The sequence below is a fragment of the Barbatula barbatula genome, assembly GCF_947034865.1.
Source record: "Barbatula barbatula genome assembly, chromosome: 5".
NCBI lineage: Eukaryota > Metazoa > Chordata > Actinopteri > Cypriniformes > Nemacheilidae > Barbatula > Barbatula barbatula.
In genome coordinates this window covers 11254435-11391208 of record NC_136769.1, presented here as the reverse complement: position 1 = coordinate 11391208, position 136774 = coordinate 11254435, and the positions used below count along the sequence as shown (strand labels likewise).

Below are 136774 nucleotides of genomic sequence, written 5' to 3'. Positions count from 1 at the left end.
TTTTATGACAATAATTACACAGAAATAGAAAAGTCAACCAGGAGTGTGTCATGATCCTCTCCTTGTCTTGGTGTTCAAGTTACAGAATCATGTCAGACCCATGTGTTTTATGTGGAGAAAGTGCATGGCATTGTTTGGTTTTGTCATGCCATGCTCTCTCCGGTGTCTCGTCTCCTGGCCCCGCTACCTTCTCCGTGAGCGGCCGTTTAGTGTTTCATTTCCCTCACCTGCCCCATGTAATCCTCCTGTTAGCTTCCCCTTAATGTTTCATCCCAATCACCTCCCCGTTGTCTCTCTGTCCCTTGTTGGTTCATTGTTCCTTGTTCCTCCACTGTATGTTTACATCGCCTTACCTTGCCCTCGTGTTCCGGATACCTTGTTCCTGTTTTCTAAAGACCTTATTTTGATTTGTCCCCCTTGAGGGAGGTTTTTGGTTTTAGTTCTTGTCTTGATTTGTCCTGTTTTTCCCCATCGTGGATTTTTGTTTTACATTAATAGAAGTTTATTATTTCGTCTGCCTGCGCTTGGGTTCTGTCCTAATTGCTGACAGAAGTGTATCGCACAAATAAAGCAGTGGAGGAGGGGTGAGGTGTAACTGTGTAAAAGAGCAAAGATGAGGTTGGAGCCTTCTGTCTTCGGGTGGTGTGAATATGGTGAAAGAACTCCAGGACACTGTCTCACGATTGCAAGGTCACACACAATAGGTTTCTGTGTGTCAGACATGTGAAAGTAATGTGTGAGGTTAGGTGAGAGAGAGAAAGACTCAAAGCCTGCTCGGCTATAATAATGTTAATAAGATGCTCATCAGATCAGTGGATTAGTGACAGGAGCAGACAGGGAGGAGGTGAGAGATGCTCCGAGTCTAATATTCTGAGACTGAATCAGTATCTTAAACTCACACATTAATTCTAATACTGACAGACAACACGGAGAGCGACAGAATGAGAGAGAGAAGAAAGATACAGAAAATATACAAACTGATTATTCAAAAAAAATGCCACATTCAGCACATGATAAAGTAGACCGAGGAGTGTGGTAACACATTTTGTTTGAATGTCTGTTACTCTGCGTGTTTTTACTATTCAACTCAGATCTTGCTATGATAATCTCATATTTATATACTAGAAGTTGCAACGGAGGTAAGTATTGACTTGCATTGCTTTTGTGTCTATAAAATAGAAGTGAATGGGTACCGCCGTTGTTCGTTTACCAACATTTTTCAAAATATCTTTTGTATTCTGCAGAAGAAAGAAAGTCTTGCAGGTTTGAAATGACATTTGTGAGGGTGAATAAATGATGACTGAAATTGTATTTTCGTTGGAATTACCCCCTCACCAACATTCTTTTGTCTCCCCTATATTTACTGCAACCATACCTACTCCGTAAGGTGTGAATGAATCACTGTCCCTCAGTATGACAGTCAAGCACTGATCAATGATGCTACCCGGGAAAGGGTCAAAGTTCTAGCTGCACAGGTAGACAGCTAAATACATCACCACATGCATTTACAGAGGCTCCACATTGTACAGAGGGAAATAAAGGGATGGAAAAGACAGACCAGACAGAGGGAATAAGGAAATGATTCAGAGAGGCCTGTGGGTGTGGAGCTCATCACAAATCTTTGAGACCTGACCTGGGGTCAGTGTATTAACTGTCACTGAGGGCACGGGTCGTCACCCATGACCTTTGATAATTGAGATGCCTGGAAAACTAAGGGAGCCAGCCTCTTGTATCAGATACTCTATTCTCTGTTAACATCCACTAGATTCTCATCATCTCATCGAGTCTATAGACTCTTCATTAATGGAAACACAACCAGGATTGGTGGAGTCTGATTGACGAAATTCTAGTGCTCCATGTTACATAAAAAAAATATCACAGATATTTTACACGCAAAATAAGGTGAATTCACTCTATAGTACCATGTGAAACTCATGGGATCACATGTGAAACACAATGACTGGTTGTCAATATGTGGACATTCAATGTGAAACACATTGTGTTTTCTCTATACAGGATTTTTATAAAAATATATTTTTGAATATTAAAATTTTTTCTAGGTTACTAATCAAATGTAAATAAAATTGTGACATTAACAAGGGTTACACCAAAAGGTCAGACCTCCTCTCTCCTCCACACAAGATGCTCTTTTGAACATTCTGAGATCATGTGGGAATCACATGTATCATCATGTTATGCGCATTTGGAATCCCAAATTCAAGCAAAAGTGGGACATGTAGTCCTATGATAAGTAATGCAAGTTCTAGAAGTAATGCCTAGCCTTGCACTGCCTGCTAACAATCTTCTAAATAATCAAGTATCATCTCAGGATCTCAGCCTTTTTCTTAAGCTCCAGGATGGCGGAGAGAGTCTTGTAAGAGAACGTCTGCCTCTCTCAGAGGGCTTTCACTTAGAGGGCCTTCACTTTCCAGCATCTTTGATACTTCAGGATTTTTCCAGGTTTCTAAGCGTGCTCTGGCTTCACATGATGCTGGTGAGGAGATTAGCTGATGTACAGGAGGATTATGTTCTGTGGAGTAATACCAAGATATGAGGGAACATGGAGGCATCTCTTGACATGGATGATATAGAAAATGGGGTTGTGTGTGCACTGCAAAAATGTTTTTTTCTTATTTCTTAATATTCTTATTGCTACATTTCACAAATAGTATTTGCTTGTTCTATAAAAATCAAACAAAATTAGAATTAATTTAAATGTAAAAATGACCAAAACAATATACAAAGTTTTTCTTCCAAAGGTGTATTTTAAATCATTCTTTATAAAGAATTATGAAACAAGTCTCGAAAAGACCTGGTTAAGAGATTTTCTTGGCAGTGTGTTTTGGCTCTAAGCATCCAGCTGTAATGACACTCATCTGCACTTGGCTGCAGGACTGTCTCGCCTCGATATGCTACACCAATCACATTTTAACATACTGGAAATCCTCCAATCAACACACATCACCTTAGGGGCAGTCACGTGGAAGCCGGAGTAAAGCAGATGATTAGGGCTCGGGGAGAAAACGCAAATCAGAAAACTAATGATGCATGGAAAGTGAAGAGCACAAGAGTCAAGATCTTAAATTAAAAACATAAAAAAGAACAAAGTTCCAGCTGGCAAAAATCTGCTGCACATTGAGTGACTGATGATCTGGCTGCAGGTGTTTTGGTCCACAGAGGGATGAGCTGTTGCTGGTTGGGGCAAAATGCAATGATGCTTTCCCACTGATCAACACTTGTTGATTATCGATTTAACACTGTGACATGACCCAGGAGTTACACACCTGCAGTCCACATAACACTGAGCTGTTAAAAACATTAAACATCTGAAATGTAAACTATTGTTAAAAATGAAATATGAAAAAACAAACAAATGTTATGAAATAAAATAAATATGACATTTCCAATTCCAATGTCGTCTCCCTTGAACTGCCACCTTAACGTGGTGGAGGGGTTTGACTACCCGAATGACCATAGGAGCTATGTTGTCTGTGGCTTTATGCCCCTGGTAGGGTCTCCCAAGGCAAACAGGTCCTAGCCGACGGGTCAGACTAAGAGCGGTTCACACACCCTTTATGATGGACAACATTTCGAGGACCATGACGTCGCCCGGTATGGCGCAGCCGTGGCCCCATCCAGAGCCAGCTTTCCCCATGGGGGTCCGGCAATGTGGAGCCGCCTTCCCGTGGGCTCACCACTCACAGGAGGGACCATAAGGGGTTGGTGCATAGAGGATCGGGCGGCAGTCGAAGGCGGGGGCCTCGACAGCCCGATCCCTGGACACGGAATCTCGCTGGCAGGGAAGGAGCCTGAGATTGTGCGTGAGGTTGAGAGGTTCCAACTAGAGATAGTTGGGATCACCTCTACGCACGGCTTGGGCTCTGGAACCACGCTCATTGAGAGAAGATGGACTTTTCACCACTTTGGAGTTACCCATGGTGATAGGCGACGGGGTGGTTTGGGCTTGCTTATAGACCCCCAGCTCTGCCGCCATGTGTTGGAGTTTAACCCGGTGAACGAGAGGGTCGCTTCCCTGTGCCTACGGGTTGGGGATAGGTCTCTCACTGTTGTTTGTGCCTACGGGCCGAACGGCAGTGTAGAGTACCCGACCTTCTTGGAGTCTCTGGGAGGGGTGCTGGAAAGTGCTCCGACTGACACCTGGAGGGGCGTTATTGGGAGGAACGGCCCCCCTGATCTGAACCCGAGCAGTGTTCAGCTATTGGACTTCTGTGCTAGTCACAGTTTGCCCATAACGAACACCATGTTCAAGCATAAAGGTGTCCATCAGTGCACGGGCACCAGGACACCCTAGGCTGTAGGTCGATGATCGACTTTGTGGTCGTTTCATCTGACCTGCGGCCGTATGTCTTGGACACTCGGGTGAAGAGAGGGGCGGAACTGTCAATTGATCACCACCTGGTGGTGAGTTGGATCCGATAGGGGGGGAGGAAGCTGGACAGACTGGGTACAGTAAGGGTCTGCTGGGAACGTCTGGCCGAGTCTCCTGTCAGAGAGATCATTAACACCCACCTTCGGCAGAGCTTCAACCTGATCCCGAGGGAGGCTGGAGATATTGAGTCCGAGTGGACCATGTTCTCCACCTCCATTGTCGAAGCTGTGGCCGTAAGGTCTCCGGTGCCTGCAGAGGCGGCAAGCCCCGAACCCGGAAGTAAGGGATGCCGTCAAGCTGAAGAAGGAGTCCTATCGGGCCTGGTTGGCTTGTGGGACTCCTGAGGCAGCTGAAGGATACCGGCAGGCCAAGCGGACTGCTGCCCGGGTGGTTGTGGGGGCAAAAACTCGGGCCTGGGAGGAGTTTGGTGAGGCCATGGAGAAGGACTATCGACCTGCCTCGAAGAGGTTCTGACAAACCGTCCGACGCCTCAGGAGAGGGAAAAAGTGCCCTACCAATGCTGTTTACAGTGGAGGTGGGCAGCTGTTTACCTCAACTGGGGATGTCGTCGGACAGTGGAAGGAGTACTTCCAGGATCTCCTCAATCCCGTCGTCACGTCTTCCATTGAGAAAGCAGAAGCTGAGGGCTCAGAGGGTGCACTCGTCCATCACCCAAGCGGAAGTCACTGAGAACTCAAGAAACTCCTCGATGGGGTGGATGAGATCCGCCCTGAGTACCTCAAGTCTCTGGATGTTGTGAGGCTTTCTTGGTTGACATGCCTCTGCAGCCTTGTGTTGCTCAAATCACCTTTCTTTCCCATTCTGACATTCAGTTTGGAGAGTAAGTACATGGTAAGTAACATACACCTGTTTACGTTTAAATTTCGCATTGATGTGGCTTCCATCTGTAAAACTCCTTTTATATCTTTGATGCTTTTGTCATTGAGGCTTATCATTAGGTGTGAATCCAAGATAGAGATACAAGCACGCTGTAGGTAGATTATGTTCATGTTTGCTTCTCCGCTACACACTAGATGCTAATTCAATATATTGTGCTATTACATGACAGAGATGGCATTTGACCGTGAGCAGACATTCTTCTTGCTTGTTTACATAATTTAAACTCTTGTAGAAATCTAGCAGATTTCATTTATATTTATTCAGTTGGCAAAAGCCTTTATCCAAAGTCACCTACAGCAAATTTAAGGAAAAAATATAAAAATTAAACCTATGACCTTGGTGTTATAAATGCTGAGTATCATTGCTTTGACAATTCAGTGTGTGTGGAGTGGATTTGATGTTTGTAAAAACACATTAACTGTAATATTTACACACTAAAGTAAATATTTATTCTATCCATGGAGGTCAAATGTTTAAAAGGATTGAGTTCAAGGCTACCAGTGTCTTGAAGTGTCCACATTGTGGTGCATTAAAGTTTGTATGTGTGTGTCTCTTTACACCTGTGCCAAATGTGATTTTATCTACAGAAAACCACAGACAACACACTTTATTGGATTATTATCCATTTATTTTGTGTTCCAAAGCCACCAGTGCTTCAAAACCCAATCAGAGAGCAATTTTATTCCTGTCAACATTTGTTGAAAATCTCGGTAGCTTTGGACACTAAATATTAACATCAGGTTGTCAATAATACTTACATTTTTGTTATTGAAAGTGCAAAACTACATATGTGTTTGAGGCTTAAGATATTATTTTGCGGCTCAGACTTAAACACAAAATTCAACAGCGTGATGGGTAAGATTGATGTTCAGTAGTGTTGCTTTGGGCAAATAACAAAGTGGAAGATCTGGCTTGCACACAAGCAAACATCTGTGGCAGGAAATGGATTAAAATGGTGCCATTGTATACCAAACACCCTCACTTAGAAAGCAAACTCCAAAAACAAACTGTTGGCTCTGTTTCCTCTGTAGGCACCGAACAGGGTTGTTGTGCATTGACGATGTTATCAGATAAAAGTAGAAAGAGGAAATTAACTAATGTCTGTGTCAATGAGGGCCAATTTAGCGCAATCAGGCTGAATTCACACGCACACACAGTTATTGATGTGCTAGACCAACACTTACACAACTTTTAACGATTTCTGTTGACATATCCCAGGGATAAATAAACAAACTAACAACAGTCTGCACATTTTTTTCATAAAGTCTCAATATCTTAAATTTTATTTCATACAGTACATTTTACAATGAAATCTTTAGCAGGACCGGTGGTACATGTACAAAGGTGAAAGAGGGCAGGACTCCTCAGTCTCAAACCGTTCAAGTCACCTTTTTATTGCCACCAGGCTGAGAATATGTACATTAAATTACAGCTTGTTTTTTTTCCTCCACTGTTCATTATTGCACAACTTTTTGTTTGGTTTTTATATGAACAGAATCAACAAAATAAAGCAATCAATTCATTTGGACAATATAGTACAAAGAAAGCAAAAATAAAGATTTATGTTTACATGTATCAATATATATATATATATATATATATATATATATATATATACTGTATAGTCATAAAGTCTTTCATATAAACAGCCTTTTGAACGTGATAAAATCATCAAAACCCCAGCAGAAAGTCAGAGAAGCTGTGGTGAGAAATGCCACGCCCCCATTGAAGTTGAGTGACAGCTCTTCTGATTGGGCTTGCTCATAAGAAGTACCTCCCCTCTCTATATTTGTTTGGTTGTAAAATGTAAGCACCCATAAATAGCATTACACTCCTGTCCAGACACCGTATGATCATGCACAAATCTATGGCTCTAAATTTTTAAAAACATTTGCCTATAGTAAAAATCGATCCCAGACGCAGGATCGCACAATAACACGCTCAAAATATCAATTCTTGAAGGGCTCACGTCAAACCTGCGCAGTTTATTCTGAGGTATCTGTTTTCTCTGCAACTTAAATCCATCCAATCATGTTTCTCCACTCTTCAGTCCTTTGTGTGTCTCACTTTGAAACAGTCACATTCTATCACAGTCACACAGTCTAAAGATCCACTTGATTTCTCACTCCATTGGCTGCCGTGTAAACACTTCATGAGGGAGTTAATAGTCTGTATGCTAGCAGGTTTAAGAAAGCGAGTATGACATTTGTGGTCTTGCGTTCCTTGGTAACCTGTGATCTCTAATGATTCAATCGCTGCATTGAACTGCTGGAATAAAGGACACATGGATTTTGCATTAACAAATGTTAACAAATGTGAAATAGAAAGGCTGTGCTTCTTACAGTAAAAAAATGATAATGACCTTTTTCTGCTTCAATTCAAATACACAACACACATAATTTCACAACTATGGGGGTTATTAGAGAGTGAGTCCTCGTTTTGCTGCTTTAACCACTTCCAATCTTTCGGAAAGGCTTTCTGTTAAATGTTGGGGCACGGCTGTGGTAAATTCTTCCATTCTGACTTAAAGGCATCAGTCATGTTGGGCAATGGCATGCAGTTTGCCTTCCAATCAATCCTAAAGGTTTTCAATAGGTTTAAGTCATCATAAAGGTATAGAAAAAATATTCAGTACATGTAGTTGATTTTCTATGCCTGCTTGTAAATATACAAACCCTTTAATGAGAAGTGGCTTGTCCATGTACTTTGTCCATGTACAATTTCACAGAAGTAGCGATTGTCTTATTTTCTGTATCATAACCTATATCCGAGGCAAAATGGCTTCTGAAATAAGAGAAAAATGTAGGGTGGTACTTGATTTTGTCCTTCGAGAATTGAATGGATTGTTGGAGCTGGTCATTGGTAACAAAATGGAGGCAGATTTTAATGCAGTGTGCAGTCAGTCAGTCATGGAAGTCCATTCCTTGTGACTGGAAAAGCAGAGAGGACGTCTTTAGTCATGACCTCATCACACTTCTTCATAGTTCCCTTCTATCCATCGTGATTCGCTTTATACATTATGCAACATAAAACTCATTCAAACAGTCAATGCTCCAGAATGTCAGAATGCTCTTTCTTTCTCTGCTTTCATCTCAACCTCTCATCTTTTGCCATCTCTTTCTCCATCCTCTATTACCTCCCTAACCATCTATCCCACCTTTCTGTCCATCTTCCCAAACATCAAAGTAAGCAGACATCAGAGGACCGATGCGATGAGATGCTAATGCAACTATTCATTCATTCATGCATGACAGGAACCGTTGCATAATAACTTTGCGCATTCAGCTGTGAATGCAAAGCCGGGGACTAGGACCCTCCCATCTGCACGCATCCAGCGGGGCCCGAAAAACTTTGAGTGCCTGCTGGAATGTGCATCATTTTAAGTATTCTACCTGATATCTTCTTTATACACTGTAGAGACTATAGATATAAACCCGGTCTGGCAATTTGTTTACAACACCTGCTGGTGGTAGGTCAATTCATAACCGTACTAAACTGAGTGGATGACCACAATCTGATAGTTAGTGTACGTATATGTTTTAATTCTCTCTAATGTCTTATCCTCTGCATGAATGGCAAAACACAGGAGGGTTGAATCGTAGTAACATGCACTACAGTAACATCCTGTGCTGGAGGTTCTGGCTTTACACTCGCTTCCCGTAGCCCGGGGCTATACAACATATGTCACCCAGACAAACAAAAGCTATTTTCAACCTCGGTTTGTAGATGTCTGCGTATGTTTGTGTGCTTGTGTACTGCATGTGTGAACCCTTATCACAGCTTTTCAGACCACATACCCGCCCTTTATCTCTCTCTCTCTCTCTCTCTCTCTTAAGCGCTTGGCAAGCAGCTATTTTCTCTAAAAGCAGAGTTGTACAGTGGAAAGGAGTGGCTGAGCTCTTGTTGGGGATGCGCAGAACACTTGGCTTGTAGCTGTAATGAAGAGTTTGAGTATGTCTCATGCATTCATGGAATATACAGGGGGCACAAAAGCCACACAATAAAGCCATATACAAGCCATTGAGATAAGCCACTCTGAAACACTGCGGCTCATGCGGTACACACAGACTGCATCAATGCCCAGTGCACGGGGCCATTTTAAATTGAAGGCCCTTGGCTCGCAGACTTCCTAATTGTCATGATAAATATGTAATATTAGTCCCGATGGCCACCTCCAATGGTGAACCCACAGTCGCAGCCATCACATAACACGCTCGGCACACGCTGGCTTCCAGCGGCATGTCAAAGACACGTGCAGCTGAACATTTATGAGAGAGAGAGCGTTTGTTGTGACAGATCAGTAGCTGTGCATCGGTTCACCAAAAAATGGCAAATGCTATCTTTGCGTCCCTTTTATTCCCCACACAATAGGCCAGAATCATAATTGCTACAGAGAACATGGCACATCGGGAATAAATTGCTAGTGATTTTCTATCTCAGCCTCTATCTGCAACATTGCATTAATGTCAACCCAGGCAAAACAGTGGTTGAGGAATCTCTTTCCGACATTAACGCTTCACATGCGAATACCAAAACAGATGAGATTTTTATCGAGTTAACCTGCTAGACTGCACAAACGCCAACCAACAGGCACTTATTTGAAGCGGAACAAAGACAAGGAATCAGTCTTCAAGATTTACATTAAAGCCTCACATTTAAGTGAGCATTTACTAACGCCATACCAAACCAACATCAAATATGTTATCATGAATACAGCCTCGCGTGACCATATATACATTTTTATGTCATGAAATTATGGATCCAATTAACAAACTGTAGGGAAAGACTTGCAGGACTGTATATCCACAGTCAATTTGGAGCGGGTGTTTTGCAAGACTCGTAAAGACACAAAATCAACCTTGCACAATTTAAAACCATGCCTCTAGCTTAAGCCTGGTTCAGAATTCATAGCTCAGCACTGTAAGTCTTCAATGAAAGTCCTTTATTGTATATATCATGTATTTAACTGTGAGGTACTAATGCGTATTTCCATACAGTGTAATCATAAATAAACTAATGAGCCAATAAGCTCGTTGTACCAATTTACAAAAAACTGAATAAAACTATTTTTTTAATAAAAACAAGATGATGCTTGTTAACACAAACAGTGACAGTGAATAATGACTTGGGTCTTTGAAATGTATGAATTCCTTTAAATAATCCAGTGCGCTAACAGATGAAAATGAAATGTCTTCGGGGTACAGACAATACCCGCTTAATTGATGTCAATGTAGCATAAAAAAACAAACTTGACATGCTTGAAATAAACATTATTATTTGTTTCACCGAGCCTATGCGGTAACACAACAGACATCTGTGAACTAATGAAAACCTTACAGTATAGCCCAGAAATAAATACGGGTGTGCTGTTTTTCAACAAATATGCTATTGTTTCATATTGTTGGTGTTGGCAGTAAATGCTATTCTCTACAAATAAATAAGTTGACAAAATGTTGCAACAAGCAAATCTATTGCTTGAAAATACTTTAAAAATGGCTTTACCTGGAAAGAAATAGATTTCAAATAATTTCCGGTTTACAAAGCAGCTTTGAGAGAGATTTTTATAAGATTGGTGTTTAGATTATTTTTCTCTTTGGCGAAACAGTAAGATTTAGGCATTAGTTCCCATGTGTTAACGTTCAAACAAAACCAGTCTGAAATTCACAGTGCACCAGGCATATGAAGGATTTTTCATTTCAATTGTTCAATTCATCTGCCGCAACAATAAACGGAACATTTAGTAGTGGTTCTCTAATTTAGATGCCTACTTTCCTGCAACAATTCAATCCCAGGCAAGTTGAGTCTGGGCAAACCTAATAAGTAAAATTTGACACTTCACAAGGCTGTCGCAGTGATCACAATCCCAGATCCCTTGCTTAATCCAAACAAGAAATGATGATGCCGTCATTACAAATAAGAATAATCATCAGTCTCAGGACCAAAAAAAGATCTCCTTTGTTTCCAAGAAGAGTTCTGGGACATTGTGTTCAACCCAAAACACCTGCTGTCTCGATCGAGTATACACATTTCGTTTTACAGATCTTGAGGATTCGAGAACCAAGAAGAGGTTAAAATTGAACAGTGTTTTTGGTTAGTAGAAGGAACGAGGATGCATTTCATTTCCAAAAGTAGTCTATTAAACACACATGAACTTTGATGTAATTCAGAAACAGGTGCAAGTTAAACAGTGAATTCGATTAACTAAAAGTGAACTCTCATTAACAAGCTCTCCGGAACATGAATATTGCTGCATGTTGCAGCACGTTCAACGTTTTAACAGAAAATTATCATTCAAGCCTGGGAAGATTCATGCAACACAATCATAATCATGTTATATCTAAAAATCCTGCATAGCAATGAAAAGAAAGTCTACATGGAAACACAGATTTGTATTCTAGTCATTCGGTTTTGTAGCCAGACATGTCCTTGTGTGCCTGATGTGAATAAAAGAAAACAGGCTCCACATTCAGGCCTCATCTCTTAATAACATCTGACTCGAAGCACTTGTGAAGCCACATGCAAAGAATAAAACCATCAGACTATACTCTCTCAATTAGCTTCCTAATAAACATCTCTCTTTGGAATGAGCATCAAGGCCAGATAGCTGGGTAATATCCAGACACACCTGCAGTCTGATGTTCAATTGAAAATGATGGTACAATGTCCGACATAAGTTAAAAACTAGAGTATTTTTTATGGGATTTTGCATCAAATGGCAATACTGCATGAGACTAGTTTAGTGTACAAATGTTCATCGAAATGTCACTAAATCAAACGTTACAAAATCAAACATTTCTTAGGAATTTTCTATTCAGACTTAAAAGTTTTCTATTCAGCCCTTTTACTTTATATTAAATATTAAGGTATTTCTTTTTTTAGCAGCCAATAATGACATTGACACTGTTGATAACACTATGACCAGGGTTGCCAAGACTATAATTCCCAGCGGAATGCGCAATAGATGTTGAGACGAAAATGTTGTTGAATCTGATATTTGCTATAATGTCAGCTGCATTTTAACATTTGAAGTTAGTTTTATTTGCTACTCTCTGTGATCTTGTCTATAAGGTCAGACGTGCTGCCCACCAGTTAAGGAGCACACCGTAGATCACATTAGCCTAGCTTTATATCAACACTGTGTCTAATGAGGAAGATTGACAGCCATCGAGATTACATTCTGTCCTCTGTTCCTGTTGTTTATGGAGTATGATTTCTGTTTTGTGTCTTTTATCTCCTCATCTCTTTCTTATCTGCCATAAATGCGGTGGAGCTGCGGTAACACAGCCCGAGCAGTGTGTCAGGACCGATTTGCTTTGTGTCACCTTGATAAAACTCACGCGTGTGTGTACGCGCGAGCAAAACAACATATTTCAAATATGTGAAGCCGTGTGCTCAGCGATGAAAGAGTATTAGTGCCTTGATTTAGCAACTGCCAAACAAACCGAATGAGAGAGGTGTACAGGGAAAAGGGAGAGTGAGAGATTGAGCGTCGCAAACACACCTACTCAGTTATGTACTTGAGTACACCAAGCTGCAATTTAGTCCAAAAATACAACACCTACAAATAAATCCAAGCATTTATTTTCCTTTCAAATCCGAGGCGCAGACAATAGGGACACGTTAAAAACGTTGGAGTACATCACAAGGGTATCTTTCCCATTGCCCTGGTCATTACTGAAGATAATTTTTTTGTCATTAAGTGGGAGGATCGTCTTTATTTGAACCGTGTGACTTTTCCATCCTTTATTCCAGGCAGACGCATAATTACTCAAGCTCCAGATAAAAACTGACACAGCCATGATGTCATGAAGTTCTCCATACATCTCACAGACGTCCTCTAGTGCTGTAATGATTAGATAAGCCAGATTCAGAGCTTATGAGTTAAACATATAAAGGACACAACCTCCATAACTTTACAAACTGCAGCTACAGCAATGCTACCCATTTACTATTCATACACAAGTGGTAACCAAATAACTTCATAACTTCGATATAATAAAATAACCATTTCAACAGCCACAAGATTCCCTGGGCTGGTGACACCACGGCCCCATAAGTGTGCCGTCATTACTCGGAGCAGAGCAGATGACATTTAAAGGACAGATAGCTGGAGGGCAGAGATGTTTAGGTGAAGACACAACACTTGTCCCATGTGTCTCCGCCTCGAAGCTTTCTGACCCACCACATGGCCGTTCCCAAATCTGTCTGCTGTCAGAAAAATCTTTCAAGGCCATGCTACATGGGGCTTTATTGCTTTTTTACAAGGGGAATTTCAAGAATTTGAACTGTTTTGGGATAAAAACGTCTAACAAAGCTACTATAGAGGTTTGACTAGTGCCAATGGAGGAAATCAGTGGACAGGAAAACTAGTTTTGTCAATAAAGCAAGGTTGCAAATGTGGGTTTACTGTACATCAATACAGATTTAACTTTTAAACAAGGAAGACTTGAGGGGTGGGGAAAACAAAATAAAATCTGTGTAAGCCTCAAACACTCTAAAATGCATGTATCATTGTCATTAGTCATAGCACACATGCAATTCAATATATAAAAGGATATGTACACGTTCAACCTATTGACAAGACACATCGAGCTCCGCATAAAATCCATTATTCAACATCAAACACTCCTCCTTAATAAATGCATCATAAAGCTGTATTATTAATATTTTAATGACTAAACAGCTGTGAAGTACTTTACCTGTTACTAATGTGAATCTGGCCACTGCTTCTGTTTTGCCGTATTTGTGATGCAAATTTATCAGAGCATTAAAAGCCGAAAAGTCGAAATAAACCATCATTACATTTACCACACAGTCCTTCTCGACTCAGCCATCTGTTTCCCTGAGGAAACCGAGCAGTAAGTAGTGGTATTTCAAAGGCCCTGAGTTCTAAATGACTTAATTTGCTCATCTGAACTGTCCGCAGCCCAACATTTACAAGTAAAGTGATCAGCCCTCACATTGTGCAGGAATTGTGACACTCTATCGTGTGATGTTACAAAACGGCAAACGATGAGATCATTTCTTAAACAGATGAATGTGTCAATGATAGTTTGATTTGAATTCCTGTGGCGCTTAGCTGGATGGCCACACCCACTGTTGAATTTTACTGGTCCAGCACTTCTAATAACGTATTTTGTTAAATATCAAATATCTTCACCCCATGTGAGTGTAGTTATCAAGGTTAAATATTCTATTTAAAATAATCACTATGACATCATTGTGTTTATTTGGGGAACACATAGCTACTGTTTATTGCTGTAGTGTCAGACTAAGCTTTGAAGTCACGCACACTAATAGCAAAATTGTCTTGTAAGATTCATGAACACCTTGAAAACTAAGTAAGCCCTTGGTTGTGGTGTTCTGCTGAAATCAACTTAATCTGTGAATGGAATAGGTAGGATAATGACAATCCTACACTTGGTCCTGACTTAACCAAAACCCAACAGATGTATGCACAGAAATCCAACATCATGTATTGACGATAACAACCATTCAAATGACAATGAAGTTCTTCAGCAGGTGTAATTTTGAGATTCAAGTGAATTAAAAGAAGAAGAAAAAAACACCAGGGGATCTGAATACTACAGCAGGCTAAACTAAGAATTTATCATATTTTGTCATACCTACATTTAAAACAAAAAAGCTGCATTTTCACATGAATACATGGAATAAAGATCAAACAAGTGCATTTTTTCAGGAGGAGGTGGAATAATAATAAGAGGTGCCCTACTGAAGTTCTGTAACCATGCTAAAGAATATTTCTGCATAAATAATTGAGTCTGCTGCAAATCCAATTAACCTAGTTACTGTATGTCGAAATGAAAGCTAAATGTCACTGTTGTACTCATCTGACATGCCATCCAAGGAACAAAATACAGTAGAAGCTCCAGGGTTCTTGAAGAAACATTAAATCCCATGGCCTGTTCACCATCCGTTGTCTGGCAGTTTTCACAACATCCAAGAGTTTGATGTAATCCACAGTCTAAAATCCATGTTTTTTCATTTTTTTTCAATCCTTTGGTCCTCACATCCAAGCATACAAAAAGTCCCCTCCACAGAACCAAAATTATAAAAATGGAAGCCACTTGCAGGGAGAAAAGTCACACGTTTTGGGGTTGTGGAGAGGACTGTTTTTTAATCCAGAGCATAACAATAAAAAAATATCTGAGTAAAAACCTTTCTGCTCCCATCCAGCATTGACATCTTCATGTGGTATTTTTTAAATTGGTTGTCTTTGTAGAGACTCCATCATGCAGTGACCTGTCCAGTGTCCATATTTTCCCTTCCTAATGGAAAAGGTTTTGCATTGCATTTGCCCTTTAATTAAATTAACAAATAATAAAAACAAACCAATAAATAAATAATCAAATAAATAACCAAAACAATAAATAAATAGACACACACACACACACACACACACGCACACACAGAAAGACAGCATGCAACAGACACAACAATAAACTGGAACGCCTTCCTCTCAACTACATTCAGACAAACTGACATAAACGGAAAAAAATTGTTTACTGAAAGAGTTAATGTCCTTGAATCATTGTCAATTTAACTGAATCTTATCATAAAGCCAGTCATGCCCTGTATTACAGAAGAAACCTTCTTTACTACAGTGTGTTTATCGTTGGTTGCTCTCTTGCTCTTTCTCTCTATATGTTTATATAAAGTTCATAGATTTACCACCAACCACATAATTCCTCACAGGATTCAGCTTTGCTTGCACTGTTTGTTGTCTCCCTGACATGATCACTCGTGTCGTGCAGACATCTGTGTGAACAATCCCCTCTGTGTCTAGTGATGCACTGAGGGACCAAACCCTTTTCTCTCAAATGCACAGAATTTCCCTCCAACCAGTGACTCTGTCGGACACTTAGTGAAACCAGTCCAAGCTAATACAAAATGGTAACAGGTCACAAATGAAAACAGTGAGCTAGAGAGATTTTTTTTAGATGGAATGCCAGGAGTCAATCCGCTCTCTGAAAAAAGCAGAGAGATCAGGCAGCTGGCCTTAGAAATAACTATCACTAGGTAAAGTTTCATCTATTTTTGCTGGAGCCTACGATTGTTATTTGGCTTGTACTTTCCCCATCCTTGCCCTGGGTTGTTTCCGACTGACTCTCTCTTCCCCCTTCCTTCTGCTCTTTCCAGTGTCCGCTGAGATTACCCTTTGGCTCTTTAGCAAAAACTTGCCTGCCCTCCACTTCTTGGGATGTGACAGTCCCCTGGTCTAAGCTGCCAGTGCTGTTGCACTTTTTCACAGACGTAGACACTAGAGAGCTCGGCAGAAGCAACGACGTGAGCGAGAAGCTGCTCAGGGTCTCCGAGAGCTGCTGGCTGTCGCAAGTCTGGTTGGAGCTGCACCGTACCATCCCTGTATCGTCGTCGGATGGATCTACAGAGCCTTGCCTAGTGTTGGTTCCACAGCTGCTCTTGCTACGCTGGTGCCCCCTGGTGGTGTGGAGGTTCTGGGCAGCTGGTGGGCTTGGTCTCAGGGTCTCTGTGGAGATGTTGGTGTACTCGTCAAGAGGCGTGTCTAGTAGGGGAAGGGTGAGCTCAGGGTTCTGTTGGGCAGATACAATGAAACTGAGCCCTTCTTCCATGGTGGTGGGGAGGCTGCCCTCTGAGCTGCCCGTAGCCAGAGAGGAGTCGCTGTGAGATGGATACTGAGGGCAAAGAGTTTTAAGCAAAAAATTAATAGTGAAAGGCAAAAGGGTGACACAAAATTAGATGAGGATTTTTAAACTAGGGTATGTCGATCCCCAAGGGGCTTCAACAGCAAGGTAAGATGTAAGGAAAGGCAGAGGAAAGGAAAACTGACTTCAAAATGCAATTAAAAAATGAAAACTAGGGATGTCTATGTACATATATATATATATAGACACTAGAGACTATATATATATTGTATTGCATATCGCAATACAAAAAACCTAAGCAATGGTTTTAGAGGTACAGATAACAAATGATTGATTAATGATAACAATTAAGTCATTGTTTTGCAATATGGCATCTGTTTAATCTTATTGTTTGAGCTGTCAACATATGTGACCTGCGATAACTTGCATACTGTTCTGTGGGTTTTATTTTGTGCATTACCTACATTAACATAAAGTTATAATGGTTCAGCCTTCTTAATTGATTTCTTGCTTGAGAATTTTTGTTAAATTTCTGTTTTATTTTTAAGTGACAAGTCTATTACATTTGTATACATTTTTCTAACCTTGTATTTTTAAACAAAACCACTTTTTTTATCAAAATTGTTAACGTTTTGAAAATAAACATTTATTTAAAATCCCAGTGAAAAGGAAGTTGCAATCGTTTTGACTTCCATATTTTGAAGCATTCCGAGTGAAATGGAATTTTGAATTGAAATGGAACTGGCAGCAGACTCACAGTTGAAGGGGAGGAGTTAATGGATGCTCCACCCAAGCCCTCTAACATACGTAATTTTATGGCTGGAATATACTACAACACTTCTGAAAAATGTGAACAAATTTTTAAAAAACTAGAGATTTTTAAAATAAACTATTAGGTTACGTTTCGCATTGAAATTATATTTTTTATTAATATCGTTACATTTTATTTTCTGTGTTTTATTTCATGAAACTTTGCAAATTGTATATCCATTTAACAAAAGCAATATGCCCTTAAAGTCTTGGTTTACAGTGATTGTATAAGAGTGATACTTTGCGTTGTGCCTAACATCGTCTCTTATTAATATAAAATCAATGTAAAACAAGGCTTCTTGGGGCTGGTTTCTTCAATAAATCTCTACATAAAATCTGCATACATAAAAATGTATTGTTGTCTCATATTTAGCACTCATTTAGAAGGGGCTAAACTAATGCATAAGCTGTACATTTGTGTAAGCTCATACTTGTGTGGTGAGCAGTCTGGTATTGGCTCCAGGAGAGCGCAGAGAAGCCCATGAGGCTGGTGAAGTTAGCCGAAACCCTCTTGGTTTGTGTCCCAGTCTGCCCCTGGGAGGAGCAGGGAGGGCGGCGGCTGCCGGGTGGAAGAATTCAGCAGGGAGACGAATAGGACTGTTAGAGCTGCTCAAACCTCCTGAGACTCCTGCACACTCTCGATTACTACTGCTACAGGGAACTCCACCTTCACAGGGAGACAGCGGAACAACGTTACAGTCGATGAATAAGTGTGTTTACTTCACAGAATAAGTCATTCATTTTTTTCCAGTGGTGTGATAGTGCCACATTACCAATGCTGTGACGAGCAGGTGTGTTGTGACATTGACGCGGACTTTGAAAACCAGCTCCCATCGCCTCTTCCTCTTCCCCGGAGCTGTAAACTCGACAGGGTCTTTGCAACCTGCTCTGACCTTTCCCTCCTGGTTCTTCTAAGGTCAGACACTCATCGCAGCTCTTTTCCTGAGAAGAAAAATGAATATGTTAGCACTTACAGGATGCTGGAGAACCTCATTTGGGCTCCGCTACAACAGTAATAGAGATCAAGGGACAATTTGACTTCTGGTGGATCAACGGAGAAATCTGCAGCACATATTTTAAATAGCTGGAGATGTTGAAAGTCTTCAGAAGAATTAGGCTGGTCGACAAACAAAGCTGCTTGCCCTCCCTTTCGAGGAAGTACAAACCCCATGAGGCCGTAAGATGTAGCGTAAGTGCTTACATACAGTATTTTTTTTATTTCTGTTAATGAGGGTATGATTGTAGTCATTCTCACTGTTTAGAAATCATTAAAGGCTCAATGGTGTGGGATCGAAGAGATTACAACACTAGATCAAAACATCCGATGTAAACATTTTAAGAGACAGATTTTTTTTCAATATGTGAACATACACAGCAAGATTAAATAAACTATTTTTCAATTCGACAACCACTTTAAGGTCTGTCAGGCTAAACATTTTTCTCCTGTAAAGAAACAAAATGTAAACATAAACATAAGTAAACATATGTATTGCATAAAATAGCTACCAGATTAAGGTGTTTACATGCTGTGCAAAATCAAGAAAATAATCTATGTGTACTGATCATTTATAATCTTTCCCCAAACAACACAGTTCAAATCAATTACATGACCTTCATTGTCAGGTTATTGAAAAGTGGATTGCCTGTGATCGACTGAATAACTTAAATTATTGAATTCAGATAGTTTAATCAAAGCTTTAAGTGATAGTTCACCTTAAAATGAAAGTTATGTAATTATTTACTCACCCTCTTGACATTTCAAAGCAGTATGACCTTTCTTCCGCAAAACACCAAAGATTTTAAAGAAAGTTTAAGCAGTACCAATTCACTTCTATTTTATGAACACAAAACCAATGCAAGTGAATGGGTGGCAGTTAACAACATTCTTCAACATATTTTGTTTGTGTTCTGCCGAAAAAAAGAAAGTCATACAGGTTTGAAATGACACGAGGGTGAGTAAATAATAACAGCATGTTAACATTTTCTTCTCTATCATAATCTCGCTTAAAAAGCACAGGTTACTGTTGCCGCCCGCATATGTTCAAAGCTATACTCCTGGCCTACAAGACCACCACTGGGTCTGCACCATCGTATCTTCACTCGCTAATGCAGCTATGTTCCTGCCAGATCACTGCGGTCTGCAAAGGAACGACTAGTGGTACCATCCCAAAAAGGAAAAAAGTCACTCTCCCGTACCTTCTTTGGATCTGTTCCACATTGGAGGAATGATCTACCTGCTGCTACAAGATCAGCAGATTCGGTTGCCATCTTTAAAAAACGCATCTCTTCCGTCAACACGTCGCTGATTGATTTAACCTAATTCTTTTCCCTTTCAACTTATAAAAAAACATACTAACCTCACTATTCTTAGTGTATACTGTGCTAGGCTTTAATGGACTAGTTTTGATGCGCTTATGTATTTTGTTGCCTATTTCATCTGTAAGTCGCTGTAAGCGTCTGCTAAATGACTAAATGTAAATGTACACGCTGTACTAAACTTTACATGTAAAAAATCGTATCCGTCAGATCAAATTATAAATCAGGATCATAAGCTTACCATTCCAAATCATGTTAATAAGGAAGATCCCTGATTTATCTCAATAACTGATTTAATTTTACGGATTGTAGCTTTAAGAGGATAAAACATATTAACATCTCAAATCATGAGTGTGAACAGTAATATAATTACATCAGATCTGTAGGGGTGGATTACTTAGAAACAGACACGATCATATTTATTAGACAAAGTTCACCTTGCTCTCCTTTGCAGCCATCTGGTACATGCACTGTTCATCCAGACTGAGATCATCAGGCAGCGCTGGAGAAGATGACTTATCTGAGAGCTGCTCTGACCTTAAAGACGCCTGCTCCAGTTCAGCCATATGGATCTGCTGTGGGTCACAATCAAACACAATTAAAATCAGAGAAAATCCGTCCATAGCATTTCCATTCCTGCCTTGTTTTGAAATGTCGCTTTCAATTGCTATTTATTGTTGACAAGGTGAGGATGTCTTTCCAAATAGAAGAGGAAAAAATTTGTGTAATTCAAGCTGAGGGAGACGTTAAGAGTCACATGGAGTGGGACGGACTCCTGAGAATCAGAGATGGATGATGGGCAGAGACAGGGAGAGGAAAACAGACTGATAGGCTGACAGTCAGGCACAATGGCGGTTTGACAGGTGTTGAGGTTACTGCTTGAATTACTCCCAACTGCCCTTGTCCTGTCTGTCACCATGATGAGTACAACAGGAGATTGTGTGTGTAAATCAATGTTTTTTTCACACCCAGTGATGTGCTGTAGTGCAATAATAGATTAGCGGATATAGTAGAATTGTCTAAATTAATGTTTTATTATAGCTAATGACATTATTTGGAAAGCAAATGGAGACCCAAGCTTAAATTCACAAACTGTGCTCAGATGTGTCAAGATACCAAAGACCTCATATCATATTAATTGAATATGGATCTGATTTAATTAAGCTCCAGTGTAAGGCAGTACCTCCTGCGGATGAGTCCTACAGTCTTTGCAGATGGGTGGAGAGGAATAATGATGGAAGACTGAGCCAGAGAGGTTGTCAATCATCAGCATCTCTCCTTCAAATGAGTCTTTGATGAGTAGAGAGACACTGTCCAGCCACAGGTTCTCCTAGGACACAAACACATATTATCAGACTTCACATCACTGAATTATTACCAATAACTCTCTAGGACCATTGATTGGGGGACAGCTGAGACCTTGGCTTCAGGCGGAGACGAACTGCGGCCCATTAACTTATATAAAATTTATATATTTCTCTTTTACATAGTGTTCACAGAAATGGAATGTAGTGAATGTAGGGTCAGGATCTTGTTCAATGTCACAAATACTCAAACCTGTTTGAGTACAAACCTAGACAGTTTGCCCGACTTGCATGAAATTTGTTATGCAGCATTTAGAGACACTGCAGACAAAAATGTATTAGTATATTTTTGATAGGCCAATCATTTCTCGTATAGCGCATCTACGAATGTGACCACGAGCACGCAAAATTGGATTTGATGCTGTATCTTCGCCAAACATTTGTGTATCGCAACGGCAAATCTCTAAGAAACTTAGTATGGTTCATCGAGGTCATGTTCTGAGAGGACCTGTGAAGTTATAGGCCAATGCCCCTAGTGTCATGATCCTGTCCTTCTTGTCAGTAGTTTCCTAGCTCTGTGGGCAGGTTCGTCACAGTATCATGCCTTTTGTGTTTGTTATGTTTTGTGTGGAGACATGTTGCATTTGTTTTGACTTTGCGCCATGGGTCCTCCGGTCCCGTCTCTTAGCCCCGCCCTCTTGTTCTCCGCTCATGTTGGACTACCTTGTTCCTGTTTGCCGTTTGATTTGTACATATTATTTATAGTATCCTGGACCTTCATTGTTTCGCCCCCTTGAGGGAAGTTTTCTGTTTAAGTCTTGTTTTAGTTTGTTGTTTTCCCCATCGTGGGTCAATTGTTTAATTAAATTCTGTTTTATTTTCAACTGCTGGCTGCGTTTGGGTTCTGCTTTCCACAGATCCTGACACCTAGTCATCGGACATCTCCAAAATATTGGGCTTTACTCAGTAATTGCTGCATGCAGCTATATTAATTTATATTTTAATTGTAATAAATAAACTATTTGTTTAATTTTGTTGTTCATTTTATAAAAAAAACAATTTGTTGAAGGAGACTGTACTTTGGTTGCATTTAAAGAAACCTTATGATACATTGACATCTAGTGGTTGAGCTTGGTATCGGAGTCTAAATTCAAAATACTGGAGAGGCAAGTTTAGCAAAGAAATGGTTCTTCTCGGTTTCTTTTGCCAACGAACACGCGCATGTGCAGTAACGTTGTTCATGTTGTTGCTTTGAAACTGTCTATACACACGCACACTCCATTACATACTTCTTCGTGACTGCGTTCTGTCCACAATTACATTACACAAGTTTGTTTCACAAACTTACTGCCCATTGGCCCATTGGGACAACATACCTGTTATGCCCGATTACCAATACAGCCCTGACCAATCACACTCCGTAAATGCTAAACTTTGACACACTCCCTAAACACACTGTAGCCGTTAGTAGAGAAGTAGCAGAATTATTTATAGGTATAAAGTTCATAGAAACCACCTCAAAAGTTATAAAAAGAGTTGGGCTTTAAGCTCCCTCAACACGATAACAAAAAACTTCAGACAGCATCCATCAACGTCTAGCCTACCATACCTCATAAATGGCACGTCGCTCAACGTTAATATCAAGATAATGTTGTGTATAAATGATTCCAGACCAAATCAGATTTCCAAGTAGGACTAAAGATCTGACCGTGGCCTTTCCGTGAGAGCTTAGCATTCAATTTACTCCACAGGGCAATAGAAGCAGCAGTCAACTAAAGGATCAATCTAACCCAATCAGAAGTGCTGTAATCTAATGACAAACATTTATTTTCTCAGGTAATTGTACGTTTTGCATCAACTCCAGCTCATTACGAGAGTCAAAAGCTTTGATTTACCTCAAATAAACAATTATGTGGCAACGGCTAATTAGAGCTAGATGAAAATTGATCACACATTATGTAGGATATAATTCTCAGTGTACACGGCTATTAGCACACAAACTTTTACATAAAACAGAAGTCTTCACTGTGTGGGGCCTGTGATCGTCCAAACAGCGTGGCAAAGTCCCAACGTTCACCTCGGCAACACTAATGAGAGTAAGACTGTAATACTAGAGATTTGTAGCCCTATTCCAACTCACAAGCTGCTATTATCCACTGAAGATTAGCACCTAGTGGTGCACAGTGTTAAGAGATCACACACACATCTGTAGTTAAAGGTACGGTAGAGAGTTTTAAGTAACCAATTTATGTTTCCGGCCATGACCCACAGAGATAATGGGCCGCTCGGGTCCCTGCTACGGGCACTGTGGTCACAGGCTGCAGTGGAAGAACAATCATTGTCATTATGTTTCTGAGAGACACCTCTATGGTTGTTATGGGTTTGCCGGCACATGCACGGCTCATAAACCATAGCAGACACAAGGAGCAGGAGATTGGTGTATAATTGGCAGGGATGGATTTTTAATGACACTTTGGCACACCAGAGACCCGGCTCATCAGAATCGCAGCATACAGGCACTTTAGAGCTCTTAAAAATCACAGGTGGAATTTTACCTGGCTCTTCACAGTCCTGAAGCGTACACACAAGGTAGCGTACACATGCAGGGGTTGTCTTTTAATGAGAGTTCTGTCACCCTCCCAGGGGCGGATCGTTCGCCCATAGGGCGAACAAGCGTGAACTTGCAGAAGAGCAGCGTTTCTCTGCCGGTCTTGCACTTTTGAGAAGGTTGTGCTGTACGAATGGATGAAAGACACAGAGAGCATCTCTCTGCGGTCCTGTCTTTCTCATTCTCTATGTCTGCCTGTCTCTTTCTCCTCTGCTGACTCTGGCTGCGGTTTTGCACAGTGCTGATCATGTGCAATAATGATGTGTCGTTGGGGAGCGTGCTGTACCGAATCAGTACACATGCTGTTTCCTCTCAGAACCAGACACCGGGGCTCATTCAGTAACCAAATGTATACACTTTAAGAGATATATTAAAATCACTTTCACTTTTACATAATTTTCAGAATTTATGATGAAGTATTTTTGAAATAGAAAATACAATAATGCAGCCTATTATCTGTGTTTATTTTGTTTGCAATTGGTTCTGACAATAGCAAATATATCATATATATAGTAAATATCATTATTGAAAAATGTATGTGCATATCCACCTGTTTTATGTGAGAAATTTCCTGTCCACACAAAAAAACCTTATAATTCATTAATTATTAAAATTCCGGTCTGATACCGGAAAACAGACAATAATTATTAATCATAAAAAGTAAAAAAAAACATAGAAATCAGAAAGAAAGAAAGTAAAACTTTATGACTTCAATATAATAAAACGTTTTTCTACAGTAAAAAAGACAGACAAGCTCTGTTATGTAAAGTATCTTTTGAAGATACTGTAAATACTCAGATACATACAAAGTACTTGACAGCGCCATCTGACTCAGACAATCACCTTACTTTATCTGGCCATGACACACAGCGTGAGCAGAAGCTCAAGTGCTTTGAGGATGAGAAGAGCTGTTCAGCAGAAATGCAGCAGTCAATGTGTCATGGTGCAGGGCACAAGGCACAATCCAGAAGACACGTTTTAAGTGGGAGGTGACTTCCCACCGCATTTAAAATATGTGCATTATTAAATACACACTGAACAGTGGTTGAACCCGTGATCCAAACCCCTCTCACAATTCGCCTTTATATTTTATCGAGCAAGTAACTGTATGCCTGTATAGCCAGAGCTGATCTTTTGCCAAAGAGGAACAGTGCAAAATAACTTAAATTGCCACTACAATACTAATAAATCATCTTCATATTTAACGCAATTATTTAGCAGCATCAGAGAAGGGGTTATGTTGATAATCTAACAGATTGCCATTCCTGCTCTTATAGAAATTCATGCAACCGTCACCTGCATCATGCTTCTGCGATATGTTATTTTCATCAGCCTTCATTTGTTACAGCCTCAAAATATTAATGTAACGAGGTCCATTATTGGTTTCTTGGGATTTGATTTATATAAACAAATAAATGACATAAACCAAAACAAAATAAATCAACAAAGCAGGGTGAGCTTCTGTGACACAAGTGAAGCCATGAGATATGGAGTTCTCCTGAATAATTGACACTACACATACCTCAACTACATAATATGTGTTACTGTATTTCCTACAGAAATACATAAAAACCATAGTGAAAGAAGTGCTTGCTTTTACAAGGCTGTAAAAATAATGCTACATAATGAGAACAATGCCTCAGTTTTGCTTTGTTTGCACTGTAGGCACAACTTTGATTTATGTTCACTGAATCTATACCTTGTCAACAGCAGACAGGTGTGACACATCATCATTTAAGGGCCAACAGGGTTTATACTAGGTGATGAAATTATGTTTTCTACATTTCACCATGAAATGTGGTTTAGTCTAATTAGACAGGCCGCATGATTCTGGATGATAGTATGAAGGGGGTAAATAGGTGTTGGAATGAAACTATCTGTCTGTCTGTCATTAAGTACTGTAACTGTTCACTGAGAGCAAACCTTGTTCCTGGAGGTACACAACCCAACACATAATAATCAAACACACCTGATTAAATTTCTCAGCCCGTTAGAGTACTCCAAGCTGAAATGGCTGTGTCAGATCAAAATAAATCTAAATATAGTGAATTTGCGTTCCTTCAGGGACAGTGATGTAAACACCGCACTGAGAGACAACAATCTCACTTACAGTAAATGACTGCAAAAAATAATCTTCAATAATGACAGATGTGCATTACTCCTGTCTCTTTATACTTCTGTTCCCTATCAAAAGCTACTCTCGATGATGCGTTTCAAAACACTATGGGAACATTCTTTTCATCAGATCGGGCGGAAGACCTGGCTTCCCCTGCTCCTGCGGAGTTTGAGAGCACCTCCTCACGATATCAAAGTGTACGAAGAAGTACTGGGGATGGTGAATCAAGCAGTCAAGAGGCTAAATCTCGACTGGCCGCAGGAGCAAAAGTTCACCAAGCGTTCGAGACTGGATGACAGATCTCTGTCAGATGGCCAGGGGGAGGGGCATCAGCGACGCCCTCTACTCTTTTTTGGTGACCTCCATAACAAGTTACTCGTGCCCTTTGTGCCCTTGACATCGATTTATTTGAATATCGTGGACACAGATGCCCCACATGGAGGAGACGTTGGTCTCTCCCCTGGGACCCTCAGGGGACCCCTGTGCTATCTTCGCCGCCAATGGCATTTCAGGGGCCCCACAAATCGTTACGTTTCCGGTTATCTCCTGCTTCCATTCAGGACACCGGACATCTAAAGCCCCGCAACAAGACGAAGTGTTAAAATCAATGAGAAAATGACTGCGTAGAGACTACTGCCAAATATCTCTCCTTATGTAGAAAGGACTGTAGGCACAGTCTTCAGGATTCAGTTTGCATATCGTCCTCCGCATTTCAACGGCATGGTCTCCACTTCCGTGAAACCGGAACGAGCGCATTAGTTGACACAGGAACGGCAAACTCTGTTGGAAAAATAGAACGTGTTCCCCTGTCAGACAGAGAGGCAGGCTATTATAGTCAGTATTTTCTGGTTCCCAAAAAAGGAGGGGGGTTGCGTCCGATTTTCTTTGGGAAAACATTGGTTAGTTGCCCGCTTCATTCGTGGAGCAAAGCTGTTGACCGCCCACTAGACCGACAGTTCCTTCATGGGACTTACCTATAGTGATCGATTGTCTGGTTGACAACCCATTCGAGCAAATGGAGTCAGCAACGGTCAGGTTTCTGACCATAAAGATGTTTGACGGTGGTTCTTGAGGCCTTCCGCCGTTCACAACACCAGAGAAGGAAATGCTTCACTTACTGTGTCCAGTACGTGCTCTTCAGAACAACGCACTGCACCAGCCAGTTGTGTAATTCGGAGCCGCTTTTTATATGCTTTGGGGGCTGCAACCATGTTTAAATGTTTTAGTCTGCTGACTTGGCTTCAGCTTGAAGTCAAACTATTTTTTTTCCATTACTGTTCTGCTGACAGTCATGCACATCTCTTTCCTCTTTCTCTCTGTCTCTCATTGTCTCCTTCCCCTCTCTGATTCTTTCCCCCAAGCCTGCAGTTAGTGATAAGGACTAAGCTCATTGCATGGAAAATCACTATTTACTCTATGATGTTGTTTGTACTTTTGTGTGAGTCTTTGTCACGTTCTATTGAATATTTTCAACAGGTAAGGGACATCACTTCCTGTAGGCAAAAAACTGTCCTGTTGGATCACAATATTCAAAAGCATCTACTAGCATCATCATTGGGGTTACTGTAGCCCAAAGGATTTCACCTGCACAAGCTCAGCCAAAATGTTAACAGGAAAACATGAAGCATGAGGGTGCCATAACGGACTTTGAGTGTTTGATGCCTGATTTATACTACATATATACACTATTTCATAAACTGTTGTTGGATTTAAAATTGCAGTTTTTTACAGTGTAGCTTTCCCTGATGAGGTCAAGTAAATGTTTTGTGTCACTGATATACTAAACTTTCAATGTCAAAATATCAGATTTTCACTACATGGTTTCACGATTACCCAAAAAATTCACGATTAGTATATTATTGTGATATCTATTGAAATGTTTTATATATATAAATAAAGCGTATAGAGTCAAAATTGATGTTCTGTGTTTCTTTTTTGTTTATCAAATAAATCTCACTCAAAATACGAGTTTAGGGAGGTGGAGCGAGAGGCAGCTTGTTACTATGGTGGACCTTAAAGCAAAACAGATGCTCATAATTTACATTATTATATGTGGAGAGTAAGCATGATATAGATAATTATTGCTATTGTCAATAGAGGTATATTGAAACACCCATACACTTTAGTGCAACTTTTATTTCACGAAATAAAAAAGCATTTTTGACGTACAACATTCAGTATAGCACTATTAATTGTACAAACCTTTAAAGACGTACAGTACAACGACACCTTCAAGTTAAGGGCCAAATTAACTAAAAGCTTACTGCAGCGCAAAAGTATATTTTGGAGTAAAAAATACTGTTGAAATTTCCAAAAGACACTAAAACACTTCCAAAATTAGCGCTGAAAAGGCCGGGACTGACCTTATTGCATATGCATTTGTAGGAGTTTTCCTCTACTGATGCAAACGTTATGGTTGGAGAGTATTTAAATGAATCACGCAATGCGATTTACTAATGTTTGTGCCTGTCATTGTATGGTATTTGTAGATTTATTTATCACCCCAAAAAAAGAGTCTTCAACTCTGCGCTTATTTGCGCTGCTCTTAGTAGATTGCGTAGGTCATTATGGGAATGAGATATGCAAATATTCAAATAAAGCTATAAGTCAAATTGTGACATGTTGTGAGAAATTTCCACTCTCATCTGTGCTCCTTTAATTTGCGCTAATGCGCTACATTGCCCTGTTTAGTAAATCTTCCCCCAAGTATTTTCTGTGGAGCACACCTTCTCTATTCCATATTCAACAACAGTTGGCAAAGCTTGAGATCAATTTGTGACTTCCACTTATTGGGAAATTCTACATTTATAGCAGCACTTAGAAGTTTAGATAAGGAAATACAGCGATTGTAAAAAAATACTAATTCTGGCTAAGTATCGTCACAAGGCAATGTAAAGGTACACCTGAACAAATAAGAATGTACAAATCACATACACTCACAATCAGATGCATAAACACATGCGGCTTCACTACTGAAGTCATGTACTTAACATAAATTCAAACCTTCAATTACAGTATAGCATTCCATTGCTCTGTCTCTCCCTGTCCTCCTACTCGCTTCCCTCTTCTCTCAGCAGTTATATAATCTGCTGCAGAAGCTAAAATTGGACAGGTAAAGACAATTATAGCTCCACAATAGCTGCCTGACGGTGAGTCATCATTGCGTGTGTGAGAGTGCACGTCTATACCAGTGCACCACAATATTTGTCACTATTCTGTTTTTAGCAGATCTATCTGTGAACACAGCAGGTACTGCCTCCTGATTCGCGTTGATAGATCTGATTCACTAGTTAATCATTTGATCCTGAACTTAATTACAAAAAACGGTGATTAATTGTACCTCAGTGTTTACATGTCTCAGAGCGTCGGAGACTGACACAATCGTGTTGCCATGACGGCAGGACCCAAGCTGGGGCGAGTCCCGAGGCTCTCTAATGAAAACGTCTCATTCTGCGCCTTTTCTTCCCCCTCATTATGCCTCTCCTGCCCTTTTTAGCAGACCCAAATCATACTCTGACTTCACGAGCAAAGGGCAATAAAAATTTTCTATGCTTGAAGAAAAATAATTTGTTAGAAAACGCTACACTTGTTCACACTGTCCAGCAGATATCTACTTATTTATTCATCCATATGACAATTTAATCATGAATTAATTCCTCCATCAACCATGCATTCATCGTTCAATCATCAATCCATATATCCATTATTCATGTGACCATCCATCCATTCAAACTAACCTAATCTTAATCAATCCTCTCTCCGTCTTTCCATCCATCATTGAATCAATAATCTCATCTCTCTCCCAAACAGCAATGTGAACATCCATCCATCCTTTGTCCTTCAGATCATAAATTCAATCCATTCTATAAATTCATTCAAGTTAAGAAGTGTTAAAGGTGTTGTTGACACAAAAATTTTAATTCTTTCATCATCATTTTACCCTTATATCATTCCAAACCTGTATGACATTTTTTTTCTGCTAAACACAGAGGTTGGAAACCAAACCTCATTGCGTTGACTTCCATTGTATAGACACAAAACCACTGAGACATTCCTCAAAATATCTTATTGTATCATATACAGGTTTTAAATGACATGGGGAGAATAAATAATGCATTTTTTGGTAGGGGGGGGTGCATTCCTCCATTAACAATTTGACATTTAATCCGTCCCTCAATCCGTGCCAGTGCTGAATGTGTCCTACCTGGGCTGGGGAGTAGAGTTTCCTGGCACTGTTGAGTTCACAGGCCCCCGTGTGTGTGTTTGGGGAGTGAGGTGGAATAGCAGAGCTTGGCCCAGCTGCCTGAAGCCCCCCTCCACTCCTCTCTCCCCCTCCTCCACCCGACCCTCCAATGCAGCAGAGCGTTCCCTGGGCCAGCTCCAGTTCAATCTCCGCATCCATCTCAGCCTCTTCCTGGGCTTCTTTGTTTGAGTCATCCAGGTGTTTCATCAACACTGCCACGACCACATTGATGAGAACAAACTGAGCCGTCAGTACAAAGCTCACAAAGTACAGTGGAGAGATGAACTGCAGGCTGGGATTGCAGGTGTATTCGCCAGGCGGGCATTCGCGAAGAGTGTCCTGCAAGAGTCGGGAGAGAAAGAGGGAGATGGATAAGATAACTATATTTACTTGATAAGGTGCGAGAAATGTTACATGTTAAAATACGTTCTCCAACTACTCATAGCTGCTTGAACTAGGAACGGCTAGCAAACAAACAGCACGCAGGACTGAGGAATTAAAGGGATAGTTCACCAAAAATTTCAATTCTGTAATAATTTCCTCACCCTGTTGTCATTTCAAACCTGTATGGCTGTCTTTACTCTGTAGTAGACAAATTATATTTTGAAGAATGTTGGTTATGGCACCATTTTGTGTCCAGACAATAGAAGTAAATGGGTACTGCTGTTGTTCGGTTACCAACATTCTTCAAAATATCTTCTTTTGTGTCTTGCAGAAGAAAGCTTGTCAAGAATGACAAGAGGGTGAGTATGTGATGATACAATTTTCATTTTGGGGTGAACTATCCCTCTTAATCATTAAAGCAATCATTAAACTACAAACGTTTACTACGTGCTCTACCTCCTAGATGGGGCTAGCAACCTGTACAGTACTCAGAGTAAGAGATGACTTCACCCTCCTCCTTATATCATGTGCGGTTTGATTAGCATACGCACTGCCGTTTCAAACAATAAGAAAAAAATCCCAGCATTCCACTTTCGTTCTAAATTATTCTGATGCAATATCAAAACTCTTTTTATTCACTCCAAAGCTACAGTGCCTGAGTGGCAGATGGTTGCAAGCTCTTTCAGTAATTTTGCTTGGTCACTCATGCGTACGGCCCGGGCAAACATTTGGTGGCTCTCTGCAGGTACGCAGGAGCTCAGGTTGTAATTTACAACTTTGATTACGGTGCTACCTTCATGCTTCCATCACCTATAAACCTCATTAGGTGTAAGTGTCTAAACGGGGAACTTGTCACCCTCCATCAAAAACACCCTTTGGTGTTTGTGGGGGATGTTCTGCATCAATTTCACACCGATATGTTCTCATTTATTCAGGAGCCCATTATCACTGTGCTGAATGTGCTGAGCTGGCAACTTTTCGAGCATATAGATATCATATAAAAGCCCGACTGGAGAGAAAATGTAAAACTAGGCAGATTCTCTTCATATAGGCTGATAAAAACTCAGTGCTTATAGACTTATTATAGATTTGCATTAAAGATGAGAAAGAGGTGGGGAAACGACAGATGATCAAAGAAGCTGTGGTAAAATACTGTGCAAAGAAAAATTAGGAATAAAGAAATGACACGTAAGGAATAAAGAGCTAAATAATCCAAATATGATATACCCAGATGAGCTAGACACATTGTGATATTTTTTTCTATTTTGGTGCTTAATGCAACGAGTTTTTCACATATTTACTGTCACCTTTCAAAAGAAGAAAATGTAAGAAATTAGATTTGTATGTCTTTTGAATCTAACTTTTTACCTTCATTATACCGTTCCAGTTATCACCTGTGGAAACCTGGAAAAGCGTGAGGAACGCCATGCCGAAGTTCTCAAAGGTGGCATGGCGACTCATGCCCTCACATGGGTAGTCCTCATTACACACTGCAGGAAACAAACAGAGCCGTTAGAAAGGAAGCATGGTGTGTATTACACAAACTTTATTGGGTTATGTTTATCATTACCTAAAAGCTTTGGATTAATGATATATATTGATGTATGCCAATTTAACAGCATAGAATTCATTAGACTTAACAAATCAAGATCAGGCAGGTAGAGAGTCATAGACATGGAAAAGAAAGAGAAACTGGGGGGGCACCAAATAAACCAAAACGAGGAAAGAAGAGTCATGTGTGTTTACCCAGCTCTCCAAACAGCTCCACCCCCAGAGCAGCATAAATAAAGAACAGAAGCATGAAGAGCAGGCCAAGATTCCCCACCTGAAAAACATCAAATTAAAATCTCATTACTAAAACCAACACACATAAAGTAATCATTTAGCTCATGCTTTTAAATCACCAACCCAAGTCAGGAAACATAGAAGCAAACAAGCTTTTGTTTATATGAATTTTAAGATTGTTTATTTATTGAAACTCCTTCAGCTCTGCAAAAGACTTTAGTCTTATAGCTAAACTTTCTCAGTTCCCTAAGCGCACGTGGAAATACTTGTATTGCAGAGGGAACGTCACCCTGGGGCTCGGCACAGATGGAACGAGCATCCGGAACAGACATAACAATAACAAAAAACAACACAATGTATGTTTTCCCGTCTTTGTTTCTGCAGTTTATGTCCCTCCGCAGTCGTAGGCAAAGCCACTGTTGTACCGGTTTCCCTGCAGCTAAATGAAGCAGAACAAATGTGTGATTTTACGGAAACCGCATAAATGATTGATGAGACTAGTGGTCATGTCACAGGCGCTGCTCTGGGAACAGAATTAACCCTCTTAAGGGATGAAATGACCTGTGTCCTGACCCAGCCAAACCTCATGGAGGCTCAAAACGCTAAAGCTAGTCCTTGAAGGATACATGTGAATTAAGGCTGCATTTAAAAGCACACAGTCGATGCAAATCACAAAAAGAGCAAGACAACAGTCAGGATGAAACATGCACAGGCGCTAAAAGCTAGCCTTAAGTGGCAGTAAATATACAAAGCACTGAATGCGTAAATGGTGAATAAAACAATTAGCTTAGAACACGTTAATGGGATAGTTCACCCGAAAAGGAAAATTCTGTCATAATTTACTCGCCCTTGTCATTTCATACATTCAGCGAGTGTATCTTTTGACACCTGGAACTTTTGTCTGCGAGATTTATCTTCAGCATTTAAAACACAACACCAAGTGCCTCTATTATTATTGCATATTATTATGTGCAATAGAAACTGTGCTAACAGATTACCTTGAAAGCTTTACATGTCATAACATGATATTCAAAATATATCATAATACATAACATAATACCATTAACATACGTATGATAGCAATGACACTGTCAACTAGCGTCCCCATGAAATCAATGTTAACGTTTTTTCCCTGATAGCACACATACAGTACATCTTTGAGATGTCTATATGATGTCTGCATTAACAGTATTTGTTGTTTGCTCTTCTACAAAACGTCTTGGAGATGTCTTCTGTCAGATATCTGTGCTTTTTCTAAGCTGTTAAGCAGATGTTTTCCAGATCTCCAGATTTTTAGCAGACATCTTAAAAATGTACGTACATGTGCTATCTGGGCTGGCTTTTTGGTATGAATATGTTAACCTTATAAGGATATCAATTAACTAGTGTGCTCAAAAAACATTTGTTTTTTAGAAAAAGATTCTAAACTAAAAATATGAATTTGACTTCAGACTTCCAGGTTGTGGGGTAAACTAAATACTATTGGCTAAACAGTAAACATTATCTAAAAAGGGGAGGGGCCTTGAACTTCCTGCTTTAGTTGACCTTTTAGGCACTTAAGAATTCCATGGTACAACAAAACTGTGTATTTAAAACTAATATTACACCTTTGCACTTTAATAAGTGTGGCCTTTTTTGTTAGTGTAGTGTCTATGTAATACACTTTGAAAAATATAAATGACTAGTAATATACAAGTAGAATAAATGAGCAGCAGTTCTAAGAAATAGAAAGAAAATGAAGAGGCGTTTCTGGAAGAATGTGCATAATGTATGGCCGGTCTATGGGAACTCTGTGTGAGAATTTTGTGTGGTGAGCTAGTGTGCCTGAGTGACTCTTTAATCGGCTGCAGTGTTAATTACCTCACAGATGCCTTTGGGGATAAGACGTTGGGCCCGGCAGTAATGAACATGGGATCAATATCCACAGACGAGTAACGGTTAACTCCACCCTAGAGATGTCTAGCCAGCAGATCTCTCCTGAGGCAACTACTGTACAATTCTGATACCAACAACCTACTGTGTGTCTGGTATAATAACTGTGTGAATATGAGAGGGAATTCGAGTGCTTTGTTTTACTTGGATTTTTTTCATTGTGCAGCTCCTCAGATTTTTCTACTCTATGGGGGGGTGGGTCAATTTCCTCTTATGCCCAGCCATACAGCACAAATACTTCTGTAAAATGTCTACTAAAGATCTGGAGATTTGGAAAACATCTGCTGTGTAAAAACATCTGCTAAGCATCCTAGAACATATACATCTTACAGACATCTTCTAGGTTTTCCATTATATTGCGCTTTTATTCTGTGAAGCACCTTAACATTTTTTTGCTAGATTAAAAACAATGTTCAAGATTATATTCAAATGGGTCGTATGCAAAGGCAGGTACTGGATTCGTATTCTGTTCTTATCTGCCCTTCAAGAGTGATCTTGTGATTCCTCTGAACCACCAATTTTCATGGGCCGATGAGCAGCCTGTTCCTGTTGCCAGCTCTGCTTGGATGACTTCCTCTTCCAAAACGTGACCAAAAAGAGATGAGGGTGACAGTGCTACGGTTCAACAGATTTTGAAGTTTGCTGTTGTTTTGTTACCTGTGGCAGGGCTTGAACTACCGTATCCAGCAGGGCTCTCATTCCTGTGGCCATCTTTAATAGCTTTAACACTGTCAATGAGAGAAAGAAAGAGAGATGTGAGCAAGAACGAGTTACCAGTCAGTGTGCGGCTGAGCCCTTCAGAAGGAGAAAAACTAAGTCTATTAACAGAGAGTGGCGTATACAACCCCCCCAAACCCCCGCCCACCTTGGTTTAATTTCAGCGTAAACGGCTAATGAGGAGAGAAAGAAAAGGTCAGGACTAAAATTAAACCTTCACACTGTTGCCCTCCGTCCATTCGAAGCAGGCCATAGATAAAGAGTGATGGCACACTGATTCATGTGATGGCTAGGATTAAATACCAGATGAAACTCTAGACAAACAGATCAATCCTTAATAATACAGCACATCCGACCTGGGAAAATTATTATTTGGATATGGTGTCATTTCTAAAGCTAATACTGGGTAATGAGGTACGCGTCAATCAGCTATTGGAAGCCTGACACGGGCCACTGATTCGCTATCAGTCTGAAATGGTGAGAAGAAAATGAAAAGGAATTTGCAAAGATAAATAGAATTTGGCAGTGGATATGAGCAATAAAACAACATTTGTAACAATATTCTGTACATGAAGAAAGCTTGTTTGTGTCCACCGAGTGATTTAAGGCAGACGGATTGAAAGATGCACTTGTTAAACAGTACTTTGAGGGGAAACAGAGTGGGGTTCAAGTGACTGAACACGAGAACAGGCATCATTTACAGTATTCCGATGTGTTGGAAGCTTGCACATACAATAAACACCATGCTGTGGCACTCATGTGGGTTACACGTTCAAATCTGGTCTGCGATCCCATTATCTCTCTCTCTTCTTCCATTTTTTCCATTCCTCTCAAAAAAAACAGTTAAAAGGTATGAAAAACTGGCTATTGTGGAGAACCGCTGGCTATATTTCAGAGATTTTGCTGGAAAGAATGTGTATCGGGGCGATTGTAGGATTTCAGTCTTATTTGGGCTGAGCCCCCTATCTGAACGTGTGCAATGTGTCAGAGGAATCTCACATTGTTTATGAGATCAAATCAGTTTTTTATTATGATCAAAAATGATAACTTGATAATACACAAAAAAGTACAATCCTAGATGAACCACTCAACCTCATTAACCTCAACAGCTGTCGGACAATCGGAAACCAATCCATACTTTAATGCCAAGTATCCTTAGATAGCTTACAGTACCCTCTGTTTACAGCAAATGTTCCCATAATCACACATTTTAAAGGGCACTGACAGCTTAATCGTGGATCTTAAGGGGAGCTGAGATAAAAGACGTGGAGCAAAGCCTCTTAAATAGGGTTGTGTAATGCCTATGATGTGTTAGTGACTAACCACGGGCGATGCGCAGGACCCTCATGATGCGTATAATGGTGGGGTTGATAGGAAGAGCAGCGCTGATCTCAATCTCCTCCAATGTGATACCCATGACTGACAGCAGAACTATAGCCAAATCCAGCTGGTTCCACCTGCACGCACACAAGAGACAGATGTATGCCAAAATTCAACATTGATGCACTTGCACACATTTTCCCTTTAGTTTCGTTTTGCTCTGGTCATGTATTCCCCCAGAGAAGTGGATATTAATATTTGAAGCTTGGTCTGGTCAAACAAGCAGCTTGGGACCTGGACTGTTGCTAGGGGCCTACTTAATAATACCCAATTAAGAAGAAGAACGGCTCGTTTTACAGCACAGCACAAATCAGAGCCGCCCACATTTGCAGCACTGGAACTCGCTGACGCCACACCTGTCGGCACACACACCTCATTCGCCACGGCGCTCGTAATTGTGACCTAGTTAAAAGGCACAGGGAGCTACAACAATAAATAATGGCTGTTGAAAGCTTTCTGGTGTCATGCGTGAATAAAAAAGACAAAATAGAGAGCGGGAGCCTGTTTCTTTTTTTAAATGGGTCAACGCTATATAGTCCCATAAAGCTACAAGTGCCAGAAAGTCTGAAGCCAGGCGAGAACCCATACTCGCTCGTCGCGCACTGAAACATGACAGTATTCGTTTACGATGGGCTGGAGAATGCATTCCTGTAGTCTGTCTAATGATAAGCATGAGTTCTATTAGAGAAACAGACACAAGAGAGGGATTTCATTAAACCCCTGAGACAAATAACCCTATTCATTCTCTCTATCTTTCTCGCACTGCAGTCAGGTGTTCTCTGCTCTATTAACACCACACAGGGCTAATTCTATTTATATCTGCAGTCATACATGCAAAAGCAGAACCACCATTTTTGCCAAAAATGCATGCTACAGTGTCAGAGACAACACGGTAAAGCGGATTCGGTCAGGAATCATTCGTTCAACTATAGGAGCAGAAAAATTAGGAGACCAGAAGAGAAAGAAAACTTTGACACATTACTGTTCATTGAAATCAAATCAAATATTGACCTAAAAATTGATTGGAAAAAACTTAACTGAAGGAAAAATTTTAATGTTGCCTCAAAAATAAACTGAAATAAGTTTAAATCACAAAAACTATAAGAATAAAAACAAACAAAAAACTAAAATAAAAATGTATTAATATTAGATAGCAACATAAAAATAAACAAATACATTTTTAAATTACAAAAGCATACAGCAAAATTGCTAAAACTAAAGAAAAATAAATACAAATAAAAGCTATAAATCTGCTTACATGTCAAAGTCAATTTTTATCGTTTTTTTTCTCTTAGCACCTTGTTTTTATTGTATGTTTCTTATTTTATGCTTGGGAAATATTGTAAGTATACAATGATGCCAAGTACCTTTAAATTGAATTTCAAAAGAAATTAAAATTAGAAGAAGAGGATATATTCAGACGGGACGAGAGAAAAATGTGAGGAGATGACAGAAGCGAGAAAGCGAGAACACGAAAGAGGAGACACGAAGAAAAGTAAGAACAGGAAAAAGGTAAAGTGAGAGAGCAGATAAGAGGAGACGGGAGTAGACATGAAGAAAATAGCGTAGAGGAGGGGAACAAAGTAAATACCTGTCTTTGAAGAAACGTCGGAAGCCGAACGCGATGAGCTTTAGGACAGCCTCCAGCACAAAGGTGCTGGTGAAGAAATAATTACAGTATTTGAGCGTGATCTCCAGAGACTGGGGGGAGGAAAGATACAGAGAAAGAGGAAGCCGGAGAAACAGAGGAAGAGATCAAGAGAGATGTGAATGATTAAAATACTTTTGTCTCAGGTGCATAAAATCAATCAAAGCCGCCAATCATACATTCGTAATACAAGGATATCATATTCTATCAATGTTATGGTAAAGCTCATTCTATGTTGAATATTCATGAGGTAAAGTGACTTACACGTGGCTGGCTGTAGTGCTCGAGTGACATAGTCACGACGTTCACGCAGATGATGAAGGTGATGAAGATGTCCAGGTAGTGACTGGTGCAGAGCGTGTGGATCATCAACCGCACATGACTGTAACTGGCGTAGTAGGGTAACTTCTGGGCCTCTGAGAGAAACAAGTGCTTGAGTTTAGGGTGATTAGGGACCTTTGAAGCGTGCCATTACAATCACCGACATGTGTTTATATCTAAAGATAGCCCACCCACCCTCTCGCCATATGTAGGCTGGCGTAGGCAATGTCACACTTGGTGACTTCCGAACAAACTGCCATACATTTTTTTTTGTAGGGCACTGTTTACATGAGCCACTGATCACAAAACACCTGTGCGGTCTCTCCATCTGGTTAACACTATTACCACATGCCTGGAGAATCAAACTGGTTGTTTAGCAAATCATGTGCAAATCAAATCATCTCTACCACTGCACTCCCTCCTTCTAATCCCCAATCCTCCTTACTTCTTCTTTTCTTCTCCATGCGCCTCAGTCTCTTCTCTTCCCTCCTCTTGGCCTCCTCCACCTCCTGGTGCTGTCGGCACTTGTGGAAGTTCTCCACCACCACGCCCACGAACATGTTGAGCACGAAGAAGCTGACGATGAGGAGGAAGGAGATGAAGTACAGCAGCATCCACGGGTTATTATTTATTGTGGGCTGATAAATGAAACATGGAAAAACAACACAAGAAATTGTCAGGGTTTCAAATGTAATTTAACAAGATGCAAAACAGAATCAACACAGCAGTCTAAAAATCAACACGCCGTCACTCATAAGCTTGAGGGAAATTGGTCAAATTACGGTAAAGTGAACTTCGCCGCAGCTTTTGCGTGGTTGCTTAGCAGCGGAGTGATATGAAACAAAGACGGCAAGTCTAAATTAGCTCATTGGAAAACAAAGGATGACCAAGCAAATGTTATATGGGACACTTCCATCTGTTTTCACACATAGATTAGATCCTGCAGCGGACTCTGATGAATGCAGATGGGGAAAGATGATGCAGAGAGGAAATTACATGATTTTTCGCTCTGCGTTTGACTCTCTGGAGATGTTGGGCTTCTCCTCTGGGATAAGGTCTGGCTGGAGGCCTACACATAATCAGTATGTGCCTGTCGCTTAAGGATGCAAGCTCGCCGCTTTTTCGAACCGAGACTCTTGAAAGTTATAGCCTTTTTGGTTTGAAGCCAAAACCTTGTTATTATTCATGAATCTGATTGTTTGTATTCGTGGATTAAATGTTCACGGTTGAGTGTTTAGTCCTTAAACCTCTTTATGTAAGTTTCAAGACGAAAGGGAACACAGGATGCAGTTTGGCATCAAAACGTGAATTCATTAATGTATACATCTTTGGTGTTATAGCTCATTTCATACTTAAGGGGATTGTCCACCCTAACATAAAAATTCTGCCAGGAATGACTCATCCTCAAATTGTTCAAAACCTGTATACACTTATTTGTTCTGTGGAACAAAGAAAAATATTTGGATGAATGGAGTAAATGAAGACAGAATTTTCATTTTTGGGTGGAGTATCCCTTTAAGACTTTCATCAATGTCAGCTTAACGTGTCATTTTTTATTTACTAGAGGTATGCAACAGAAACACATAGCCTTGGTTTATACTGTATTATCAGAGGATGACTGTCAGGATGAGACATCCATCAACTTGATGGTATGTTACGCGAAGGAGACGGTACCTGCTGGTCAACTCCTACTGCATCCAGACCATGATACATGATATTGACCCACCCGTCCTTTGAAGCCAGAACAAACAGGGACATCAAAGCCTGTAGAAACACACAGATGTGAACACGTGCATATGGACACATATAAGAACACACACAACTACATGTGATGCAGATATTTAAGGAAGGTTGTGATAGAGATTCACATTTACATATGCATCTGGTAGATTCTTTAATCCAGTGCATTTAGTAGAGATGAACTAGAATATTCCTGCCATTCCCATGACCTTAACATTGTCACCATTCGAGCTATATTCATAGTATATGTAAGTATGGTATACATGAACACAAAAATAAATAAACATGGACACTTATTAAAGTATATCCAACTTCTCACTCAGTAATTGATATTTCGTGAACATGACATAATATGAAGGAGCTTTAAGATACAGTATTATAAGCCCAGTCTGAGAACAAACTAACCTGCCCCAGGTTGTCAAAGTTGTACTTGTGATGGACCCACTTGTAATTGGCCGAGAGACAGTCAGACTTGTTGGTGATGTTTTTGACATCCAGGCCTAAGCAGTGGTAGAACTTGCCTTTGAATAGCTGCTCAGGCAAAAAAACACAACACACACTTCCTGTCACTCAGCGCCACACGTCTCAAGCATCACTTTAATAAAACTGTCAAAGCACTGTGGGGTATTCAGAAGAATAACAGTGTTATGAAACGAGACCAGGAGAGAATAAAAAAGCATTTCTCTAAAAAGACCGAGATGTGGCACCAAAAAAAACAGAAAGAGTACTAGAAAGGAATACAAAATTAAACAATAACGGGAATAGAAAGAAAGACAGACAAGAAGGACGGACGAATGTTGGTGTGACAGTGAATTTAACCTCTACGAAAATAAAACCGAGGCACGGGCCCCTGTGCTTTACCTGGACTCCCAGGATGCCAAAGATGATGAAAAAGGCACAGCAGATGAGAACTATGTTTCCTATAGGCTTCAGAGAGGTGATCAAAGTCTCCACAACCAGCTTGAGGCCAGGAGCTCGACTGATAACCCTGTCAGAAGGAAAGACTTGTTCAGCACTCTTCACTCCACACACAATCTAAAAAGAGCTCCATACGGGACAAACAGACACATGCCGGGTGATACCAAATCCATGCTCACAATGCTGATTCGTACCTGAGGGGTCGCAGTGTGCGCAGAAGCCTCAAAACCCTGAGCACACCCAGAATCTTGGCCCCGCCCGCCATTGACACAACAATGTCAATTAATGAAACGAATACCAAGAAACCATCCAGAACATTCCAGCTGCTGCGCAGGTATGCCTGCTCGCCAATATACAAACCCATCGACACCACCTAGAGTTATACAAACACAGCAGAGTCAAAGTTAGAGGTTGTGAGCTCAAAGTCAATTGAAATACAGATTAATACAGATCTGTCTTTCAAATCCCACTTTATAGACTATACAAACTGTCATTATGCAAGGCATGGCATTTTATTTGTTTGTTTGAATAGTATAGCCACTATTCAGGATATCTACATACTCTTGTCGCCATGACTAAAAATGTCAGCATGACACCAAGAGACATGCGAGTAGCTGTCTTTGTGGAGAACAGACGGAACTCAACTGGCTCCTGCTTATGTCCATCGTGACATCCTGCCACGGTGCTCAACTCAAATAATGCACTTTGAAGGATGTGGGTGTATGTGAGTAAATTCAGACACTATTGTGCATTGGGTATGATGCTGAAGCGACGTCATGCCTAGAATGATGAATACATGACCTGAAATACCACTAGATCCACGGCTGAAGGGATTTGCTCCCATTCTGACAGAGCTTCAGTGAGGTCAAGGGCTGATGTTTGGTGATGAGTTATCATCATGGAAGTTATCAACATCCAACAGACTCCACAGGGGAATCCAATTTATGGAACTCAGTAAGTGCACACGTAAGATCTGCCTGATCTGACCCCCATGTTTGTAACCGAGTATTTATAACCTGGCAACTCTTTATTTATATGTTAACACGTATTTTACAACATTTTCACGGTGTACAGTAGATGTATTAGGAAACTGATGGTTGTGAGGGGACTCTTAAACAAGGGATTTTAAACAACAAATAAGGTTAAAAGTGGAAAGTGAAGAATACAAAATAAACAGAGGTGTGAGAGTTGAGTCACCTTGAAGCTTCTGTAACACTTTCAAGATAAGTAACAGGAAAGAAAGGCACATACACTTAAAGAAACAGTTCACCCCAAAATACAAATTCTGTCATCATTTACTCACTATCAAGTTGTTCCAAATCTGTATACATTTCTGATGAACACAAACAAAGATATTTTGAAGAATGTAGGAAAGCAAACTGGGGCACCATTGATTATAAATGTTTCTACTATGTTAGTCAATGGTGGCCAAGAACTGTTTGGATACAAGCATTCTTCCAAATATCTTTCTCAGTGTTCATCAGAACAAAGAAATGTATACAGATTTGGAATAAATGGAATGTAATTTCCTTGGATAGTCCCTACAACATATGTAAATCGAAAACAGCCCGCATACACAATATGATGTCAGCATAGGCTGAGGTCTATAAGCGAACAGAGCACACAGAAGAAGAAATGAAAGCTGGAAAGAGTGAAGTACATTTAAGAAATGAGATCTCCTATCTGCGTCTGCTCTTTCTTGGGATAAATTTGGGATGTATCAGCCTGACAGTTTCTTTACAATATTGCCAAAAAGCCAATAATAAACCAGTGATGCGCACCAAGGCGGAACAGTAATGTGACACTAACACGCTAGCAATTTAAAGAGATGATTTTTGAGCAAGAGCAGATCTGCTTGCAGAGCTCCTATTAGTGGAGTGTAGGTGGGTCGGGGACAGTAGAATCTGTCTTTGTCCCTCAGGCGATGTCACACTGGCAGGCATATTTCTGCAGCGGCTGCAGAATCTCCCTCCCCAAGGATGAAGTGTAATTGTTGACTTTCAGGTCAGTGAGAGAAAGGTGCAATCAGAGTTTGACTTGTGTCTACCACTGCAGCGGTGCTTTTACAAATGTCCAGAGTCCAGAATAAGCTCGGCATGATCTGAGAAATATCTTAACAACCTCTAATCTATACATCTTTGGCATTAATTAAGATGTAGGATATTGAGGTCAGATATCATTTTAGGAAAGTGTCTATTTTTTAGAATCTAGTATCTATTATGCATTAGATCAAAATATCAAAGTTGACAGCAAACACCATGCACAAAGTCCACAATATGAAACGATGTCAACCTGTCTGCTGAATCGACTACTTCAGTACCCAACTCCTTTGAAAACTATTTTTCAACTTGCAAAAAAATATCCTGCTGCGGGTGATCACACGGGTTGTTCCTACTATGCAACAAACTTGTTTTCTTTATCTAACTGAGATGTCCTTAATAAAACATATTATATTTTTATTTGTATAATTGGTCATTATTTTATAGATTTTTTTTCTTTTTTCTTAAAATCACTTTTTAAACCATGCACACTTAAAGGAACAGTTCACCCCAAAATAAAGATTCTGTCATCATTTACTCACTATCAAGTTGTTCCAAATCTGTATACATTTCTGATGCACAGATATTTGGAAGAATGCTTGTAACAGTTCTTAGCCACCACTGACTATCACAGTAGGAAAAATTGCGTTATAAATGTCTTTGATCTGTTGAACACAAACAAATATATTTTGAAGAATGTAGGAAAGCAAAGACCAATTTCCAAGCAAAATGTTTTTTTAAACAAAAGGTTAATATAGATATTATGGATTCTATGGTTTTTTGTGGTGTTAGCTTGTCTCAGTCAAAAATAAATTCTCAAATATCACAACGGATGACTCTTTGGAGATGGATACGGGTAACTCTTTATTTCTATCCTATTAGCCATTCTACAAAATGTTACAGTATGCCATTCTTTCAACATTCATATTAAAATTAATTAAGTTTCAAATGTTTAAATAGGTTATACCCTTTAATAGAAAGATTGCTAGAATAGATTTAACATGAGGACAAATACATCACAGAAGAACAGATCCATTCAGACACTCTAATGCACAGTAGTCTGGGTCTATGGACATGTAGTGGTGCTTGTGACAGGTCCATCCTGCGTATGTTCCATTGGTTAATGATTTATTAGGTTACATAATTGATGACTTATAAGTGCCAAGTGCTCACAGCTGAATAGATGGGCCTGGCTGTAAGACTGACTGTCTCTGAAAGAGGAAACTGGCTCTAATTAATATCATTGCTTAATTGCTCGTCACGAGAGAGCCAGCAAAGTAACCCAATCCCCTCTCAAGAGATTCAGAGAAAGTGAAATACGAGCGTAGAGTGAAAGGAGAATGATGAAATGAGAGTTGGATTAGAGGTAGACACGCAAAAACGCAAGAGTGCATGCACACGCATGCACGTACACAATGTCCTATTTGGTATATTTTATTGTTATTACTCATTCTAACAACCACAGTAACTTAAGCAAAGTAAAAAACCTGTGTGTGTGTGTGTGTGTGTGTGTGTGTGTCTGTGTGATTTTTTTCTCAGAATCTAAGAAATGCAATATGATGTTACAAGCTATAATATTCCTTTACATAAACAGTGGTGTCAAAAATTTTAGATTTCTTTCTTCAGAACAGATGAAATACATTATTATAGTATTATTTGAATGAGCAAACATGTTGTTATTTCCTTTAGAATGTTCCACATAAAATAATCTTTGACATTCTTGCCAAGCATGCTGGGATATCAAGGATCATCATGTTTTGCACACATTTGTGGATCCATGCATCCGTCTGCTGTCAGTAAACCAAAGGGGGAATAATAAACACTTGGTACTCGATTCAATTCAAATTTTATAATTTATTTTTAATGGCCTCAAATTATTGATAAATAAAAAAAGAGAACATTATCACAACATCCATTAGAATAAACAGTACTTTACGGTAACAGTACAACTATCTGCATCCTGACTCAAAATAATCATTTTCTTCTGATTCCACAGCACATCTCAGATCATATATATGTATATATTTACCTTGAGTGTCATTTCTCCCACAAATATGGCTGTGAAAATGTAATTGGACACGGTGAGAAAAAGCCTCTCCTGTAGAAGATTGAGAAAGAGAAAGATCAAGTTAACAACTTTTCAACTTGTTTTTAAAAACATTTACACATGTTATGTTTAGCATGTTTATATAAATATAAATGTTTAATACATACATGTGTAACCATTAATACAATGATTGTTTGAGAATATTGTGTTAAGTATGTTAAAGTTTAAAATGTGCATCGACAATGTTCTGACATTTCAGTCAGACTAAAATTAGCTAAACTATAAAATGTAAAAAAAAATTATCAAGACAATATAAATCAATAATGAATCAATAATCAAACGTTATTTTGGTCTTAGTCTTACCAGGCTACCCTGAAGAATCTTGGGTCTCTCCAAAGCCACAGTGATGCAGTTTGAGAAGATGAAGGCCAGAACCACATAGTCAAACAGTTTATGAGCTATGATGGACTGACATAACAACCTGAACCTGAGAAAGAGATTATAAATGTAAGAGGAAAGATGTAAATTTTGTATTTGCAGCTCATATTTTAGCTAGACATGAAAATCCCAGGCCAACACAACGAGGGTGGGAATAATAGGCTTCTATCTCACTGACACTGATCAATATCCTAATCAAGGCACTTTCTAAATGCCTGGCAGCCCATCAGTGCTATTGATCAGGCAGGGATAGCAGAATAACAACTGGCTGAGGAGACGAGGTGTGGTGGTATCTTTTCTTCACTGTTACTCAGAGATGCCATCAGTGGCACTATGGTGAGCAAACTGTGACAAGGTTCTCTTTAGTTTCCTTAATTTCAGTCTGTTCTTGGGTGTGAAGTGACTACTGATCTGTTTTGTCATATAATGAGGTCGGGCTCTGTTTATTCTTTTCTCTGAGTGGATTTCTAAGCATGGTAAACAGATCTGTCAATCTAATATGTACATTTAATGCCATTAATTGTTGACAATTAAAGTTTTTTTCTTTTGCTTGAACAAAACATAAATCTCATGATGAGAAATGTTTATACTATACTGGAATTTGGGTCTTTGTGCGCCACCCTAGCGGTTACCGACCGTAATGGGTCTTTCAAAAATGAGGTGTTCTTACATTAAAAGACCGCTAGGCTGAACACAAGAAGATGGAAAAGAATGAATCTCTAGAAGAATATCAGGGCAAGGTTTTCAAGGTTGAACTACATTTAACGTGAAACGCTGTCTTAAAAACGCATGGCTTATTGCTTGACAAACCAAAAAATTGTGCCAAACACGTCAATGTGCATATGATAAAAGAATAGCTGGAACACACAAATGTGTCCGTGTGAATGGCCTCCAAGTCTAGCTGAAGAAATTGCTTGCAAAATACCTCAGTGTGGATTGTAATTTAACTTGCATTAAATTATATGGAAATCTATTCTGTGTTTTTATTTGCCATGATATTGTCTTGATAAGACTGACAGCCTCAGTAATACATTTTGTGTGAACAAGATCAGCAGGTGAAAAGCTCATACAGCGAGTGCTGATATCTGTAATGTATTAGAAACGTTTAATGGACTGACTTGTTTTGCGGAGAGAAGAGGAAGACGGACCAGTCTTCCCTGGTCTCACACCAGTCTGGTCTGTACACCTCTAGCATCTTCTGGAGCCGGAAACATAAACTCTGCAGACAAAATAAAGCATGTGGACTTACGATCTGGTGGCATTACAACACCGTGCTTGCAAAATGAGGGTTGGGAAAAATTCTGCAGTAATAAGGGGGGGGGGACATTTTCTTGGAATTGTGTTGGATGGTTGAATCAGTTATGAAACAGATCTTTCCAATAACTCTGGTCCCATTGGATCTTCCATTATGTTACTCTTAATTGCTTACAAACCAAGAGTCTGGCTGAAAATTAAAAACTGAAAGGCCGCCATCTGTTGTGTTCCATGATAGCAGATAATTATTGGGCCATTTTCATTGTATGGTCGATTGGCACATTGTATGGAAAATTACCTTGACTTAAAGAAGACCTATAAGAGCAGAATACCTTTTACAAACCTACAACAATTTTTACACCTCTCCATTCTCAGATAACCATCTAAAAAAGGAACAAGTGTTGGTTCATATTATACATAGACACTTACATAGTCCAGCTCATCGTCCAGATCCTCCCTGTCCTTGCGTGTGTTGACCTGAGGGTAGACTTCATTGATGATCTGAGGTTGGACTGAGGGGGTCTTCCCATTACAGTCCTGGTGATCTCCAACACTTCCCTGCCCACCAGAGATGCTCTTCTTGCGCTGACGAGGGTGCAGAGGAGGCAAGGCCGGCCCAGGCACCTGCAGCAGCTCCGGGAGCTCCAGAGAGAGTGCCCTCCGTTCTCTGCGTGGCACAAATCGTCTGGCGAGGAGAGGCGGATGGAGGGAAGGTGGAGGCGGTGAGAGCAGGGACTCCTGCTCGGCTGGGCGGGAGTGAGTACTGCGGACCCTTAAACTTCCTCCTCCGCCTATCCCCAGGCATCTTGAGGATCGCCCCAAGCTGTTCCAACTTGACCTGCGACTCCACACACCTTGTCGGGCTGGCCGCCCCCAGTTGTGGTACAGAGAGGCTCGTCCAGGGCACTGATGCACACAGAACACAAGTACAGCTTTTACTAAACAATCATGTCTACACCTTATTCACAAAATTGGTTGGCTGAGTCTGCCAAGAGACTATCCAAGAGACAATTCAGGTTTCCTTATGTCGCAGTGGTGAGGCAACACAAAGTAAGCCAGATCAAAGTAGCTTGCAGCCTACCACCACGATACAGAACTGTGGCGTGCACACTTCATTCAACACCAAAATTTAGGGAGTGTTTTTGTCATTACATAATTTGCATAATTCCTTATGTGAATCTGCAAAACACAAGACATTGTGTGCAAACAAACCACACTAACAGCAGTCAATCCCCCATTGCCGTCTACAACCCTTGTATAAAAACCAACCTCCTCACGAGGGCTGTTATTATTTCAACCATTTGTAAAAAATAATTATCTGGCTTATAAATTGCTCTCAGCTTTTTGAGTGGCCGCTTAACAACCCTCTGCATGTATGCTAATACAGCACCGGCTAGACAAGCAGTTGCAACTCTCCAAGTGCTGAGTAAGGGTCTTATTAATGCTTCATTAAATGCTAATACATGCAGAGCTGATGAATAATTACTTTGTTCTTTGTGCTTTTTTAAAGGGGTTTTTGAATTGCTAGGATAGTATGGTGTAGCCCTGGCGCCCTCTTGAAAAATCAAGTGTCTAAGATTGACCGTGGCATGTGAAATCACTTACTAGAGTCGTCTGCTCCAGGCTAGCCCTTCCCAGAGAGCTTACGCTGCTCTTGCGAGAACCCAAGGCAATGCTCAGCCTTTCTGATGGGTACAGACCCCAGGCATTGGGTGCAGGTGTCAAATCCAGATGCCCATTAGGGGTCCAAGTTGAAATCTTGGGATCTATCCAGAGGACAGGAGAACACACATCAAAACTGATAAGGTCACAAATATTTTTTACAAAGCATTTAAGCCCCGAGAAACACTTGGCCAGCCACAATGAGGGAAAACCACTCAGACTCTGAAGGCTTCAGAGTATACATTAATTATACATCACATTATGTCCTTAGATCTCACAGTGCACTTTTTACTTTATTTGTGACCCTTTTAAGTAACATTTCAATGCATAGTTTCAAATGAATGCGATGCAAGTTGAAGGTTGTGCCCCAAGGTTGGTAGACACTGTCCAAAGCGGCAGGTGTCCATACAAAATTCAAAGGCATTGAATGAGCATTTGCAAGCTGTCATAATTTCACATTCATCCAAAACAATGTTTTTTTAAACATAAAGAGAATTTTCATGCAACGTTACATTTTATGTTTCCAATAATGGCAGAATTTGAAAGTATCATAAAAAATAAAAAAGCTATGGAGTTGACTATAAATATTTCTAAAGCATAACAGAAGCGTTGCTTATGTAAGAGACTCAGTGTCAGGTCCCGGGTTTGATCTCCCTTCACTTTCTCACTCGCCTTTCCATGTGCACAGCTGATGCGGCTTGGCAATCAGCTGAGCGGCTCAGCAGCGCACAGCTGTTTCTTATTGCTCATTATTTTCCTCCCTTTATATTCCTCTCTGTTTCTCTCCTTTGTTGCTGTTGCTTTGTATTTACTACATCACCCGAGCCATCCTGCCTTGTTGGATTATTTGAACTGTGCTTTCTTCCAGTTCCAGTATTCGTGTGTATTGTGGATTACTTTGGACTGATCTGATGTTTAGGATTACGTGTTTGCCTTCCTCTGGACTCTGTTTGTACCTCAACTGACCCTCGACTGCTGTTTACCCTTTGGATTACCCACTCGGACTCTGTTCGCACCTCGACCGACCTACCGCCTGTCTGACCCTGTCTCTGCCTAGCCCTTGGACTATCTGAAGCTCTGATCTGCTTATTATTATTATTATTATTATTATCCGATTAAACCATTATTTTGAATCTGCTTTTGAGTCCTTACCTTCTGCACCTGACACTCAGCCAGTGCACAGGGCATATAGACTACTTTTAAAGCTAACTTTTGATGCCTTTTTAAATCTGGCTTGCAGCCATACACATTATTTCCTGTAAACTGAATTTTTTGGGAAAATAGCAAAACCCAAGACTCTTGAAAATTCCTTTATTGTGTTCAACAGAAAAAAGTATCATATTACTTTGGGGTGAGAGTCAAAAATCAAAATGTTTCCATTTTCAGGTGAACTGCCACTTTAGAACACTTCCTTTAAGTGCTCCTCCGTACCTGACAGCTGAAGAGAGTCTTTCTTTTCAGTTTCTTCTAAGTTACAGGAGGATCTGTCATCATCTGAGTAGGAACGGTTAGCATCGCCCTGGAAAATAAAGACCCAAGGTCAACAAGACAGACAGAACAAGATTGAGTTACAGAAACAGAGAGGGAGGAACAGAAACAAGACAATAGAGCCAGGAACACAAATGCTTTTATGAAATGACTAAACAGCCATTAGCAATCTTTGTCAATCTCTTTGCCTTCCCTTTGATAGTCAACCGTGCATGTTCTAGTACCCTACTCACCCTTGCCAAACACTCTGTATCTCAGATATAGACTATAACCTGGAGGCCCACTTCTACACCTCCCCAGAGAGATAACCTAATCCTGTAGTCTACCTACATACCTGCAAAGCCCTATTTAGATGCAAGTGCACTGAAAAATACATTCTACCCCAAAGAACAAAAAAGCCTCTCGAGAGCCTGTGATAAAAGGTCCCGGAGCACCCAGTAAGTTATCAAAGCCTTTGTGTGTTCCTCCTGTCATTTTATAGCTAACCCTGGCAAAAATGTGATCCTGTTTTGAAAAGCATTAGTTACAGTCAACAGAAGCTATTTTTTTTACATAATGTATTTAAATGAACTCTGTGTGACATTTTAATATTCATCAGATAAAACCCAAATTATATCTGAAATTGTTTTGAGCATCAAGCAAAACACTCAATTTCCCTAAGCCCTAAATTGAGCGGTTTTACCTCAGCCTGAAATCCCTCCACTAGGATGGCCACAAGCAGATTGAAGAGAACGTAGTTCCCGAAGGTCATGAGGGCCACAAAATACAGGGCTGCCAGCGGGGAGGTAGAGGCCATGCCATTATACAGAACCATGTTCCAGTCCTCCTGAGTTAAGATCTGTACACATACACACATTAGATCATTTAAGTTAAGATTTTTTTTATGGATAAAAATATCTGTATTTATACAGTTCTGTGCACTGCATGTCTGTGTCTTAAGCCATCATCAGCTTTGCTGTTTTAGACTGTTTTTTTAATAAACATTCATATGCATTTTTTGGTCTCAATATTAAGATATAAACTGAAAAAAGGAAAGATATACACAAACAGAACAAAATAAATATTTGGTGTGACCTCCCTTGGCATTAGGCACATCTTGTGGTTATTATATATACAATATTAAAGGAATTGTTTACTTTCAACATTCATTTTCAACATTCATTCAAGTCAAACTCCGTTGACAAAAAAAGGGAGCAAAAAGCTAAAACAATGATGTTGGACGATATTGAACTTGGAGGAGACGATGAGATGGATTTATTCGCCCTGCCCTACCAACACCAAGCGTGACCTTTTCAACGTAAGTAATAACGTATTACGTGAAGTTGTGAACATGCTTTGCAGAACAGAGCGAGGCAAGCATTTCTGTTTATAAAGCATATACATTGTTATTTTCTTTAGAAAATGGCCAATCCTTTCGCTCCATTGAATTCCACTATATGGAGAATAATACTGGAATGTTTTCATCAAAAACATCAATTTCTTTTCGACTAAAGACAAAAATACATAAACATCTTGGATGACAACAGGGGTGAGTATATTATCATGAAAATGTATGTTGAAAGTGAGTTCCCTGAAGTCCCTGAAGTCTGTATACCTATAAAAGCAGTTTTTTATGCATGTTTTGGTTGGATTAAAATGAAATATAATTGAAATATAATTCTCAGAGAATGTATTTATTACCAATATATATTCCCTGCTAACACAGTACGTTCTGACAACTTCGCCAGTTCGTCTTCATTAGGTCAAAGTAACATTACTTTGTGACCAAGTTCTGAGGACATCTTCCGTTCCATTTCTTAGAATTTTTGCATGTGTTCCAGAAATGTCCTAGCCACATCCTCAAATAATGTCAGGAATTTATCCTACGGAGAACGTTGTAGCGACGTGATGTACTGGTCCATAACAGGGACACTGGTCATTTGATTAATAAATCTGGTCATTCTTTCTAACTTTCCAGAAACGTCTGAGCCACGTCCCATTGTGAATTGATCCCGTTGAGAACTTTGTAGCAACGTGATGTACTCGTCTTCAAATGACCTGGACACTGGTCATTTGATTAATTAATCTGGTCATTTCTGTTTATTATGTTATTGTATGGAAAATTTATGGTCAGTGTAAAATCAGTTATAATGTTAAGACGAATGCTATTAATCTGACTTCTGACAGCTATTAAACTGTAGTTTATTTCCATACCACAGTTACAACTATTTATTTTGTGCATGTCTCCAGTACGCACGCGCCTTTATTCTGCAAAGAGGCGCACACTCTCATCATTTAAACGTTAATGGTCATTTATTTTTACCTCACTGCCTGATTTTACTTTAGCGAGTTATTAATATTCCTTCTTTACTTTATACCTTACAGATGTGAGCGTTAACACATATTTAAGGGATTTTTAATCGATTTGGGACCCTGATGTTTGTAAGTGTGACTAAAGAAGCTTTTGATTGTTGTTTCTAAAAACAGACAACCTTCTAAATGTATGTGGTAAAGCAAGAATATAATGTGAATCTTAAACATAAAGTTTATTCATCTCTGTCAATAAATATCTGCTTTAAAACCCTTATATTGTGTTGAAGTCTTTGTTTATTTATGTTATGTACTACAGCATAAATAAATTATCTGTTAGTGAAGTACAGTGCTGTGTTGAGCTTTATAATCGTTAAACTGTGCTTTATATTTGAATAGAGAATTAATCCAATTATGCATAACATTTTATCTTTAACACACAGATTAAATCACAAATTAATTTAATCCTCAATGTGAGGGATGATAAAAAAAGATTTTAACAATGTGTGCGAATCACGTCCCAGTAACGTTATTTGGTACGTCGCTGCGATGAATATGGTATGTTCCAGGTATGTCTTCAGGAGTTAATCACCATGTCCCAACGAATATGGGAATCACAAAGTTTCAATGTGTGTGAAAAACGAAATAAACTTTGAACATTCTGGCCTATTTACTGTATGACAAGAACCAATAATAGAAATGTTTAAAGCATTAAAGAGACTTTATATAATATCTGTACATGGAGGTGTGAGTGTTTTTGTTAACTGTAGAAATAATACGGTATACATAATATGGATGCTTTAGTGTTCTGAATAAATCTGCTATAATAAATATGCTACTATGATGAAATTAAAGATTTTCTCAGCAGATATGTTGTGGCAGATGCAGGTAACCTCATACACTCAGTCATTCAGTAGCAACAGAGGCTCAGATGCATCTTTCACATTGACACCAGCAGATCCTCAATCCGTGATAGATCCACACAGAGAAGGTTTTTTGGAACTCTCCTTATTTTTTCCACATCCTTTATTGTCTAATAGTCTAAACAGTGTAATTTTACAGTAAATTCCCAGGTGTGCATGATTAAATAGCTCTACCTGACTCCCAGTCACTCAATGTTTCCTGTCCCCTGAAACAGAACTTTAAAAAATTAGATGGGTTTTAAGATCATTACGCACCTGAAACACTGTGACAATGGCCCAAAGCAGAGAGTCAAAATTTTTTCTGTCAGGTACTGTGTCCCCAGCTTCTGTCTTCAGGCTAAACTTACAGCCAAAGATGTGCATTCCAAGAATACTGCAAAGAGGGAAAAAACAGACAAAGAACGTTACTCACATTTAGCTATTCTGATACCGTATGTTCAACCTCAACAGAATGTGAGACGTAAAGAAGATTGAGTGTGCCGGAGATAAGCCTATAAAAATGTTATCAGTCTTGTATAAGGACAGCTGCCAGGGATGTGACCAATCACAGAACTCAGAATGCAATACTCAACGAGAGACAGACAGATGAGACAGTGGCGATATCACACACAAACCGCAAAATGAAAGTACGCAATAAGAACACATTTGTGTACATTAATCTAAACTGGTGATATGAACCAGAGGTGTGTGTAGCCCTGTGGTTATTTATCCAGGTTCAGTTGAGAAAATGTTTTGCTTTTTTAAACCACAACCTAATTCGGTTATTATAAACTTGAAATGAAAACTATTAAGCCTGTCAAATAAATTAATGAGTAATTTAGCTTGCAATTCGTTTTGAAGTCAATGGCTTAACACATTCTTCTCATCTAATCTAATTTGAAACCACATGCAGTTATAGAATACAATTTTGAAGACTGCTTCATTTTGACAGAAACTGTTTTTCATGTTCAGCATAAATAAAAATTACATTTATGATACATTTAAGGATATCCAATATAGTACGTGTAAAAAGGAACACATTTCTGTTGCTGTTGTATATGAGCTCCACGCATAGTGTACAAAAACAAAATGTTCGGGAAACACTTTTATGCAACAGCGAGTTTAAGAAGCCGACTGAAGGATTAATAATCGCCACAGCCGAAGCGTTCATCTGATTAATTCTCTCAATTTCATCTGACTATACCTTGCAAGAGCCCAACGACCGGCCGGGGATGACTCCATCCATTTGAGAGACATAAATCAGGGCATTGTTTTTAGATGAGGGGTTATAAATTGAGATGCTCGAGGAGGAAGACGCTGAACGCCGAACGTGAGTGGGAAAGACGGATCGTCGTGATCGGTTAATGCACTCAATCGTGCTGTAGTCTCCATCTGTGTCAGAGCACTCTGCTGGAATTGCGGAGCTGCAGGGGGAAGCGGGCAAGTCAGTGGGCACCAGGGGCCTGAGTGTTATTGTACCGCTCTCCATCAATCTTGCACTGATCCTTATGGGCCTGTCACTCGAAACCCCAAGCTAAGATGTGCTCTCAGCCCCCTGTGCAGGTGAGACACGCAGCCATGCACAACCCAGTGTGATCCAGCTGTCGGGGGGAGGGGGGGATGTGTTAGCTGTGTGATTTTATAAACCCTAGGTGCTTTATGGGAGAGGGATATAAAATTAAGCAACACTGATTTTTGTAAGGCGCTTTTGATTTGGCCATTATGTTTCCCAAGGACTGTGTTGTTAAACTAATTTAGCAATTCACCTATGAGCCCTAAGAAATGTTTAAATAGCATCAAATTGTAATAGTAACTTTATTTGGTTCAGTAAATCTGTTTAAAACTACAATTTACCAGTTCACCTGTGATATATTAAAGGAAAATATTGCAATTTACTGGAAAATCACATTTCACATCAGATTTTAGTTGATTTATGCTAAAAAAAGTAATTCACCAGAAAATGAAAATAACCCCATGCCATGCTAGGTGTATGACTTCCTTCCTCACAAGAGGTAAAAACCAATGAGATTCGATGTGCCACTGTATCCATATGTGAACTTTTACTTACAGAATGTCTGTTTTTGTCTGCATACTGTTCATTTATATGTGCTGTAACCGTTGCTAAATAAGCACATAATAGCAATCATTTTCTCTCACAAACATATCGTTTTACTTCCGGAGACATTCATAACTCACTTGTGATAGACAGATGTGCTTTCTGGAGCTTTAAAACATTGGATCCAAATCAATGGCATTACAAAGATGCCAGGATATTAGATAACGTCGGCTGTGAAAAGACTTCCATATACCCACAGGATGGCATGAGGGTGAAAACATTTTTCATTTTTATGTTCCTGTAAACTATTCTTCGAACACATATACAGTAGCTCTGTCCATGAGGTTAAAAATAAAAGTTATGTCTTATGTACAAAGTATTATGACTGGACAAGAGTACTTTAAAAACAATAGACTTATTAAAATTTGATATCCGTGCTGTATTTTAGTAACTTTGAACATGAATCTGCCTGACAACAATGAAAGTTTCTGTAAAATTAGTTTTCTACTGAACAGAATATATGCACCGCATAAATGTTAAACTCTGTAACCCCAAAAAATATGACCCACCTGAATATAAAAATAAAGAGCATTAGTAACATGCAGAAGGTGGCCACATTGTCCATGGTCTTCATGAGGACCACCAGCTGTCTGCGCAGAGCTGGCATGAACCGCACCAGCTTAATGACCCTCAGCAGTCTGAATGTCCTCAGGACGGACAGTCCTCCATCAGACTGCCCGATAATTTCACAAACACTACACACATAAACACAAAGAGGAGTGTATCTTAACATTAGCACTTCATTTCAATTACAAAATATGAATCAAAACTCAATCATGTAATCATATCTTTTTGACTCAATAATGTCAATGACCGTACATTCCAATCACAGAACCAATAAAAGATCTATTATCCGATCCAAAATCACACATAAAACCTATGATGAGACATTGCACTGACCTGATGATCACAATGATGCCATCAAAGATATTGTAGGGGTTTCTCAGATACTCAAAGAAGCCAAAAGCGGTGAGTTTGAGGATCATCTCCAGGGTAAACATACTGGTGAACACTATATTACAAATCTCCAAGACATTAGTCAGCTCATCGGGCTGTAGAGAGAGAAAGAAAGAGAAAAAGTAAGAACATGCAGAGGGCTGGATTACATTTTCATTACATTCGTTACGGTATGGCACAGTAGCAGAAAATTCAAAAGATTAGCTGTGGCAACTGACACTTTGTAATCCTGCTGTATAATTCAAAGATCAAGGCTATGAAGGCTGCATCAGACTACCACAAACACTTTCCTCGGACTGCATAGCATCACTCCGTCACTTTTGAACCCAGCACCTGAATCCTCTCTATATAAAGGCATGATCCCCTGAGCTCAGGAGGAAATCAGCAGACCACCCTGATCAGAATGTGAATCCATGTGCGAGCTTTGATGTGATCTGACATCACATAAATCCGACACCTTATCTCAACCGATAACACTGTGTGTTTGTGCACGAGAGAAAGAAAGCAGAATTCCATAAGAGAGAGATCCGATTCGAAAACACTTCCTTCATCGTGCCCTTTTGTTTCCTCGCAGACCATCCAAACCCTGCACGTTCTACCTACGATCGATATCTTTCCATTGACGAGTTAAGACCGAGAAAACACAACTGAAGGGCGAATGAAAACCAAACCGCTGGCAGCTCCGGGGAGATGCCATTTAGAGAAATTGAATATTGACACAGCAATCGGGAGTAATAATCGCAAAACAATCCGGTGAGAAAACACCCAGGGCTTCATCTCCCTGTTCCATTTTTATAACTTCTTTTTACTTCATCTTCCTCGAGACTACGCTGTCAGCTGGTCTCAATTCACTGCTGTATTTCTGTATCCCAATTGGTAAAGCATTGCTTTAACAACTCAAAGGTCATGGGTTTGATCCCAGGGATCACAGAAATGCAATGTAACATATTTAACTATGTCCTCAGAGGTGTATGAGAGCTTACATAATGTAGCGTTATTTTTTTATTAACTTGGAATGAGCAATCTACACGGCGGGTCCTCTTACACGGAATCACCCTGTTGTTTCTTCGGTAACCCTAAACGTACAAACTGCTCTACAGAGTGCATGTCGTAAATACGTTATCTCCTTCGGGAAAGAAGCGAAAACATGATGATATCTTAGTTTTGTGTCAGCTGCCGTAGTGCTTCGAACGGTAAGGGGAGGGGTGGACTGAGCCGTATGGTTGCAATTCAAAACCTCACCACTAGATGCCTCTAAATGTCATACACTACACCTTTAAGCAATGAAGCCCCATCAACTCACTGTCCACAGATTTTAAAACATTCATGACAAACGTCCTCTTTTTTACCTCTCATTTTTTCGCTACTTCCATAAAGTTCAGCCCTTTTCAACTTTTTGATTCTCAAACGACTAGCTATGAAGAACCACTGCAAACTTGTAGTTTTTTACACAGTTGTGGGATCTAGCACATTGGAACTTATTTGATCTGCATTTGCGTGCAAGCACAAACACACACCCACACATGTTTAGTAGTCAAGCTATAACATACCGAATGAGTATAATTTCATAAGAGTGTCATGACAAAAGATGGTCTCACATCAGAACGATCAGAACACAAACTCTTCCCTCCCGTGAGTAAAGACAAAAGGACTAGTTGCACAGATGCTGTTTATATGTTGCGTGTACAGGGACTTCTCTGCGTGCTTGTGTGGGCGGCATTTACAAGATGTCTCGCAGTCTGAATGTTGAGCGAGTTAAAAATGCTGTGTAATGAAAGTCGGTGGTGACTCTTTGTGCTTGTTGTTATTTTTAGTGCCCACAGAGAAGAGAAAACAGGCCTCAGTGCAGGCGAGGCAGCGAAGACGTGAGGGGGCGGATGAGAGAGGTAGAGAGAGAGAGACAGAGAGAGAGAGAGAGAGATGGAGAGGGGGATGGAAGCAGTGCGCAGTGTATATGAGATATCTACATCTTCAAAAGATAATTAAGTGCACTTTCATGGCAAAAAAAAAAAGAACAAGACTCCATAGGCCTTTCCACATGCTCTCATTAGTTTGAATGGCAGGCTCTGTGAAGACTATCAGCGCCCCAGAAAGCGTCGGCTATTACAGTAATATGTGACATGATGAGGTTGAACAAGTAATTAGAGCCGATTCATTGTATGAATCCAATGTGAACCGTGGGTGCAACTACCTGGTTGTGGTGCTCGATGCCCATGCTGATTGTATTGATAAGGATGGCGATCATAATCCCTCTGTTGAAGTACTTGCTCTCCACGATACCCCAAAGCTTCACTCTCATTTCATCCCAAAGGTCTTTACATTTCACCAAACAAGTGCGTTTGCTCTTTTGCATTCCCTCTGTGTCTTCCTCATCCCCCCTTTCATCCAAGGGGTTCTCATCCCTGTCGCACCCTCCTTCCTCTCCATTGGCCGAGTGGTCTGGTGACTTCGATGCCTCTTTAATCGACAGGGACGCAGCACACTGCGAGCATTCCTCTGGGTTTGGAGTGACGAAGAGGGCAACAGCATTCTCGAGAGTATGGGAGCTGTGGTCCAACCTGCCTTCTTGAATACGGTGAGCCACTACAAGGCAAAAAGAGGAGATCACAACTCAACAAAACGTGTTTGACATTTTCAAATAATATAATAAAACGTTTGCCCGTCTATTTTTTGGACAACTGCCATGCCCTTGGAATCAAAATGGTTTTTTTTTGGGTTGTAAAAGCAAACACCTGTGAATTTGCTCTTGTTTTTTTTCACCTTGCTCTTTGTTTTGATATAGTCACAGGCGCTATATAGTGACAGTAATTTCATGACACACTGCTATTTTGAGGACTCATGTCCCGCTCTCTCTCTGTTCCCCACTCACTCTGAGCTGAGTGGCAATGGTGTCTTTCTCCTCCGTTCACATTGGCTCCTCCCCCAACCGACTCTGGCCCACCCCTACCACGCCCCCTTCCTCCCCCAGGGGGAGGGGCTTTGCCACGGAGCATGTAGTACAGGGCGGCTGAGCGGCGTCGGGCCTTGCGTAGGATGTGGCAGACCAGCTGGAAGAGCTCCTCGTAGCAGTCTCCGGGCTCTGCGAGTGACGCCAGCGTGCTGGAGGACAGGCAGCGGGCACGCTGCTCCTGCATCAGCTGGTGTTCACGCTGTTTGGTCTCAGAAAACTGTGTAGCAATGACGACCAGGCACAGATTGATCATGAAGAAAGAACCAATCTAGAAAAGGAGAAAATTTAAGTGAATCGTGCATATTGATAGTGTCATTTGTTTGCACATTTGTCTTTCTGTGCTGATTTACTAATACAGTTACACAAATGAAGTAACAGCACAAATACCCTCAAAAATGCCCTGTTTGTATGCGCATCTCAATCGTTTGATCATCATTTGAAAAATGTAAACTGCCTTGATCATTCGAAATGTACGCAACCATCTTTTTTTAACAAAACTCCAGAGGCAGTAACGGCAGTGTTAATTGTCCAGGCAAACAGAGCAAACATTTGTGAGTCTAATTTGCATAGAAAGGTGGTGTGTTTGCGCTAAACAAAATCATAATGACTTCAATGCTATTTCAGCACATTTAGCGCTTGGCTAAACTGGATTGCAGGCGCTTGGCGAATAAAAAGCATTTTTACTCTGAGACGTTCATGCATAAGTGTCGCAACCTTCCTCTGTGAATATGCCCCAGGGAGAGGGTAAAAGAGATCTTTATAAACTTCACATATACATTTTGCTGCCATTACAGAGAAGCTTTATTGTCATTTCAGCCACATCAGGACAACGGTGCTAAATAAGACAATACAACACAATGCTGAATAGACAACACAACACAACACAACACAAGACAAGACAAGACATATTTAATTATTTTAATCATAGAAAATTTCAAATTTTAAATAAGAACAAATAATAAGAAATAATTTGAGAAGTAAACATTATACACAGACTACATAAAGTGCATTACATTCTATTACCAATTTTACCAAATTCTGTGACTATGAGTGTGAAATTCAATCCGCTTTAAATATCCAGCATGATAGCAAAATCCTCTGATGCATACTCCGCCGCGGTGTTTGGCATAAGCGCCAACCATAGCTGTCTAGATGAGCTGCTATAAACGGACCCTATGCTTGAAGAAGTCAGCAGACGCCCAAACAAGAGCCTGTTCTGTTGTGTATGTGCCCGTACCGCAATGGCTTTGATATGTTATAATTATCAGGCTGTTTCATAGGAGAAAAACCTCAAAATATAGTCTATAGTCCTCAACCGAGAAAAACTAGCTCCCTCTGCCAATGTGAAACGGATTAGAACAGGAAGCCAATCATTTTAACCATTGAGGACGAGCCGGTTCCAGAGTCATCAGAACAGAGAACACACATGTGCAGACCTCAGGTCTTAATGAAAACAAAGCCACATGTGAAGTGGGGATCAGAGAGGATAGATGAGTCGTGAAGCAGATCGAAGAGGTGGAGAAAAGTACTGGACTGATGCATGTGTGTGTGGGAGGTTGTAGGGCATCTGTGCAGGTGTGTCCCTGCCTTCACATCTGCTCTTCTGATTTGGACTCGGATGTGTGACTGGACTTCAAATCAACAGCTGGACCTGCTCCCCTCACCTGGACTTATCACAGATTTATGCAAAGAGACACTTTCTTTCCCTGTGTCTGCTCGGCAACTTCTCCACATTCTTGTGTATGTATAATTGACACAATTGAAAGCTTCTGTCTTCTGTTTGCGGTGTTGGATTTTTAAACACAAAATAGGATCCTAACACATGACAATTTGATTAAACACCATGGTCTAACCAGATGGTATGCAGCGTCGCAAGACATTAAAAAGGATATCTTTTCCATGTCGTTTAGAGGTTTTTCCTAACCAGCCACAAAGAGTGAGAGCGGATTCTACATCAGAACTGTGCGTGGCATCTGATTACAAACAGAATGTCTAAATAACAACACTTGTCGATGTAAACAGATTAAATAATTTTAAATAAAAGAAAGAAAGACAAAAGAAAGAAAGACAGATTGAATTGCACCCATTAATAGTGTCATTTGTTTGCATAAAGAAAGAAAGAAAAAAGAAAGAAAGAAAGCAAGGAGGAGGTGGAGGTGGAGGAAAGAAAGAAAGAAAGAAAGAAAGAAAGAAAGAAGGATGGATGGATGGAAGGAAAGAATGAAGGAAGGAAGGTAGAATAAAAAAGAAAGAAGGATGAGAAAGGTCAGAGAGATGCTGGTTAGTGAGTATTCCTAAACTCTGTTACAGTTTGACCAAATATGACAGCTGATGATTTATACTCACATTGAATGCTTTTATTTCAATGAAGGGCAAGGCAAGGTGACATTAAAACTGCCTGTCTGAAGTATGATCAATAGGTAGAGATTGACATGTCATTATTCTGCTGTCACTTTGACAGAACAAATCTTCCATTCCCTTAAATATGCACCTACTAAGACAACACGCTGTATCTAAATATTTAAATCATGTAACAAGACGACTGTGGATAACAATGCGGTCGCTCTCGCCACACGGCTCCGGCGCAGCAAGCCAAATACATAACAGAATTTTTTTATATTTTGTTACCTGTGTTGCCAGAGACAATGTATTTAATCTAATTATTTCTGTTCACTCGGCTCATTCACAGCGAACAGCTGAAGAGGAAAAAACGGGCGCGGAGAAGCCGAGCCTGAATTAATTGCTCCGATGTTCAATAGAAGTGAATGCAAGTGAATAGATGCACATCGGTGGGGTGTAGGCTCTGTCGGCACACTATGGCCCACTCTCTACAGGTAGTGGCGGCTGGCTGTGTTGTTGCCTGGTTACAGACAGAGCAGAGCGTTGAGGAAGTAAATAAAAGTGCCCAGGGACACACATACAGTGAAATGGTACATCTTATTCCCTTAAAGAGCTTCGATGACGTGCGGCAAAGTGCTTTGAAATCACAAATAACTGGAAACTGCATAACTAAAGCTTAGCAAATTTGAACTGACTTAAGATTTAAATACTGCTTGCTTTTTAAATATTTCAACTGATTCTAGGATTATTTAGTATAAAAATGTTTATAGGTAATTGGGGTGCATTATGCAGGTGGATTCAAGACCTCACACTGACTGCTTTTCTTTCAAACTGTTAAAGAAACAGAAAGTTTACTGGAAAATGTTACAGTTTCATAAAGGGAGCATAAACAGGACAATAATCTTAAATGAGGAATTTAAATTGAAGATTTTATGCCTGACATCAGTCACATTCCAGCAGTCAACGCATTAGCAGTCACTGTACAAGCTGTGTGCTGGTGCATGCTGGGAAGGATCACATGATGGCTTAGCAGGGTGTATGTGTCTGGGTGGCAGGATCTCAGTCAGGAAGTGCTCGCGAAACTGCAGAGACGACAGCGGGGGTCTGCAAGTGTGATGGGCTCTAATTAAATGCTAATGCTTTCACTCCAATGACCTACACAGGATTAGCAACACGCACCCACACAAACACACACTTCTTCCTCCACTTGCTATTTGGTAGTCTAAAATGGCTTTCAGTGTCTCGAAGTAGATCCGTCAGATGTCTGTGTGATATCTAACAGACGTTCGATCGCAGGAAAGGTGAAGAAAAGCAAAAACGACTACAACAAATATCAGCAGGCGTCTCCACATTTTGACCTCAGCTAAATCTGTTCTATTACTCTTTCATTCACTCAGTCTCCTGCTGTCGCTCAGCCTCAGATCCTTTTCTGACTTATCCTCGGGGCATTTCCCTCCGTTCTCTCTCTAATTCAATCTTGTGATGCGATGTTATCCAAAGCACATCTCACTGCAGCACTGTCTCGTTCACTGTTGTTTCTACCATTCAGAGAAAGGGGCCGGTGCGGAGCGAGAACCGGCTCCTTCGCGAAGATAATTTCACTTTAGAATGTCCAGCTATTGATTCACCACTATGTTCTTCATTGCCTAATTGATGTCCATGACCTTGCCTACTCTTAAATGGGCTGTTTAGCTAATATATGCATTTATGAAAGCTTTAGGGTATCAACAAGGCTACCACAGATTCACTCTGGTCTGTCAATAAAAGCTTTAAAGAACAGACACATCTGTAGAAAACATCCTGCAAGTTTATCTGTCCAGCTGCAGTAATGATACAAAAATAGAACAGTTTTTTACATATTACTGGTTCTTATTACAAAATCACAATGATGCTTTTGGGTCCAACAAACCTAGCGAATTAAAGCAAATTGAAATCTATTTCATGTTTCATGGCCTTGAATTAAATCTACCAAATTATGTTTGAGTTTACAGATGGTACTCCAAACACTACATATGCATCCGGATCCTTTCCACTTCACAAGGTGTTTATTTCATAGGAGACAAAGTAAATAATTTTTAGGTGGGACGAAAGTTTGAGTGGTGTGATGTAGGATACATTGTTGTTTCTTAGGGACTGAGGTGACCTTTGTTTTCTTACAAAAGAGACCAAACATCCAGGTCACCCCGTGGCCCTGTTTTCTAACATTTACAATAAACATACAGAAAAGGAAAGTGTGTTAAAATAAATAATGAATGTAATGAATTTTTTAAAAGCTTTGAAGTTTATAGGTTTTATGATCGTATAGACAGAGAGAGAGAGAGAAAAGGAGTAACATTCAGTTTTGAGGTCTATAAAGACTTACGATGATGAGGAATATAAAATAGATGAAGTTGTAGAAGGAATGAGCGTCCATGACGTAGTACATGATCTCCACCCAGCCCTCCAGAGTGATCACCTGCAGAAACCAGACCATATTCAATCCATACATTTATTCATATAGTGCTTTTACAATTTTGCATTGTTGCAAAGCAGCTTTACATAAAACACACTGTAGAATGATACAAAAACAGTAAAGACATAAGAAAGAAGTGTATAGAAATAATGAAAAAAGAAACAGGAAATATTAAATGCATGGTAATACTGAAAACCTTCTACAAGATGCCACCTGAACCCAGCATATACCTGAAATATGACGATCCAGGCATAACCAATGTTGTCAAAGTTGATGGCACCTTTATGAGGGTTTGTGTGTCCAGTGTGACAGCGGGTGTAGTACTGATTCCAATTGATGCAGAGCCCCATGGCAGAGGCACTACCATTAACCAGCGGCTCCGCGCTGAGGCCCAGAGCCTGACGGTGAAGCGCATCTTCTTTATCCAGACAGCATTCCCGTCCACCCTCTCGCCGAGCGGGCACGTCGCTGCAGGACATGATGCCGTTATCCTGGGGCAGCGAACAGATGAAGGGCCGCTCGTCATCCTCCTCAGGCTGATAATATGGGGTGGGAAGAGTAATGCCAGATGTTCTAGGAAGACAAGAGATGAACAGAAGTCAAAAGTTTTCTGTGTAAAGTAAGTGGGTTTTTTGGGGAAAAAAGAGTGTTAGCAAGTGCGTCCTGCAAAAATACATTTTATACTCACTATAAAGTCTAAACACGATTGATTTACCAGTTAAAAAATTACATGAAACATTAATATGGTTTAAGATATTAACATGTTTGGATACTTTTGGGGCATGTAGATCAATACATAAATACGATAAAATTCGGTCTTCATTTACTCACTTTCAAATTGATGAACAGGGAGAAGGATATTTTTTAAAGCTTGTAACCAAACCTTTTCTGGCCACCATTGACTAATATGGTAGGACACATTGAGTTATAGATTTATTTGATCAGTTGAAGACAAAAGAAGATATTTTGAAGAAAGTAGGAAAGCAAACAGTTCTGGGGCACTTTTGACTTCCTTTGGATGTTTTTCCCACAATGATTGTCAATGGGTGCTGGAGGGTGCTGGAGGGTTCATGGGAGTTTGCTCAACCAATCCACATGTGTTTTGTGGATTTGGAGAAGGCATTCGACTGTGTCCCTCGTGGCATCCTGTGGAGGGTGCTTCGGGAGTATGGGGTCTGTGGTCCTTTACTAAGGGCTGTCAGGTCCCTGTACGACCGAAGCAGGAGCTTGGTTCGCATTGCCGGCAGTAAGTCGGACTTGTTCCCAGTGCATGTCGGACTCCGGCAGGGCTGCCCTTTGTCACCGGTTCTGTTCATAATTTTTATGGACAGAATTTCTAGGCGCAGCCAGGGGCCGGAGGGTGTCAGGTTTGGGGACCACACGATATCGTCTCTGCTATTTGCGGATGATGTTGTCGTGTTGGCCCCTTCAAACCAGGACCTTCAGCATGCACTGGGACGGTTTACAGCAGAGTGTGAAGCGGCTGGCATGAAAATCAGTACCTCCAAATCCGAGGCCATGGTCCTCAGTCGGAAAAGGGTGGCTTGTCCACTTCAGGTTGGTGGAGAGTTCCTTCCTCAAGTGGAGGAGTTTAAGTATCTCGGGGTCTTGTTCACGAGTGAGGGAAGGATGGAACGGGAGATTGACAGACGGATCGGTGCAGCTTCTGCAGTAATGCGGTCGATGTACCGGTCCGTCGTGGTGAAGAAAGAGCTGAGCCGCAAGGCGAAGCTCTCAATTTACCGGTCAATCTACGTTCCTACTCTCACCTATGGTCATGAGCTTTGGGTCATGACCGAAAGGACAAGATCCCGGATACAGGCGGCTGAAATGAGCTTCCTCCGCAGGGTGGCTGGGCGATCCCTTAGAGATAGGGTGAGAAGCTCGGTCACCCGGGAGGAGCTCGGAGTAGAGCCGCTGCTCCTCCACATCGAGAGGGGTCAGCTGAGGTGGCTTGGGCATCTGTTACGGATGCCTACTGGACGCCTTCCCCGGAAGGTGTTCAGGGCCCGTCCGACCGGGAGGAGACCCCGGGGAAGACCTAGGACATGCTGGTGGGACTATGTCTCCCGGCTGGCCTGGGAACGCCTCGGTGTCCCCCCGGAAGAGCTAGAGGAAGTGTCTAGGGTGAGGGATGTCTGGGCATCTCTGCTTAGACTGCTGCCCCCGCGACCCGGCCCCGGATAAGCGGTAGAAAATGGATGGAAATGGATGGATGATTGTCAATGGTGGCCAAAAACAGTATGATTACAAGCATTCTTCCAAATGTCTTTCCCAGTGTTCATCAGAACAAAGAAATGTATACAGGTTTGGAACAACTCAAGGGTGAGTAAATAAAGACAGAATTTTTATTTCTGGGTGAGCTGTTCCTTTAACTATAAACAGATTCCACTAATATTTGACAACCATAAAGTTTATTTTGTTTACTTCTTTGTTATATGACTCAAAACCTGCAAAAACAAATACTCTTTGAGGCCAAAGTATCCGAAATTACATTATTTCCGTAGCCTAGTGGAAGATTGTTTGTGTATGATTTATTATGCTTTAGAAATATGTAGATAACAAAACGTATTTGTTTTGTCCACAGCATATTACTAGTAGGAGAGCATATGAACATTTTCTCAACATGCCAAACAGTACCATTAGTTTACAAAGATATGCTATTAGGAGGATTAAAGATGGAGTAAGCAAGGGAGAGAATTAACAAAAATATTTTTAGAGACAAGACAGACATGTTATTGGCCAGTCAGATAAATGCGGAACAGGTATGTTTTGAGCGGTTTTTGAAAGTCGTAAAGGATGCTGCACTTCAATGGAGGCTGGCAGTTAATTCCAGGATTTTGTGCCTCACTGTGATGTAACAACCAGGCGTCGCTCATTTTGATGATGGAGAGGGGATTTATACCTGGAGTTAAGGTAAAGGGGCGAATGATGTGGTCAGCAACTAGCAGCCAGTGAAGTGAAATCAGAAGGGGTGTTACATGGGTTCTTTTAGGCTGTTTGAAAACTAGACATGCAGCTGCATTCTGGATCATTTGAAGGTCTTGACTGCATTAGTTGGAAGGCCGGCCAGTTGAGCATTTGCAGTAGTCCAGTCTTGATATGACAAGAGCTTGGACTCGCAGCTGAGAAGTATGCTCCGACAGAAACGGCCTGATTTTCCTGATGTTGAAGAGCACAAAAACTGATTGATTCTGATTGGCCAGTAGCGACATTTGCAGGTTCGTTATTCCCAGATAACAACCTCTCAAAAACGTATAACACACGATAACCCGGATGCAGCAAATCATTTGACAGTTTTTTTGACAAAACCTTAAAAACTAAATTATACTGCTATTTAATTTCAGCATTCTGTAAAAATTAGCTAATAAAATATTTCAAATTCACATATCATGTCCAGTTTTTCTCTCATGGCAAGTCATGATAATGTACAAGCAGCTGGCTGTTATCGTGAAATAAAAACCTTCAGTGTGATACAAGATCCTCCACTTCACGTCGGGTCCTGATCACACTATCAGGGCCTATTTCTGTGATAACAAACCGTCTGCTTGTACATTATCACTTACTTAACATACATTCACAATCTCAGCACACGCAAAATTCTGAGTCTCAGTACTCTATTTTAACATTGCATAATAACACCCCTTTTTCACATATGATATTTAAATCACAAATTGTGGGATTCGTTGTCACAATAGTTTTAAGTGCACTGCATGGATGTCCTCTTTTATGTTACTGATTCTGTATTGGAGCCACATAGATGGACCTGAAATAGAGTCACTATGGAAAAAACCACAGCTTCCTTTCTCTTTCAATAAGCACTTTCTGTTCTCCATATATCTCTAATTCTGTCTGCAACCATGGCAACAATGTTTATACAAACAACAATTACGTTGTTAGCATGCACAGATTCCAGTCATACAACCTGAAAACCTTTTAGTGTATGTCAACAGTATGTAAGACTGCTGAACATCTCTAGGTTCACCGGAATGGCATCCAGTCTAAAATTATTTTACAACAGACAAATGTGTATGCGCGTGTGAACACGTGTAAGAAGCCCATTTCTCTGGAAGTGACCCATTGAGGGCAGCTTGCTCCTTAATCATAGTGTTTTACTGCCCAGAAATAACCGTTTCCATTTGTTACTCATACTTTCTTATAACAGGGTCTCAATGACTATTTACCCTTTGTGTTCTTCTCTCTTTTCCTCTTTTCCTGCTTTTGACACTTAACCACACACATCCGCAAATATGAAGTAATTTACACACATTCAACCCCATTTGTCACCCACCTACACTTACGATTTTTGCACGGCCATATTTTTTCACCCACCATGCAAGCCATCGTCACACTGACCAATCAATGCTCCCGTTGCTTTGCGGTCTAGACAGTTAATCTAAATGTGCGCACACACAAAGCTCCCAAGACGGCAATGCCGGTGGCATTGGAAGCCAAGAAAGGATTGGTTCATCATCCCCAGGGTGTAATTCGCCCCTTTTGGATGGAGGAATTCTCCACAGACACAGCTCAATAAAGGCCAAGAATATTTTGCTGTCTTGAGGACGTTTCTTTGCCCTTCAACAGACAGCAACCTAAGCAACCCAACACACCTGTAATGAGCGTGGACATTTTGGACAGCGCCAGAGAAACAATTTGTCTAGGTAGTCCATTGTGGTGAAATGCGTTCACTCGTGGATGGCTACACACAAAGACATGTGTGCACATTTCAAAGCGTCCACAGACACACACGTGTGCAAAACGAATCAAACCCACCGTGATATGGTAAATTGAACCAATGCATCAAACCATCATAGAGATGTATGAATCCCCCCTGGGGACTGTGCCGCACAGACTGAGATTACTCCTATAAACGTCAGCTCTTATTTTCAACATGACTGTCAGACTGGACCACACGGCACTGCTTTCCTTAAAGAGCTCAGCAGTACCGTAACGTTTGTTGGGAGAGAGAGGGGGAGAGAGAGAGAGAATCAGTAGGTCTGTCAGGGCTCTGTAAGGCGTACTGGAGTGTGAATGATGTTAGTGCCCTGCCAAGGTTTGGGCACAGCATGGCAACGGACTGAGATGCACAGCCCAGCATGGCACGCTCCTATAACACGCTGCGGCACAAAATGCCATTCCACTGCCAATAAGAGACACATAGAGATAATTGACCAATGACTGACAAATGCTGTCTGTGGGGTCGTCATGGGTGGGTAGGTGTTAAGAAAAGCACCATAAAAAGAGCACCAAAGGGCAGTGTGGGAATTGTACTGTACGATGACTTTTAGAGGATTGAGTCTGTTTAATCGGTTTATCTTGTGCAACCCAGCTAGGTTCAGGGACCGTTGTACTTCTGTGTCTAATCTGTAAATAGTGTCCATCGAGACTGCATATAAAAAAACTTTGCTGGTGCTTCAACACCTTTTGATACAGAATCCAGGGTTGTTATAGTTTACTTATACTTAAAACATGTCTGTTAATTGAACTCAATAAGTAATCCTAAATATTAGAAAAATTTAAGTCTAACACCGCGTCTACACTGGACGCGACAGGCTGCGCCGCATCCGGTGTGGATTATAATGAAAAATTTGTTTCTAATGTCTTTTGTCATGTCACGTCCGGTGTAGACACAGTGTAAGCATTAAACTGAAATAAATTTCTATAGCCTCAGCTTTGAACTGAAATAACATGAATAAAAATTAAACTAAAACTAGAGGTGAAATACAAATAAGACAAACTTGTATAGTAATTTTAAAATACAGAAATAAATAAAATGGTAAATTGACAAAAATGCATTAAAAAACTGAAAAACATTAAACAAAAATTTACAGGAGTAAGAAATGTATATTATTATGACAACCTAATAATACATAAATAGGTTATATGTGTTTATATTTTTATTTTACATTCAACATTATTTCAAAACATATTTTTTGATGTCCTTTTAGTGTCCTGAAATGTATTATAATTATTTATTGCAAGGGGTCAAACCCCTCATCAATGAAGATGAACATATCAGATACTTTCACAAAGTACTCTATTCAAAACACAATACATTATTCTCTCACTGTAGTGCCAGACTGTCAGTATACCGCTACAAGACAATATATGACAATCAAACCTCAGCATTTAGTCATTTAATATTTTATGTAATAACTAAAGCATTTAGCATTTAACTCAGACAGACTATTCTTTATCACACGCACAAAGAAACAAACATGCAGTTTTGCTGCTTCACACACCGCCATGCACCGTGAGTGCTTTCAAATCCAATCACACAGCACTGAGAGGCTGGCAGACCACAGTTGGCAGGGTAACCTCAGGCAGACACCCACTCATGAATATGGACGCCAATCTGAGTTTTAATCAACTGGAGCCAACGACTGGATAGAACCACATTTGCATTTTTAGTGGCAGGTAGAGAGTAAAAAACAAGAAGCGAAAAGATTACTCAGAAAGGATCCAGAGGAGAAATGAAAGTGAGAGGACGGGTAAATCTGAAAAACTGCTGGAGTAGAACAGAGAAACGTATTTAGAAATGTGGTAAGGATAACATGGAGTCGAATTGGATAATTTGTTTATTGATCACATGTGGCCTTGAAATGACACAGCCATTACTTTCTGAGAAGAAAGGGGACGTTTGAAATACAGTACAAGTCAGATCAGTGATGGAATGACTTAGAAGATCCGTTCTTCTAAATTTAATCTATTTACCCTTGTAAATCTGACCTGGAATATCAATGAATCCAAAGTGTGGATTCAACACTCTGAAGTGCTCTTTCTACTATTCTGTTACCTTGTAAACAAGACTTTTCAGATGGACCTTTAAGAGTACAAAAAACAACCAATTGCCAGATTACAATGTTCAAAGATAGAAAAGCTTGACATTTACTTTAGAGTCTAAAACTAATTGACAATAAATGACGTTTGCCCACAGTACTCACAGTGTGAAGTTCTCCTCGGGGTAACAGCGATTTCTCAACAGTCCAGCCCACAACTGCACTCCAATGATGCCAAAAATGAAAAAGACAAAGAAACAGAGCAGAAGCACGTTTCCCAGCATGGGCAGAGTGTCCAGCAGCAGGTTGACCAGGATACGCATGCCTGCAAACAGGAAACAAAACAACACATGAAATTTTTTTTTAATACACTGTATGTTCCTGTTCCTATTAAGTGTTTCATTAGGCATGTTATTTCTCTCACATGTCTTCAATTGAAAAGGTAGCAACCTCTTCCACTTCCATTTCTTTTACGTGATGCTTTCTTGTGTCTATTTTTATTCCCCACTGAAGGTTCAGATCTCTTTGATCTCTTCAGTTTGATTCAGTTCTTTCTAAACTGTGACATTACATTACCTATACGCATACACTCTTATATTATTAGACCATCCAAGTCATTTTTCTCTCACTGATCTTTTTTTTAATAAACCCTACAACCATTTGTGCTGTGCTGGAATAACTTGAGTCAGTATAACAGACCACCCAGTGCCAGCTTGTCAGAAACTTCATTTGTGTATTTACTTCTGCATCAGTGGGATTGTGTGTGTTTGTGTGTGAGCGAGTGAGTTTGCGTGTGTGAAGCACTGATTCTAAGTGGAGAACAGCGGCGTATGATTACACCATTGTGAGTGCAGTTAAAGGAAACACCACGGGAAGCTGACGCAACACAAATGGAAGACATGACCACAAAACCGGGTGTTTATGTCTTTTTTCATAACACACAAATATTGTCCAGTCGAAGTTGAAAGTGTATTGTTGACTGGTAAAAATCTTAACCACTGGGGAAAACGCAGAATTATGACTGGGCTTACATACTACTTTGGAGTGAATGATAACAGGACATCTAGTAGCAAAAGTTAAGTATGTTTGTGGAAAGAGTATGCACTTTCATTTCTGGCAGATGCATATACTGAACATACATAAGGTTATAACACACAAAGGTCTTACAAACATTTTCTGAAACATTTCTTCGACACAGTCCCCTAGAATACGTTGCAGCTTTTCAACAAACCTTCAAGCGGCTGATTCAAACGCAAGCTAATTCTGTTAACATTCATTTTTAATGCATTACGCCACGGGCACTAAAATATTAATAAACCCTGGTCTTCTTATGGAAGCTAAAAGAACGGCCACAATGTTTGAAGGGGCATGAACACGAGACAGAGGAATATGAATTATAGCATTTGCTCAAGGACAACTGTTTTTCTACTCAATTACAGGAGGAATTAATCTGGCTATGCTATTGGCGGTGGCAGAAGTAATGGCTCTCAAATCCTGTTTGATTCATTCCAGCTCTTCTGTTCTGGACGATCTGCATGCCAAACACAAAGCTGCACAGCGCATGCTACTGTGGGTTTGATAGGCCAGGCTTTGGAGCTGACAGATGAGTGTGTTTTGGTGTTGGCATCAATACAGAAATATCCCACACATGCTGAAATTGAGCACGTTTTGCCCCTTGGGTTTGCAGATCGTTGATCACGGGTATTGAAGAGGAGTGTGTACTCACTGGGTACTCTGTTAATGGCTTTCAGGGGTCTGAGTACACGCACAGTTCTGATGGCGGAGAAGTTGATATTTTGGAGATCAAGGGAGTATTCCACGATCCTGAGAAGAAATGAAAAACACACAGAAAATCAATGCAATGTTTGACAAAAATGTTTTTTTGACTTTAATTCTTTTGATACGTTTCATTTTGACATTTGGCCAGCCAATATTTTTCCCCGGGTTTTCTTTTTTTTTATTTCATTTACAGTATATTGTGTTTTCACAGTTTTGCATTGTTGCAAAGCAGCTTAGTTTACAATTAGGCAGTGGTTACTGTGTAAAATAAAAATAAATAGATGAATAAATAATAACTTAATTACACCATGATAATATTGAGTTTTTCCAACATAAAATATACATTGATAAAAACTAATTGAAATTTTTTAAAAGCAGTATTACAGAATGCATTGTATTAACACAATAGTGAGGTGTAAGTGCATATTAATATTCAACTAAACTAAGCTTTATTGTGTAAACGTGTGAAGTCAATTTCTTCATATCTAACATTATAACAAAGGATTTCTGAAAGCTTACGCTGATGAAAAAACAATAGAAACCCAATAAAAACCATCACAGAAAATCAAATGGTTTTAAAATAAAATTCTGTCATGAATTACATACTCTCTAGTTGTTCCAAACCTGTATAAATGTCTATTTTGGTCGAACCAAGAGAAAGATTTTTGGACGAATGCTTGTAACCAAACAGTTCTTGGACCCCATTGACTATCCTAGTAGGAAAAACTTCAGTGGTAGTCAAAAGTGCGCAAGGACGGTTTGCTTTCATACATTCTTCAAAATATCTTCTTTTGTGTTCAGCAGAACAAAAAATATAGGGTCATTGTTCTTACTATGATAATCGATGGTGGCTAAGACTGTTTAGTTATAAGCATTCGTCCAAATATCTTTCTCTGTGTTCATCCTAACAAAGAAAAGTATACAGGTCTGGAACAACTCGAAGATGAGTAAATGATGACAGAATTTGATTTTTTGGGTAACCTATGGCTTTAAAAATACCAATATGAACCATTCGCTTTTTCCATTACCTACATTACAAAATTCCTTTTTTGTGTGTTCTGGGCATTATTCCATCAGAAATAATCTGCCAGATAACATCCCACCAATAGAATCCATCAAAAACCAGAAGCCACCATTATAGTAACTCCCAATGTAACCATAACATTTTCGATAACGTTTTGTTGCGTACACCAGCTTGTCATACAGTAAGAGAAGAGTTCATTAGTAATTCGCAGACATTTGGCATTCCATGAGTGTCCACCTCAAGCATCTGATTCAGCCTAAAACACATGCTTGTAGGTGTGATACGGTTTCACACAGAGCAGCCATATACGCACCACAGACAGACATCTCCATTTAACAGCCCCAGAAAAAAGCCATTGTAATGCAGGCCAAAGCACAAAACTCTTCATCACGGTCTGATCATGTGTGCTATATCTAAACTGAAGTGTTGGAGATTTGACTCTCGTTTCTGTGAGACCCAATTGCTTTGCGATGGTTACCAATTGCTCTCCGTATCAAACCGCCCAGAGGAACTCTATTCTTGAGTGCTTTTAAAAATAGAGGCCAGAGGGTTTCATTCCCCCAGACAGAAACAGACATTATCTACTGCTGATCGACGCTTTAATCTGCATGGTTCATCACCAAGAATACACCGTGGCACTGTTATACTGCAAACACCAGATAAAAACACAAATACACACACAGTAGAGGTATTCCCACCCAAGAGGGGGCCGTTTTCAAGCAGACACATTTCCTGCAATGTCACGAATCAGGACAGCCTGTCTTTGACCCCCATCTCCATGAGGTGTTTTTTGGTGGTGATACATCTCAGCTGAGAGCTGAGTCACAGAACAAGATGAATGAGTCAACGGTCACTGAGAATATAATGACAGCATCTCAAAGCCACAGCACTTGGAGTCACACTCCGTTTCAACATGTCTGCACAACCACACAGCGAGAAATACTCCACGGCTCTCCAGAGCCGCTATACTGCCAAAAACCTTCCCGCATACGCACAATGAAACAGTTCAGTCGCATTTTAACGTGACTGCACTGTTAAAATAAATCCCTTAGACCCGCATGATTTCAATGTTGGTTAAGGTGCTGGTCATTCACCAGAAAGAAATGACAATTTGAAATCTGTCAAACTGAAAATAAGACTGGGTAAACGTATTAGTAATACCAGCATCCAAAACAACATACTGTGTTTCTGTGATGATTTTTTTGAGAAAATTATGGAATATGGATTTGCATTTGGTAAAACACTTGATTACATTTTAATATTATTTCATAGTCCACAATATCCACCAAAATAACTTGTATCTCTAAGCATCAATCGAATTAGTATTTGAAGCAGAATTGGCAGAACAGTGTACTAGCGATGCAAAGATTGTGTGTTCGATTTCCTGGGAAGACACATAATAACAGAACACTTATGGTACAGTAGTGACTTAAAAGTTTGTGAATGATGTCCTTCAGAATTCTTGCAGGCCTACTTAGTTGAAAAAGAGAAAGTCTTCATAACTCTCCTCACCAATGAGTCTCATGAAGTACACTGCAGGGAGACTTAATTAAATAGAGGAGACAGTAATGTGATTGGACAGTTCAAGAGGTCCTTGCATCCAATCTACGCTTGCATTTGATTGGACAGTTAAAAACCTACGAGTATTTCTTCCCCTTTTGCTTTCATCACACAAAACACCAGCAAGTAGAAACAATGAGATAATTAAACTATACCAGGGAGACAAAACATCTGGTTTCAAGCACCCCACTTCAATGGGCAGGTGTGGACATGCTGTGCCTTGATTGGAAAAGTAACCAATTATTATGACTTGACCAATGAGACTGGATGTTAATAAAAGTTGTACAAAGGGTTTATGGGATATTTGTCACCCCAGTGAGACAAATTAATCCAAATAATTTGTAATTCAGAGCTGGAAACAGGCCAAAAAGAGAGCGTGAAAACCGGGTCATTAACAGCGTTCCTTCATTGCGTACTAGTACTACCACACAAGAATGACTCTAGTGCTGTTGTCACCCTTGACAATCCCATTATGTCAATAACTGTCTGACTGACAGTAGTGTCAGCGCTCGCGAAGCTGTGAAAAGCTACCGCACGCACACAATGATAACTGAATATGAGGTGCACACAAACGTGCCGATAAGGCTTGCACTGACAGATATTCTACTTTGGACGCAGGGCAGAAAGTGGGCAATAATAACCATCCTCACAAAATTGTATAACATCCAGTATTCCAAGTTACCTCCTCCACCTCATTTCTTGTCTATGATATCCCACAATCCAGTGCGTTCCGTTTCGTGATTGGCTGAAAGATTAAAAACGGAGCTTGCTGAAAGGAGCCAAGTTTTGAAATACCTTGGCTCCTTTCAAACTGCCTATGAAAACTTATCTAAAGTAATTTTTATTGTGATACATGAACTCAAATTGTAAAGAATATTCTGTGACAAAATAACTTTGATATTTTTTCCATATTGTCTAAGGAAGACCATGTCATACATTTTTATTATAGGGGAAATAATATTTAAAATCAAACATTTTCTCATCCATTTTGGGACATTTACAGACTGGATTCACGTGTACTTTTTAAACATACTTTTTACTTAGTCAACTAAATACATGCTCGATGACAAAGCTCACTTGAATTAAACTAATTCAAACTGAATGATATTGAATTGTGACATTATGGTGCCTTTACTACATGTTTCCTATGTACTTGGTAACTCCCTTCATATAAAAACACTGTGTGCAAATTCATTGGCTGACTCCGCAGCTGCTTTCGCACACAATCCGTGATTGCATCAAGCCCTTCCTAACTTCCTCTCCCATCCCTGCTCATTCAATCTCAATCTGGTATGTAGAAAAATATTTCCTCTCCTCTTTCATTTTGAATTTCCACAACATCTTCGCTTATTCACGCCCGGGCCTGCCGAGGAAGACACAGCCAGCAGCGGGCTGTCCATCACTCAATAAACACCTGCTAATCACATACAGCAGCTGGTCCGCTCATTAGCATACATACATTATTCATTAATGCAAAAAGAGCTGATTAGAATAGAGGATCAGAGAGGGGATTGGAGAGCTAAGTGAAGAATGCTACATGATGATTTTTGTTTCAGGGTGAAGCCAATGATACCGGTGTATAATCGGACAACACTAGCACTCTGAGTTCTTCACTGCTCCTGATTATGAATAAAAAACAGGTCCACTTAGACTAAAAAATAGGTACAAATGCATGCACACATACACACACTTACACTCAAGGCAAATATGCTGTCAGAAGTCAGACTGACCACGTTGGATGATCCAAAAATATCAGCAGCGCTTTTTTCCTTTTTGCGCTCTAGAATCAGTGGAAATGTCGGAGCTACGATTGAAATGTCATATAAAGTGAGAATACCTGAGAGAGCAGGATCTCACAGCTCTCCATTAACGCAATTCACACAATTTTACTCTTTAATGGCTAGACCCTATTAGGGGGTGTCTCAACGTAATACCCTAAAAATCTGCAATTATGTGACATTTCTTCACATTAGGACATTACATCAAGTATGATTTGTCAAATTATTAATGTAATTTAGTATAACATCACAGCACACTGTAGGAAACACATGTGTGGCCGTCACACACTGGCTACATTTCTTTGAGTTCAAGGCTGAAATGTTGGCCGATGCTTATAGGAACATTTCACCCAAAAATGAAAAATTTGGAAGAATGCTTGTAACCAAACCATTCCTGGCCACAAATGATTACTTTAGTAGGAAAAATTGCAGTAACGCTTTCTATAAGCAACCAGATATACAGTAAGGGGGGCCTGTTTTTGATCCATAAAGTTACAGGGTAAGAACAATAAATATACACACAATCTGATATCCTTGACTCTTCAACCTTTATTCCTCAAACAACCTTTTAAAAAATACATTTGCAATAATGTTTATTTATTGTCATGATTATGCTGCATCATGTCAGGTTTCTCTTAGTATAGTGGCAGGATCATGACAGAACCTCATGTTTAATGTGGAGAGAGGCAATTATTGTTGTAATTGCCGTCCATACGCTCTCTCCAGGTCTCGTCTCTGTTCCCATCCTCTCGTTATTGATTAATGCCCTACACCTGTTTCCCTCTTGATTTGCTCCCTTACTTAATGCCCTTGTGTCTTCTGTCTTGTGCTGGTTCATTGTGATTTGGTTGGTGAGTTCATGTCTTGTCAGTTTAGTTATTTGTAGTTTATGGCAAGAGTTTATTCAAGTCTTGTTTATATGTGTAGTTAGTTTTAGTCCTGTTCTGTCTTGTCATTATATTGCCATGTTTTGTTATGTTACCCCCACGTGGGTCTTTGTTTTATTATTTATTAAATATATGTTAACCCATCACCCGCTGTCTGCACCTGGGTCCTCTCTCCGTGTCTCACCACTTGAGAATCATGACATTTATTGGCTACTTCCACCTATTATTTCAAAACAGATTAACAGCAATTGCTATAGGAGATATTTTCCCCCACAAAACCACAAGCAAGGATTTTAGAAAACACTATAGAATGCAACAAGTTCGTGGTTCCAAAAGGTTGAAGGATCAAACAGTACAGCCTTAACATCAGTAATCCATACGTTAAAAAACACTAGTACTTTAAACTGGATTCACTTGTACTTTTTAAACGTACTTTTTACTAAGTCAACTAAATACATGCTCGATGACAAAGCTAACTTGAATTAAACAAATTCAAACTGAATGATATTGGATTGTGACATTATGGTGCCTTTACTACCTATTCTAGAGCACATATTCTAATATTACTTGGTATAATTGACCTGCTATGCTTAACAATCTTACGTTTTGGGGGAAAATGCCTACCTTTTTGTAATAATAAATCGGAATTATAGGCCAAGTGTTTAACCATGGGGAGCATATTCTGGCATTACAGAATATATGATGGAAAATACTGAACAATTGCACGTAAAGCAAAAATAAATGATTTTATTTCAAATTTCCCATGTAGGCTTCTTTACTTACATTATTAAAGTGTATTAGACCAAACACTCCATCACACACACACCCATTGCCCAACTTCACCTCTTTTCAGCTGTTCTCCGGATATGTAAATATTAAATAAACAATGAGACACTTGTATGTCAGTGCAAATATACTGTGTAATTAAAACGTAATTTTTTTAAAATAGGGGTACTTTTCTCTTTAATTAATTTGCAAGTAGTCTTGTTTCGGGTGATTACAGGGTAAGTGGTGCTTCTTACCCCATGTTCTGTGTAGTTACAAGGGAAAGTGTAACTCCTGCGGGCTGTAAATTGTAGTGGTGCTTTTTACCCCCTTGTTCTGTGTAGTTACAGGGTAAGTGGTGCTTGTTACCCCTTGTTCTATGTAGCTACAGGTTAAGTATAACACATGCCAGCTGTAAATTGAAGTGAAACTTTTTACCACCCTTTTTCTATTTAGTTACAGGGTACAATATACAATAAATATACACTGTCATGATCCTGTCGTGGTCAGTAGTTCTAGTAGCTCTGTGGACAGGGTCGTGACAATATCATGCCTTTTTTTGTTATGTTTTGTGTGGAGAAACGTGGCCTATGTTTGGACATGGTGCAACGTGTCCTCCAAGGTTGTGTCCTTAGCTCCGCCCCCTTGTTTCTCTGTTAGCTTTCCCTTAGGGTTTCATCCCAGTCACCTACCGCCACTCTCCCTGTGTAATTAGTCCTCGTTAGTGTTTCCCTTTATCTAGCCCCAGTTTCTCTCTGTCCCTTGTCGGTTCATTGTTTGTATTCTCCGTATTCTCCCCTGTATACACTTCTTCGTGTTTTGGATTACCCTTGCTCCTGTGCCAAGTCTGAGGATCCTCACTCTGCAGTTTATTGTGAAAACTACGTATTTACATTATGACTAATTACACATTTACTACACTTTATTTAAATGAAATGTTCACTAGTGTTAAGCAAGAAGTTAGAGAGGCTGTGCTGTAGCTATGGCTTAAGTCATGGCTCAAGGGTACAAAAAAAATCTGCTTGTCATGTCTAATTCATGATTCAGCACTAGCTTCAGGCAGCATTAAAGACAAAACTGTGGATCTATTCATGAAGTAAATTACTAAGCCTGCCCTTCGCTGGCCGACTGTGAACAGCAACAGAATGATCCTTGGGTGCAGCGTGTCATAGCTGTGTCATAGAAGAGTTTTGATTCCGATGTCCTTTTCTAGCTTGCTGATCCTCCGCACCTCACTCACAGTTCGATTCCTTTATGCAGTGTTATCCTCTTTATTTAACAAAGTGATTTAACCTAGTATCAATAGCTACACTTGCAGAGCATACAGCAGTACATCAACTTCTTGTTTTCATTGGTCCGACAGCAACACTTCTCCGTGCTTCGTTGCATGCTCTCAATTGCCAGTTCCGCTGTTTCACATTGGGGAGGTTTGTGCAGGTTTAGCATATTGCATAAATTTCGGTCATTTCTATGGTCAATGACATATAATTTTAAACCAGCACATTAAAATAAATAAAAACGTTTTATGACATGTGGAAAATAGTATATTTTTGAGAATTCCTAACTTAAGCAGAAATTAAATCATATTATTTCACCTCAAATGCCAGTAACAGACACAGATATGACAAGCAAGGTGTTGGAGGTTTTTATATAAATGGCAACATTATATTTTCCCCAAATAAATTTTATATGTCAAATTCTAATAAGTTTTAGTTTATTTTGAGTGAAAAAGTAACACCCCAAACAATAAACTTGTACAATTTAAAAACAATATAATAAAAGTAATCTTTAATCATGATGCTAAGCATTTTACCTAACGGAAAACTCGCTAAATAAAGTGGACAGTCCATAACAACATTAAAACACTCCAGTTGGTAGGCTGGCTGTCCTGTTATGTATCGTTTAAATTGAGGTAGAACAAACATATTTACATGATAAAGTGAAAGTCGGTCCTTGGCTCAGTCTGTTTACAAGAACACCTGCTGAATAGAATTACGCTTCATTTTTCGCCTATGTTTGCGCATTTCTTTAATTTCATATGCCAAATAATGAAACCATGGCAAAAAACTGACTGAGTTTGAATGTGTTTTAAAGATAATTGAACCCAATCCATGACCTTTCAGGCCATGCAGCTACGGTACACTTAAAAGGTCAACATTGATTTCACATATTTTACATATTAAAACTATATAATAATAATAATAATTCAGAATTAGCATGATTTTAAATATATCAAATAAATATGAATCCTAGTCAAAATTTGCTGACAGACAGCCCAGACCGATATGGAACGTGTGCTAACGCTAACGTTCTCCAAATTGTTGTCTAGCATACTGTAGGTCATGCATACCATTTAATATTAAAGAATTTGCAATATAAATATATTTGTTTATTTTCTTGTCTCTTACCCCTTTATTCCCCAAACTTTGCATATTGTTCCCCATTACCTACTGATATGTAGCCTACTGTAGAGATACATTATCGTAACAATTAGTTAATTATGCGGTACAAAACTTACATCATAAATTTAGGCTTACTTATGCAGTTCTTTGCAGATTGCATATCTGTTTGCTACCCCTTTATTACCCAAACTAATACTTTGTTCCCTTATACCTAGACGTAGGTACACTATGGTTACCAAAACTTACACTGTAATTTTAGTTTACTTACGCAGTTCTTTGCCGGTCATAATCTAAAGCGTTATCAAAATTGCTTTACAATTTTTTTGAAGAATGTAGGAAAGCAAATAATTCTGGGACACCATTGATCTTGAAATGTTTCCTACTATGGTAGTCAATGGTTGGTTACAAGCAATCTTCCGGAATATTTTTCTCTGTGTTGATTAGAACAAAGAAATGTATACCAATTTGGAACAACTCGAGGCTGAAGAATTTTTTGGTGAACTGTCCCTTTAAAGACATCACGATTCCTACAATATGTTCTCCACACCATAAACACGCAGACAAACGTAAATGCAAACACACGCAAACTGTACAGAGAGAAATTACAGCAGGAGGGCTTTTTGGAACACACATTAAAACAGCAACATCTGTTATACAGAAAAACCATCAAACAAGACAAATTTGTAAATTTGTAAAATATGTAAATTAGATGGATGGATGGATGGATGGATGGATGGATGGATGGATGGATGGATAGATGGATAGATGGATGGATAGATGGATCCCCCCAGGTGAGTGTACCATATCTTCAATAATATAATTGAATTACAAATCAACCACGCTGTGCCAGGCAACGAGGGAGCGTGCCAGTGAAAAGAGGAAAAATGAAAAGGAAGCCAAGAATACATGAGAAATATAAAAAGTCACAGCATATGTGAGGTATTGTGCAGAGAGACATAAATAAACAGAGGCGAATCCAGAACAGAGCCTGAAAACTAAGAGAGAGAAAGAGTGAAAGGGAGAGAGAGTGCATGTTCTCAGCCGTTTCAGCACACATAAATCAGAGTTTGTGTGTCTGAGAGTAATTAGCTACCTGCCGATGGGCAGCATCTCTCTAATTGTTCTCTGCATACTCTTTCTCCCGTTCTGCCTTCATCTGCCTCACTTTCATGCAGCAGCAGCCTTCTACAGTGTTAATGTGTGGGGTGACTGTGTTTGTACTGTTGTGTGCATCTTGTGAAATGAGACTGCAAAAATGATGACTCGTGTGTGGGTGTGGGGACGTAAGAGAGAGAGATAGCGACTAAAAAAGGTAGGAAGGCAATCTGAGCTTGTAAAATGGCTGGAGAGAATTTGTGCGTGAGAGGAAAAGGCGTGTAATCTGGGTGTGTAGTTGAAGATAGCCTCAAAGACCTCAACAGAACAGGATTAGCCAAGAGTTGACCAGAAAATATCTCACACACTGGAACACACACACTGCAATATTCTCTCAGGAGAATAGAGAAGAATTATGTGTTAATAATTTAACAAAACAAACACTAAACACTGCTGTTAATTAGTTTCCATATAATATAAACAATGTTGCATAATGTAACTTAATTTGTTCAAATGCTGTTCTCTAAATGAGATCCTTATTGTTTCCGTGTCCGATGTTGTGATTGAATATTGCAAGGCTCTCTGGAATACTTAATTCGGATTCTTCTTGTAATATTGTGGCAGTGTTCAGGTTCTTGCCAGGTCAATTGTTTTCTCATTTGTATTTGACTATTTTCTTAGCTTCAAGCTAATCTACATCAAGGTAATGCAGTCATTTAAACTCAAATCAATATTTAATGCCCATGTATTTGTTTACTTTGTAAGCAGTCCTCTAGTAAGCGGAATATTATACCGCCTGCCAGTTAATATTGCAAAATAAACCCCTTCAGGGTAATACAAGACCATCTGCATCTGTGCGTTATTCCTACAGTAAACATATCACTTGAAAGCATAACACAATACCCAAAACTCTATGTCACACAGTACGGCCCACATTTGCCGGCTGTGTTTACATAAATACCCCGCCAGACAGTGCAGCCTCACTAGATAAATTGATCTGCACTGTGTGGTCAAAACGCAGCTTGGCTGGGTAGCACAAATTCATCCCTCTTTGGCTTTCCATTCAGCTATTAACTGAATAAAATAAATACATAAAAAGCATATAATGCTCAGATAAGGTAACAAAAAATGCAACTGAACCATATTAAACAGCAACACATCGGAAACTGCAATGCAAACCTTTTCTTGCAAACCTCCAACAATTCTTTCCCTCAAGCTCTACATGTACAATTATGTATCCAAGTATGCCAGCTAATCTAATCTACGTTGAGGCAATTCTGTAATTAGTTGTTTGTCTAAAATTCAGGTGTAGTAGTAGGCAGAAAGAACTGTAGTATACAGTATGTCCTCCGTCTCTCCCATCAGTCATCCAAAACATTTAGCTATATAATAGTTCACCCAAAAAAGAAAATTACGTCATCGTTTCCTCACCCTTAACTACCGTAGTAGTTTTTATACATCCTATGGTAAGTAAATAGTACCTCAGAATAACTGAAGGGTGAGTAAATGATGACAGAGTAATTTCTGGGTGAACTATCCCATCAACAAACAATACATTTAAAGTCCACCACACAGAAAAACAGCTACGCAAAACAATGTGTTTGTCAATGGCACAGATCTGTCCCATAACAGAAGGGCGGATGTGGGTCAGGCTGACAGTATGTCTGTCATCACACATGGCCACATTATTGCCTATCAAGTTTTAATGACTCTAATCGTACCCTCAGAAGATCCTGCTGTGGTGAATGTGGAATGCAGCTGTTCACCTTGTGCTAGCACGTACCACTTGAATGTAACTAAATTGTCATGCAAAGGTAGACAGGAACAAATAACAGGTTAATGAGAAGAAAGGTTGCGACAAGAACGCAAAGCCAATTAATGTTGCATATAATAAAGTATTAACAGCCCGTATCAAAAAGTGTTTCAATTTGTTCAGCTCCTTATCTTCTGATGAGCGTTTGTTTCTTGCGAGTTCGTGTGGAATGTGTGTGTGAGAGAGACTGTGTGTGTTATCAACAATAAAAACTTTATTTTTCACCAGCAGGTTTGTCCTGTTGATCTAATGCGTCTCTGCTCAGAGATCAGTGTCAAAGGAAGAGATGCTCTTAAACGTGTAGTCTCTAGAAGTTTGACAAATTATCATCACATTTCACACTTTCAATTGTTTTTCTTCTAGCTGAGCACTGGAAAGACCTAAAACATTACTAGCACGGGTAGCGGCGACACACCAATCGAGAGCGATCTGGAGGTAAACATGAAGCGTAAAATCCTCAAAAATTGTAAACATTCAGTCCTCTTTCAAACCAGGCACTACAGCTTTCAGAAGAGCTAAAATGGACTGTCCATTACTACAGGTCACATAGTTCAGATGTTTCTATTGGGAAAAAGCACACTCTGCATCTCCATGGCTCTTGTTTAACCTGGAGCCGGAATGGCTGGTGTATCTGGAATGGTGTAAAGAAAACAGCCCTTACCCTGCCATGACGATAAAAAAGTCCAGTCTGTTCCAAGTATCGCCAAGGTAACAGCGACGGCCAAAGATCCCCAGAGCCACCATCTTCACCACCATCTCCAGGGCAAAAAATATATAGATAAATGCATCGAATGCCTGAGAGAGAGTAAGAGAGAAAAAGGGACTTTAGACCAATATGAAAATACCTTGACCCATGAAATACCGTGAGAAGCTTTTATGCGCATAAAATGCATACTGTTGAAAACGGAAGTTTGGGTGAATCATATAATAGCCCCTTTATATCTTTTTGATAGTTATTAGTATTAGTGGAGGCGATAATCTCATTCTACAGAGTAGAAAAAATATCTGTAGTGAATATGAATCATATGGCATGCTATCCTGCAAATATTCAATGCAAATATATCACTATGTGCTTAAATAAACATTTGTAAATATTTATATATATTATTTAATAATTTTGTTAAATAGAAGACCTCGAAGCTAGACTAAAAGCTACAAAACAAACATTTCATGGAGTTTTTCATGGTACTCTCTAGGAAGAAAAAGGTAAGGACAATATGGCATAAGTTGGGATAAGATATAGAAGATAATATATACAGTAGTCTAATAACCAAATGAAAGCTTTTTCAGTTGTATTTTTGTCAGCTTTTCTCAAATTTTTCCTGTCTGTTCACCCTTTCAAGTGCATTCATAATGTCAGTCGTAGGTGATCATGATAAATATAAATTAAGGCAAATACAAATTGTATGGTAAATATAAATTATTTAACCAAAGGTTCAATAATCTATATAATTATAAATAAATGTAGACACTTCTATATTCCGTTTAGCCAAAATGGTCTAATGAAGGGAAAAACTTTCTTCTTAATGCACCTCATTGCTGTTTGTTGTTCTGCATTTACCATAGAAAATAGTAATAGAATAAAATAAAATAAATATTTCCTTTTATTGCTCATCATTTAATTTCTGATTAAATCTTTTTTGGCCGTAGTGGTTTAAAGTCTTTATCATTCAATTCATATAAACACAAAAGAAGCAAGCATGAAAAACATATTTTTTATTTCAAAAGCTTAGCCTATTGTTAATACAACCAATGTATAGCTCACAATACAGATTCTAGCATTTAAAATCATTTAAACACGCATGCACAAAATCTGAGTCTACGATCCTCGGGTATGTCAGTGGAGCTTTTGCAATTCATTCTTTCAATCCAAATTATGTAGGCTAGCTATATGTTAGAAGCAGCCGAGGTAAACTCATACGCTGGTTGTTAAGGCAGAATGTCAATGCAAATATAATCGTATGGTGTATTTATATATGATGTTTGTGTAAACTTGTGTTAATTATTGGTGGGACGAAGGTGGTGCGCAAGCGGTGTTCAAAATCCTTCCACTGGCATGGCTCTTCGCAAGCGCGAAAAAAGCTGTACACAAACAAATCAGGCAACCAAAACCACTAAAATAAGCACAGCTACTACCCGGCATAACGTAGATTTTTCATACGGAAAGGGCCCCCTAGTGGTCGGGAGCATTTCCGTTGTGTTGCGATTTGATTCCGTTGAGTTGTGGCTTTATTCCGTTGTGTTGTAGTTTGATTGAGTCGTGAACTTCTATTTGCTTTTGAAATTTCGTTTTGTTGTGCAATAATGGGCCACTGTTATGTATCACAAAAATGACATTTTATTAAAAAAACTAAAAGTACCTCAAAAAGAACAGGAAGGGACAATTTTTACTTACAGCAAGTGGCAGCGTCTGTATTTACAAAAGACATGCAGTGAAAATTAACGCTGTTTTTGTGACTGGTCTTATTGCATATGCATTTGTAGGAGTTTCCTCTTTAGATGCAAACTACATGGGAGGTAAGTAATCGTGCAACTTCTTAAAAAAAAACATTAAATGACAAGTGTTTACTTTCGAGTACACGAGTGTACATATGAATTTATGAGAAATGATTAGCAGTCCAGGTGCAGTGTAGTGGTCGTGGGAGCAGATCTGCTGTGTGCTCCACTAATTGAGGACCTCTGCTCTCTTTAAACTCCAGGAAAGGAATCTCTCATGATAACGTTTGCTTAGACAAAATACAGTGGCAGACATACTTAGCAATGTGTGGCACAGACTCATTTTTCAAATACCCAATATGATTGCCAATAAGAGCTAATGAGTTCCTGAGAGAAGTCCAGAACTCAAACTGAAGGAGTCTGATGGCTAAGATATTAAAGCTCTCATAAGAACCCTTGTGTACAAAATTATGGTCTTTAAAGTCCAGTGAAAATGCAGCCCAACGGGACATTCTGTGTTGCGTCTCATCTGACCCTGGGAGGCCCATCTTGGATTTAGGAGTCCGACTACATCTGAATTGTCTCTACATCAGAACAGATGAAGCATTTAAAAGAAAGTGTTCCTTTCATAAACAATTGAGAATGTGGCACAAGTAGATTTTAAGAGGGTTGTTAATTAGCTCCTTACAAACACTCAGACATGCGATTGCTGCTGTCAAAGCCCCCCCGTTGCGTTCTCATTACAACAACACTGATAGCTGGGGTTTGTGTGACTGATTACATGGACCACTAAGACACGGCCTGCGATCACCCTCATCACTTACTTTGTTTCTCCTTTTATGTCGGTTGTGTTTTTTATTTATTTCTGTGCTGTGTTATGCTCCCGGGGGGATAATAATAAAGATGTAAGCAGTATAATTTTCTTGCATGTAAGTCACACAAACACATTGAAACATCTGTTACACTTTTGCCACGAACTGCCCCTAAGTCTTACATTGCATGTGTGCAGTTGCCAAGTAGAGCCGATACAAGTTTAGTTTAACACTACAGTGTATGTATGTGTCGGCTCTTTTTTTGTGCCAATTTGGACAACTGCCCGCCAGAAGCCACGAAACAGTTTGAATCTGGGCAGCACATAAGTTCCCCTCTGGATCCAATCGACGCAAACATCCCGTCTCCAAAAGGAACGTTTCCACTAAAGCAGCTTCTTCTACATGCCATACCTGACATATGGCTCTCTATACGAGACTGTACACACACAGCAAGCAGGAAAAAGACAGACTCATTCCTGCCCACACATTTTGTGGTTTGTGGTGTCACAGTCAAAACAAATGGGAAAGATTCAAATTATTGCACCACTAAAGTTCTTCATTTGCATTTCTCTCTTCTAAGCTGTTTTAGTACGGAGAGTTAAACTCCAAACATTCTCAACACAGGAAGCCACCGGCTCTCGGCAAGAGCTGAATGTCGTACCGTCAGCCATCTTGGCTTTGCTCTAGAAATGTTGAGTCGTGGCACTATTTCAGCAGCATGGGTTCCGCTGCGTTGATCTGCTCTAAACATGTATGCCATATCTACACAGGCAAGTCTGAGATATGAGCTCAGCCCACAGTCGGAATTATCTCTTAATTGAGCCATGCATTGTAGAAACAGATTGGAAGTTGCAGTAAAACTGCTTTTATTTGGCGGAGATCCCAGTCATTAGGAGAAAATGTTGATAAGTTATCATCTCTTGGACTAAGCCCATGAGATAATTTAGAGTGCTTTGCCCATGTTATTTCTGCTTTGTAAAAACTATAAGCTTTTTAATCACACTAAATCGTTCAATCTTTGCACCTTCATTACACAAAGCTTTAGGTAAAAGCCACCAAACTACTGTTATGATGACATGTTCAACAGCAGCAGCATCACACTACCCCTCAAAATCTTAGGTTTTCTGAATAGTTGTTAACACAACATGATAATGGAATATCACAAATGTAAGTATGTTACTACTAAGTTGGGTTGTAGCTAAATCAAAACGTGTTATACTTTACATCTTTAAAGTAGTCACCTTTCATTTGAAATTCACAAGTCATTCGTTTAAAAAATAATTGTGTTAAAATATAAAAAATTAACATTAAACATGTAACAATATTAAAAACATATAATTTTATATACAATTTTGCACTGCAAGACAAACATTATGCAAATAAACAGCACTATCAGAAGACGGTATGCAACCCATCCATTCTGAATTCCCCCCACTAACATTCGCATCGAAATCACCAAACTGCAATCATCCCTGATGACAATGTTCAACAACAGCAGCATACACCTGTTCAAAATCATCTCATATTGAAGGGTTGTGGCACGGGGCAGCCCGCAAGAGTCGTGTTTTATTTATGAGACACAGAGACCGTTTATCTTGAATAAATCTGTTAAATAAAGAAAGACAGAGTATTGTAAGTGACATTAGAGCATCACTTCCGCAAAAGTGTTTTCATGTTCAAGTAATATCGGTTATGAGAGCTGTTTGGTGAACTGGAACACTATCTACTGTAATCATTCTTTTAACGTGACCATTGTATATTTTAATGTGAGTTCTCTATGCGGACTCATCAGAGCCAGACGTTACAGGCGAGCAAATAAACGCAGCAGGGTCTCTGGGAGAGACAGTTTAGAGGACACAAGTCCCAAAAGAAGACATGAACATTTAAAGGCCATTCCTCTGTCAACACAATCCCCTCGAGTTCTGTCCGCTTCGTCAACCTCTCTGAGAGTTGGAGGCTCATTACCCAGAGAGAAACCAGAGGGGGAAAATTAATAAAAGAGAACGCCTGTGTGCCGAGACATGACTGGCCAGGAATCTGTGGCTGAACCGTCAATTCTCATCAAAAGACAAATTAGCATTTTAGAAAACATCATGTTCCAGGACATTTTTATTGTGCATCAGGTTAGCTTTACATATCTGAGAGGAGAGTGAGACAGATGGAGCTCTGTTCTAAAACCTAGTGAACTGCCCACAGAGGCAGCGTTTTATGGCACAATTGCCACGGACTTGACACACAAGAAGATTTTCATTTCATTATGTTGCATTTTAAGAGATCTTGTTTTGGCAAATAGAAAGCAGTATAGGTATAAACACATATGTGAACCTGCCGGGATCAATTTTGTGGGAACTTCTACATGATGTGAAGAACATGTTCAAACCATCGTGTAAAAAATAGAACATTTTATGAAAAGATTGAAGGGTTTAGGAAACCAGGTATTTTTCTGCAATATAATTATATGCATCGTCAATAACATATTTTCAGTATTCCAATTTCATTCATTTCAGCATTATAAATTAAACTCGGATCATATATAATATTTTGGCTTCACAAGATGAAAACACTGGCCCAGAATCTTCTCCGGTGACACTTTTAATTTTAATTTTTGAATTTAAAATATATAATTAAATCAAATATATTTGTTTAACATTTTGATTCAGTTATACTTCAGTTGGTTGTATATGGCTCAAAGTGGTCTATATGATTTTCTAGATTTGATGATGCTCCTAATCCCACAAACACAGAATATCATGCATTTTCCACATGTATACACTGCCGGTCAAAAGTTTAGGATAACTCTTTATTCATATTTTCCCCCAGTGTAGAATAACATTAAATCAATCAAAATCATGAAATAACACAAATGTAGCTATGGGAATAATGTTGTGACTGAAAGCATAGCAAATAAATTAATTCTATTATATTTAACATCTTTAAAGTAGCCACCCTTTGACTAGAATCGTACACTTGGCATTTTATCATCCAGCTTCTTAAGGTCGCAACCTGGGAAGCTTTTTACACAGTACTGAAGGAATTTCAACATATGCTGGACTTATTCACTGCTTTTTATTTATTACTTGGTCCAAAAAGATTTTTTAAATCAAAAATTTTATTTCCTATAAATAAATTAATATGTTGGCACAATTTTGTTTTTGTCTACAAAAGTGATTTCAAACATTGAAACACATACCTTCAGATTAAAATTATTTTAAGAGAATGAGAATTTTTTTTCAAGTGATCATAAACATTTGACCGGTAATGTATAGGTATAAACTGTATACAGTATATACAGAGCTAGTATGTTAGAAAATCCACACTGACCTGTAGAATCTGACAGCGTTCTGAGGTGCAGTCAATGTTCTCGCAGGGCTGGTACATCCCCAGAGTGACGCAGTTTAGCAGGATCACCATGATACTGATGCGCTCGAACCACGTGATGATGGAAAGGTTAAGGTCAACATTTAATAGAACACACATCAATAATAACAACACACATACCTAACCTTTAACATTTCGTTATGCCATTGTAACAAATTTTTGTCCTTCACCAGAAAGATGCTAGGCCCTACTGTATAATGATATACTGATGATAGATGGCTCGGCTTCTCCTTTAATGCAAGTCTATGGGATTTTTCCACAACCTTTTTAAAGCCTTGTAATCACAACTAATATTGAAATCTATTTTTACCACCTGCATTGTGAAAATAGCCAGTCTAATTGTTCAGAATAGCACTCCTTAACAATCAGCATAACGTATGTGCAATAGTAATAATGATGCCTGCAAGCACCAATGGTAACATATCACAAATCATGCAGAAAAGAAAATGCAACCGTAGTTCAAACCAACTGTATTGGGTGTTATAAAAGTCACCATGGCAGGTCATGAATGAATCCCACCAATTTCACTAGAATATCCAGTGAATTAAGATAAACTGCGTGAGAAAATAGTGAAACGCTGTGAGTTTTTCACTGCAACCTCCTCAGGTCTATTAGCTTGGGTGAGCCTCTGTCCTAAATCTGTACAAGCCTCATCTCTTCACCTTTATGGACCATTTATTTTTCAATTTACTCTCAACTCCTTCTTTTCATCCGGCTTTGTCAACCTTTTAGCGGGCAATTTTTTCGGTGTGCTCATACTGTCTGCTCCTACTTTCTTAACTTCCTCATTCACTCCATCACGTTTCTCTCTCTCTGCCTTCATCTCGCCTCTCATCTTTCAACGCTTATCTTTATTTCCTCTATATATGGCACCTGCCAAGGGGCAAAGGGGGCTGTTATTTCGCACTGGGCTTTATCCAACAGGGATCTCCTTAACACAAACAGATACTTGCATCCCTGTGCACTTCTAAAAATGCACTCCACCGGAAAGAGGCTTGTGGCATAAAATGTAATATGTGGCCAGTTTTTTTCATCCAAACTTTCAATGGGAGCAAACACACATTTCAATATGAATGTGCTATTAGACTCAAGCTTCGCCACAGCGTAGGCCACACTTTGAACTTGGATGTGTAATATTGTAAAAAGCTCTGCTTTAATCATTAGAGTGGAGAACTCCATCCCCCAAAGGGCTAAAGTAAGCACCCGCATCATGTAGCAAAGCGTTCACTATGGTTACTTGTAGAAATTGCTCCTTTCTTTTTTATTGTTGTTGATTCCTCATCAGCTTCTAAGGCGGCTTTTGGCAGAAGGTAAAAAGCGCCCACAGAAACACTTAAATGACATTAAAGAGACAGAAGCAAAGAATCAATCTCAGGGGGAACACATCGCAGAAAGAGAGAGAGTAGGCCAAATGGCTGCCAGAAACATTACCTGTATATTTAAGAAAATATGCAAAAGGTGATGGAGTGTGGAATGACACATACACTCACAGAGAGAGAAAACACAATTTACTTTAAATGTAAATACTATTGACAAATTGATATTGTGGATTTATTGTTGTAAATTGTATGTCAAACTCTTGTACTGCATCGCTCCTAGAATTCCGCAAATATGAGAACGTATAAAGCGCATGAAAGGTATTCGAATAATGTAGTGTTATGATTACACACATTACAACCCAACATCAATTTCATAGTTTAAAAACAACTGAAAACAAGTAAAATTCTGTAAAATACAAGTTATATTCAATTTTATGGTGTGGTATATTGTGTATGGGTAGTTGACAAAATATACCTTAAATGTGTTGTATAGTTAAGAAAAGGGTGGGTGAACCTCACAAGCGACCCAGAGGATTAACAAGCGATCGCATGCACTCGCATATAGACCCCACATCAGGCAAACAGCAGAGCACCTAAACCAAACTGGGCTGCCAACACACATGCCATCAGTTTCAAAAACACATCAGTAGATTAAAAACAATATGGGATTTCCAGTAATTGCCATCCTCAGACGAAGCAAACCAGAGACCCCAATTACATTGTGAAAGCTACCATCAGGACAGACAGGAGTTTGGACGGAGAGATGAGACGAGCTACAGCAGAATGACCAGGGATGAACAGGTAGAGAGGAGACCCTTTGTTCTCAAGAGCTATAGAAGCCCCGTATAAAACATACAGTCCCCATAGAAGGAAGAAGAGGATGAGGGTGTTCAGACAAAGACAGGCGGTAATGATGTGATGGTAATGATGTGTAGTGATGTAATGATGTGTGTGAACATGGGAGAAAGAAAAAGGGAAGGGCAGGGGGCTGCTGACAGTCCGAGGGTTGGAAACAATGGAGGAGGTTAATAAAGAAGAAGAAAACAATTTTAGGATATTCCGCCTGGAGACATTAATAATGTGGCCAGAACTCCAGGTCCCACAGTGGACACCGTTTCCCAAGGACAATACAATATTTGTCTCGCCTTGCGAGAACAAACTCCAGATTTAAATGCACCAGCAGTTTTACACAGAGGAATCTTGAGCATAAATATGACGGACAAGGTATCACCAGTGGTGTAGTCGAGGGTTTACCCACTTCTTTATCAGTCGGCAGTGTGTACCAACTTGTGTAATGCAGGGCATGAACGGGTGTATGGCGTATACACTCTGAAGTTTTTCCAAGGTGTGTCATAAAAGTCGTGAACAAGAGGACAAACTGAATGAACTGCTGCCAATATTGACTGATCTCAGATCTGTTCTTCCTCAACATTCTACAAGCGCTCATCAATCTAATTGAGATGGCCAATTAAATGAAGGAAGCCGAGCAATGCTGTCCCATGAAATGCTTTTCAAAGACAGAAGCCCAGCTCGAGGTCAGTTTAACTGTGAAAGAGCACAATGTAAGCAGCTAAATGTTTCATCATATAAATGTCAGGGGTAGTTCGCATGTCGCGTGCCAAACGATGGCTGTTTCGCTTTCTTCCTGTATTCACAGCTTTCCGGAGTTTGCGCGCCCACGGTGTCGTACTGTGGGCGCGCTTGACCTATGTCAACATGGTAAACGACCAAATGTAAAATCATGACCAAACCTTCACTAGTTTATGCTAAAGCCCATGGCTTCCTCATGTGTGTTTAGGTTGTAGTAAAACAGCTATAATGTTAATCAAATATTTCAAATGCATAACTTCTTAATAAATTCTCATTCTTTAATTCTGATTCAGTATTTTTTAAATGTTACCTGTTAAAAAACATTAAATGTTAAAAACAAGTATCTGCACATTTTGTAATTTGAAAAATGTAAAGGGAGAGTTAACTCGAAACTGGACATTCTGTCATCACTCGTTTACCTTTATATAATTTCAAACCCAAATGCTCTTTCGTGAAACATAGATTGTATAATAAAAATATTGACAACGAGTTTACTTTTTTCATGATGCTGATCATCATGAAAAGACAGACATGGTTGTACGTAAGCTATTGTTATCTATTTTCGACTCTAAAAGTCTTAAAATGAACAGATCATGGAACTCAACAATTTTTTGGACATTGGTATTTCTAAAATCCTGTTCTGCCCTGGTTGTCTCTTCATATAGCCTGTAGGCCAGGATTGGTTGCCGAATCTGCACCCTCTTCTGTGGCCATCACTCATTAAAAATGTGCATAAACCAAAACAGTAGGCAACTTTCATTGCATCCTTTTCATTTCATTCAATAAAGAAGTGACCGTGTGTCTTGTGAATTTGCTTGCTTGTTTGATAAAAAGTACATATCTTCATCAGTCTCAATCAGCGTCATAATTCCCAATAAAAAATCACTGAGTCTTTCAAAAGAATACACTGAGGACAGGATATTGCAGACCTACTCGCAGACTGCCTCTATGTATCTTCTTTCTGTCATTTACTCTCTGATATAGTTGTGAGGCGGGCTTGGCCATCACCCAGTGAATGCTCACATCCCAGAGTGATGTGCAAAACCTCAAGCCTAGACCGCGCACAGCCATGCAAATAACCGCAGCCATTCTTCAGCTTACTGCCTTTGTGCCCGCTTAGCAGTTCCGCTTTAACCAGGAAAATTCTCAGAGGAACAGCGAACAAATTCCAAATGCTCCCCACCCGCTCTCTTCCCATGTTCGCATTAAATGTGCATATGTAGGCAGCGCCTGTGTTTTGATAGCGTGTGACACATGCTCTGGGTATTTGTGTTAAGAGGTGTTAAGAGGAAGATTAATATTGGCAGTTAACTAAAACCTCTCACTGCTGTCTCACCATAAAACGAGTGTGCATTTCCCTCGAGCACACTGGAACTCTCAAGTGAAACGCTGGGGCTCTCCCCTGTGTGCAGAAGACAGAGGACCTATGCCCGCATTACTGGCTTTAATTGTGTGGGTTTGCACATGCAGTTTGAACTTTGCATGCTGTTCATAGTGTGTATGTTGCACCCTTGCACGCCTTGCTACATGAACGTGTGAAGCGTGAGCGTCCGTGTGAAGCGATGACAACAAAGGACAGCGATCACTGCCTATGGGAACAGACCCATTATCCACAATTATACCCAAAAAATCATCAAAACAGCTACTGATCTCTAACCTTTGTTGTAATAACGTGATCTCACGGGTATTCGTAACTATTTAATTTGTATGAAATTGTACGTTGTGAATAGTAAAAAACTTACAATTACTAGGGATGTAATGATTCATCAGCTCACAATGCGATGTGATTCACGATACTGATCTCAGGATTCAATTTTTTCAAGATTTTTTTGCAAAATGAGTTGAGACAAATTAAAAATGAACAAGTCCCCTTTTATTATTTCTCAAATGCTGTACATTTCTTTGTAAAATAAAAATCGATTTTATGTCAAATAACAAAACAAAATTTTAAAACTAATTTCAAAACAAGTAAATCAGACTAAGACTTTGTGCTTTTCCTACTTTAGATTATTTATCTTTTGTTTTTATGAAATATCAGCATATCCACATTTTCCAAGTTTGCAGTAAACACAGCGGCCCCTGCACGTCAAAACATGTATTGTGATTAATTTAACATCTCAACCAACTTGAATCTTCACGTATTATAATTGATTTTCAACCGGCTCATGGTGAATCATTACAACCCTAAGGAAAAAAGCTATACTGAAACCTCACCCCTAACATAACTGGCGCAAAAGCAAGTGGTTCTAAATGTACAGTACGAATGAGATCGGGTGGCAAAATATCAGGAAACGCAACTCCGTGCAACATTTCAGTGTCCAGAAACTCCTGATTCCTTTGTAACACCTAAGGGAAGTTGTAAGGATCACTGTCGAGTCCAGCTGCTTGTTATTTCAGCAAATAATTGTGTGTTTTAGTCCCGGTTTCTTTGTTTCTCCTTTCTCCTAAGCCATTTTGCTGGGCATTTTGTCACCCAACAGGGGAGCGTGTCCTAACACGTTCACGTGGGAAAGTTACATCAATGCATATCCTCTATAGTTATGCTTTTGCAGCGAGATTGTGTTGTATGTAATCACCTTATTGAATTAAGGTCAGACCCATGTTAGTATGTGATCCAGATCCATCAGAAGAGCTGTGACATGTTAGATTGCATAACTTTTCATTTCACTGCTGCAGGACTGCAGACACACCAGAATGGACCAGGTCCAACCCACTGCAGCATACCGAGGGTGTGGAGCGGAAGATGGTATCTGTTGAAACTTGTTGCATCACGGTTGATTGTAACGCGGGTAAAACACATGCACACACACACACTCAAAGACGATAAACATTACATTACTGCACCGTGAGTAAGCGCCAAAGCCTCCAACACTGTCAGTCTACTCTGCATTTTCACAATCTGCTCGAGATCACTCAACCGTGACAAGAAGGATATTAGAAAGCATAAATTCTTTATTTCTCTCTGCAGTACATCACTGTTAATTCCTATAATTTCTGTCTCAATATTTTCCCATCTTTTTAACTGAAGGATTTGTTGGCTGACTGTAGACTCTAGGCACGGGTCTAGAACAAGCTCAGCCTGAGGAGCAAGTACAAAGCTTCCAACTGCTACATAAGTAGGCCAACATCGGCTGGATATCACCACTCAAAATGATATATACACACTTCACTAGCACCCCTGACAACTATTGACCTCCTCAACAGCTTTGTCATGTTTGAAGGACAAAAACTCCTGCCATCATCCACTAAACCTTAGCCTGGCAAGTCCAAACACACTCACACACTCACTCTATGGAGCTGAAGATGGATGCAATAAAAATATCACCTCCAAACTTCCAATTCCAATTTAACGACTGAATCCTTCAAATAAAAGAAAATGGATTTATTCACTACTGTGTACTGTGTACATTAAATACAAAGTATCAAGCTTTGCGTAAGTTCTGGTAGGTCACGTGAGTCTAGCTTGCATCAGCCGATCACATCCCATGCAGCTAATCAACTTTAACCAATAGTCTTACAACACATACTAGACTGCGTACAATTTAAGTTGCCTTTCTTTGCTCCTTATCAGCTGCTTAATTGTGCTGCACTCAAAACCCACCTCCATCCCCATCTCCTCCATATCTGCCTGTCTCTGTCGGATCATTTTAATTGAATCCTGTTGCACATCATGAACTGTTCTGGTTCCCCAGGTGAGGGGACATGTATTGCTGCACTCTCGGGGGGATGCATGGACAGGTGGAGAGTTTGCCCAGAACAGTTTCATTCAATTAACTATTGCTATTGTTTAAATATTTTGCGACAGTGGTGCTTTCATAAAGAATCTAATTTAATTATGTAAAGTTAATTTACATTCACAAAAAAATACAGTAAGATTATACAACTAATTAAAACATACTTATGAAATGCATTGTCCACAAGCACATGTGTTTTAATTGTACTTTTACATATGATTTAAGTAGGCGGGAATGACATTTGACCTGCGCCCACTCAGGAACATGTTAACTATTGACCTCAAGTCCTACATTACAGCGTCGTGGAAGGCTTTACTTTATTAGCTTAAACATACACGGAGTACTCTAACCCTTGCCGTAGTGAGTTGTGTACGTATAAAGGCATCACACTCAGGCCCATATGTGTTCGCCTGAAACTGTGGGAGTTATTTCATACCATCTTTATTTTAAATAGTACAAAAAGGCATTGAAGTTTTATGAGGAGCCTGGAGCAAGAAAACATAGCTTCCTGTCAGATGAACAAATGAGCTACATGAGCAAAGTGTGTTTAAGTTGTTGTGCTTGTCTCAACTGGTTGAAAGTTGTTTGCTTAGTCAAGATGTGTTTCTATTTGTGAAGTGGAGTGGAGGAGATGGAGAAGCCAGTGCACTATGAGTTAAAGGCAGTGTAATACTGGGACAGAAACTTTCAAAATCTGGTTGCAGTAGGAAAATTTGCTGTTTCAATTTATGTTCTGTTGAACACAAAAGAAGATATTTAAAAAAAATGTAGGAAAGCAAACAGTTCTGGGGCATTTTTCCTACTATGGTAGTAAATGCTGGCCAAGAACTGTTTGGTTACAAGCATTTTTCCAAATATCATTCCCTGTGGTTATCAGAACAAAGAAATGTATACATATTTGTAAAAACTCAAGGGTGGGCCATAATAGACTGAAGGAGAGGGAGTGTGTCTGTCTCCCAGACGTTTAACTGCACTGGACCCTGACAGTAGCCCAAGACAAACCGGGCCGTGTTGCCACAGCAACAGGATCATATGAGGTTCCTCCTCAGATACGGAGCTAAACACAGTGTCTCTCCTGTGTGGGGGAAACAAAATGGGAGCGCACGAGAGCTTTGATTGTGCACATGAGACAGTGTTGAAAGATCGAGCTGTTCATTATTTCCACAGTTGCATCATTTCCATAGCAATGGCAATGACAATAATGAGGATGCTGTTGAGGTGATGATGTCATAAATACCAGGATGTGATGCGTTATAGAAAAAAACACTTGGGATGCCCCCTCTCTCCTTTTGTCATCCGTTCAGGTGAACAAATGCACAGTCTCACCAGCTGGGTGCTAATTGATCCTACAGTATCCCAGAAGGCTTTGATCTATTGATCAGCGCCGTGTTTTATCTTTGGGTATGAGAACGGTTGATAGGGTTTGATCAAGAGCCGTTTCATGTTGCAAGAGTGTGCACTTGTATGTGTGACCTCTCCACGCACGCTATCCTTTGACCTTAAACAGCTTAAGTAAACTCACACAAAATTCATCAGACTTACCAGCCAAGTCATGTTTATACAAAAGTACATTTAAAGAAAACAGGAGTAGACCTAATTGGGCTTTATAAAACGGTCAGTTCTGGTGCTTGATTCTGATTGGCTGAGCAGAGTTCTAAGCGTCATAAAATACCACGATTTATAACGGCTGCCAGCCTAAACATCATTTTATTTACTTTATTTTATGAAACCTTGCTACGCATATGGAATAACCCCCAATAAGCAGTGGGTTACAGTGCATTTTATAACAGCTAAGGGCGTTTATTCAAACTCAACAGATAATTGAATCTGAGAGAAAGAGAAAAAAAACTACAATTAATAAAGCATAATAAGCTAAATAAAATAAAATAAAAGCACTATCGACAGCTAAGGAATACAAATAGGGCTTTAATGGATATAAGTGTTTTCGATTTTATTTACAAATCAGGTTCTAATTCAATGCTTCTGAACAAATGAATCTAAAGACACATCTGTCTGATAAGACCTTAAATGCAAAAGCATACACGATAAGTAAATATGAGCTGTTTGCAGGTTTCAGCAATAACCATTAAATATATATCTGATAAGGAATGGAGTGATTGAGAGCGAATGACAGGTGGAGAGAGATTAGAAATGACAGAGTGAGAAGGAGATCAAAGGAGGGATGTAAAGTGACAAAGGAAATCGACTTCTGAACTCCAGCATGACGACAGACGTCCCATGCAACCACACCAGCCTCCTTCAGGCCACCTGTCGCTTTCTCCCTCCTTCTCCGTTTTTCCCTGTCTTTCCAGATTTCCTTCGGTTTCTCTCTCTGTCCAATGCTTAACGCTTCACTTCTGACCTTTACTGTCATGTTGTTTGCCCCAGGCCTTGAGAGTTGAGAAGTACACAGCGATGAAGGGAACCCATGCGTACGAGAGATTTCCTCCACAAAGTTCCCGCTCTTTGAAAAGCTCTTTAAAAAGATTAATGACTTCCATAAAAAAAGTTTGTGTTTTCATAATATACAGTATGTCTGTGTAGTGTGCATGTTAATTTTGTATTCATACAAATGCATACACATACATGCATATATTTAAATAAATATAAATCAATACATTTAAATACTGTATTTATTAAATATGTATACATGTATGTGTTTATTAATACAAAACACAAACTTTTATTCTGGATGCGATTAATCGCAATGACTTTAGCTTTGGTTAATTTTTGTTTTGTATACACTGTGGCAGTCTAAAAACATTTTTATATTTTTATATCCTTGAGCAATAATAGCTGACTTCCTGTTTGGCAAACATTATATGATAGAAACAGTGCGGATGATAGTGTTTCTATGAGATGGTGGTGGAGGACATGACAAGTTACTGTAAGTGATTCTGAGAGCCCCGGAGCTCAAGATCTTCATTTATATTTCACATAGATCTGATGAAGAGACATGATCCATTTTACATAGAGAATCCAGATCAGATGACCTGTGTGCAGCAAGGCATGTGACTAAAGACCGCCTGCTACTCTCACCTTCTCCCGAGGACATGGGAAAGAATCGAGAGTGTGATCAGATATCAAAGATAAAAGAGGGAAAATTGGAGGAACAGGGTGAAGGCAGAGCCTGGAACAGAGTGAAAGAACAAAGACAGAATTACAGATCGAGGGAAAGACAATCTCTGTAAAAAAAATTCAGCTTAAGGTGGTTTAGAAACGGTACTCTAGCCTGTACAGTTTAAGGGTTAGACTTGAGGGGAATTGGCTGGTTAAGTAGCTGCTAACAGGTCTACCAGGTAGAAAAATTAAGTTAAATATCATTATTTTTGATGAACTATCCCTTTAAGCTGCATTTTCTAGTGGGGATATGAGAAGGCAGCAAGACTTGAGGAGCTGTGGTTTTTATCTTTACGCGGCTTGGCTCATTTGCTCATCATTATGTCTAATGAATGCCACTACAAGTGGTGTATAAATAACGCCTCTAACATGCCTCTCTGTCACTAATAATCAGACCCCGTGCCCCTGCATTCATCAGACGAAACTCAATCAAAACCCAATTCACTCTTCAAATTTACACTATTGACTATTCATTTAACAAAAACAGGGCTGTTTACGCAGAGAGGGGAACGGCAGTATGTTCAGAGAATTACGAATCGGGCATGACGAAGGCGCGAGCGACCAGACCAGGTGTCACAGAAGAGGAAAACAAACGTGCCGATGGCCTCGATGTCCATACAATAGAAGCCGGTGGGCAAGTGAAAGGGAGCTAATTGCATTATTAATAGGTAGAGTCTGGGGCATTTTGTGATGGTAATTTGCAGAGTGGAAAGCGAGGGCCTGTCACTCTTTCGGATGAATTCCGGCGGTGGATGTGAAGAGCTGAATAGCTGCTGCTAATGAGCCGGCCACGCTGAAGGAAGATGCATCTTTGGAGTGACAGCACATTAACAGATCTGCAATAAGGGAGAAGAGTCAAAATGCCAGGCTATCCTTTTAATGCCACCTGTAGAGCAGGTGCTCGTAAGTACATAGACAAAATGGCTAACAAACCACACCTAAAATTTGGCACAAATAAAGGATGTAAAACATAATGCAAACTTAATGTTGCAATTTAAACTAATTTCAATTTCCTACTGCCCCTTCCCATCATCTACCAATCTATGGAAAACCATTAGCACCGCCCCTAAATCAAATCATTGGTTTAACCACAAACTGGGCTGCTCAATAAAACAAAATGATGTCCCACAACTATCTTTGTGTTGAGAATTTTTAAGAACATCTGACTGAGTAGGTCACATCAGATTCAAGAATGCTTTTGATTGGTCAAAAACAGAGAAGCTGAAGTGAAGAATGATGTCATAAAAACTTTAAATGCTTTTGTCTTCTATATTTGTCGATGTTTAGGAGTACACAGGTACATCGATATTCTTAACATAAATCATATTAAAGCTGCATTTTATTCCAAAGGCTCAATTCTTCAGAGATCGCATTTTGTTGGCCACATATGTCATCAAAGTTGATTTTGTCATGTTTTATTTTAAGCAATAGTTACATTTTTAATGTAAGAATGAAAATGTAAGCTTCAGCGCAAGTTCTGCCAGGAAGACTCAATCTTGCATCACTCACTACGTATAGACCTAACCAATCATCACCTAACCAATCTCCATCTAACACTGGAACATATAAGAACGCCACTTACACTCTGTTTGCAGTTGAAGCAGCAGACATTCACCCCCATCGTCCCCACCGCCAGCAGGATGGTCCCTCTCCATTATCCCCAGGGGGGTTGGCTGCGCCCCTGCCTTCATCTTCAGGCAGAAAGTGCAAGAATTCTTGACCCTCTGGATGCGAGCTACGGAATGGGCCTACGCCAAAGAACTATACATCTAGCACAGGAGTGTCAAACATACGGCCCGCGGGCCGTATCCGGCCCGATAAGGCGTCCAATATGGCCCGAGGGAAGATTTGAAAAATAATACAAATATGAAATAAAAGTTTATTATTATTTTAATTAATTTAAAGTTTATTAATACAATCAGGTTTTCGCTGCCATATTATGTTTTGTTTTATTAATTTTTTTATTTTATCATTGATCATTTAATTGGGCTTCTGCCGGAACCCCTAACAAGCATGCGCATTCTAAAGCGCCGCCCACATTTCGAAAACAAAGTCGGCTAAGTTGTGCGGCAAGGACTAGTGATTTTAAAATGTCCAAATAAAGAAAACTGACGGAAGAAGACGTATTTCTTCTGTGAGTTCAACGGTAGGCCGGTATGTTTAATCTGCTCACAAGCCGTGGCTGTGCAAAACGAGTACAATATTAAACGGCACTATGAGATATACGCAGAGAAATATGATAAATACACTGGACAACTTCGAATAAGTCAATAATTTAACTTTAGCCTCGGAAAAAAGCAGTCAATGTTCACAAAAAGAACAGGGACTGATGAAGCTGTAACGCTATTTGATTGCCAACGAAATCGCAGCGGGATCAAAGCCGTTTTCAGAGGGAGAATTCATCAAGAATCGGTAATGAACATTAACAAGTCCAACCTGCGCTCTCGACTCACAAACAGACAGCTAAATGACATCATGAGATTGATGTGGTTGAAGAAAAGAGATGTCAGGAATTAAAATCATAATGCAGATGCGATCTAGATCTTTTGTTGTTAAAGGAAATTTCTGGTATATATTTAATGTTCATATCCAAAGTGAAGTTGTACTACTGTACTATTTGTTAAATATGTTAAGGCAGTTTTTCCTATTAGTGAATTATATTGTATAGCTTGTATGGTTCATATTTAATGTGACCGTCTGTACACAAATAGAGTCTGTTGCATTTTTGTCATTACTAGTTTAAAAAGTATCTAACAAAAAATATTCATATTCAAAGGAAAGGGTTTTGATTGCCTTTACCTAAACAAAATAGTTTTTTCAAAGAGGAATAAGAGTGTTATTGAACCGTTCTGAGGATTTATTAAATGCACCTTTTACAGAACAGTATGTCTTTCTAGTTTTTTTGCTAATTCATTTGTAATTTGGTGCAATATGGTTTAAAAAAGGTGATTCGGCCCGCACATTGTCACTTTTCTCTCCATCCGGCCCTTACCCTAAAATGAGTTTGACACCCCTGATCTAGCATATTCGCACCTTGTCGCCGATCAGTTGTTTAATAAATGTAAATTTGGCAAACATTTTGCCTCCCCAGTCTTTCTGGTAGAACTACAGTGTTTGCATCTTACGAGAGGTAAATGTAAATGTATTGTTTTTTTAATTTAATGAAATGACAACCTCAAAGACGTACAAATATATGTGGATGACAGCCTCCGTAATGTGAGGCAGCTTAAAAGCCAAAAAACTTCCATTGATTTCATGTTGACCCTTTAGTTATTTGTTATGATTCTAAGAACAGCTTACTCGGCACACCATAGGCCGGGAAAGGAGAACATATTTTAACATAAAAAAACACAGTTCACCCTTAAATTTCCTTTGAGATTAATTACATTCTCATTTGAAGTTCTACAAAACATGTCATACCCATGAGAGACCAAACTACAGTATCCAGGTCTCAAATGGATGTGAGCTCAACTCATTTTAGAGCAGCATCTGTTAAAAGAGATGAAAGGAATGTGAATGAGAATGTTGGTGCGGTACAACATTTGACCTGACAATAAGTGTTTACAGATGTAGCTATAATATTCTAGAAAGAGGGGTCAGAAAGCCACAGCACTGAAAGCTCAAGGTAAACATTGCTGTGAAAGGATGCTAATCATTATGGTTAGCGTTTAGCTGCTTCCCTCTGAACCACTCTACAGAAACAAAGACCACTGGTGGCCAGCCAACTGCTTAAATATTAATACACTCACAGGCATAAATATGATAGTAGAGAATGAAAAAGAGAAAGCAGAAGGCTCAATAAAAAAATGGTTGTGTTTGGTGTTTCTCTTGGTTTTGGAGCTTGCTTATGCTGTACTTAAAATATTAAAATCAATTTTCCAGTAAGAACATCTAATCTTAAAAGTTATAAAAATATGTAATTTTGCACTAACAGTTACATTTTTATTACTTTTTAATCTTACATACGGTATAATTACATTTTAAAGATGACCGTTTGGCATTTTGGTGCCGTTAAAAATGTTCTGTTGGTTGTATTTCATTCAAACTGTTGTGTAGTGCTAAAAAACAGAAAGTTATTCTGGACCAGCATTGGATCAACATTGTTTACGCTTTCTGAAGTGGCCTAAACGTGTTTAGAAAATATGAATAAAAACAAAACAAATGGATACCCAACATCATTCCAAAAAAACTTTTTCTCTTGACCTTTCTCATCTCTCCTCCCCTTATCTATTCTCTTACAGTCTGATAATGAATACTTACCTTCCACCCACCACCTTCTCACATATTCACCACATTATCCTCCTTACACTTAATATTTGTTATGTTCATGTTTCCCTCTGAATGTGTTACTTAAACCCCCGTCTCTCTGTGTTGTGGTTGATGCATGACTGCAAAAACAGCAAAAAGCAGAGAATGTACTTAACTTGTTCTACCATAACTGGTAGAACAAGTCAAGCCCAGCTCGAGATCCAATATACCTGCCTTTTTAAATTACCATCAAACTGACTTTGAACAGTGTGATGCCTCTGTCACTTTCTCTCCCTCACTTTCTTATTTTGTTCTCACACACGACAGGGCTCATGATTCAGGAACCTCCTGTGATCCCTGCTCAGGACGATCTACATTTTAGGAACCTGGCAATACTATAGGGTTTCCACATAATACTATATTCCAAATTAATAGAAGAATATTGAGTTAAAAAAAATGAATTTCAATTTTATACCCAACCCCCAATATTTATAATAAATCTCTTTCATCATCTTGATATTACTAAAGCATTACTGACAAGAGATAGGCGTCTACTTTCAATGGGTAAAATATTACTAACCTGGGAGCAGTAAATCACAGTGTGTAATAAAATACTCTATAAAGAGTGATGAATATTGTTGATTCTTAAGTGGATTTGTATTCTCTGGATGTGAGTTAAACTCCTTTTAACATGACATGGCCATTCAGCTCTCAGCGATCACACTTCTTATTAGGACCATTACAGAAGTCCAGCCACTATAGTCATCATTTAATGTGCTCATTAATACCACTAATGTATTTAATTCCTACACCACTGGAGCCACAGTAGCACAGTTACTTAGTTTTACAGTTTCACGTGAGGTGGACCATGTATAAGCATGAAAGATGTAGCTATAGGACTGGAATACAAAATTGCAAATATATGCAACAGGAAATGGTGTCATGGCTTCTGTTTTTAGAAAATTTTAAACATAACAACAGGTATATAAAACCAAATAAATACACAATAAACCAAAATGTACCATTTATAAACTAGAATGTGCCCAAATATACCAAATTTTCATCACTTTCCTGGCCAAAGAAGGAGATGAGCCAGCTGTGGAAAGCAAGACAGTTGGAATAGAAGACTCTAAGCATCTTGAAATCTCCTGCACATCACAAGAGCACAAACACAGTCTTGGTTCAGTGGTCTGTCGTTGTTACTCAGACTAAACATACATCCAGAGAGCTTTCTGTAAATGCTGACATCATTACAAAAAACCACAAAATCCTCTACAAAGACCTTGACAATATACACTTCTCTCTCATGGCATCTGGACCTGGTCTGAAATCCCAAAACACGAGTCTTTCCACTTCCTGCCATTTTGGCCTCATCTGTCTACTGGTTAGATCTGTTTGCAGTGCCCCACCGTTGAGAGCAAATTCACGTCCCATGTCAGAACGGATGACAGCGGACGAGCTAAAGCCTTAGCCTGGGGAACGGCAACAGTCTGGAGGCAAAGGTGTGACATTTTGACAAGACGCTTTTGTCATACTGACTTAAGGCCACAGCCAACTCTCGAACAGAGTGGCGAGTACAATATTCCCATCAGAGCACATGCTGACTGATTCACGAGAGGTTTGATGCATCTAAAAGCAGTTTGCATTTATTTTTTCCTGAGCGCATCGCAAGGCAACATGCTTTTCTTTCATGTGAGTTTTCTGGTTTTGTTTAAAACATCACTGTCACATGCGGTTGCCCAATCTGACAGCTCATCAGCTTGTGGAGCTCCCAAACAAGAAACCCTAAGCAAGCGAGCACACAAACATTTGTTTGTCAAAACCCCACGGCTTTTTATTGATGTCTACAATTTTATACTGAGCTAACACAACCTGGCTCATACAGCAGTACCCTCAAAGAAACCATTTAAAATTTTCCATATGCGTTATTTGATGTTTTACGCAATGCAAAGCCCAAACTGACAAACTGTTATGACCCACTATATAACCAAAAACTGTAGAACACATGCAATGACACTTACTCTACTTTTATTTCTTAAAAGTACCATAGTGACTGCAATAATTCCATATTATTCCAAGCTTTCTATATGTTTTGTATCATAAACACACAAAACAGTCAATCCAAGACTTGAATCTCCCATTCAGCAATGAGTCGGTATAAGCCACCTATCAAAGGCAAACCTGTCCAACAGGTCCAATACTGTAAAGATGTATAAAACACCAGACAGCATAGTCAGAAATACTATACAGGCACTCATTATACTTTATAACATTTGTTCAAGAAGTTGTCTTGACCCATGTGTGACTGGCCGCTACGTGCCCCCCTCGCAGGTGCTCACCTCTGTTTCCCCTTCATCCTGATTTGCGCATGTTATCCCGGTGCTACTGAAGCTCTCTGGCGGCGCATTACTTCACCTCTAAGCACACAGCAGGCTGCCCACACTGATGCTGATGGATATTGGCAGCCCCTGCAAGGGCCGTTGCGGTCCAGTGGCCAGCAGGGGGTGATGTAGAGGCAAGCAGATGTACAAACACACCTGGGTCTGCCAGATGCCCGGCTTAACCCACTGCCTTTATTAAATTTGCTATGGACCTCTATTGACTCAGCTCCGAGGGCAGTAATACCAGAGGAAAGAGAGCTGATATTAGCCTCTGTGGAAATGTACAATCAACATTTTTTTGCAATCCATCCATCTATCTGTAGGGTCACTATTCCAGCATCTTGGCCCTTGGCATTTTACAATCGTGTTCTAGTTTGCATACTGTTTACTGTATATAATTTAATTACTCGTGCAAATTTGTGCCAAAAATTCATAAAATAGTTGAATGACCTACTATAATATGAACAGTATATAACAGAACACATTGTGTGGAAAATGTATTGCATAAAGAAACATGTATGCCATTCCAAAACAAGTGTGTCTAAATGTGTCCCAAATCATTGTTGGAAATAGCATGGCAAAGATTTTTTAAGCGTATTTTCATGCTAATCCCTGTATGACTAATACTGCCCACAACTACTTGCACAGTAGAAGAGGAAAAGTTGATAAAGAATGCCACAGACATTTTTTTTAATGTATGAAAATAAAAGTTAAGCTATTATTCATTTTCGGGTAACTAGTTCAAAATACAATGTTAATAACATGGGGTCGAGTCCCGGAAAACACACAATCTGATATGCTTTAGAAGTTGGAAGTGTTTGAAGTGCATTTGTTTCTTATTTATCCTGAAAAGGGTGCTGCTTGTTCCAGTGATCCAACAGCAAGGACCTGCCATCGTATCACCGTATGTGCTGGTGAGCCAGTGCAGTACAGGAGTTACACAACTGCTGTCTATCACTTACTGTAGATATGACAGACTCAAATAAGCCAGTCATGAGCACACCACCCCCACATCTGTCCTTCACAACTACACAGATGGCTGCATTACAGCTCACAAAACAAACCTGGCTGCAAATTTGTTTAGAAAAATCAATTATATCATATTTAAGTATCCAGAAAACCCACAGGGAACCTGTCTATTTATGAAAGTGTTGTAATGTTACATTAAAATAGTAAGAAAATTTGTCATAAGTCATAACACGGATAAGCGGAAGAAAATGAATGAATGAAGTCATAACGTTTTGAGTATACAGACAGACAAAATTATGGGAATGATGTCATGAGATATTATGACTTTATATGACTTGAAATGTATTGTGATCTTATAACTAAAAAAACGTAATGGCGTATGACTCTCCAAAATACTCACTTAACTTAAAAAATGCTTTAGTCATTTCCTCAACCTCATGTCATTTCAAACCTGTATGACTTTCTTTCTTCAGCAGAACATGAAAGAAGATATTTTGAAGTTGGCAATCGAATAACGGCTGCACCCATACACTTCTTTTTTTATGGACACAAAACTAATGCAAGTCGATGGGTGCCGTCACTGATCGGTTACCAACATTCTTCAAAATATCTTGTTTTGTTTTCTGCAGAAGAAAGTCATCAGGTTTTAAATGACAAGCGGGTGAGTAAGTTATTAAAGAATTCCCATTTTTGTGTGAACTATCCCTATAATTCTTCAACTTTTTATTCACATCTCTCAAACACTAGTGTGTCTTTAAAAGGCCAACCTATGACAAACATCCTTCCATTTTTTCCATTAGGTTACCTAATAATAAGTTCACATCATTCTCTTATGGCCACTGAGACTTTCTGCAATTTCTTTAAAAGTGCTTCATTGAAATTGACTTGTTCCACATAAACCATTAAAGACAGACACAGCCGTAGGCCATAGCAGCCCTGTCAAGAGTGAGATGGACTCAGACACATTAACAAAAGGACAATCATTTAGTCTGACCACAAGATAATTGTACCTTTTGAAAGAGAGGTCCAGAAAGATCTGCTCACAGAGGCCTGTGATACATGGTCCGTACAAAAAAACCAATAGGGTGTTAAATTAACCCAATCCCGCCGCTTCCTCACTTCTATTACCCTGATGACTCCTCTGCCACCCTCAATGCTGATTATGCTGAACTCTGTCAGAGAGTTGAAACAAACCACATACCTGATGACTTATATGTTAATAAGTAAATGCACAATAAAACACAGATCATCTACTGTCGGTCCCCCCTACCTGCCTATCCAATAAAATACGGCTAAAAATGCTCTTCATTACAAAAGATATACAATATAAATAGAGTCATTCGAATAGAATATAGTTTGCCATTTAGAGCTGTGGTGCACAGCAGCAGAAACACTCTAAATACAGTGTGTTCCATTTGTCCCTTTTTTGTCAAAAATACAATAGAACATTAGGCACTTTATCACACAAACACAGCCATAAGGTGTATAGAGTACTGCATGAATAACATTTTTGTGAGCAAAACTCAGAAGAGAGTTAGCGTTTTAGCAATTCTGGTACTTCAAAGTCTATGGGTTTTTGGTTACATGTGTGAAATAAGGTCTGTGGTTAACAAAACCTCCAAATATTTCCTTATTTATTCTATGACTCAAAACACACCTATTATAACCCACGGGTGATTATCAACATTTGAACATGTTTATAAAACAATGGTTGACAGGGGTTTTACGTCATTCATGCAAAACATGATCTAACAAATAAAGCGGGCACAAATCTAAAAACGTGGATGGGAATTAATTCACTGAGCAATTTCTTTCCTGGGAACACGTTTGAATAAAGTTTGGAGGAGTTGCCAGAGGCCCGGTGGTGGTGACGTTGATATCAAGCAACTGTGCAGTTTATAACCTCATGTTAGCTTTTTACTTCTGGCGATTGTATTTAGGCTTTAAAAATCACAAGATTACCGTGATAGACAAAGCAAGTAAGTATAATAAACCTTGTTGATCACAGAGCTTATTTTTTTAGATCTTCTCAAAGTCAATTGGAAAAATCCATAGGCTTTCAGTCGATGGTACCAGTGCTGCGCTAACATCTAGGTTGGCCTGCAGAAATGTGTCATCCTTGCAGCATTCTATTACACATTTGCTGGAGTGTTTGCCTACAAGTGATTTCAGTGACAGAACAGCATGTGCGTTTTGTGTGTGTGTGTATTTATGGGCATGGGCATGGGGTTCTGATGTCAGGTGAGCTTTATTAGGAGGACAGCCAGCAATGAGTCACACTCACAGCGGGGTCAAAAACAGACAAGTACATCCATGTGTGTATGTGAGAGCGAGTGAGAGAGGAGGAGGGAATTTGTAATGCATCTGACTGTGACTACTGAGAAATTGCTACAAAAATTCTATCACAGGTTTGTTTCTCACAAGGTTTGCTCATTTCTAAGAATACTGCCATCAAGCAGCACGTTAAATATGAACCACTAGAGCAAAACAAACTCTCTCAGCTGTGGGTCTGAGAGTATAAACCATATAATTTATTCTGCACAGCAACACACACACACATTTATGAGCAACCTGCAGAGCCAGAAGAATCTGCTGACGTTTTTGCGTTTTCCGCTAAATACTGCCAAAAAGCTCCACATGGCCAAACGTATGAAGCCACCTCCGACTAAATAACAGGTATAGCTCACTTACACCCATTACTAAAATGTACATAAAATCGATCAGACAGCCACACATTGTCCTTACAAACATTTTTTTAAGAATCACAGGAAATTTCCTGTAGTAAACTCCGAGCTGAATTCTGTGACAAATCGGAAGGGTGACCGTAAACCAGGTCAATATGCATTAATAAAACCATTACAGCTGTCAGTGGACCTTGATCTATACCAAGGCGGAGCTAATGAAAGTTTGGGTCTTTATTTAAAAAGGTGAGATGGATTGCGGTCGGTAAGAGGCTGTTGTGGGCCGTGATAACATCATCTACACTATGCTTGCATCTCCTGGGACTCCTCTGTCTGCTCCCTTAATTTGTCTGGGAAATTGGCCAAAAGGAATCATTCTGATGAACTGGAGCTCTGTGTCACTTCATGCTTTAAAAGTAAATTGAACTGAATTGCGGTGTCAATTCACATTTGGAGAAACGGCAAGAACAGTATCTAGTCAAAATATAGGTTTATATGCTGTGTTTAGAGGGATTTTATAATGCTGAATCACATACCTGTTATTAATGTTGTTTGCTCCTTTCAGCCAAAGTAACAGCAATGAATAGCAGCAGATGCCTGAGTATATCTCAATAACAACTCAGCCATGTGTTTGAGCATGTAAGTGTTAAAGAGTCGGGATGTGTGTGTTTGTAAGCACTGACGCATTTCCAGTTCAGAGCATTCCATCACATTAACCCATCGCCTGTGATAACCACTTACACAAGACGAAAATCACATCTACAAAAACACAATACAACGTCCATAGATTCAATCTTAAATGTTAACACGAGTTACCCAAAAGATATAAGATCACCTCAGGAACATGTGACACCTCGACAATGGTTATATTACGTCGGACTTCTGGACAGGAGTAGTGTATAAGAAATTCATAATAACAAATCTTTACTGACTTGTCATTTTGCAAATATTTGTTATTTAAAATATTTTACAGGACAGCAATTGTAGATACGGTCCCCATTGGGAAACCTGGGGTTTCTCAACGGCACAATAATGACAAAACTTTGTCTGGTAGGAAGAAAAAAAGTGTCTAACATTGTACAATGAGAGAAATGATAGAACACCGACAGAAATGATGGAAATTACATTAAAACAAAAACCGAGGTAACGACCTGGATCAACATCCCATGTGCTAGCAAGCAGAAAGTCATATAAAATTTACTGTATTTACAGTACATATTACAATTACAGGCCTGTTACAATTTGTGCTGCTTGTTGCGTTTCAAGAATGAGCCGGAAATGCAAGTTCCACAAACTGCCTTAAAAAAACATATCTCAGGTCATATTTACCCTAAACATCAAGACAGAAATGTGAAATAATATATCATACTATATTAATTTGGGGAACAGCAACCCCAAAACAACATGGTGTGACAGCCACGTCTGCGCAGCTGACCACGCCCCTGCATCAGCGATCCCACGTTCCCGCTCACCTGAGTTCTGAATGACTTTCGCACCTGCAACCCATTACCTGGACACTACTTATGTTACACTCGCCTGTTGTATGTTGTCTGATCTAGTTGTAAATTCACGTCTGCTAGTACCAAACCCCTATGTTTCCGCGGATGTTATTTACTCGTTGGATTACCCTGTTTATTGTTACTCGTTGGATTACCCTGTTTTTGCTCCGTGGATGTTTTGGCCCCTGCTGTTTGGATAACCCTTTTTGTTCCTGAGTTCATTTTTGTTATTAAAACCTTTGCACCTTACTTCTGATCACTTGTGGCATCGTTCATCGTCTATATTTATACGTTCTTTTTTTATTTATATGTTTTTTTACAATTTATTCAACTGTAAATGTAAAAGATGTACTGTATTCATTTTTGAAGACATTGAAGGAAAATTTCACCTCAAAATCGTGTAATTTTTTACTCACCCACATGACGTTCAACCTGTCTTAAGACCTCCCGGCATCATCAGAACAAAAAAATTATATTTTAGGTGACATCCGAGAGATTTCCAGACCTCCTCATAGACATCATGCGAAAAACAAAACAAAATAAGGACTTTAATCTATATATTCTCCTCTGTTTTGTCAGTCTATGGTGCGCGTTCAAAAGAGCACTTTGACGCATGCATATTCAGTTTGAGAATATATACACTCACCTAAAGGATTATTAGGAACACCATACTTATACTGTGTTTGACCCCCTTTCGCCTTCAGAAATGCCTTAATTCTACGTGGCATTGATTCAACAAGGTACTGAAAGCATTCTTTAGAAATGTTGGCCCATATTGATAGGATAGCATCTTGCAGTTGCTGGAAATTTGTGGGATGCACATCCAGGTCACGAAGCTCCCGTTCCACCACATCCCAAAGATGCTCTATTGGGTTGCAATCTGGTGACTCTGGGGGCCATTTTAGTACAGTGAACTCATTGTCATGTTCAAGAAACCAATCTGAAATCTTCCGAGCTTTGTGACATGGTGCATTATCCTGCTGGAAGTAGCCATCAGAGGATGGGTACATGGTGGTCATAAAGGGATGGACATGGTCAGAAACAATGCTCAGGTAGGCCGTGGCATTTAAACGATGCCCAATTGGCACTAAGGGGCCTAAAGTCTGCCAAAAAAACATACCCCACACCATTACACCACCAGCCTGCACAGTGGTAACAAGGCATGATTTGTGTTCTGAAGACGCAGGGAGGTCTTAAAGGAGTAGTTGTAGTAATTTTCAAAATACATTTTCATGATAATTTACTCACCCCCATGTCATCCAAGATGTTTATGTATTTGTTTCTTTAGTCGAAAAAAGGTTTATGATGAAAACATTCCAGGATTATTCTCGATATAGTGGACATCAATGGACTCAAAACAGTTGAAGGCCAAAATTGCTCTGTTCTGCGATGCGCGTTAATGACTTCACGTAATACGCAATTACGTTGAATAGGTCAGGCTTGACGTAGGCGGAAGTACAATGTATCTTGAAAATGAACTACTCCTTCAAAACATGTTGAACGTCATTAGGGTGAGTAAAAATAACACAATTTTGATTTTGAGGTGAACTTTTCATTAAACATTAACCATGATGAATTAATGCTGCTGTTGTTTTTAAACTTATTCAGTGCATTGACTAACATTATCAAATTGAATAAAAGTGGATTTAATTAAATAAAATAGAATTTTACAGTGTTACCTGTTTGTCCGGGTGCAATGTGACCTTGGCATGTTTTCATGAATAGCTTACTTCATGAGTTCTTGAATATTTGGCAGAATACATGAATGTGTAAGTGAGGATATACAGCACATGCAGTAAATACACATACAGTGTGAATAAATGCATATATTTTCCTGCAACTGTGCCGTATATCTGCTGTCAGCAATATTATTGTATCACAGGTGGAGATCTGGTCCAATAGCGTTGACAGAGCCAAAGCACTGCCATTTTACTCATCTCCCAAGGCTCTCTCTCCCACTCTTCATCAATCTCTCTTTATCTGTGTGAGATGAGTGCATCGGATGGCTTGGCTCTGTCAAAGGTGAAAGGTCACTGAGTAAAGCAAACACACAGACATTGTTCATCTCTCTCCATGCCGTACCTGTGGGAATAAATACAGTCTTCTAACCACTTTCTCTTCGCCCAGCCTCCTTCCAGTCGCCTTTGTCTGCTGTTCATTCGTCTGCTCTCTCTATCTGTCATTGCTTCATGCTGTTCTCGGCACAGCCTATAACAACCCCTGCCAACAGCACAGTTAGAGACTCAGTGGTCCACCTACCTGTTTATTGACAAAGACTCAACAGACAGCTCACACGCACACACACAGTGCAAAAGCTGAGAGCATCCATTGTGTGTCTCTTTCTCCCTCATACATGTTATCTGATTCAGATGATGGTGACAGTAAATTTAATTGAAATGTTATTTGTTCTAGGGATTAAAAGGTCCTAGGTAATAAGACTAGGTAATTGGCAGCTGACCTGACGAAATCTCAAACTAGAAATTAGCACAAATGGCAGAAAATTATGTTTTATTAACTAAATTCGGGAGGAGCACGTGCAGATAACTAACCCGACTGGCTTCCTATGACCAATCTCACCTAACAACTTTTAGCCTGGGAGAAAACCCATATAAATAGACAAGATACCTCGCATTCTCTCTACATTTTCGCAGCATCCCTCCTCCAACCCAACTCCTTACCATCAGCCTATTTTACCGCAGTATAACAGGGGGGAACAACCTGAGTCCGGGCACACACCGGACCCAGCGCCCTCTGCCCAGGCAAGGGGCGGACGCTCCGAGTTCGGAGGAACCACCGAGCTCGGAGCCCTCTCCCTGGGACAGCACGCCAAATACGCATAATATCCGTCCCCCATCTGTAATAATTATATGGTAGCACAGTGATATAAGACCTCTCACAGTTGTTTTTTTAGATTGGCCTTTATGGTAGAGAAGGCAAAAAATGATGTGGTGATTATCAAAATATTTCAAATATTACCAGTTGAAACCCTTCTAGTTTTTATTAAAAGCCAATTCAATTCCCATTATAACCAGTATACCAATTAGAATTTCTCTGATGGTTTTTATTGTTTTTCAACAGGGTTCCCTTTTCTGAATAGAGATTACAAGTCTTTGTAAAGCAAACTGTGTGACATAACGGGTCGCTAAACATTAGCTGTGTGCCTTTCACTCTTGAAAGCAGCGTGTGTTATAAATACATACAGCTGCAGATTTTGATCGGTTTTGTTATGACCCGGGACAAGGACACTAAACTGTACAATGCGAAAGAAGATGCATAAGAAATCTTTAAAACTTCTAATAATATGCTAATCATTCAGATGAGCCATGTAGATATGCTTAAATGAGAGATATGTGTACGGGAGAGAGAGAGAGAGAGAGAGAGAGAGAGAGTTGGCCTTCATCAGAAGTGTGCAGGCATTTATAGGTGCTGCTTGTGAGAAAAACAATCTGTTCTAACCTGCTGTTCAACACAGTGCCTAGAGACCACAGCACGAAAAGCTTTTAAAACAGATGGACCAGAAGACTAATCTCCACACTATTGTGTTCGTGTGTGCGTGGCTATTTGATTTGAAGGCAAATCCACTTTCAGAGGGTCAATGTCGAGGAATCTGTACATCATTCACAAGTCCAATTTAAGCTTTAGAGGGCAGAGGGCAAATTACAGCTTCCATTATCATCCAGACGTTTCCCAGCTGCAACAAGGCTAATGGCAAACGAGAACACCAGAAAAACAGAGTTCACGACAGACAAACAGATCTTTGTCTGAGAAATGAAACACACACGCATTTGTTGCCGTGTCTGTGTTCTTCCCCCACACTAGTGTTAGTCCAACACAACTTCAGTTGTCTGACACCTACTGCATCAAATGTAATGTTTGAGCACCATCTGTTTCTCAGACATGATTCGTCTATGAGCAGAAGAGTATTCCATTCACATAGATAAGAAAAGCACTTTTTGAATGTTAATATTATTTTACAATAGGGTTTTATACATGAACCTTTGTATGAAACACTGCCACCTTTCCTAAAACTTGAGATCAAGCATTCCACAGAGCTCTTCTGATTGGACAAAAATCTGTGTAGTGCAGGATTAGTCATCAACATTCTGGTACCATTTTCATTGAAGAGTAAGGATGTACGTTTTAAACATCTAGCTAAAGCTTGATTTTGGCCACCGTTATAAATTCACCAGCATATAGATCACATCAAAGCTAATAGACATGAACACCAAATCACAAAACTTCACAGGTTTTTGAAAGGTTAGCTCTACATTAGGCTGACTGATGATAAGAGCTGGTTCACGGTTATGCCAAATTTCTACAAGGGAGCTCAGGTCAGATTTACGAACACAGCCGCACTGCCCAAAGTGCACCTCATCTGGAATTAGAGCGCTGTACCATCACTCACCATATAGTGACTCTAACATTCCATTACCTCAGCTGATCCTCCCTCGGCCTAAATTTACTGCTAGTGTCAGATTCAGACACATGGATAGTGTTGATCTGGTGGTGTTTGTGCACGAGCGTACGTAGAGGAGGGTGGGGATGCAGACGATAGACAGAGAGAGATGGTAGTCCTCAGTAATTACCTCAACATGCTGTGACATAAATCACACACCAGAGAATTCTTATTGAGTACCTGGCGAGAAAAGAGAAAGAGGTGAAGGAGGTAGGAGGGAAGAAGGGATGGTGTTAGAGAGAGAGACGGCAGGACAGTGAGAGGAAGAGTTTGGAGAAAGTGGCTTCACTGTTAAAACTAATTATGCCCTACCCGAAATTAATTTTCGGTCTTGTGTTTGTTGATCGGTCTGGCTAGAGGAATTTATTTAATTTATATAAATTTTACTTTTGTATGATATTTGTATTAAATAAACAATTTATTTAATATTTTTCTAAGTGAATTTGATTAAATAAACAATTTGTTGAATGGGTCATGTAACTTTGTTGCCTTTGTCGGTTCTTCTACTATTTACCCAAAATAATACTGGCTAGACATACTTTTAATTTGCTAACTTACAATAATTTACATCTTATAGATTTTGTTTTTTATCGCAAATAATCTACTGAGACTATATTCTTTGTGGATGTGTACCGGAAGTTGAGTTAAGTCTACACAAGGTTTTAAAAATAAAGTAATAGGAATATAAATAGTTTAATAATGAAGTCTGCAAAGTAAAACTTTGCTGTAGTTTTTGCAGCAGGTTTGCCAGTAACTTACTGTAGTTTACCAGTTAGTACTGTTTTCAATTCCTTCAATCAACATTAAAACACTTTGACTTTTGGGATTCAAAATGAGAAGAGAAGACAAGTGGCATCAGTACAGCAACACTGCAAAAAATGACATTCTTCCTAAGCATTGTTCTCTTGTTTTCTGTAAAAATATTTAAAACTTCTTAAATTACAATACATTTACATAACAAGAAAAGTGACCCAACATGTTAAGTCTTGGTTTATGAAAAAAATATATATAAACTAGGTAAGTTTATGCTTAAAACCAAATTGCACATTAAATCTACAGTAAGTTACAGCAAAGTTTTACAGTGCGTTTATTCAAACTATTGCATGAAAATGCACGGATTTTTTGTGCAGTTTGACGTCTGAAAAGCATATGTGGAAGAACTGAACAGGAGACACACAGTAAGAGACTTAGAAGGTTGCGGCGGTGAGTGAGCATCTGTCTTGGGCTGTGTGATGAGCTGTCATAGCAACACAGCGTCAGAGAACATCCACAGGCCAATCAGACCTGAAGATCAGAATTATAACTCCTGTCTCTCATCCGGCACAGACACTGTGATGCACTCTAGAGATCGGGGTCTATTAACTACACCTTTTTTTACACACAGAAAAAAATTATACAAATTGCTCTATTTTTCAATGGCAACAAATTCATTTTTGACAGTTTCTATCACCATTGTGCTTTACTCCAACAACGTCTATTGAAAGAACAAAGAAGTGAAATACAAACGGTAAAGACATCTGAGCCCATAGGAGGAATAAGGATATAGACTGAAAACCAGTACTAAATGTATTCAGAAGTGTTGACAGATTCTAATCTTCTCCTTTGTATTGGTAGTCAAAGGTCGGAAATATCATTATTCTATTAGAGCTTTTGGATGACGGGCATTGTTGGGGGGGGTTACTGATGTCTAAGGGGCATTGCACTTGGGAGGGAGTTGAACGTGGCTGAATGTTTTGTTCTAGATTCAGTCTGAAATAAAGCTCAGCATTCGTAGGTCGCTCCAAGAATAAAGGCAGAATGTTAAATCAAAGCCTGTCAAAGATTATTTCGAAATGTACACTTGCACAGTGGATGCCGTCTGATGATTTATCATTTTAATATGAGTTGAGGAAAGGCACAATCAGTTCACCCAAAATGTATAATTCTATAAATATCTACTTATTTTTGAGTAACAAGAAATGCTGAGAAATCCTATCTGAGCTCTTTTCTATACCACAATTCATACCGACCAAAGCGGTCAAGTTTCAAAAAGATTCACCATAAAAGCCTCATAAATGTTTTCCTCTCAGGTTACTATCAAGCTTCACTTCCAGCAGAAAAAGAACAGCTAAGGCCAAAGATTTTCTGAACAAAAATGACCCAAATTTGCATCTGTACCTCACATAAAGCTACAACGTGACAAGATTATTGACTGCTTGGTGTTTTATGGTTTCTTTTTGACATTATGAACTATTATTATATGGAATATAGCTAGATAAACATATTTTAAAAATTCTTCTTTTATATTACATTCCACACAGAGGAAATATTAGTAAGCACATATTCATGTTGTAAACTATCCTTTACATGTTCATATTGCAAGTTTATATTCAAAGTTTAAATAAGAAAATGTGATGGATCAAAAGTTTTCAAGTTAAATGACATGCTGGTTATAAATATTTCACTCTGAACAGAATGTAAATCAGAAAGTAATTGGCTGTGAGACACCCTGTGATTACGCTGTACCTCATATACAAACATACACTAAGTGACAGCAAACACTCTGGAGTCACATTTTTAAAACAGTACATCACCAATTAAACTGTTTTGATAAGGGCAACAATGTGCAAAATACTATTAAAAGATAATAATTCAATTTTCCAACATCTTACTGATAATTCCCTCTGTCCCCTCCCTTATCTAATATCTAGTATTACTAAATAATTAGCAAATTGCCCCTTGGGCTTGATGAAAAGCACTCCGCTTTAATTTCAACCTTTCTGAAATGTAAACCATCTGATATCAATAAGCCCCCGGTTCCCTGTTTCCCCTGAAGTGTGAAATGCTTTTCTTCCTCTGTAGAATTGCATATCCCATCTAAAATGTCCACGGCCCCTGTTAAATAATCTCAGCATACTTCTGACCATTAATGAAGTCATCACAGGTTCCCTTTACCAGCCTTCTTTCTCGCTCCCTCTCTACTCGCACACAAACTAACAAGTTACTCAGACATCTTATCAAGGCAATGAAATAAATTTGGCATGCTGTGTGGATGCGAGCACCGACGTCTCCGCCAAAACTGCCTCGTTGTGCAGAAATCTGCATCGTTCTCTCTAGCCGGCCAGCGACTGCAGACAGGTACAGTAATCGGCGTGGTCTGAGCATGTTCTGCTCTGCGGTAACAGGGAACGATGCTGATTTCTGCCCCGCGGCTGTTAAAGCTACAGTACGGGATATTTGGACCTCTATGGGAAAAGAAGACCTGAGCCCATCGTGTATAAAAGGCTTTTGCTGAGCCCTGCCAAATGAGAGTGTCAGCCAAACCGACGCAGAGACGTGAAATTCGATTTAAGACACTTTCCAAAGAAGTCTGAGGCCCCAAGGCAGTAGTGCTGCCTGAAAGAAAAGCACAAAAAATCAACTTTCAAACTTCAAACACCGGAGCGAACTCCAGGCTTGCCAAGCCACGCCAAGAATACATTATCGATGCGCTTTAAACCCTTACCTATGTAATTCAAGCTTTTCATTAATAATCCAGTCCTGTAATCAATTATTTAACTACAAGATTTTCATATTATAGACACACAACACTCCACCAACAAAGTCTTGCGGGCTGTAATTTCACATGTTGACATTTTAACTCAATATCATAGTCACTGTCATGGTTTGGGACAACGAGCGAGAGGGACAACAAGCTGTTTACGTCAAGTTGTCAGCATTAGCTTGTCAGAGCGATTCCACAGCACTTAATCACTGACTTGCTGACTAAACAGCAGCTGGAAGATGGATTAAGTGAACTGGCTATTGTGTCTGTGTCAAATAAATACTTTTCTTAAGCAAAGTCAACACTGCTCAGAACAGGACTATTCAACTCCGGTCCTGGAGCACCAATGCCATACAGAGTTTAGTTCCAATGCTTATCAAACATGCAAGTGTGTTGGATTAGGATTGCAGGACATTGACTCTCCATGACACTTGAGCTGATTGGGATAGTTCACCCAAAAATCTTCAAAACATGTCCATGAAAACCTGTTTATGACGGACCGAAAAGAAGATAATTTGAGAAATGTCTCTGTGGTTTTGTGTCCATATAATGTAAGTCAATGTGGCCCAGCATTGTTTGCTTACCAACGCTCTTCCAAATATCTTCTTTTGTATTCTGCAGAAGAAAGAAAGTCATACAGGTTTGAAATGACATGATGGCCGGTGAATGATGACAGAATTTTTGGGTGAACTATCCATTCAAGAATCTCCACAGAAGCCATGACCAAGGTAATAAAGGATATGGGCTCGACACCATTCGAATGCACCAGTTACGTGGGCAGGTGGTCTGCTTGAGACAGAAGAAAACCACAGGTGCCAGCTCAGGAAATGGAACGACCAAGGTGCTGAGGTCGCTGCCGGCATCATCGCAAGGTCCCACCTCTTCGATGATGTCATCTCCCTGAGAGGAGCCAAAGTCCTCAAACCGCCCCGCCCCCACCTGGCTCATGCCAAGCGGCACGGGACACTCCTCGATCGTCATGGCGACGGAGCAGCAGCCTAAGGAAGTAGAAGAAAGAGACATCAGTACCCAAGGGGGCAGTTCAGGTCAATAAAGCTCCACATACACTGAAATACATCGAAACAAAGAATACTTCATAAAATAGAATAACCGAAAGAGAGAGCGTTGGGTTTGCTTATATTGGGCCAGTGCCATGCTCTGGCCACTAGCGTATGCCTCTGCTCAGCTTTTGAGAAGACAGAAATATCAACAACTCCAAATCCGTAATAAATACACGACAGCATTATTGTGTCACTGCTCATTCCCTGACTGCATGCAGCACTGCGAGTGTACACGAGGTTTATGCAGACACATCCCTCACCTGATTCTTTCCGTCCTGCGGTACTCTAAGAGGTTCCATTATCCCCACTCACTTCAATTAAATCTAACAAGCCGCTTTCCTTTTGTCCCTGAACACAAAATCTACCTACTGTCAGTGTTGCTGTGGTGATGAGTTGAATCTAATTTGCCATTTTCCCCTTTTCCTCTCCCTGAGTAGCTGATGAGGTGCCAGAGCTCCTCAACATCTAAAAAGTCTCCATTTGCAGCCATTATGACTGTAAACACAGCTAAACAGGAGAAACGGAGCGACAGACAATCAGAGAGAGAGAGAGAACGATTAGAAACCGAGAATAAAATAAGACTTCAGTACACCTTTGCCGTTTCAATCTCACATTAATTTAGACATGGCACGGTCACTCCATAAATGCTCGTCATTTGGAGTTGACTTCCTCAAAGTTTCACAGTTTCTTAATCTCTTTTCCTCTCGCTGTCATCTCACTCTTACAGTGAGAGCGCTGTGGTAAGTCTCTCTTGTGTTTTAACACTAAAACACATTAGCACTCCTAATGGGAGAATAGACACGCTCTCACACTCCATGCTAAAAGCCGCAGGAAGCCCTTGAGAGCTCTGTTGTCAAACAGCAGAGCACCTCAGACCTAAGAACATACTGTATTTACCTTACATTAAAACAGTTACAAGCGTACGATTCCTATGGGAACGCTGCATGGGCGCAGTATATTTTTACCAAAATCTTTATTTGAATAGGAAGGATGTTTGCTCCTAGCTCCAAGTATGCCGCAAGATCTGAGGTCGTGGGATGAGTTTTAGATTTTAGTCTAGATTATTCCAATGATATCTGATATAAAATAATAAGTATTATTACAGTTGCTGTTACTGGCTCCAGAAAATGTCTGAAACTTCACAAACATATATAAGAATGACTCACAACTTGTTGTGAAAGAGTAAAGGATCAGAACTGTTATAAAAGCACACACTGCTTAAAAGAGAATTTTTTTATATTAATCATATAAATAATGACTGAGGAAGACAGAACTACAAATATTATTATTGAGTAACACATATATGGTCATCCAATAAATGTCAGTACAATCACTAACATGCAAACAAAGATGGAGAGCTTTGAGAAAAAAGACTGCAAAAAGCAGAAGGTGAGAGATGTACAAGAGAGAGAAAGAGAGAGAGACGAAGAGATCTGACTGAGCATGTCTTCCTATCAATATGCTCCTCATAATATTCGTATGACTTTGGTGAATACTTCAATTAACATCACTTTCTCTAATGACTTCCTTTTAATTCGGTTTAAATGAAATTGCTACAGTCTGCTTTTGGTTTCTCTGAAGTGTTATTACTTTTATATTTTGCAATGCAGACGTTTCATTCTTTGTTAATATTACTGGCTTATTTGCACTATTGATATTTTACATTTCATACTTGATCGTTCTGCACAGAATAAAAATGTACATTTTTCTGTCATGCTAATAAAGCAAAGTAATTCAAATTCAAATTGAGAAAGAGAGAGAGAGATTAAGATGAATAGTGAAAGAAGAAAGAAGAGCCGAAGCTCAAGCGAAATGGTCAAACACATTAAAGCCTTTTGATATTTTCACAAGAGACACACGCACACATACTAAAAGCTCTTTAAATCCATTTGACCGGGGTGCAGGTGTCTTTTTATCACTCTTTTCCCTGGATATCGCTTACCTAAATTTAATCAATTTAACAACATATTCTATCATCTACATTTATGCATTTGGCAGCAATTTTTATACAAAGCGGCTTTCATTGTATTGTCCTATACATTTGATTCTAAGTATGTGCAATCCCTTGGGATAAAACCCACAACATTGGCATAGTGCCATGCTCTAACCACTGAGATACAGGAAGAGGAGCAACTGAGAATTAAAAAATTTTTACACTTTCTATGCCAATGTTAAGGGTTCAAGTCCCAGGGAATTCACATAATGATAAAATATAAAGCCTGAGTGCACTGCATAAGTCAACCTGTAAAGTGACATACACTACCATTGCAATAGGAGGTTACAATCTTATTCTTAATTTATACTTTTTCCAAATTTTATACTAATAGCTAACTCAGGATATTTGGTGACTAACAAATCAAAAATAAGGCAAAACGACTTTCTGCTTTCGGGTTCATCTACTCCCCATAATGTCATTACACCGGTAAGCCAATAGAGAGCATTAAAACAAATCTGTTTCTTCTTAGCAACAGTCTGCTACAGCGCCTCTGATATACAGTACCACGTAAAAAGGCGATTTTCTATATATTTCCAATTTTTAATACAGATCTTCAAATAGTTGTATCTATGGAAAACATTTTATCCTTATAAATCCTTATGCATTTTATCCGACAGTTTCCCAAGGTCTTACACTGAGATGTTTTTGAACAGTTTAAATAGAAACTAAATAAAAATTTTCTAGTAAAATAAATGAATAGGGTAGCACAGCTACGGTATGTATTTCCTCTACAACTAATTCAATCATTCAGACTTACACCATCAGACATCAAAGTTGTTTTAATCATCAAAACCACTTCTGTCAACTGACCTTGAATTTTTAAACAGTATAATATACTGTAAAAAGAGACCATTTTATTACTCTGCATTACCAGCCATCCTGTGTGGATCCATTAACCAAAATGTATATTCACACCTCTACTGACCGTACACAAACCCTACAATTAATTACTAAACCAAATGTGCGTACAATGGTGGAATAATGTGTATTTATTAAAATGTAACTGATGCCTCTATTATGAATAAGACATTAGTCAGTTTCTAATTTTGCTGATAATTATGTTTTGCCGCTCTCCGGCTTTCACATGCTCGCACCCGCCGTGGTGAGGTTTTTGGCAGCAGTGCAATTCAATTTGGAGCTTCAAAAGTTGCATCACTATAAGCCTCTATCACAATGTCTCTGGCCATGTGGTAAGCAGATTAAATTGGCCAGCATCATATGCTAACTCCGTTTTTGTAGGAATCACAGCTACTGTGTCCTGCGAAGTGTCACACATTTCCAACCCTTAAGAATAGCCTTGAGAGATAAAGGAGACCGAAACAGGAACAAATCCAATTTAATGACTCTAATAATGAATGTTACATGAAGGGCTGGGCCTGAAAACGGATGAAAAATGAATAATACAAGCAAAATGGGAACGCAGGGCTAGCTGCAGGAGCGTGTCACACCGAGCACTGTCTTGGGTAATCTTGACGAACCGTCGCTCTGCTCTGTGACTAACATCATGGCCTCAGCACGCTCGACGGAATTTGCTGGAGTAACAAGGCATCATCTATAATTGAGCTTTGAAGACTACGCGGTCTCGCTTATCAAAGCATGAATGCATCAGAGGCGCAACTGCAGTGTCTTAACGGGTTGCAAATGACTTCTGTCAGACTTTCTTGGTAGAATTCCAGTGTGACATCAATTTATGTTTATATTCTATGAGTACAGTCAGAGCCCAGCAGGGAGCCGGCCTTCAGCGCAAACACACAGGCACGCTAGGGCTTTCTTCAACCCTGATAATTACCACATCAGTAATATTTCAACAAACACACATTTATGCTCCAGCAGTTTTAGGCCGGAATCAACAATGTACAGTAGAAAATATTATGTTGACGCTTATCAGAGGAAATATTATTGCTCAGATTTATTCTCTGGCACAAAAAAAACGTTTCTTACAAAAATTCCTTACAGGAAATCAAACAAAGACAAACTGTACCCAGTAAAAGTTAATACTCTACACAAATTGGAGGAATTTCTTCTATAATATACAGATTTATGCCTTTTAATTGCAAACTTTGATATCCGAGTACAGTTGGAGACATTGTTAATTTCTCTTCTGAAACGCTTGAGGAGAAATCGTGAGGAGACATAAGATTACTTTGGTTTCTTGGGAAGATTTGATCACCATTTAATCTCATTGTTGTCTAGACCAAACATTTAAAAAATTATTTCTGTGTGTAGGCATATTTCAAGAGACAAATATATGATTGTAAAGATCTGAGATTGAGATACCCAATGTAAATGTTTTAAACTGCCTTTCACCCTCATCGCGATCTGACTGTTCTCCCATTTAATCCTTTTCTTTCACTCATTGTGCCTGGATTTTACCAGACCAAACAATTTCTCATAGTTCCTTCTCTTACCCTCCTCATTTTCTTGTAGATGGCCCCTGTAATGAGTTAAGTCACACTAAGGCCCCAGAGAATGTATACCAGTGGATTAGCAATTTGATAGCACCATCGCTGCAATCTGTTTCAGCAGCATTTGCTAGGCCATGATTGGCTATGCAGAACCGAACAATGTTGTTTAGGGGTATAAGCATCAGAGTGCTTGCCATTTAGAGCTTTAGAGTTGAGGCTAGGTCCAGGAATGTTAATGTGAATCCATTAGATAATACTAAAAGAGACACGCTCATTCCAAGGGGACCTAGCGGAGGCACTGCTCATCCAATTCAGTGGGCTGTCATGAAATGACTGCAGCTTAAATAACAGGCCTTGTGTCAACACAAAAATACAAATGAAACTCCGTAACGTTTCCAGGCCGATTTAAACCAATGCAAAAATTCAGTGGCGTATACCAGACAAAAAAATATAAAAAATGATATTAGAGGACATAGAAAAGAGCACAGTATTAAACTAAGTCTTTTCTGAAGAAAAGATACAATGAAAAGAAAATTCCAGTGCCAAACTCATCACCATAACATTGGAGTAGAGTGAATTGCGTCACGAGTGCCCACCTCAGATCCTCTATGATATTCTGTTGGTGAAACATTACAGAGGGATCTCAGGTGTCTCTAAATAACTAATGTAATAATATAACATGGCCCTGATCTCATTTTCTGAAAGACTGGTTAGTTCTGAATATACAGAATCTACTAACTTGTTTTGTAACATCGGGACCCTGCAGTGATGTTGAAGAGAGAGAGCAGTATTCTTGAGAACATTCATTGTAACTACGACAGTTACAAACAACGTGGCACACCTGGCTGCCAGGATAACAGCTTTTTTATAATCTGTCAGTATGTGTGTATGTGTGTACACTAATCCTGCCCCTATGATGCCAGTCGGCATGGCACTCTGTGTGATTGACAGGTGGCTGCCACTGCCTAGGCTAATGTAGCCAACAGAGCAATATCAGCAGAAAAATCTTCCAGCACTCATACTGTTAAGCAAAAAGTACAAAACAGAGATTTGATAACAAGGCAACTGTTATTGTTTAACGATTAAAAATAAATGGTAAGATAAGAGCAGCTAAAAAAATTTTTACCTTAAAATGCAATGTATTTACACGTGATTAAAAAATTATCTGATCAAACTGATCAAGCCACCATTTTATGAAACAACCCATCTACGTTGATCCATCCACAACATACTAAAACATGCAGTCATGAAGCAAGTATAAAAACATCATACAGCAGCTATTATGTCAAACGCATTTAAAACAATGTGACGTTAAAGACGCTCCGTAGATGAAGAAGTTAACCGTGAGTATTCAGCATGGCATCTACAATAACATGACAGAGTGTGCCATACGCAATCTGCTATGAAGACGCTGCAATATGCATAGACAGCTGTGCTACATGCATGATACATATGTGCGTTACGAGTGAGGTTTAGCGCATTATACAGCTGGAGAGCCAATGATTGTCTGTAAACGCCTCCGCGTTGGTGCGTGTCAATCCTGACATGTGAAAAAAGAAGCAGGGTAAAGGAAACGGTGCAAATGAGAAGGAAAGAATCACATGAAAATGAGCTCGATTGACTGGCATTTTAATAGAGCGTCTAGGCTTTTGAGAGAGTGAGAGTGGAGAATCTAGAGGGCGAACAGAGATATAAAGGAGTTTCAAAGCTTTATTAGCTCCAGAGAACTCGGTGTGCCAGAGTTCTTCTCGCGGCACAAAAAACGGGTCCAGATCACAAAGCAGTTTAATGTCAGAGGCAGGAAGTGCTATAGAGCACGGCAACCAGATGACAGACTCATACACAGATACGCTGAAAAGAAGCACGTACAATAGGAGGTGGAGAACACGATGTGGCAGGATAGCACAGCGGTGCTCTTACATAAAGATCACACTACTTCCTAGGAACAACACTGGAAAGGACAGATATTATTTCCCTTCCTCATTTTCCATCTGCCCCATTTTCCATTTGCCCCTACTCCAAAAGAACACAATGCATCTTCCCAATTACCTGATTTACACAAACACGCATACAATTGGGGCATTGGAGGAGAATGCATGAGTATTTAGCAGAAAGGGAGGTGACTGCGGCAGACACAAGCTCTCACGTGCTGTAGGTTTCAGGGGAGAGCTTTTCCTTACCCCTCTTTCCTCTCATTCTCAATTAAGCATCCTGCCAGATTCACAGTAAAATCAATCTATTCCAATTACACTCATTTTTCAACCTGTTCTTCCAATCTTCATGCCAGATTATGTGAGCGTTGCCAAGTGGAACCAAGGTGATTTAGCTTGGAACAATTTTTTAAGTCAAAGCATCTGAACCGTATCATAATAGAACATGTTAATGGCCCATATTTAAAGGTGTGTAATTTTTTCTTGAGGATCTTTTGACAGATATTCAATATAATATACACAACTTTGTGTTCAGAGGTATATAAAGAACTTACAAAATGAAGCGTTATGTTTTTATTATCTGCAAGCTACTTCTATCTACACACGCTGCGGTTCCCCTTTTAGCACATGTGTCTCTTTCCATGCACAAGCATCCAATCCCTCCACTTTCTATCTCTCCATTCACACCGCTCGTGTCATTCTGTCCTTCTCTATTCACTTCCTGTCATCCTGCTGTGTCAGCACTTCTCTCTTCTCTTCCAGTACTGTGAAATTGGCTTTGAGTAGGGATTTGGGAATTGAAGCATTCTCTTGTGAAAGGGACAACAATGAAAGATAAAGGACAGTGGCATCCAGAGAAGACAAGCACACAGGCAAAGGTGCAAATGAAAGGATGGTTTTGAGAAGGAAAACAAGATCTCTCATCTCTACTCAATAAAATAAATTCTGACTGGCTATGTTGATGGATCTAACTACAGACACTTTTATGTGTTTGGTAGACATTAAAACTCTCTGTAAACGTATGCAAGACGGTAAAAAGCATCGGTGCCCCTGAAACTAAATATATATAATATAGCATGCAATATAATATTTCATATAAGTCTTAAAACATGCTTCATAAATATACTGAATATAAATACGGCCATGGAAAAAAATAAAAGATCACTCCAGATTTGCATTTAAACAGCATTTCTGCATGTATTGTGGCAATTCCAGTCCAGTGTGTGCTAAACTTCAACAAAATCAAACCTAAAGAGGTGCAAAAATGCATTAAAAATCTGTATATAAATTTTTTAACTGATCTTTAAATACAGTACATGTAAAACCATTAGCATCCTGTAGTTCATTTTGCAGTATTCAATATCTGAAAACACTGCATCTTGTCATTTTAACCAGTTTGTCCTCTTTCAATGTTTTGCAAACAAATCAATTATTTGTGGGGAGAAAAGTTTTCACAAGTTCACAGAATGAAACTAAACTATACGAATATATTTAAACGCATACCTATAGGCCATTGCAACAACATAATCAAACATTATGTGGAGGTGTAACTTCCGCTAGACCACCGCAAAGAATCAATAACTGTTGGGTAATTTAAATGTATTTAATGCAATAAATATACAATAAAATTCATATGAATTTCCATTCAATATATTTATATTATAATTTAAAAAATCCACACTTGTATATTTATTTAACCCAAATACATTTTTTTACTAATAATCATTTGTAAACTGAATATTTTATTTTGCATCACTTCCAATGAAATTGCAATATTAGATTATATGAGAGATATATGTATTTGTCTAGCGATGCCAACAATGTATATCCAATAAAGACTGCTGTAAACAAACAAAAACAAACCATGCAGTGAGTTTAAAAGTCCACAAGGTCAAAAGTACCCGCAGATGAAGAACCTTCCCTAAACAGAAAAGAAAATGTCAAGTTTTGGCCAGACCCTTAACAAATATCTTAAGTGGATGTGTACACTAAGTTCCGCTTAAACACACACATGCTGCCGGGAGACCGCCTGTCTCTCAGGTGTAAGGTGAAATTAAATAATAAAAAAGAGAAAACAAGCTCAGAGCTCCTGACTCCTGACATTGCTCTTCAAGAACACAATGGCCTCAGCAGAGGAAAGAGAGAGGGTGCTAAGGATAGAAAGGGAAGGAAGGAGATAGAGAAGGCAAGAGGGTGGGAAAGGGACACAAAGACATTCTTTGTTCCCTGCACTTGCTTTCTTTTGTGGACGCAAAGAATGGCTGCGTTCCACTGGGTACAGTCAGTGCCATAAGCTCTGTGGATAAAGAAAGGGAGAGAGCTATTCTCACACACATCACCCACAAACACAGAGAACAATGCATGTATCAAGCGATGCTTAAATGTAAACAAATGTGCATGCCACTGTACTGACAGATGCTTTTGCTCTTATGATTCTTAACTTTTAGACAAAGTAGTGTGATAATGTAGCGGTAATAGAAAGAGACAGAAGCATCGCACAGGTCGCATCACCAATCACAGTGCAGGCAGCCGCAACCAATTAGGAGGGTGTCGTCGTGGCAACCAGGTGTCGGCGCACCCGTGGGAGGAAACCTGGGGCAGGTGATTGGACTGGATTCCAGGACCGGACCTCAAAATAAAAAAACTCACAGCTGGAAATGTTGCAGTTATGTGTTTTAACAGTCTTACGGTTACAGGGGATGCTGAGGCAGCTTAAATATGACCTGGAACTATTATAGTGGCTCACAATATAATGAACACAACTCGTAGTACAGTGTGTCTGAGATCTGGGGTTCACAAAAGGGAACAATCCTAAAAAACAATTGAACACTGTGTGGTCTGTGATTTTGATTGGATGTATTTTGGTCCAGTAGTCCACTGAGTAAATATATTGGAACTGTTTTGAACGAGCTATTTCTCGAGGAACTCAGGATTGGGCTAGGACAATCATGCGAGCAGTCGAGGGGAACAAATTGCATTTTGTTTCCGACGAATGTACCGAAATGTTTTTGTGCTAGAGCTATGCAGACAAGAAGATGCATTGCTTCAATCTGCCTGTACAGAGGAAATGGTAGCGTACACTGTGGTTTTAAGTAGCTCAGGTGAAGGGATGAAGAAACAGGAATAATAAACAGATAAGCTGACAGATGCATTCCTGGATAAACACGTTGAGCGAACAGACCATGTATGCAGCAAGTTACAATCATTGATTATGCAAGTTTATTTTTTATAATTTTTCTTTATATTTAACAAAAAAGCTGTGACATATGGATACATTCTCCTGTCTTGTTCAAGCTGTCTTCTCGTCGGCATGTTTATTATTGAAACTGACGAGCTGCACGGTACACATAATGTTTTCAAGGCCCTGGTTCCCTCACCCTTGATTTTATTCATATACTGTAGCTGACAGAACAGCAGGTCCGAGAGATGAAATTCATAAGCTCATTTTGTTACAGATTCATCCTCACGCCACTTCAAAATAATTCACTTGGAATCAAAACGATAGAGCTCCCCATTTATACGCCTAAAGGTTAAGTTTGTCATTACTGTGCAATTAGTAACGGCAAATAAAATTGTTTCCAAACAGGTTTCCTGTCCTTAGCTCTTACTTCTGATTGAACTTATCTCGGCACATTAAGCTCGGAGAAGAGAAAATATTATGACATGTAAAATTATACACAAAGCATTGCTGGTTCAGCCATGATGTCGGTTTGTAGGCAAATCTGGAAGGCTAATTCACCATGAGCTCCCTCTGGAATTTCCAATGGGTTTTTAGAAAAACTGTCTTTGATTTAAGAGTAAATCATATGCTTGTGGTAGACATTACATGAAAAGACTAAGAAACACAGAAATACAATCGTGCATTTTAAGTTGTTTAAGGGATAGTTTTCATTTTTGGGTTAACTATTCCTTTAAGAAAACAAAGACACGATTTCACAGGAAAAATCATTGTATTGCTTTTTTGTGTGGCTGTGTGAGACAAACATAGACATCTCTTTAAGTAATGTTTACCACAACCCTAACTCCACTCTAAATCGAAAAACCGCTAGTCTATAAACCCATTAGAAATTCCCAAAGGAACCCATAAATTGAAAATGTTAATTCCCTACCGGTTTTCTGGACAACAAACTTAACAGGTCTATTACCAAGCTATTCCTCAGTATTTAGTGAGTAGCTCAGAATTGCAGCGTAGGCCAGGACTGAGAAGTCAGCCACGTTTGGTTAGGCAGTAAAGCCTCTCGGCTGTCCAGACAATCAGGCTACAACAGTAAGTAAATTAATGAAGGAGCATTGCAGGATGGCTTTGGCTGATGGCCGCCTCTCTATGAAACTTGTCTGAGTCAGGGCCCTGGAGCTGGGGATGCCAGGCTCGATCTGTTTTTGTCAGCAGTTGCATCCCTGCCTTAGGAACTGACTAATCTCCCGATTTCAATTTCAAAGTACTTGACTCTCTTTCTTCTATTCAGTCACTTCCTCTATTTTACAGACGCCAACAAATAAACTGCTGCCTGAAAGAGCATTAATCAGCAGTCAATGTTGATCTATAGACCACAACAAAACATCTTTACATCTCTCTCACTACTTTTCAGTCACGAAACAGTGCTTCTCACTTGTGTCTCAGGGCCTCTGAAAAGGATGGTTCAACCAAAAATGAAACTTCTGTCATCGTTTACTCACTTTCAAGTGGTTACAAACCTGAAAACAAAGGAAGATTTGGAAGAATGTCAGTAACCAAACAGATCTCATCCCCAGTTACTGCCATATAGGGAAAATAAATACTATGGGAGTCAATGGAGGATGAGATGTGTTTGGTTACTGAAATTCTTCCAAATATCTTCCATTGTGTTCAGCAGAACAAAGAAATGTATACAGATTGGAACAAATTGAGGGTGAGTAAATGATGCCAGAAGTTTTATTTTTGGGTGAACTATCTCTTTAATGACAACATACCTCAATGCTGTGGTACTCCATGTTCATAAAAACCTAAAAAATGTCACACCATTACTTCCGGATACTCTTTTTTCCTGATCAAATTAAAAACGGATCTTTAAACCAGCTATAAAGAGGCCAAAGTTTAAATCAATGACGTTTCTTCTGTTTTCTTGCGCTGGTGTCCCCTCTCCACTCTTTCTTTTGTTGACCCAGAGAACCTCCAACAACCCCTTGGATTCAGAGCCCTGCATCCACAGAGCAGATGTTAAAATCCGAACGTCCCGGTCAAACGTACTTCTAGTCTCCTCATCTGCTCTTAATGACGAAGGGCCACACACACTTGACATGTATACACACACGCACATCCGTTGGATTACACACTGATTCATATAAGCACCCTACTGTACACCCCCACAGTAGAAATAGTAGAAGCCAAAGAAAGAGAGAGAGAGCTGATGCTAGATCTAAAAAAACGCCTGTGGCAGGTATGCATTGACTTGCATTTAAGTACTTTACGATGTAGTAAAACCCCAAAGTCCTATGGGACCCAGCAAAGTGTTAAAACTGTTCAGATACTTAATGGCAGTATCCAACATGTTTATCTGCCTTAGAGGCATTGTAACACACACAGAGAGAACAACAGGTGACCGCAGAAAGCAGCTGGCAGTGGACAGGATCTGAACTAACACGCCACATAAAGTGAATTGCTGTAGTTTAGCAGCATGCGCACGAAAGGTGGCTGTTTATACAGTGATGCGTCAATATCTCACACTGCTCTTGGCAGGATAGCGCTCCGGCCTTTCGCCTACTTTGCAAATCTCAGATGGTGATTTGTGTCAACCGAAAGTAAATCCATACAGGATGTCTTCTCTGAGCAGAATGCATGGAGCAAAGTCAGGTTCATGGCAACAAGTTAAGTTACATCATATCACCAAAAACAAAACAAAAGTATTAAAAGGCATTCAAATAAAACTCTGTCATCATTTACTCACCGTCATATCATCCCTCAACACATTTTAATACAGCGCATCAAACACGGCTTGACATCAGTGATTCAAACCTTTCCTTTTTCAGCTATTCAGACAAAAAAATCCAGGCTATATGTTCCTTTAAATGTCATTTTTATGAGCTAACATACGCACACCAAGCGTGTATTCGTACAGACACAGACATACACCCCTAGTCAAGTCATCTATGGTCACTCATAGGAGCACATGAAAAATGCCAGAGCCTGAGGGGTTTAGCAACACGTAATGACTTACTTGAAACAAATGACTGTGTCTGGGCATAAATCACAGTCCAAAAAATAATGTGCATATTAAACTAAACAACTGTCAAGGAAATTGCATCATTTAAATATAGCGGAAGTACTGAACATGTTTGGCACCAAGAAAACAAATCCTCCAGATTAAAGGGAACGCTTTGATAACAACAGACAATGTGCTATATAGCTGGCAATTACTCAGTCTAACGTAACTACAACCCCAAAATACTTCTGCCACGATGACAAGACACGGTCATCTCTTCTGTCCTCTCCTCTTCCCATATTCTTGCTTTCCACTCCTCTTCTCCACTTTTCAAATTTTCCCTTATTTGTGCTAGGATCAACCCTGCTGCTTCCTCAAGAGACTTCTGGCCTTACAGTGACACAAGAACTATAACAAATCTCTCTCACTCCCTTATGCACACGCTCCCAGGAGAGACGTACCCGGAACACATCGGCGTACACAGAGGATGGGGAATGACCTGAGGATTCAGCAATAGATCATCCTTACAGGACCTTTAGCTAAGCCTGGCATCACAGAGAGAGAGATATCCATCTATAGACAGAGAGATAAGAGAGGTGTGAGGCGAATTAAAAGGAGCAGGAGCATGTATCAAAGGCAGAAGCCCACCTGCTCATCTTCAAAGGCCTCGTCTTTCCCTGTCTCTCTCGCCCTCTGTTATCTCCTAAACAGTTTCCATAGTTTCCTTTCACGCCTCATATCTCTCTCATGTTCTCTCAACACGCAAAACCTTTTTATTTTTATCTTTCATGCTTTGCATTCGAACTGTCTGTTTTACATTATCTAAATGTTGGGTTTGTCAACATTGCCGTAATGTATATTTTTTGTGATTATCCTGAAATGTCTAATGCCCAGCCTACTTCCTTTTCAGTAAATAAGTTATGACTAACAGCCAACATCACGTAATAAACAGTCATGAGGCAGGCTTAAAATGTTAATAATGTGATTTAATGGATTATAATGTGATCTGTGGAACACAAAAGAAGATATTTTGAGAAATGTCATGGTTTGTGTACGTACAGTTCAGTGCAGTCAATAAAGACCAATGTTGTTTGGATACCAACATTTTACCAAAATATAGTCTTTTGTGTTCAGCAGAAGAAAATAGGTCATAAAGGTATGGAATGAATGAATAAATGATGAAAGATTTACGATGAAAGATTTATTATTTTGGGGTGTACTATCATTAACTTTCTCTCTCTCTCTCATCACAATCTCTGATTTCCCATTTCTAGTAAGCAAAAGACTAACAAAACAACAATTAGATTGGTGTAAAAATAGAATTGCTCGAATCAAGTGTGGTTATTATTCCTCAGTGTATATACCCTTTAATTTTCTCATTCAGCGTTGACAAGTGACACCATCAGCCCCACAAGTCATTGAATGTCTAATCTAAGGGCTCAGAGATTCTGCGGGCCTATTCTGATGAATATAAATGCTTGGAGAAAGAATCAACTCAAGTTTCAAACTCACTTCCTGGGGACGCTGTTGACAAACCTTTGTTTCAACCATAGTTTGTGTGAGTATTTTGTCAAATTCATTCCTACAGGAAAGCTTGCTCAAAAATCACAAAAGCAGTACGGTTATATGACTGGTCCTGTATGGTCTCAGGAAACATTGGGCTGTGATTTGTCCAAGATGCTTTCTGATTTACTCTAGAAGGCAAATTCTCTAAAGTCCTCTGTTTATTAGCCTGCGGCAGCAAAGTGCTGTGTGATGGACAGAAACGCTTTCTCACAGCAAGTGTGAAGGACACAATGTGACTTCAAATATTAAGCAAATAAGAAGATTGAAGATAAGTTAACACGAAAGAAGATTTTTGAAGAATGTTGTTTAAAGCCCCCCATTCACTTGCACATGATATGTGAATGGGGGGCTGTGCTGTTCTGTTGCCAACATTTCCCAAAAATATCTTATTTTGTGTTCTGCAGAGGAGAGAAAGTCATACTGGTTTCAAATGACAAGAGGGTGAGTAAATGATGACAGAATTTTCATTTTGTTAGTTAACTCCTTTAATGCAGTCATTACAGAACTGTTATTTCACTTTATCAAGCTAAAATGAGGACAATACACGTTTTGTAGTGTTCATTTGACTAACAGACTAAATAAAGGCTATGGTTAGTTTATAAAATATTAGATGTTTAAATGGGATTGAAATGCGTCACGCTCATTGAAGTGAGGCGGTCCATTCATCTTCATGCAACAGTTCCCTCACGATGCGGTTCAGATGAACAGGTGCTGTGTTGTCTCTGATGAATCGATTTTGATTGAGCTTTGAAGATGGATTGATCTCACCCTCTGATCTCCTGCATCAGACCTCCTGTGTACAAACAGCCTTAAACACTATAGAAACTTACGGTTATATCTGTCAGCACAAAACTCAAAAGGCCTTTTGGGAAAAAGGAGAATGCGGAAGAGTACACGGAATAAATAGAAGTTGGGTGAGTGCCTGAATCACAGCTCGAAACCAACATTAGGAGGAAGTGGGAGTAGCACGTTTACAAAGCAGAGGTACGTCCACCCCTTCAAGGGGATCTCATTGATGCACGCTGGCCTCTCAGCAAGCTCTCATGCTTTAACATCCCACCGAGTTTGGCACAAACCCTTCTCCCGGTGTAGTTGGTACAGTCCACACACCCACACAGCGCCAAGGCTCTCCAGTGGGACCAGGCTGTTGTTGAGCGGTGCGGGGGGGTCTAGTCTACTGCTGGGTAAATATTGATGCTGAAGCCTGATGTGGGAGCAGAGCCGTGTGAAAGAGGAGCATGACAGAGAAGAACAGTGGAGACTGCACAGATGGACGTCACGTTATCTTTTAATATAACGGAAAAGGTGGAAACAATATGACTAGTGATAGTTTGCCCAAAAATAAAAAGTCTGTCATCATTTATTCACTTCAAAGAAGATATTTTGAAGAATGTTGTTAACTGGTTCCAAGTCTATCGCACTTGGTTTTGTGTTCATACAATAGAAATGAATGGGGGCCAGTACTTTTTGGTTACCAAATTTCTTCACGATATCTTATTTGGTGTTCTGCGGAAGAA

General features: G+C 39.5%; 1 protein-coding gene across 1 annotated transcript; it reads right to left on the bottom strand.

Moving 5' to 3' along the window:
• Window positions 1–16338: 16338 nt before the first annotated feature.
• Window positions 16339–90650, bottom strand: cacna1ia (calcium voltage-gated channel subunit alpha1 Ia; the record flags this gene model as incomplete). Its single annotated transcript, XM_079455702.1, has 35 exons — window positions 90543–90650; window positions 84635–84768; window positions 72597–72694; window positions 71036–71195; window positions 64322–64664; window positions 64002–64094; window positions 59219–59567; window positions 58541–58932; window positions 56293–56444; window positions 55902–56087; window positions 53553–53670; window positions 50768–50923; window positions 50029–50116; window positions 48541–48701; window positions 47365–47841; window positions 46800–46900; window positions 45607–45730; window positions 45226–45294; window positions 41352–41530; window positions 41101–41227; window positions 40645–40770; window positions 40174–40263; window positions 38945–39137; window positions 38443–38594; window positions 38122–38231; window positions 36474–36607; window positions 35091–35161; window positions 32463–32541; window positions 32085–32206; window positions 30294–30671; window positions 21245–21391; window positions 20499–20636; window positions 18519–18687; window positions 18177–18412; window positions 16339–16965 (listed from the first exon to the last, which is right to left on the bottom strand). Exons 1-35 carry the CDS (start codon window positions 90630–90632, stop codon window positions 16339–16341), a joined length of 6369 nt encoding a protein of 2122 aa, XP_079311828.1. The 5' UTR covers window positions 90633–90650.
• Between the last annotated feature and the right edge of the window lie 46124 nt (window positions 90651–136774).